We start from the raw sequence: 119,375 nt of genomic DNA on the forward strand, positions 1-119,375 counted from the left end.
CAAGTTGTCCAAGTGGCGCTGCATATGGTCAGAAACTGCTTTAGTACTTGTGCAATCACGAATGGTGCTGATCTTGGGGAATTAACGCCAGACATCCTCACTTCTGACCTTATAACAAGGTAAGTTGTTGTTCAGTAGCTGATGATGAGCTTAGGGAATTACTCTTAATTTTATAATTTCCATCTTCCTGGCTTGCTTCCTGACTTCTGTCCCAAATTGCATTTTCCGAAGTCAGAGGGACAGTAAGGGGAAGGCCGCTGGTGGTGGGGGTTGGGGGGGTGGGTGTCGGGGCGGGGGGCGTTGGGTTTTCGCATCTGGCCAGCCCCAGACAAGGCACCCAAACAGATGGTGGGACTAGGGCCGTGGCTTAGATTGATAATTGGTCAGATGGATTGGGCAGTGTCCATTTCAGGCAGGTTGGCTGTTTCTGTTAACCTTCCATTCTGCCATCAGGTTCTGTCCCCCGTCCTTCAGATTGTTGAATCCTTTGGCACCTCAAAAAACTGTACCTCTCTATTCTCGAATACCGTGCTTGAATTCCTCCAATCAGCTTTTCAACAAGCACAATATCGAAACTTTTATTTTCAATGCGGCTAATTACATTTCATGTTTTGTGACAAGGATGTTTTGCTGCAGTGGAGGGAATTATACCTTCTCTGACACTTAAGTCTGATGTTTCAATTACATTTCCATAAACTCCACTGCCCATGCCCTAACTCCCACAACGTCCTGTTAACCCAAGAGCCCAGTCTGCGCACTTACATCGGTTCTTGATGAAGCAACGACATGATTTTAAATTTCACATCCTTATTATCAAATCGCTCTCCCGACTGGCTGCTCTGTATTTTTGGATAAGGTCCAAAGCTCTGGAATTGCTTTGTGCAACCTTTCTTATTCACTCTTCCCCCCTTTAAAACTTGCTTCAAATGAATTTTTAAAATAAGATTTTGTTCACCTTTCGTACTATCTGTACATGCTGCTCCCTGTCAAGCATTGCCACGTTAAGCTCATGTGCTGTGTCGAGGGATGTTTCATTTCTTTTCGCCCAGCAGCCTCTCTGGCACCTTCTCCCTCACTATATCTGCCTCTCTTGGGTTCTCTGTATCAACCATAAAAGTCATTCTAAAAAAGATCTAACCGACAGCCTGATTCCAACACTTTCTCTAGCTCCAAATGTAACACCATCCCACGTCATAAATGTAACATTGATTTTTGCCCTAAAACTTAACTCCAGCTCTTCCCCTCAACCCAGGTCGAGCTCTACTCCTAAACTATTCCATTAACGCAAGCACAACACTATTGGAACCCTCACAACAACTCTGGGCCTAACTGTAAAAAACCCCCGGCTCTAATTCTCGCATTAAACCTCAATGAAACCGTACTACAAACAAGCAAACACTATTGTTTCACTTAACTCTATCCGTGATGTCAAACTTTAACCTTACAGTAACAGTAAGCAACAATATAACTCTAACTTTGACTGTTACCACAGCCCTCAACTTAAAACAAATTATAGTTCTAATGCTTACCTCAAAACTAATGCTTAACAAATAATAACCTTGACATTAACCTCAACCTAACCCTAAATGCCAAGTGCCAACTAATCTTGAATTGAAATTATTCTGAAACGGGATCTGAAATGAAACTTCATCCCAAACTGGAATTTCAATCGGTAAGGTTTGGGGTCACTTGTAACTCGCTGTTGGCCAATCCCTGCTAGAAGAAGCCTCGGATTGTCTCACCGACCCCTCAGGCAATGTTGTTGATGTGGTTAACATTTCTATATAGTTTCTTCGGATGCTGGAGCATCCTAGATGATATTCACGTGTCTGGAATGATGCAGTTGGAGGCCGTGGGATTGGCGGATCTAGGGTAAAGTGCTCTGAAGACGTTGGTCGAGGATTTTGGAGTCGGCACAAATGCCAGAGGGGGAAGAGTGGGTCATACGGTGTGGCGGAGTAAGCGTGCGAGTTAGTCACCGAGTGTCTGAAATTTTGCGACTCGGGTACTGGTCTGCTGGCCGACCATATTGAAAGTCAAAGAGGGAGAGAGGCGGTGGAATTTTAACGGTGGCCCGCAACCTGCAAAGCAATTCCCCTCCCGTAAACATAGTCAGTGAGCCTGTTCCAAAGGAAAAATCCTAATCCCAACAACTGCGCTGAGGAAATTTTCCCTTGAGGATAGACTGAATTGAATCCTATCCTGTTTGAGAAACACCTGTAAGGACTTGCTTTTCATTTACACCGCTTTTGACTCTCTCGGAATACCCGTAAACGCTTCCCATCAAAATATTTCGGTTTTATATAGCAGGAACAGGCCATTAGGCCCATCAGGTCTGTGCGGTTGCTTAATCTTCAGACGAGGTTCCTCTCACCTCCTCTCCCACTTACCCCATCATGCTGTTCATTGCTCCCTCATGTCTTTATTCAACTTTCGCTTAAATACATCGACACCGTGAGGACAGAGTGGGTTTGTTATTTTAGAAATAAATAGACATCAGAAAACTTTTCCTGAACTTAGTGCGGGGTGTTACATGTCTACTGCTCTCCAAGACTGAGCAGATCACATTCCTGCTTAAAGCTTGTTCTTTAAACCCAGATTCGATGGGAAAAGTCATGATTGATTTTCACCTGTAGAATTAAAAATATGGGAGTGAACATTTACTGCTTTACACTTCAGCTACTGGAATAATGCATTTTGTTAAATTAAACCATCCCATGGAACAACTTTTGCAGCACAGGCTACCAGTCGATGACTGAGTGTTTTATAATAAATACGCAGGAGTGAGGTGCATAATGGAGTACAATCGATGAGCTCGTATTGGCCTACATATAGATAACAGTTACCCTGCAGTGAGATAAAGACTGGAATCAGGCTGGAGAGGACACCTATTTATGGTAATTGGCAAAATCAGCAATGGAAAAATGAGGAAAAAACCTCTGCACGTAGCAGATATTTAAGAACTGGACTGCGCTGCGTGAATGTGTGGTGAAGGAAGATTTAATCGAGGCATTAGAGAGGGAATTGGGTTATTAACAGAAAAGAGTCTTCAGGGTTTGGAGGCGAAAGTGGGGACTGGCTCTATGTAAATTTCTGATTTGGAGAGACGGTGCAGAAGCGATGGACAGAATGCACCACCCTTCCATTTGTAACAATTCTGTGATTCTTCGAACTGCTAGATTCTCTTAGTCTATAAACAATGATGGGGATGTCAAGGTCGTGGTTATTTCTATTTTACCTGCCATCTTTGTGAGAATGTTACAAAAGCTGGTTTCACCATTAGATTTCACTCTCCATTGCTCCAGGGTTAATGGAAGAGGGTCCTGCCTCCGGAACGGTATCTGATGATGGAGGCAGTAGGAGTTTGATTCATTGATGCGAGGTTATAACCTTCATTTTTGCAAGTTTGAACATAAGATTTCAGTTGGGCGTCAAAGTACCGTTGCCTTGTAACAGGGGAATATATCATCCCATCCACACAAGCCTTGTGGAGCTTTATCAGCCATGATTTATTGAAAGGCAGAGCAAGCACGGAGGGGGCGAGTTGCCTACTCCTGCTGCTAATTCGTATGTTCATGTGTTTACTTTCTAGCAAAGTAAATATTTCGAATAATTTTACCGCCTTGCATCTACATCACCGGCCTATTTATATTCATCCACATTTTCATTTTTCCTCCTTATCTTGAATGATTTCTGCCTCTGGGAATTGCACCGTCTCCCAGTTCTGCAAGTAAATAGGTTACCCCACCATCAAGATCACACCGTTTTAACATTGATTATGTTATCTCTGGCTTTTAGTTCTTGATCCCTCAAATAACGGAAGCTGCCCACATTTGTCTATCCAGTCCTCCTGAATATAAACCAGGTGGGCACTAATCGAAAACTTAAAATCAACATTGATATCAATAACCAAGCTAGTGAACGTCAGGGAAGTGGGGTCAAGGCAGTTCATTGACATGTCTATCTTGTAGGCTGTTGTTTCCTCGATTATACCGAATAACGTGAAGATTGCCCCTGATTAATTGAACGGTGCACTAAACATCAGGATAATGGAGGTGAAGATTCCAAACAACTCTCAGGCCACCTATATTTTCATAGCGAGCCAGCATGGAGAGACATTTTTTTTTTGCTTTTCTATATATTGTACTGCATAAATTGGGGAATATCTGCACCTGCAAAAATGTTTCAATTATTGTGAAACGATAACAATGATTCGGATGCTCAGGAGAACGGTTGCAAGGCAAGGCCAAAACTGCTAAATGCAATGGGTAACATTGTACCGAAGAACGTAATGCCTAAAGAGAGCGTATGGAGATTCGAGGTGTAAAATAAGTCGGGCAGTATATATGATATTGTGGAGATATATTTCAATGCTGACCTTAAATACTCTAATCGCAATAGCCCGACGCTGTGAAAAATTCATTGATCAAACTATTCTAAAACACGTTCAAGATATAGTGTTTTGCATTTCCTTTCTTTTATAGTAATTTTAATTATCCTTTTCTGTGAGGCCACGAAGTAACCATCCAGGGAATCTACTTTTAGATTTACCTAAGGCGGACCTGCAGAAATGGTCACCTCCAAAATTAAAAAAAAAATAACGGATTTTATTTAATCCATCCATTGCTTACTATTTCATCGACTAAAGGGAGCCTAGCTCATTTGATAACCGTATTGTAAGACGTGTAATGTCGCCCTGCTTTGGAAATATCTGAGTAAATATATTTTTTATTTAATATGACAGATAAAGAAACAGGAGCTGACTTATTGTTCAAGGTTTCATTAATGGACATTGATCAAGGGCGTAGCTACCAATTAAATAAAACAAATAAGTTATAGTTTTAGAGCATTCCATTTTAGAGTTATTTCATCTGTGCAATACATATTAGGCGGAATTTCTAGTGCTGGGGAAAGTGTATAAAATTTGTTTTTTTTAATGACTCTTCGGTCTTGCAAACCGAACTCAGCGCTGTGATAAGTTTGGGTCTCCGACCAACAACAGTTAGGTGAGGCTGTAATTTCAATCTTGTGCTTGAGAATCATTGCATCCTTAATGACCCAATAACATATCACCTCAGTATTCAATAATGTTATTACAAACATTGCATATACAATGGATTTGGAACTTCAACTGCAAAAGAACTTCATTCATTCTCTCTAGTGACGTAATCCTTTTCCCGCCACCCTTAACTGTTCCACTTAATCACGAGCTTCTCCGAAAGCCAAACTCTACATTGTTGCAGGTTCCCGTGGAGGCGGGCTCTGCCAAATCCGATTGAGTCAGCTTTAGAAGGTACTGGCTTTCATTTCTGTGTTTTGGCTACATTTTCCTTTCACTGCAGTCAGGCGAGCAACAGTATTTAAGGTCGCATCGGGAAGCAGACAGATATTTTAATTCTGCCATGCACGGTTAAATCGGCAACCATCTCTACACTCATTAAAGAAATGTCTGATTAACTACAGCATCCAATATTGAAACGTGAAATAGAAAGAAATGAACACGGACACTTTACAGTGCCGTGCCAAATCAATTCACAAATTATTGTAATTCCCTAACCCTGTTTGGATATTTAGACTTCTTGTGTTCCCTGAATTGCTCTATTTCTAATTGGCAGCCATTGTGTCTCCCTGACATGGCCGACTCTTCTATTTTTTTATCCAAATTATTTGTATCTCTCACGTCCGTATTTCTAAAGAAAGAAATGCAGTTAACCCTCCATGCAACTTTGCATTCCATTTATCATTCACCCGTTAATGTGTTCCCTGGATTTCCTTCCTCGTCCCATGAAACTTCTCTTGATCATCAGCAAAGTGTTGGAATGTGTTGTCGACAATGCTATCAAACAGCAGCAAAAGAACAATAGGCTTTTCAGTGATGCCGGTCACATCATCGCCTCGTCATCTAGCCTAACGAGTTCCTTCAACAATTGGTTGCTGCTGCAAACGGTAGGAACTGTCAATGAAAACAGGTAACGACGGAATTTCAAACTTGGCCAGCCGCATCTGCCTCAGCATATTGCTGCCTGGAAGACCCCCGCCTAGGTCAAAATCGCACCTGCCCAATTTAAGTTGAGCCATTATTTTCTGCTGTGTCTATCTCTCTGACCTGTGAACTTCGCTGTGCCACACGTTGGTGATGACTACTGGCCGGAAGTGAGAACTGCTACAAAACCGCGGAATTTCACAGGACCTGTCTGGAAATAAATTCTGCTCAGATTGTCTACACTCACACTGTTTCACATTTTTAGATATTAAAGTAAAACGATCGATTTTTCATATGAATATTCTGGTTCATTATTTGTAAGTTTTCTCTATTAAATTTTATTCTGGCTTGTGCAGTGGTTCTGTGCGATTTTCCAGTTTAAGATCGACATTATTTCCAAACAAAAACAAATAAAAGATACACATAAACAAGGAACTGAGGGGACGCTGGAAGTTTCACAGAAAACATTCACCTGGAGAGGAATGAAATCGGTAGGAATAAAGCTCAAAGAAAAAGGAAAATGGAAAGGTTCAGCATGTAGGGGCGACAGTTTCTGTGCAGTGGGGAAGCTCTTGTTAACGATTCAGCTTTCGGATCCTTCTATAGAACTTAAATGTTAATGCTCCCTTCCTCTCTCCACATATGTTAGCGGACCTGTCGAGTCTTTGCAGCACCTTCTATAATTATCTCAAATTTTCAGCGTGTGTAGCACTCTGTCTCATTTATTGAAGAATAAAACAATCGCTAGGCGGTAATCGACATTTAAGTAAGAAACACAAACTAACAGAGGGAAAACATTCTGAAAATCATTGAATTTCACCAATCCGAGTAATTTGATTCCGGTTCCACATTTCAGTTCAGGAAGACATCATAATGTCCAACAATGAGGAACGAAGCTCTTAAATTTGAAATGGAAGGTTACTGGATGTTGAAAGTATTTTTGTTTGAAATTTTGAACTAAAATCGCCGCAAAGCACGTTATGTTCAAATATAATAATAACAAAATACTGCGGATGCTGGAAATCTGCAACAAAAACAAAACTAGCTGTAAAAACTCAGCAGGTCTGACAGCATCTGCGGAGTGGAAGAGGGTTAACGTTTCGAATCCGTATGACTCTTCATCAGAACATATATTCACCTCCGTTAATTTCACCTCCGTTCCTTGAATTTTATATGCATCTGGTTTCGCGGCCAAAGGCTGCGATGGGTGGGAATTGAAGCCAGTTATTTTGCTTGGAAAGAATCCATACTCACCACTTAAACATCATCATTGACTAGACCATGCACATTTCTCTAGATTTTGATACTGAACAGTTGCCTATAGGTTTCTATTTTTTTTCAACGATAACAATAAATTCACCTAATAATGATTCACCTAGCGTTGGATTTTGGGTATAGTTTGATACCCACAATTGTTGATGAGTTTGAAATAGGCGTTCCTGAAGTTCACATCAGCTATTAAGTTGAGGAGAGCCCATTAGAGACCAAAGTGGCAGTCTGTGTGAGGAGCCGGTAGACGTAGGTGTGGTTTTAAATGAATACTTTGCATCCGTATTCAGTATAGAGAAGGACGCCGTAGGTATTGGCATCAAAGAAGGGGACTGTGATATACTTGAACAAATTAGCATTGAGAAAGAGGAGTTATTAGCGGTCTTAGCTGCCTTAAAAGTGGATACACCCTCAGACCCAGGGAGAGGTGCCAGAACACTGGAGCACAACAAATGTGGTACCGTTATTCAAGAAGTGTGGTAGCGATAAACCAATCACCCATAGGCCAGTTAATCTAACATCAGTGGCAGGGAAACTTTCGGGGACAAAATTTGGAGGGGCGGAATTCATCTCCACTTGGAGAGGCAACTATGAATAAAGGATAGTCAGCATTGCTTTTTCAGCGGGAGATCATGACTAAAAAAATTTGATTGAATTTTTCGAGGTGAATAGGTGTGTAGATCAGGGTATTGCCGTTCAAGTATTCTACAGCGACTTCAGTTAGGCTTTTGACAAGGTCTCGCATGGGACACCGTTCAAGAAGGTAATGAGTTCCAGGGCGATTTGGAAAATTGAACCTAAAATTGGCTTAGAGGCAGGACACAAAGGGTAATGTTCGAAGGTTGCTCCTGTGACTGGAAATCTGTGTCTTGTTGGGGACTCAGCGCTCGGTGCTGGGTCCCTTGCTCTTTGCAATATACATTAATTATCAGCAGATGAATGTAGGAGATATGGCCAGTTAGTTCGCAGATGGCATTAAAATTTATGGAATGATAAATAGCCTGAAGGAAAGACTCAGGCTACAGGACGATAAAGACAGGCTGGTCAGATGGGAAGAACAGTGGCCCTTGGAACGTAATCCAGAAAATTGTACGGTGATGCATTTTGGGAGGACTAGCAAGGTAAGGGAGTACACGATGAATGATAGGACCATAGGAAGTGCAAGGGATCAGACAACCTTGGTCTGTATGCCCATAGATTCTTGAAGACACCACAACAGGTAGATGAGCCTATTAAGAAGGCACATGGGATACTTGATTGTATTCGTCGAGGCATTGAATACAAGCGCAGGGAGCTTATGATGGAGCCGTATTAAAGGTTAATTAGGCCCGCTCTGGAGTACTGTGTGCTGTTCTGCTAGCTACGCTATTGGAAGGATGTGATTGCACTAGTGAAGGTGCAGAGGAAATTTACCAAGGTGTTGCCTGGGCTGCAGAGCTTCAGCTATGAAGAGAGGTTGGATAGGCCGGAGTTGTTTTCCTCACATGAAAGAAGAAGGATGGGGGACCGAATTGAGGTGTACAAAATTATGAGGGGCACAGATAGGGTGGACAGGACGAAAATTGTCCCCTTAGTGAAGGGGGTCAATAACCAGGGAGCATGAATTTTTGGTGATGGGGAGGAGATTAAGAGGGGATTTGAGGAAAGCAAAAACACCCAGAGGGTTGGGGGTTACCTGGAAGCCACTGCTTGAAAGGGTGATAGAGCCGGGAACCCTCATAACATTTATAAAGCATTTAGATGGAAACTTGAAACGCCGAAGCATACAAGGCTACGGTACAGCTACTGGAATATTGGTTAGAATAGATAGCGGCTTGGTGACTGGCGCGTACATGATGGGCCGAATGACCTCTTTCCGTGCTCTAGACTCTACGAATCTATATTTGAAATCGTTCCACACAAGTATCAAATCTATGTTTTTTTTAAAATTCTCCACCCACTGAACAATAACACATCTCCCATCATGGGTGCCTTATTGAGAAATATGCCTGTCCACCTCCATTCACTGAATAATAACATATGTCCCATCGTGTAATGCCTTTCTAATAGACAGCACTATAATGTTTAAAAGTAAAAGAACAAGGAATTTATGATAAACCTGTGCCAAGCGCTGTTTTGTTACTGATTGCTGTATTGCGCCCAGTTCTGTGTGCCAAACTGTAGGACAGATGTGAAGACATTGAACAGGATGCATAAATGATTCAAAGACATGATTCCAAGAGGAGAAACCTGAGTCACATAGATTGATTAGAGAGCCTGGGGCTGTTCTTCTAAGAGAAGGTAAGGTTGTGGGGGGATTTGATAGAGTTATTCAAAATCTTGAGTGATTGGGAGAGAGTAGAATAGGAGAAAGAAACAAAAAAACTGAGCAGGGGTAAGTGGTTCGGCCATTTGATCCCTTTCCATCATTCAATTTGATCATGGCTGATCGTCTATCTGAACGCCAAACTCACGCAACTTCGAAACACAATTTGACGCCTTTAGAGTCCAGAATTCGATCTTCTTCTCATATCAATGCCGTGATTTGGCCACCACAGCCTTTTGTTGCAGGGAATTCTATAGGTTGACCACCCTCTAAGTGAAAAACCTTCTCTTCATCTCAGTCCAAAATGGTCTAACCCGAATCCTGAGACTGTTACCCCTTGTCCTAGACACACCGGCAAGAGGAAATATCAACCTCGCACGCAGTTTGTCCATCTCTGGCAGAATTTTAGATGTTTCAATGTGATCTTCTTTCATTCTGCTAGACTCCAGTGCATACAGGCCTATTCGGCCCAATCTCTCATCACACAATAATCCTGCCATTCTAGGAAACAGTCTGCTGAACCTTCGATGCACTTCCTCAATGGCAAGTATATAGTTTTTAGATAAGGAACTCAACACTGCACACAATTCTCCAGGCCCGGACTCACCAATTCCCTGTACAGATGCAGCAAGGCATCCGTGTTCCTGAACCCAAGTCCTCTCACAATGTCAAGAATCCATTTGCCTTATCTACTTCTTGCTGCACCTGCATGCTTGCTTTCAGTGACAGGTGTACAAGGGCACTCAGGCCCCTTTTAACGTCAACATTTCCCAATCTATCACAATTTACATAATACTCTGCCATTCTGTTTTTCTTTGAGCAACGGTTAACACCTATCCATTTTATACTGTGTCTGCCATATATTTGCTTACTCAATCAAATTGTGTAAAATTGATGCCTCTCAACACTCTTCTCATCGCTCACGTTCCCATAAAACTTCGTGTCATCAGCAAATTTGAAAATATCTATTCTGATAGTAACCTCCTCAAATATATCCAATAGGTTTTTCAATCATGACTTCCCTAATATAAATCCACGTTGAGTTTGCCTAATCCCGTTGATATTTTGTAAGTGCCCTGTTGTCGCATCCTTTATAAAATATTCTGGTATTTTCCCTAATACTGAAGTTAGGCAAATCGGTCTGTAATTCGTTGTTTTCTCCGTCGCTCTTTTTTTAATATGGGGTTACATTTGCCACCGTCCAATCAGCCAGGACTGTTCCAGAACCTACAGAATTTTGGAAGATGGTAGTCAACACATCCACTATTTTCATGGCTACCTCCTTTCGTGCCCTGGGATGTAGATTATCGGGTACTGGGGATTTATAGGCTCTCAGTTCCATTTATTATTCCGGCGCTATTGTTTCAGTGATGCTAATTTCCTTCAATTCCTCCTCCTCAATAGACCCTCGTATTTCTGATAAGTTGTTTGTGTCTTCCTCTGCGAAGACAGAACTAAACTATGTGTTTAATGGTTCTACCATTGTATTTTCCTCTAGAATATCTTCTCCAGTTTCAGACTGTAATCGACCTATATTGGTCTTCATTAATCTCTTTCGTTTTTAGGTACTTATAAAATCTTTAACAGTCTGCTCTATGTTCCGTGTGTTTTACTCTCATAATATTTTTTGCCATTCTTAATCAATTTTTTGGTTCTCCTTGCTAAATTGAAAACTGCCCCCAACCCTCAGGCTTGCTACTTTCCCTACCAACAATATATGACTCTACTTTTGATCTAATACTGTCCTTAATGTCTTGTGTTGTCTTTTTTATGCCAGGAAGCAATGGATAACTCTTGCGACGCATATATCAGTTCCTTAAACATTGGTCATTTTCTGTCCACCGTCAAGCCTTTCAATTAATTTCCCTAATCTTTTCGAGCCAACCTACGCCTCACATCTTTGTAGTTTTCTTTCTTAAGATTTAGGACCCTAGTTTACACATCTTTCCGATAGCCTGGCGACCAGAACTGCACACAGTGCTCCAGAGGTAGCCTAACTAACCTTTAAAACGGCTTCATAAACTCCTTGCGCTTGTATACTATACCTCGATTAATAAAATCAAGTATCCCATGTGCCTTCCTCATAATCTCATCTACCTGTCCTGGTGTCTTCAAGGATCTACGGACATGCTCACCAAGGTTTCTTTTATCATGTGATATTCACTGTTCCCTAAAAGATCCCGAACACCAAGATTATTAATTAACACTTCCCATTGTACAATGACAAATCTAGGATAGCCTGTTCCCGAGTCGGACCCTAGGCATACTAGTCGAAAATAAATCTCGTGCACGCTCCAGGAATTCATCCGTCACAGTATTATTGCTAATGTGGTTTGCCCAATATCTATGTAGATTGAAGTCAGCCATGATTACTGTAGCACCCTGCCTATAACCATCTCAAATGTCCTATTTACTCCGTCAGCGCCCTAATCAAAACTGTTTGGAGGTCTATAGACAACTGCCGCTAATGTTTTCTGCCCTTTGCTTCTTCTTAGATCTACCCAGACTGATTCTACATCTAGATTTTGCGACACAATGTTCAATTTCACTATCACACGGATTTCATCCTTAACTAAAAAAGACACACAATTTTTCTTTGTAGTTTTACTTCTCTGTCTTAAATATCGAATGCAGTTTGAAATTCAGTTCCCCGCCTTGGTCACCCTGCAGTCATGTCTTTGCCATCTCTATCATATCCTTCTCCTTTACAACTATTTGCGCTGTCACTTTTTCTACCTCAATGCCTACCTCATTCAGAAACAGTGCCTTTATACTTATCTTTTTAACGTATTTACATATTTTTATATGATGGCCCTATTTGCTGAAAGCTCTTGTTTCCTCTGTCTTCAACTTTTGCTTTCTACTTTTCTGCCTTTAATTTATATTTTTGTTTCCCTCACTTGTGTCTTCCCATCCATCTACCAATCTAGCTTCAACCCTTCCCCATAGTACTAGAAATTACCCCTGCGTGTGCATCAGTTCCGCTCCTGATGCAGCTCGTCCACCTTGTACAGCCCCATCTTCCCCAGAATCTGTCCCCTGCTTTTTAACTGTTGGAAGTGTAGGAAACTAGTGGGCACAGATACATGGTTGTTAGCAAAAGAAAGGAAGGCGACCCGAGGCAAAGCTGTTCTGTGCAAATACAACCTGACTGAATTTCCTGAGAGTGTGGTTTAGGCGGCTCGAATCATAGCTTTCAAACGCGAGTTATATCAGTACCTGAAAGGGAAACATTTATTGGACAACGGGTAAAAGATCCGTCATTGACTGCAGTTCATTGAACTTGTAGTGACCTGGTGCAAACACAAGGGGCTCCTTCCGTACTCTAATCGCTCTAATATTCAGCATTCAGCATTTTTATGGCGCCTTTAATGCTGCAAAACGTCTGAGGATGATTAATACGAGAGTTTTCAAAAAAATATTTGACACTAAGGCTTGGAAGTAGATATTAAATTAGATGAAACCAAAGATAGCAAGTTTCAATGAACATCATTAAGAGGATAGGGACAAGCCGAGCAGCGAGGGAAACACTGGAATAGTCAAGTTTTGAGTTCGGAAATTGATGTTATGAGAGGTTCGACAGCAAATGAGCTGAGTCGTGAATGGAGTTGTATGAATTTAGGGATGTGGAAAGAGCAATACTTTGTTCAGATTACAATCCGTCAGGCTGTCTAAGCAGTTGGTCCAATATTATGTGGTTTAGTCGGAAATAGTGTGGTTAAAATGTATCCGGTCTTAGTCCGCATATTTTGTTATTAGTATTGTTGCTGTTACTGTATTTCTGGAACATGGCATCCTTGCAGGATCTAATATTTTTAACTAACCTGTACTTGAAATTGCACCATGTCATGACTGTTTATAGGGTTTCAGTCAATTAAGTTATGTGGGTTCGTTCCTTGCAGGGTATGAGCCATTTTTAAAGAAATTAGAATCAATGATTCCTGCTACCGGCTTCAATAAGAGGGATAAAGAGTTAGTAAACAGAGCGGAGTGCCACAGTTTTTCTGTTCCTGCCTCTCCAGACTGTAAATGAGTGTTCAGTCTCCCAGGAAATCTGCTGTCCCCAATAACAGCTCATACTCGCCTTTTAACAAAGGGTGAACTGACAGCTGTTGATCCAAACGCCAATATCAGGTTCCTGGTAGGATAACAGCTGCACTTCCCCCGAAGTGGGTTGGATTCAAAAATGATTTACCACTGAGTTCAGTAATTCTTTCACATCTCAAACACGGGATGAATGCAGACTTTGCATGTATCAGGAAGTTTCTGACCCACAGTTGATCATACAATAATAGAAACTGCAGCACATATGGAGGCCATTGGCCCATCCTGCCTATGGGGGCCCTCTGGCAGAGCTATCCAAATTAGTTCCACTTCTCTTTCATTTCTTCATAATCCTGTAAACTCCCAACATCACGGATTTATTGAAAGCCATTCTCAAAGTTATTCTTGAAGCTGCTTCCACCAACCTATTACGCAGTGATTTCCAGATCAAAACAGTGCACTGCATCAAAGGAACTCTGCTCATTTCCCCCTCCGCTTTTTTTCTTAGTTTTCTATCCTCTGGTTGCCGGCTGTTCTCTCAACGCAAACACTTTACTCTCATTTACTTCCACAATTTGAAAGGTTCCAGTAACCTCCCTGAACTTCCTCTGCTGTAAGGAGCAAATTCCAGCTTACTACTCTTTCCACATAACTGTAGTCCCGCATCTCATGTACTGCTTTAGTAAATCTCATCTGCACTACTTGTAGAAACTTGTCATTTTACTTAAATTGTCGTCCAGGTGATGATACGCCGCTTGGGCTCTGATTAGTCATTCAGAAAATTTCACCATATCTTCGCTGCTTTCGTATTGCAGTCCCGTTTCTAGTTTCAAAGTCAGTGTGGGCCCTGAACTTTAAAGCCAGCTGTTAAATGTAACCCTCTAACAAAAAACTGGCTGTTTCTGACTCTGTCTGTCACTGATGCGCAATTTTACCTGCACGCATTGTGTCCAATTTAGCAAACAACGTCAAATCCTAAAGTCTACATCAGACTTATTTCTGCTCTCTTAAGTTGTCATACAGTTTATTCCCGTTTGTGTATTGAACAACGTCACGTGACAGTAGGGGACATTAAGCACGATACAAACGATGAATGCATTTGCCAAGTGACTGCATTGAATTCAATGTCCGCCATTCAGCAAATCTATCAAAGTGTGGGTTGATAAGTAAATTAACTCCTGATTGCAATTGAAGTACAATCTGCACACTTAGACAAGCTACCTTGTCACCTTCTGGTCTTGCTCCAGGATAACTTCAGGAATCCCACAGCCTCTCCAGACGCACAGTCAGAGGTTAATTCCTGAAAGTATTGATTTACCCCTTCCTTTTCATCTGAATTTGTTGATGCCTGAAGTAAACATTGGCTTTTGCTGTTTCCGCCCCTCCCCTCTGGCAGTTAAGGCACCGTTCGTGTAGTGGTTAGTACACCCGGCTATCAAGTGGATTGCGCACCTTTAATTCCCAAACGGGAATGCATTAATGAGAATTAAAGAAAGAGAACACAGGGAATTTAAAATAAGTTTTCGAATTGGAAATTGATTGCTAGGTAGTGGACGGTGAGTACAGATAAAACAAATTCTTTATCAGTTACAGTCAGTAACAGAGATATGTTTTTTCATCGATCCCGGGATATGAGAGCCCCCTGAGACGAAGAGCCCTTTGGAACAACAGCCAGTCGATATTTCCATGTGTGTCTTAACACAGAAACTGGCTATTTCACCTCAACTGGGCTGAATCAGAATTCTTGTAAAATCAGTGAAATCATAACCTGAAACCTGGACAGTTTGCTGAAACAAGAAAATTTGAAACCGAGAGGAACTGGCCATTCTCGATTTCGGAATGAGTAACAAGCCAGAATTCATGAACAATCTGAATGTACATGTGGATTTTGTAAACACTGACTGGAAGATGACAGTGTAATTTACGTGATAAGATCTTCCAGTATTTTGTGTTTTCTCTTCCTTTGCTCTGTTTTCCTCTTATTTCTGTTTCTTTGCTTTTGGACCACAACTATTCAGGATCCTGCCATTCAGCTTTCCATCTTTCATTTCTTTACCTCTCCCATTACCTCTCCATCTGGCCTTGCACTATTTTTTTTTTCATTTAAGCTCTCCTGCCCTCCACGCCATCACAGCCTTTATCTTTGATTATTCTTTCCACCCCCCAACAAGGAACAATGCAGGCAGTTCGGTCTCACACAACAGTAGGTACATTATCACTCAGACACAGTGAGACACATACAGGTCATCAGTTCCAAAGGCTGAACCAGCAGAAATATTCCGTCCCACTCTGATTCCAGGTTGCAGAGACATATTTTTAATCCAACATTCAAACAGAGCTGGAGAGGAAGAAGACATTTCTATTTCACACAAACTCTGTCCTGCTGAAAGGCTTATACATAAATCCCAGCCGCCAAATCACATGTACTACAGCATTGACAGGAAATGTGTCAATCTCACATAAGTGACCCAAAACAACTAACTGAACAGCAGATCGAATGATAGTTTTGGGATTCCAACAATTTTGCAATAACTGATTTAATGTTATACGTTATTCACAATCGCAATCACTGTTGTGTAGTTTTAATGACCGAAAGTAAGAGTACTGCGAATGCAGTTATTCCAAAATAAAACATAAAATGCCGGAAGTTCTCAATAGATCAGGCAGCAACTGTAGATTGGGTAACAGATTAAACTTTTCAGGTCGAAGATCTTTTATCAGATGCTACTATACCTGCTAAATATCCCGATCATTTTCTGTTTTAATTTCAAGTTGACTTAAAACTCGTTCAGAAAGCACACACATGATCTGACAAAAATTCAGAATCTCACGTGCTAAAGTTTATCACTATTTACAACTTATATATCAGATGGATAACTACTTATATATTGGAACATTAAAGGTACAGCTGCAAAGAATATATATATAAATAGATAGAGATTTATCAATCATATGTACAGATCAAACCAGAGGCCTGGCTCCAGAATGATCCAACACTTACACACAGTACCAGAGGCAAACAGGTTCCCAATCAGTCCCACAGTCATGAAAAATACCAAAGACTGATCATAATTGAGGCGGGAGATATTGTAAGATTCTCGTTCGCATCCAATGCCAAGCAGTAAAGTTACAGAACTTATTCAACACTTTTTAGAGTAAAATATTTTCTCAATTGACGACTAAATCTGAGACGCTGCCACACACCAAACAAACTTTATTAACATGGAACAATAATTGAAATATTAATGTTTGAACCAGTCCGTTTTTATTGCACGAACACATTCGAATATCAGGGGAAAATAGTGTAAAATAGAGAAAAAAGTTTTAATAATAATACAACTGGCGTTTGATTGATCAAAACATAGCTTGAACTCATCTCCATCTCTATTATTCCCAAATGTCCGCTGTCACGAACTGAATAATCTGAGTTAATCTTCCTAATAACTGAAATCAGGACCAATTACAAATAAACTAATTACTGCGAATACTGAAAATCTGACATTAAGAAAAAAAAAGCAGAATGTGTTGAAATGCTGAGCATTCTGGCAGCATCTGTGGAGAGAGAGCCTGAGTCAACATTTTGGGTCAATGATAGCCGTTCTTCAGAGCATGTGATTTCGCTTTTTTTACTTCTGCTTTCAGTCATTCTCGGTGTTTGAGTTCGATAATTACTGTGTCCTTAGTCTGCGGTCTTCAAACCTTGGGGCTGTGTGTGGAAACTTTCCATGGAAACTGAAAATGAAGCTTTCGGGCGGGCGACAGGGAAATTCAACTCAGGGGTGGAAGGAAACAAAAAGAAAGACCCGGTGTTTGCTTTGTGTAAAGTACCGGCAGTGAGTCCGGCAAAAGTAGTACACAACATCTCCGTCCTGCCTCTCAGAGCTGACAGCCCAATCAGACGTGGCTGCGCCTGAAGCTGCATGTAAGCAACTGATTTATATCCGTATCTTCTGAAGTATTGGTTCAAATTTTATAGGTAAAAATGACAAGAATCGAGATATAATAAGGGATGTATTGGGGTGCGGGAGCAGAGCTGAGTTGTGGGGGTTGGTGAGGCGTGTGGCAGTGTGTGGGAATGGCGGCGTGGGCAGAGATACGTTGCTTTCTGGGCACTCAATGGCGCATGGCTGGGTCCCTCAGAGGGAATAGGCACCCCTCTCCCTTCTAACCCGCCATCCCCAACACCACCTCTGATAGAACTGCAGTCGGAGAATAACAACTTTAATCGGAGCTTGCCCACATGCTTCGCACGAGTAGCTGACAAGATGTCCATCCAGAAGATTCTGAAAACTTGCCCTTCTTCATGGTTACGGATGTCTCGGCTGCTGAGGATTTCAGTGGTGAGTCTTACAGTTCCTTTGAGGGAAGAGAGCGGAAGACCATCTCTTACTGGATTAATTCTAAGGTATATTCAATTTGGAATCATGCAGCGAGTAAATGATATAATAATGCTCTAGGGCCTGCTCTCTTAGCCAACATTTTCTGTTTACATTTACCCCTCGTTGGCTTAATTACATTAAAAGGTGAAAACCTATCAGTTTGGTTTATATATTTATTTAAATTATTTAAATTCCTTACATGATGGATTATCACTGACAAGCAGGGTAGGATTCACATAGGTTGACATAATGTAACATTTAGGTATGTTATGATCTGCAGAAAGAAATGTTGACGAAAATGTCTCATTTATGTGAGTATGCTCTAATGGAATTGAGTGGAAAGCTACTCAAGGCCATTACAACATAAAAGAGGATTCATCGATTGCCAGCAGGTTTATGGGAATTTATTCTAAATTAAAATAGTATCGCAGTTTTATATCTGTAAAGCATCTAAAATGCTGAAAATGCTGTTAATAGGGATTCAGTTAATAGCTACAAGTATTGGAATTGTTGCTTGAGCTGCATATGTGTGATATTAACACCAAATCTTGAACCACATTAAGTATAGTTCAGGTTACATATACCACAATTTTATTCGAGTCACACTTATTCTTTATTTCTGAATTATCTGATTTGTTTCAACACTGTCTAAATCAATTAAATGGCCCATTAATTGTTCCTAACATGAATTACCGTTTATTTTCAAATCACTAGGAGAAAGTGCTAAATGTAGTTTTCTTTTTGTTTGAATATTAAGGGTTAACGTTCATTTTAACTAAACTCAGAGCATGTGATGTTGGTTTTGCTACTTCTGCTTTCAGTTTTTCTCTGTGAGCGAGTTCCTCAATTGCGAAAGTGCCTGTCAGGTCTCATTGCAAGCGGCATTGTTTCCAATTTATCACTGAAGGATCGTCACACTGATGGATCAGTTCACTTAGGAAGAGAACACAGTGAATTAGGGTTAATAGGAAAAGAGGCAGAGGAGAGACATCATCCAGAGCCATGACACTGAAAGCAGGGGAATGAACTAAGCACAGAGAGTTCTCACAGTGCATGGATGAGCTGAGAGGAATGGGACAGAAAGAGAAGTATTTTACTGTGAGGGTAATGTTATGTTTTGCGGAAAGAGAATGGGAGTAGGAATAAGGGCAGGACACTATTAGGGAGAGGGAGCACAGGCAAATGCTGAGTAGATGTGGGACCGAGGATAGATCTTTCAGAGAGAGAGCCATAGCCATGGGATGAATAGGACTAAGGTGAGTGTGCGTACAGAGAGCGAGAATGGAGCCAGAGGAGACTGCTTTCAGATAAAGCAGAGGGACGATGAGGTGAATGAAATGGAGAAAATAGTAATTCCAAAGAGGGCATCCAGATGAGGGCATGAATGGGGGAAATTGTGGGATGAGTTGTTTCAAAATGAGGGCACAACGAACAATAAGAAATGGGACGAGAGAAGAGCATTTGTCAGAGAGACAGAGAATGGCGAGAGTGTTGTTTAAGAGCGAGAGCAGTGAAATGTTGCAAATGGGGAAGTGGACTGAGGGAAGAGTCCTTTCAGAGAGAGAACATGGGGCAATGGGGATAGTATAGAGGAAGATCTCTTCCAGAGAGAGGACACCAGGGCAATGGATGAATTTGGAGTTCGACTGACGGTAGAACTCTTTCAAAAGGGGAGTTGGAAATGGAACTGAGGGGAATTGGGATTAAGCGATATCATCTATGAAAGTGACACTTGTCTGGTAACTTGTTTTCTGTTCAAATTAATGGCCCAGTTATCACTGAAAATACCATGAAATTTACACAAAAGCTTAGTAGAAAGAAAAAGCATCCTTGAAGCTCTGCGTGTTACGTCTGTTTCCATTCAAATTGGCATATTAACCCTCGGTTTGACATAATTGAAAGCGTGAGAAACTTTCCTGAATGTATATCCGTACATTTAATGCCTGTCTCCACCACAAAGAAAAAGCAGGTAACTTGAACAAGGAGCCCAGTTGCAAAACATATCGGTCCCATAAATTAAGTCTCTTCGCTGGACTGCTTAGAAGATTTTGCTATTCTCCTTCTAGCCTGAGTAAAGTATAGCCATTTCCAATGTCCTAGTAGCTATCGCAAGGTTCTTTTAGAAATATATTCAATTCCATGGTATCATTGTAGCATTTGAAGTTGTTCATGATAAATGAATATTTTAACTTCTTGGTCGGTTAACTTTCTAAAATTCTAAGTATTGTAACAGGAAGTGGAACCAGTCACAACACATGTGATGGAGATTCACTATTGCTGATGCAGAAAAATAGTTGTTAAAAGAAATAGTTGCACAAGCAATTTCCAAGTCTGTACATTTTAAAAATGTTCCACTGAACAGGTACCGCTGTTACTGAGAGGAAAGTTCAGCTCCACTTCATGCAAACACTCATGTGATGATATTGTGCAATTCCTCATTGAAAGTACTGCAGATAATCAGCGAAGTTGCTGTTACATGTTACTTAATGATAGAGATTTATACCATAATGAGGGTCCTTATAGGCTTGGAATAGCATAGGCTGCATAGTAAAGCAAGCAGAAACGTGACGGATGGAGTTCAATATGGAAAATTACGAAGTGATTGACGGGCGAACGTGGCAAGACGGCATTTTATTAGTAGCTTGATTTTGAAAACTGTACACAGGTAGAGAATTATTTATGTCCATAAAAACAAATCCTTAAAGGCGGAAGGACAAGTTAATAACTTGCTTATTAAGAAAAACAATTACTTGTTACTCGATTTCGCAAATGGAGAAATGTAGAGCATGTAAATAAGGTGAACATGACGGAAATATATAAATCACTGATCCGGTATCATTGGAGTCTATTGTACAATTCTGGACACTGCACTTCAGGAAAGAGGTTAAGTTATCAGACAGGAAACAGAACAGATTCACCAGAATGTTATCATAGGGAAAAACGAACATACATACGAACTTACGAATTAGGAGCAGGAGTAGGCCACTCGAGCCTGCTCACCCATTCAATGAGATCATGGCTGTTCTGAATGTAATCTCAACCCCACATTCCTGCCTACCACCCAGAACCTTTAAAACCCTTGTTAATCAGGAATCTATCTATCTCTGCCATAAAAAAATAAATTCAAAGGCCCTTCTTCTGTGCCTTTTGAGGGAGAGAGTTCAAAAGATTCTAAGGGAAAAAAAATCTCCTCATCTCTGCCTTAAGTGAAAGACACCTTATTTTTAACAAGTGATGTCTAGTTCTAAATTCTCCAAGAAGTGGAAAAATCCTCTCCACATACACCATGTCCAGAACCCTCATTATCTTAAAGATTTCAATCAATTTCTCCACTTATTCTTCTGAATTCCAGTTGATACAAGTCTAACCGATCCAGCCCTCCCTCGTGAGAAAACCTGTCCTTTCCTGATATTAGTTTAGTAAACATTCTCTGGAATGCTTCTAACGCAATTACACATTTCTTTAAATAAGGAGACCAGTTTTGTGCACAGTACTCCAGATGTGGTCTCAACAGTGCCCTGTGTAACTGAAGCATAACCTCCCAACTCTTATATTCAATCCCCCTCACAAGAAACGATAACATTCTAACATTGTTCCTAATTACCTGCTGTACTTGCACTAAACTTTTGTGATTCATGCACTTGGGCATGACGCCACGTCTGAATCTCAGAGCTCTGCGATCTCTCATCATTTCTGTAATTAGCTTCCTTTTTTAATGATTTGTACCAAAGTTAACGATTTCCTATTTGCCCACATTGTACTCCGATATTTTCCCGACCTTTGCTCATTCGTTTAACCTATCTATGCCACATTGCAGCCTCCTTACATCCTTTTCACAATTTATTTTTCTACCTATCTTTGCGTCGTCACCAAATTTAGTCACCATTTGTTCGGTCACTTCATCTAAATCTTAAATGTAAATTGTAAATTTTTGAGGCCCCAGCAGTGTTCCATGTGGCACACTGATCGTCAAATGCTTCCAACCAAAAGAGGCCCATTGAAGCCAACTCTTTGCTTCGTGTTAGCTAATCAATTTTCTATCCATGCAAATATGCCATCCCCTACACCGTGGTATTTTATTTCCTGCAATAACCTTTGACGTGACACTTTATCAAATGCTTTCTGGAAATGTAAGCATAGTAAGCCCACAGGTCCTCCTTGATCCCCAGCAGATGTGATTCCTTCAAAAAACCCAATAATTTTGTTAATTATAATTTCCCTTCTAGAAAATAGTATCGACTCTGCCTTATTGCCTTGAACTTATTTTTCTAAGTGCCCTGCTATAACATTTTTAAGGTAGCTTCTAACATTTTCAGGGAGGCAGGGCTTAAATTATGAGTAGCTGCTAAAAAGAAAGGACAGTTTTCTTGGCAACAGGGAAAGTTATTGAGTATTCAATGTGATACATTTTTCAACAGTAAACAGAATAAAAAATGAACAATTTCATCCGGTGAGTGAGTAAAGAAGCAGAGATCATATATTCAAAATGGTTGGTAAAAGATTTAAAGCTAGGCTGAGGACGTTTATTTTTTACAATAAGTTGATGGGATTTGAAAGGCTTTATCTGACAAAAGTAGTGGTAGGTGATACTACCAATAATTTTAACAGGACTTTGGACTGATATTTGAGGACACAGAATTACAGCGTTACAGCAATAACAGTAATGTTGTGGGCCTTAAAAAGGCTTACTCTTTCAAGGAACCAACACAAGCAGAGTGGACCCTAATAACCCCCTTCTGAGCGGTATTTGTTTATAGTTCTGCACATTTTTTCTTCATTCTTTTTTCATGGGATTTGAGTGCTGCTTCAAGGCAAGCGCATATTGCTCATCAGTAATTTCCCTTGAGAATGTGGTGTTGAACTGTCATCTTGCACTTCTGCAGTCAATATGGTGTAGGTGTACCATCCACAAGGGATTGTTCGATTGGGGAGTTCGGAAGGGAGTTCCAGGTTTCTTACACAATTGCAATGAAGAAGCAGCGATACAGTTTCCAGTGAATGTAGTGTGTGGCTTGGAGCAGAACATGCAGTTGGTGGTTTTCCCATGTATCTGTTGCATTTGCCCTTCTGGATGATGAAATTGCGGTTTTAGAAGGTGCTGTCGAAGGGCCCTTGGTGATTTGCTATGGTGTATCTTTGATATGGTAGATGCTGCTGTCACTATGTCAGTGGTGGAGGCAGTCATTGTTTAAGGGGTGCGTGGATTTTCAATCAAGTGAGCTGCGATTTTTTGGATTGTGTCAAACTTCTTGAGTGTTGTTAGATCTGCACGCATCCAGGCATTTGGAGGGAATTCCATCACATTTCTGAATTGTGTCGTATTGAGGCGATGGGGAATCAAGAGGCAAGTTAACCGTACACAATTCCCAGCTTCTGACCCACTCTTGTGGCAGCAGTGTTTATATGGCTGGTCAAGTGCAGCTTCTGGCAATGCTAACCACCAGGATATTGATGCTAGGCAGTCAGTGATGTTATTGTGATTGAAAATCAAAGGGAGTTGGTTACATTCTGCATTCATGCAGATGGCCATTGTGGATACATGTGTGGTGCAAATTGTGCTTCCCACTCATCAGCCCAAGACTGAATATTGTCCAGATCTTACCATATGCTGGAATGGAACCTTTTCAGCATCAGAGGAGTCGGGGCTGGTAGTAAACAATCATCAGCAAATACCCCAACCTCTGACATCATGGTGGAAGGAAAGTCACTAATGAAGCAGCTAAATAAGTTTTATCCAAAAGACTGTCTTTAGGGAGACTGTTCCTCCTGAATCCCATTGTCCTCAGTTCCGCAAAGAATCTTTCATGCTGCAAATAGATCATGCGAGGATTACCCTTGGTGGACCCCAAACTGATCCTCGGTGAGCAGGTTATTGTTGTTTAAATGAATTTTTTGTAAAGCGCCAAACATAGTCATAATGACGCATCAAAAGAAGCAAGGACTGCGTCTAGAACAGCTGTAAACGACAAAATGATGAACACCTGCCATTCGAAAGCAAAGACTAGAGATAAACAATGTTCAGACAGAAAAGGGAAGGAAAATAAATGTTGAGGTGAGGTGAGTTGGTTGGGGGGGGGGGGGCGGTGGGGGGCGTTGCGGGTGCTAGTGTGGGGGGAGTGGGCGGTGGGCCGCTGGTGTGGATGGCCTAAGCATTCATACAGACAATCCGACTCTGCTCTCGTCCCTGACCAATATTTCTGGTGCATTCATCGCAATATCGCTGCTGCTTCATGCTCTCATGCTGAACTGAGAAATTCCATCTTTCTTCCTTGACTTTTGTCTCTTCATTTATTGAGATTGCCTATCCACGGATTTTCCCACAACTACCTACACTACAGTTTATCACATCCTACTGTCTGAAAGGACTTCATTACATTCTAACAATGTCTCTGTCTCTGTTGTACCTATTCTGTTGTTGGGACATTTGATACGATTTGAAGGGAATTCAGGGCAACATAAAAGCTAAAGAGAAAACATACAATGTGGCGAACAGCAGTGGGAAACCAGGGGATTGGGAAGCCAACAAAGACCAACAGAGGACAACTAAAAAAGAAATAAGGAGGAAGGAGATTAAATATGAGGGTAAACTAGCCAGTAATATAAAAGGAGATTGCAAGTTTTTTTCGATATATAAAGGGTAAGAAAGGGGCAAAATTGGACATTGGGCCGCTGGGAAATGACGCTGGAGAAGTAGTAGTGGGGAACAAAGAAATGGCAGAGGAACAGAATAGATATTTTGCGTCGGTCTTCACGGTGGACGACAGGAGTACCATCCCCAAAGTTCAAGAGTGTCGGGGGGCAGTAGTAAGTATGGTGGCCATTACGAAGGAGAAGGTGCTAGGAAAACTGAAAGGTCTGCAGGTGGATAAATCACCTCGACCAGCTGGATCACACCCAAGAGTTCTGAAGGAGATAGCTGAAGAGATAGTGGAGGAGTTAGTGGTGATCTTTTAGGAATCACTGGAGTCAGGGAGGGTCCCAGGGGACTGGACTTTCGCTAATGTAACACACCTGTTTAAGAAGGGAATGAGGCAAAAGACGGGAAATTACAGGCCGATTAGCCTTATCTCAGTCGTTGTTAAGATTTCAGAGTCCATTATTAAGGTTGAAATTTCAGAATACTTGGAAGTGCATGGTAAAATAGGGCACAGTCAGCATGGTTTCATCAAGGGGAGGTTATGCCTGACACATCTGTTAGAATTCTTTGAGGAGTTAATGAGTAGGTTAGACAAAGAAGAGCCAATGGTTGTTATCTACTTGGACTTCCAGAAGGCCTTTGACAAGGGTGCCGTACAGGAGGCTGCTCATTAAGATAAGAGCCCATGGTGTTAGAGGCAAGGTACTAGCATGGATAGAAGATTGCCTGTCTGGCAGGAGGCAGAGAGTGGGGATAAGGGGGTCCTTCTGAGGATGGCGACCGGTGACTCGTGGAGCTCCGCAGGGGTCAGTGTTGGGACCACAAGTTTTCACTTGATACATTAATGCTCTAGAAGAAGAAAGGGAGGGCATCCTGGCTAAGTTTACAGATGACACGAAGATAGGTAGAGGTACAGGTATTATTGAGGAGGCGGGGAGGCTGCAGAAGGATTTGGACAGGTTAGGAGAATGGACAAAGCATTGACAGATGGAATACAACGTGGGGAAGTGTGAGGTCATGCACTTTGGTAGGAAGAATAGAGGCATAGACTATTTTCTAAATGGGGAGAGAATTCAGAAATCTGGAGTGCAAAGGGACTTGGGAGTCCTAGTCCAATATTCTCTTAAGGTTAACTTGCAGGTTGAGTCAGTAGTTAGGAAGGCAAATGCAATGTTGGCATTTATTTCGAGAAGACTAGAATGTAAAACCAGGGATTTGCTGCTGAGGCTTTATAAGGCTCTGGTGAGACCACATTTAGAACATCGTGAGCAATTTTGGGCTCCGTGTCTCAGGAAGGATGTTCTTGCCCTGGAGAGGGTTCAGAGGAGACTCACGAGAACGATCCCAGGAATGACAGGCTTAACATATGAGGAACGTTTGAGGACTCTGGGTTTATACTCGATGGAGTTTAGAAGGATGTGAGGGTGGATCTGATTGAAACTTACAGAATACTGAAAGGCATGAATAGAGTGGTCGTGTGGAAGATGTTTCCATTAGTAGGAGAGACTATTGCCCGAGGTACAGCCTCAGAGTAAAGGGAAGACCTTTTAGAACAGAGATGAGGAAGAATTTTTTTGCCAGAGAGTGGTGAACCTATGGAATTCATTGCCACAGAAGGCTGTGGAGACCAGGTCATTGAGTGTATTTTATACCGAGATAGATAGGTTCTTGATTGGTACGGGAATCAAAGGTTACGGGGAGAAGGCGGGAGAATGGGGTTGAGAAACTTATCAGCCATGATTGAATGGCAGACTCGATGGGCCGAATGGCTTAATTTCTGCTGCAATGTCTTATGGTTTTATGCTATATCTTCTGATGTGTCTTCATTTATACGAAACTGAGCATTCCACCTGCAACCGGTAATTGAAACGTTCCTTGACATATCCAATCAGTGTCATGTGATACTGCAGTCACCCCATGTCCTCCCTCCAGGAACCATGATTGGTTTTTCATTGCCCTCACCTTTTTCCAGAACCCTCTGTATTAAACAGATCATTATCGAACATTTCTGCCACCACCATCCTGACGTCGCCATCAAACACCGCTACCCCTGCATTCCTCTATCTTCATTCTGATGGACTGCTCCCTCCTCGACCCCCTGGTCCAATCCTTAGTTAACAGCATGCCCACTCTCTTTCCAATGGCGCCATTCCACACAAAAATCTCCATCCTCAACACCAAATGCCACCCATGTGAAACAACGATTTTCATCATGCAGTTTATTATATTGCATTCGCTGCTGACAGTGTGTTCTCACCTGGAATAGGGAGATCAAGGGAAGACGGGTTTAACTGCTTTGAAGATACCTTTTTCAGCAATTAAGCATGACCCCGAGATATATTTTATTTCGCCGCCTTGGTCTCACCTCTCTGTCCCGGGATTCAAGTATTCTTCCAAAGAAGCTCAATAAAAGCTCCGGGACAATCGCCTCATCCTTCGATTGGTTCCAATCTCAACACTAAATTGAATAAGCACTGATTGTGAACTTTGCCCAGCTTCTCTTTCTCTTTCTTTACATAAATCGGTCTTACCCTTTTTTTCCTCTTGCCTTTGACTTTAGACATTGCCTTTTCATCATTCCACCATTCACAACAGCTCTACGCACATATAGCTGTCTCTTTATTCCTTTCCCTGACCAATTGTCACTGTGTTTTCCCCTTCACGGCGAACTGTTTTGTTATCTAACCTCACCTCTCTACCACCTTTCTGATTTGTTTTTACATGTACACCCATTCCACCTGCTTAAAACCTAATACGTTTCTAACTTTTACCAATTCTGATGACAGATCACGGAACTCAAAAGATACCTCTGTTTCTGACACTGCCTGACCTGTTGAATATTCCCAGCAAAACCTGCTTCCAATATTTGCAGCATTTTGCAACACTGTTCTGTGAGTAACGTAATAAAAACTCTGGTGTCAGGGTTGACAGATGCGGGGCCCTGTATCTGAGTGAACTTGGCTCCATTCAGGAAACAGCTGCAGCATTATAATTAAAAGACCAAAGGAGTTAACAGTCTAACAGCGATGGTTCAATTGAAAATAAACAGGATACTGGCTAAACCAGGTCAGAATACAGGCGATGGTTTGACACAGAAACCACAGGTTGTGTGGTTTGAACTGGGTCAGTATATATAGTTCCTCTGGCGAAAAGAGCCTTGGGTGGATAAGGCTGTAGCTTCAGGGGGAAATAACGAATTTTTGCCAACGTAAGTGAAAAAGTGGATGCTTAACATAGAAACTAGGAGCAGGAGTTGGTCATTCGGCCACTCGAGCCTGCTCCACCATTCATTATGATCATGGCTGATCATCCAACTCAATAGCCTGCTCCCACATTCTCCCCATGAACTTTGATCCCTATCGCCCCAAGAACTATATCTAACTTCTTCTTGAAAACATACAGTGTTTTGGTCTCAACTACTTTCTGTGGGAACTAATTCCACAGGCTCACCAATTTCATGGTGAATAAATTTCTCCTCATTTCAGTCCTAAATTTTCTACCCCATATCTACAGACTGTGACCCCTTGTTCTGGACTCCCGTACCATCGGGAACATCCTTGCTGCATCTAGCCTGTCTAACTCTCTTAGAATTTTGTAGGTTTCTATGAGACCCCCATCATTCTTCTGAACTCCAGCAAATATAATCCTAATCGACTCAATCTCTCCTCATATGTCAGTCATGCCATCCCAGGAATCATTCGGGTAAACCTTTGCTGCACTCCCTCTATCACAAGTACATCCTTCCTCAGATAAGGAGACCAAAACTGCACACAATATTCCAGGTGTGGTCTCACGAAGGCCCTGTACAATTTCAGCAAGACATCCCTCTTTCTGCATTCGAATCCCCTGGCTATGAAGTCCAAGATATCATTTAGCTTCTTTGTCACCTGCTGCACCTGCATGCTTATCTTCAGCGACTGGTGTACAAGGGCACCCAGGTCTCGTTGCACATTCGCCTCTCTCAAATTATAGCAATTCAGATAATAACCTGCCTTCATGTTTTTGCTACCAAAATGGATAACCTCAAATTTATCCAAAATGTATAGCCTCACGTTTAAGACCGACTACATTTTACAGTGACATCAAAAACAATCGAAATAGGCACATGCAAAAGTACTTTTTGGAGAGATGTGGGAATTCAAATAACTTGGCTAATATGATGGAACTATATGTGACGGAGTGACAGGAAAGGTCAGGACAACTGGAAGTAAACAACGATTGTGTACCGAGGAACAGCAGCAGGTGAGCTAGAATAGGATTGTGAGGCTATCTAGCAGGGCGAAAACTTTGGATTCGAAGAACTTGCATAGCTCGACTGGGGGGAAAGGTCAGAGAAATTATCAATTACTCTGATAAACACTGGTCCAGTAGAATGTACAGAAATGTTAAAAAAATAAGGCTGGAAATGGTGAGAGTGAGAATGGGAGCGTCTGAACGCCAAGAACAATTATTCAGCATGTCGCCTTGCAATGGAATGTGAAATTATGTCAGCTTTTGTCTCAAAACATAGCCACAAGTGTGTATGTTTAAGTTAATGATCTGATGTATGAGGTGATTCTTTCCTTTGAGAGAGCACATCAGATAGTCTCGTGTTAGTTTACTAGGTGTGGTTGAAGTCAGAATGACGCCAGCATGTCAGTGGTCATATAACTCTTATCTGCTTAAGTCAAATAGGGCATAGAATTGAAATCTATTTGCAGTCAATTTACTGAACACGATGCACAGGAAATCCTCAAATAAAAGCACGACCCCTGCCCAGTATCTGTGAAATAACCTGAAACTACCGTACCCAAATTACAGGTTTCATTTTCTTAATGGTTCCACCTTCTGCGGGTCACACATTGCCTGATTTTACTGGCTCCACAATCCCTGGACTATATAGGACTACATAAATTGTAGTTTAATTTTAATGCCTCTATCCTCCCCTGGTTAAACACTGAACTCTCCAGCTACATACTTCTAGGTTACACACTGTCTGATCTCACTGTCTCCTTCCTCCCCGGGTTGCACATCGTCTTATCTCACCGGCTCCACCCTCTCCGGAATACACATCATCTCATCTCACTGGCTCCATCCTCCCTGGAGGACAGAATGTCCAACATCTCTGGTTCCATGCTCCCCGGGTAAAGCACTGTCATATTGTTGAACACAAAGCCATTTCCTTCCTTTAGTTTTAACTTTTGTAATATGGGACGACGATGGACCTCAGCTGCCCGGTGAGTGCTTCCATTGTCCGAGAGGTAGAGAAGAAGTTGAACAGCAGAACATCTGCAGCAATTTAATTTTTGTAATAAGTTGGAAATTACTTTTGATGTCAGGAGAAGAGGCATATGTTTCAACGCGAGAACAATGTCTGATATATTGAGGGTGAGACTGTCCATAGTGTAATAAATCCAGCTGCAACCAACCCCCTCCCGTAACCACCCCCACACCCTCTCCCTGCTGCAATTGGGCCCCAGGCCACTGGCCAATATTAAGACCAAGGTTCTAGAGGCATATGGTTGTATAGTCACCAAGGCTGGGAAGTAAGCATTCCATAATATACAACATTTGAAAAAGACAGTCCTAACAGAAAAAAGGAGGGTAACCCTTATTAAGAATGATGACATAAAGATATAAAGGGGAAAGTATCATTGTGCGGAAAATCAGGAAGTAGAATCAGTTTGCTTTGAGACCAGGAATAGCAAAAGTTAGAGAATACAGGTCGAACGAATTTATAGGCCGCCTAAAAGACAATGATAAGAGGAAATGAAGCGAAGATAAAACAACAACTTACTGAAACTTGTAATGAACTCAATGTAAAAGTTATGGGGGACTTTTAACATTCTCGTGACCGGGACCAATCAAATTGGCAAACACAGCTGGAAAGATAAGTTTGTAGAATGCTTTCATTACAGTTACATGATTCAGAACTAATTGCATTCCATTTTACTGTGACATCACGCAATGCCTTAGTTTTTTTTTGTGGCACTGGCTCTCTCAATTCGTTCTGCACCTTGATGTTCCCTTCAACAGTTGCATAGTGGTCCCCATAATTCATTAAATTAGTTGCACCTTGTCACTTGTGCAAGCAAGCCATCAAGCAAATGGATTTGTCTTGGTCATTTTGAGGTGCAAAATCATGCCACATTCCCCAGAACCGGTCCCAATGTCTCGGGGTATAAAGCCCTGCCTCCTGCACAATCTATCCAGGCCCGCACTCATCTATTCTGTACTATTTAAATAATCGGAAATCACTACACCTGATATCCTTCTTGTTAGTTTATTTCCTGGCTCCACTATGTGCCTTCCAAACTTCATCACTATTCTTAATTACCTAATTTGTTCATGCTGATAAACTGGTGTTTGTTCGCCCTTCTGCCACAGAGAATTCTGTGTCTGCACTCTGACATCCTTGACTGGCAGCGTACCATCCCAGATGCACGTCTGTGGCCATTGAAACACCTGTCCCTTGTTGAACGATAGAAGCCCCATTCACGAATGATATCATAAACTTCCTGCTGAGGCCTTGCATAACTGAGCAGTTGTTTCCGTCCCCACAGGAACTATCACGCAAAGAACTGAATACTAGTTGGGGAGTGATATGCACCAGAGTGCTGCGTAATTGTCTAGCTGTTCCTTGGCAGGTTGAGAGTCACCTGTTTTGTCTTACCAATTTCACATACTAAAGACCACGAGCACAGGATAGCCAAGAATTTCTGAAACTCATGGATGCGCCAAAATTATGCCACAGCTAGATCCATGTTTTAGCTGCTCATGGTTACCACGTTTCCTGTATATGGGGTTGACCGCGGCTCAAGCAATTCCATGGAAAGCCCACATGGAATAGCCTGTACTTTGAACAGGACTGAGCTGCCCTAACATGACTAAGTTTCTATTTGTCATATATTTATCACACAATGAATTGACTTGATACATAGAAACTTAGTCATAATTATGTAAATAACCACTAACTACTCACAAGCTGCCTCACTTGTACTAACATCACTTTAGTTTATAAGGATGTTAATAAAATGCAAGGCTTAATTGCACTTAAGCCTAATTAAATTTAAGAAACTTAAAACGTATGTTAAAAGGCGGAAATTGACGTGCAATAAATCGGTAAACCCACAAGGAAAGTTGATCACTCTACCACAACTGTTTTGCAATTTGGATTTATTTTGAGATGTGTGCGTAGAATTCAGGAGTAATATGTCCGCCAAGATATCAGAGATTTATCAAACTAAATTAATGAAACATTTTTTAACAAAGTAAAATACTTCAATCACATACATAGGTCTACAAATTACTACTATAATAACAAATCCAGCAAGTTAACACAATACCCTGGACATTGATTTAAAAGTGTTTTTTCTCAGCTTCTGTTTCTGTAGACAGCAGGCTTAACACAAACATACTGGAGGCCTCTCACACTTCTGTTAGATCTTATAGTGCCTTCCCTGACACATAACTTAATTCTCCTTTATACATATTTCTCCCCGTTTAGTGTAAAATCCAATGTTCCCATATGTATTTGGAACTTTACCTTCCCCATTTCTTTTTTCATGTTGTCACTATGTATTGTCAATAACGCTTGAGGAAAATAAATACAGTTCTTAGCTTGCTAACCTGGCTGTTTGGAAACAGTCTAAGATCCCTTTGAAAACCAAATTCCTCATCTATCTAAAAATACAATTTTCCTTTACACCTTACATTCTAGGAACCCAACCATGTATACTAATTAACAAATTAAAGACATTATTAGCTCTTGCTTCTATTGATAACTTCAACCTGCAGTCTACTTGGCTACAAGCTGTAAATTAAAACACACACAGAGAGAGAACAACATAATCCACTTAAATAAATTAAATATTATGAAAGTTATTATATTATAACTTTCCATACCTCCCCCCCTTATGGAAAACGAACCACCATAATTTATTCAGGAGGCTTCATTTTTTTTAACCCAAATTACACTTGCAACTAGATTTATCTATATTCTCACACTTTTACATAACCAGATGCATGCCTTAACATAACAATATACATAAAACTCCTTGGTATCAAAATAAGTTACTTCAGTCCAATGTCCAAATTGTAAGTGTCCAATTTCCCTTTGAGCTTCAAACTCTCGACAATCTATCTACATATACATTTCGTCGTCCTGCCACATGTGGAATCTGTAGCTACAATGGTTGCAGTAATAATTTTTATCTGAATAGCCGTGCACTTTGGCCTCGAAATTTGTGCAGAAACTTCGAAGTGTTGTGATCTGTGTAAACAATTGTTCCTGCCAAATGATTTGCAAAGCATACGTCGAAATGCTGCAACGCTAATACTAGACCCCGAGTCTCCTTTTCTATCATTGATTATTCCCTGTTATACATTCAATTTCCCTGAAAAATATTTTATCGGCTTCTCAATTTCAGTGTTTTTTTTTGTAACAGTATGGCATCAATGCCTATATTGCTTGCATCAATGGCCAACTTAAATTGCTGGGCATAATTGAGTAGTACCAACTCTAAAGTCGTAGTCAATACATTTTTCAAAATTTCAGGCGTATTCTGACACTCCTGCGTACATTTGCACTTCTTGTTTTTTTTTTCAGAAGTTCAATCAATGGAGCAAGCACACTGCTAATATTTGATGCAAATTTGCAGTAAAAGCCGCTCATGTCCAGAAATCTAAAATCGTCTCGTTTTTTATAGGCATGGGGAAATCCACGATATATTTCACTTTCATATCTCTCGGAGCAACCTGACCATGTCCAATTTTGCGGCCTAGATACGTACCTTCCTCTTTTACAAATTCACCCTTTTTACGAAGTTCATCAACCAATTTGCTTCATGTAGTCGGGTAAATGATGCTTCCAGAAGTTGCAAATGCTTCTCCCACGTTTGACTGAAAACTATCAAGTCGTCAATTAAAACAGCACAATTGCTCGGTCCTGCAATAGCTTTGTTTGTAAATCTTCGAAATGTTGCGGGTGCATGTTTCATATAAAATGAAATAACTTTAAAATGATACAGTCCAGCTTGCATCAGAAAATCTAATACCTCATTTGCTCTCTCCAATAACAGTACTTGTCAATATCCTCTCAGCAAGACAATCTTTCTGGTAAGCCTTGAATTTCCCACATTCTCAATGCGATTTTCCAACAGGATGTGAGACCGTTTTTGTCACTGCATTAACCTTTTGAAACTCGACACACAGATTTTGTGTTTAACCTGTCTTTGGCACCATCACGAACTCCATTTACTGCAACGAGACTCAATGATGTCATTTTGAAGCATGAATTCAGTTACTTTCTGAAATTGTGAGAACTTTGCTGGATTTAATCGATAAGGATGTTGCCTTTTCGAAGGTGAACCTTCTACACTCACAGCATCCGCAGCTAATGTTTTCCTCCTTAGCTTATACCACAAATAGCTTTGTGTGACTGCAGTAGCTTCTCCAAATCAATTTTCCAATTGTCTGGAAGGAAACTCAACATTAGATTTACATTTTAGAACCCCCTAATTGTCCAATTTGATTAAGGGAAAATCAATTTCAGAATCCTTCATTTCGACCTCTTTTTCCTTATCTACCACCCCTAATAACTTACTTTTGTCCTCCTTCCTGTCAAAGTACTTATTAAGCAGATTTGTATGACACAATCCCTGCTTCTGTCTTCTACATAGAGTACTTATTAAATACTTAATTCAATCAGTTCTTCTCAGTCCTACAAGGACAACTAAACCTTGCCTTTAATGAGTTTCCCAATACTGATAAGAAAACTAATATATTTTTCTTTCCCCCAGCAACAAATCTTTGAGTTGTAGATTTCCTATTTTCCTTCACTGTTCTCACTTGCTGTGCTATCTTTAAATGCTCTCTAGCTAACTCATATGCTCTATCTAATCTTTCTCTGAAATTTCATACAAAACTCAGGAGAGTAGTTGCTGAATTTTGACGCACAAAATTCTCATGAATTAATTCCATTGTTTGCCTGACTAAACGACCATAGACGAATTCAAAAGGTCCAAATCATTAGGAGCATGCCAAATAGCAAATTACTTGGATAGTCCTGTTTATACACCTCATTATAGATTTTAAAGCATTTTGCCATCTCTCCAGAACCCTTTGTGATTCAGGATGGCAACTTGTTGAATTCCAATGCTTTATCCCCAAACTTTTCACCACTCCCTTAAACAGCTGTGACATATACTTTGAACACTTATCCTGAAAGGGTCTCTCACTCACTTTAGCCACTTTCAATCTTTCTATATGCCCATATAGTCTTTTGCTGCTTGTTTTTCTACTTCTTATCAATTCACTTTCTCAATCAATTTTCCCCTGTTTAATAGCTTTTTACTCACCCGCTGCTGTGTGCTAAAAAAAAACAATCCTCTAGCCTACCACGAGTTTTTGCCGCTTTGTATGTCTTAGTTTTTGATTGGATACTCTCCGTGACCAACTTTGTTAACCACGGGTGGTTCATCATTCTCATCAAGTCCTTCTTTTTGACCAGGTTATTTTTTTCGCTCAACATTATGAAATGTCTGCCACTACTCATCCACTGATATTCACCTTAGTTTATTTCCAAGCCCACTTTAGACAACTCTTTCTTCATATCCCCGTAATTGCTCTTAAATAAGTCGAGGGCACGCACTGGTTTGAGACCCAAGTTTCTCGCCATCACACTGAATTTTAATCTACCATGTTGTGATCGCTACCCCCTAGAGGATTCTTAACTATGGTAGATCTTATTAATCGCAACTCATTATACATTACTAGATGTAGAATAGCATGTTCGCCGGTAGCTCCTGAAACATTTTGCTCTAAGAAACAATCCCTGATGCACTCCACAAATTTGCCTTCCATGTTACCACTGCCATTTGATTTGTCGGGTCAATATGCAGCTAAAAATCACCTATGACATTTTTAGCAACTTTTTTGCATGCGCCCATTGTTTCCCGATATATATTTTGCCCTAAAGTAAGGCAAATCTTTCAGGGCATATAGGCCATTCCCACCGTGACTTCTTACCCTTGGCTTTCCTTATTTACACCCAAAATTTATTGCACATCACGATTTTTGCACCTATATCACTACTCACCATTGCACTGACAACTCCACTTTTTAAAAAAATCTACCCCACCTCCTATTCCATTTTGCCGATTTTTGCAGAATGTCGAGTATCTATGAATATTGAGTCCCAAGTCTTGCCCACACTGCAACCACGTCCCTTTAATAGCTACGAAGTCATATTCATTTATTTCTATTTGTGCTGGCAACTAATCTATCGTACTGCAAATGCAGCGTGCATTCAAATAAAGAGCCTTTAAGCTCTGAGTTATTGCCGTTACAACTCATTCTGTTTCTAATTTCTGCTGTACTCCTCTGCTTATATTGTCTGCCCTTTCCTCTTACACTTTTATTATCGTTCCCCCTTCACTACTCTGCACTTCTACTATCCCATTTACTTTGGATTTTTGAAATTTCTCTTCAGTTGAACTCCTTGCCGCAACCCCCGAACTGCCCAATAATTATTTTAAAGTTATATCTACGATTCGCCAGGACATTGGTCCCAGCATGGTTCAAATGAACGGAACAGCTCTCTCATTGCCCAGTGCTGGTGCCAGAGCCCCATGAATCGGAATCGATTTTTGCCACACCAATCTTTTAGCCATAGGCTTACCTTCATAATCTTATTTACCCTGCACCAATCTAGATCTGGTTGTAACACAACCATTATTATTTTGAGGTTTTGCTTTTTCAGTAAACCCCGAGCTGCACATAGTCCATCAGCAAAACTTATTTCCTAGTCCTACCTCTGTCGTTTATCCCACCGTGAACCACGGCAACAGAATTCTTCCCCTCCCACTTCAAATTTCTTTCAGCCCTTAACAGTCCTTAGCTGTCCTTAACCTTGTCACCAGGCAGGCAATACAGCGGTCGGGACTCTCTGTCGTTACTGCAGAAAACTGTATTTATTCCCGTAGCTATGCTATCCCCGATTAGTACTACATTTCTCTTTTATCCCCCCACTTTAATGAGGCTTTGTGTCACGGTGCTGTGGTCGGTTCGGTCAGACTCCGTGAAGTCTGCGCCATCGTTCACACCGGGGGCAAAAACCTCGTACTTATTGTGAAAGAGCACAGGCTTAATCTCCTCCACAAATTAATTCTGTATCCCCATACCTACTTCACTTGCAATCACACCCTTCTCTCCCTGACAACGGTTCAAATGTTATGTAATTAATCTAAGGTATGTAACTGTCTCTGGTAACAGAGTACCCAGGTAACTCACCCACCTCCCTGATGTGTTACAGCGCCAGTGACTCGCACTTCAGCTCATCAACTGTGACCTGGAGTTCCTCGAGCAACCAACACTTCTGCAGATATGGTCACCATGGGTTGCCCCAGCGTCCACCATCCCGTATATTACAGCTGGAACACATGGCTTACCCAGCACACTCTATTCTAAATAATTAATTAATTTATTTATTTGGATGTTAAATATTTTAAAAGTGAATTTCTTAACTGTAGTGTTCAGCTGCAATGTGGTCCCCTGATTTAAAACACTTGGTTAGCCAAAGGAGACACGAAAGTGATACCCAACAATCGCCGACCTGTTTTCCTTTGACGTCACATTTCGGCCCTGACAGGCACAAACAGATTGTAGGGGCTTTCTGCTGCCGTTTATGTTTAATCCCCCGTCGCCTCTGCCCTTCTCAGGAAGGTCTGCCCTCTAGTTGTTCATGACTGTGCGGCTCATGGTCCTCCTCTTGCACTCTCCTGCTGGAACTGCTGACTGGCTGGCTCCAGGCCATTCTCTAAAACTCTGCTCTAGGTGCTGCTGATTGCCTGTCCTTGGGCCGTCCTCTTGAAATCTCCTCCGGGTGATCCTGACTGCCTGCCCCAGGGTGCTCGTATCGCACTCTTCCGTATCACCTGAAACTTGTGAACATTCTACAAAATTTCACTACATCTCTTTGCAATCCAGGCCAATAAAATTGCTTTTGTATTTTCACCTGAGCTTTGTAATTCTCCAGTGCCCCTGCATTCGAAATTCATGAGCTATTCTTGTAGTTCATTGTTGTATCCAAATGGTGTAATAATATGATGTACTTCCATCCAGTTTTCATCTGCTGAAACTGCTCCAGCCGCCGCTTTCTAATTAACACACTATCCTTAAAGTAACTGCATTCCTCTACGCAGACGCTCTCAGTCCTGCTGAGTTTTTCCAGGCATTTTTGCTTTTGTTCTAGATTTCCAATATCCACAGTATTTTGCTTTTACAGTTAAGCTAATACCATTCTAAAAGACAATCTGCCTCTGCTTCTGTGTATGTTGAAGCATAAGTGTTGCATTCTTGGATCCTTTTTTCTGTAACTCCATCAACTGTCTTGATCTAAGGACCCCAGCTGCATTCTCTTTCATTATTACTTCCTGAAAAATCTTATTAGCTAATTTTAAATAGTGGGACTACATTTTCCACCCTCCAAGCTTCCGGGAAGGTTCATTAATCTACAGAATTTTAGACGATGACAACCAACGCATTCACTATCTCCATGGCCACCTCTTATTGTACTTATGTAGATTATCAGGCCTTGGAGATTTATGGGCTTTAGTCCTATTAATTTCTCCAGCACCTTTGTTTTTAGCATTACTACTTTCCCTCCATTCCTCCTTATCACTGGTCCATTGGTTCTCTAGCATTTCTAGGAAGTTGGTTGTGTTTTCTTCAGTGAAGACAGAACTAGAGTTTTTTTTTATTGCTCTGCCACTTCCCTGTTTTCTATTGTAACGTCTCCTGTTTGCGAACCTTCGCATTTTGTTTCATTTTGCATACTTATAGAAACTTTTCCACTCTAATTTTATGTTCCTTACAAGTTTACTCTCATTGCCTTTTTCCCCTCTTAATCAAACCCTTGTTCCTGCTTTGCTCAATTCTACACTGCTGCCTGTGCTCTGGCTTGCTACGTTTTCCTAGCAATTTCATTTCACTACTCTTTGTCCTGAATGCTATCTTTAATTTATTTTTTAAGCTATTGTAGGGCTACTTAGAGAATCACTCCATTTTGCTTGCTGAGGTGCAGCTGACAGATCGAAAGAACAAAGATCAAAGAACAAAGGAAAGTATAGCAGAGGAACAGGCCCTTCAGCCCTCCAAGCCTGCGCCAATCATCTTGCCCATCAACTAAAACATTTTATACTTCCGGGGTCCATATCCCTCTATTCCCATCCTATTCATGTAATTGCCAAGCTGCCTCTTAAACACCACTATCGTACCTGTTTCCACCACTTCCTCTGGCAGCGAATTCTGGACACACACTAACCTCTGCATAAAAAATGTGCCCGCATATCTCCTCTATAGATTTCTCCTCTCACCTTAAATCTGTGTCCCCTAGTAATTGACTCTTCCACTCTCGGAAAAAGCGTCTGACTATCTACTTTGTCCATGCCACTCATAATTTTGTAAACTTCAATAAAGCCGCCCCTCAATGTCAATCGCTCTAGTGAGAACAATCCGAGTTTCTCCAACCTCTCCTCATAGCTAGTAACCTCCAGACGAGGCAGCATCCTGGTAAACCTCCTCTGCAACCTCTCCAACGCCTCCAAATCCTTCTGGTAATGTGGCGACCAGAATTGTACGCAATATTACAAATGTGGCCTAACCACGTTTCTATACAGCTGCAGCATGACTCCCCAGCTTTTATACTCAATACCCCTGCCAATGAAGACAAGCATGCCATATGCCTTCCTGACTACCTTATCCACCAGCGTTGACACTCTCAGTGACCTGTGGATCTGTTCACCCAGATCCCTCTGCCCGTCAATGCACTTAAGGGTTCTGCCATTTACTGTATAATACCTGCCTGTATTAGAACTTCCAAAATGCATTACCTCGCATTTGTCCAGATTAAACTTCATCTGCCATTTCTCCGCCCAAATCTCCATCCGATCTATGCCCCGTTGTACTCTTTGACAATCCTCTTCACTTTCTGCAACTTTAGTGTCGTCTGCAAACTTACTAATTAGCCCAGCTACATTTTCCTCCAAATCATGTATGTGTACTACAAACTGCAAAGGTCCCAGCACTGATCCCTGCGGAACTCCACAAGTCACAGCTCTCCATTTAAGAAAGAGACCCTTGCACTGCTACCTTCTGCCTTCTATGACCAAGTCAATTCTGTATCCATCTTGCCAGCTCATCTCTGATCCCGTGCGACTTTACCTTGTGTACCAGTCTGCCATGGGGGACCTTGTCGAATGCCTTACTGAAATCCATGTATATAACATCCACTGCACTTCCATGGTCGATCATCTTTGTCACCTCCTCGAAAAACTCGATCAAGTTAGTGAGACAAAACCTCCCCTTCACAAACAATGCTGCCTCTCACAAATACGCCCATTTGCTTCCAAATGGTAGTAAATCCTGTCACGAAGAATCTTCTCCAATTATTTCCCTACCACTGTCGTAAGGCTCACTGGCCTCTTATTTCCCGGATTATCCCTGCTACCCTTGTTAAACAATGGAGCAAAATTGGCCATCTCCAGTTCTCTGGGACCTCACCCGTAGCCAGTGATAATACAAATTGGAATTTGACAATATTGGAAGAAGAAACGGGAGAGTTTAATTTGGCCTGGCGATTGTTTATCCTTCACCAAAAAATTTTCACCTCAATGAGCTGGATAATTATTTCCCATGGTTAGGTATATATTCGCTAATGTTTTCAGTTCAAAATGAATTTCGCAATCTTTCAATTCATTCATAATGTATCAATAGCTTTGCTCTTGAGATAACACAGCATAAGATGTCCCGACGGAATGGTGACAGTACGCATCCCTTTGCTCACCCCTGGACGGTAGTAGCTGATAGCGCAAACGTAAAGTCTGGCAGATTTCTTCCGTGCAGAAATTCCTGAACCGATTTTTTTTGACCACGTCGTTACCGCTTTTGTAGCTGGTTTATCGAAATCAGTGTCACTAATTGCCATAGTAGGATAACAACCTCATGGCCTCAGGATGTACAGAGTAGTGCCTTTACTACTAAATAATACTACTAGTGTTATATTGCCGCAAGAATCCAACAGAACGAATTACCGTGTTTCCAAAATAGAAGGTATAGATGCACTCCAAGTATTTTGGCAAGGTTTTACTCCTGCTAAAAGATCGTGATGGTGTATTGTTTCTAATGCTGACCCATTAGAAGGAAGAGCCATTTATCCCTCTGTCAGAGATAATTGTGTCCCCAGATCTCAAAGGGTGAAATTAGATTGTTTGACTTGACAGGCCCCTCGTCTCCGCCTTGCGAAATGTAATTTAAGGCCTGGTATCAGAGGTACAAAAGGTTAAATTGTGATTAACGTAGTTTCTACTAATAGAATGCGATTTTCCACAAGAAATGAAAATTCACAATGCACATGACAGCTGCCTGTAACTAAATAGCTCTGCTAGATGAGATGCAAACATGAACTATTAATTAGAATGTATAACAACGAGAGATCATCAACGTATCTGGATAAGTGGCTGGGCAATCGGGACAGAAATGAAGAGACAAAAACAAAAATAGCTGAAAAAACTCAGCAGGTCTGACAGATTCTGCGGAGTGGAATACAGTTAACGTTTCGAGTCCGTATGACTCTTCATCAGAAATGTAGAGAAATTGTTTCATTCAGGAGGATCTGAATCTTTGGAATTCTGAACCACAGAGAACTGCGTTTGTCCACTTGATCAATGTATTCGAGACTAAGATTGGTAATTCTTTTAAACTAAGTGGTGGAGGAATATTTGAATAGTGAGGTGAATTAGTGCTAGGAGCTCAGCAATGATTTTATTGAATAACGGAGCAAGTGGCACAAGTCCTACTCACGAGTTTAGTTTTTGTCCTCTTTTGTTGTCACCAATTTGGTCATATACTGGAATCATAGTCAGTAAAGCCTCTCTTTATTTTTTTTTTTGCAGTTCAAATAGTTTGTGAGGGACCATGAATGAAATTCTAGCAATTCTAGATGAGCTGTCATCGGAAGAAATGGAAAGATTCAAGTTCAGATTAGGAGATAATGGAATCCCAGCTGGAAAACTCGAGAAGGCTGATGCTACAAAACTCTTTGATCTTATCCAGAAAACTTTTCTGGACGAAGCACAACGTTTACGTGTGATTCAAGATGGCCTGAAGGCAATTCCACGCATGGATTTGGTCGGACGTTTGAACAAACTTCAGGTAATCTATATCTTCCACTTTGGCAGTTCTCTCAGCGTCTTCACATCGCAAGAAATAACTAGAACTGGGAGGCTTTCGCTTCAGAATTATCAACAGCTGAGGAAAGCAAATTGTATTAGGTTGAGTTATAATCGAAGGACGATAAATAATATGGTGTTCATTAACAAAAAACTTTTTCATAATATTAGCCTGGTTTCCAAGATCGACATGTTTTGAGCTCCCATAAACTACCTCACTCAGCTGCCACTTTGCCCACACGTCATCCCACTCAAATGCCACCTTACCCAGCTACAATCTCATCCATCTACAATCTCACCAACCTGCCACACCAACCACCTGCCACCTTACTCGCCAATCATCTTGCCTAAATGTCATCCCAACTATATGCAACATAACCAACTACAACTTCAGCCAGCTGCCACGCTACATACCATCGCTTCACCCATCTACAAATGAACCCATCTGCCACCCTGCCCTCCTACCACTTTGCTCAACTATCACCCTATCCACTGAATACCTCACCAACGTGCCAATCAACTAATATGCCAACATACTGCCACCTTCCCCACACGTCACGTTTCCCATCTACTACCTCACCCAACTGTGACTCTACCCACTTGCCCACCAACATCACCCACCCATCCTACTCAACGACTTACCCCATCAACCAAACTGCGCACACATTTGCTCATTCATTCACTCACACATTCACTCTTTCATTTACATTAATACATGCATTCCCCCATTCACTAGCATTCACTTTGTTTTTTTGGACTTATCATTCTTGCAACTAACAAATAAAAAAGACAGGTCTTGCTGGGGGCGTGTGTTTGTGGTGAGGAGCTGTATATGTGTGCTTTTTCCCCTGCTGATGCTGCAGTGCTGCAATATAATTCCCCAATGGTTGCAGTATTCTGTACATCTGAAGAAGCTTTGCTCGGACAATCTGATAATAAATGCGAGCATCGTCGAGGGTTGGAAAAGTTCAAGCAAATCAACAATCTGACGATGAATGTTGTTTTGCAGAAGAGCTGACATTATATTCTATCTGCCATGCTGTTGGCCACTCACCCCACCTATGTATATCCTCTGCACCCTATCTGATTCCGACCTGAGAGATTAATTTTGAAACCTGCAAACCTGCATTCGGTACACTTATCGATGCAATGAGCATAGATCGCAAATAACCAAGTTCGAATCCCTGTTTTGCTCCTCTAGTTACAGTTTTACTACCTTAAAATGTACCATTTAAGCTAATTTCTGTTTTCTGTCCATTCACAAATCTTCAATCCATGCTGCTGTCATGCTATCATTGAACAGGTCCTAATTTGTATGACTCCTCACTGAAAGCTTTTAAATACAAGCAAAATACTTGCACTGGTTACTCCCACCAATGCAATATTTAAAACTCGCAGAGCTTTTAAAACACATTGCCCTTTCATAAATCTGTGCTGACTCTACTTAAGCATATTCAGCCAATGCTTCCTGTCACTGGACATATAACTGAAATGCGCGTCGGGATGGTGTTGAAATCCTGACTTTCAAAACTATATTGGAATTGCCCGTGAAGTTTTAACTTGATTGATCAATTCCCTGTGGGTGTCTTCAACTCTGGGATAGTGTTGACAGTTTGGGGCAGTTCCAATGTACTTACCTAGTTAGTTACCCAGGAAATATCAGATAGGTTTAAAACTAATCTAATATCTGGGTAAAACAAAAACAGAATTACCTGGAAAAACTCAGCAGGTCTGGCAGTATCGGTGGAGAAGCAAACAGTTGACGTTTCGAGTCCTCATGACCCTTCGGCAGAACTGAAGTATAGTTAGGAGAGAGGTGAAATATAAGCTGGTCTAAGGTGGGGGGCGGGGGGAGAGAGAAGTTGAGGGTGGGGTGGTTGTAGGGGTAAGCAAGCAGTGATAGGAGCAGATAATCAAAAGATGTCACAGACAAAAGGATCAAAGAGGTGTTGAAGGTGGTGATATTATCTAAGAAAAGTGCTAATTAAGAATGGATGGCAGGATACTCAAGGTACAGCTCTAGTGGGGGTGGGGTGGACAGACTAACAAAGTATTAGTTGTAGATTTAAAAATAATGGAAATAGGTGGGAAAAGAAGAATCTATATAAATTACTGAAAAAAAGGGAGGGGGAAGAAACAGGGTGGGGATGGGGGGAGGGGGAGTTTAAGATCTAAAGTTGTTGAATTCAATATTCAGCCCGGAAGGCTGTAAAGTGCCTAGTCGGAAGATGAGGTTATGTTCCTCCAGTTTACGTTGGGCTTCACTGGAACAATGCAGCAAGCCAAGGACAGACATGTGGGCAAGAGAACAGGGTGGAGTGTTAAAATGGCAGGCGACAGGGAGGTTTGGGTCTTTCTTGCGGACAGACCGCAGGTGTTCTGCAAAGCGGTCGCCCAGTTTGCGTTTGGTCTGTCCAATGTAGAGGAGACCGCATTGGGAGCAATGAATGCAGTAGACTAAGTTAGGGGAAATGCAAGTGAAATGCTGCTTCACTTGAAAGGAGTGTTTGGGCCCTTGGACGGTGAGGAGAGAGGAAGTGAAGGGGCAGGTGTTGCATCTTCTGCGTGGGCATGGGGAGGTGCCATGGTGGGAGTTGAGGAGTAGGGGGTGATGGATGAATGGACCAGGGTGTCCTGGCGGGAACGATCCCTACGGAATGCCGCCAGGGGGGGTGAAGGGAAGATGTGTTTGGTGGTGGCATCATGCTGGAGTTGGCGGAAATGGCGGATGATGATCCTTTGAATGCGGAGGCTGGTGGGGTGATAAGTGAGTACAAAGGGGGACCCTATCATGTTTCTGGGATGGAGGAGAAGGCGTGAGGGCGGATGCGCTGGATATGGGCCGGACACGGTTGAGGGCCCTGTCAATGACCGTGGGTGGAAAACATCGGTTAAGGAAGAAGGAGGACATGTCAGAGGAGCTGTTTTTGAAGGTAGCGTCATCAGAACAGATGCGACGAAGGCGAAGGAACTGAGAGAATGGGATGGAGTCCTTACAGGAAGCGGGGTGTGAGGAGCTGTAGTCAAGGTAGCTGTGGGTGTCGGTAGGCTTGTAATGGATATTGGTGGACAGTCCATCATCAGAAATTGAGACAGAGAGGTCAAGGAAGGGACGAGAAGTGTCAGAGATGGACCATGTGAAAATGATGGAGGGGTGGAGATTGGAAGCAAAATTAATAAATTTTTGCTTGTCCCGACGAGAGCATGAAGCAGCACCGCAGTAATCATCGATGAACTGGAGAAAGAGTTGTGGGAGGGGGCCGGAGTAGGACTGGAACAAGGAATGTTCCACATACCCCATAAAGAGACAGGCAATGCTGGGGTCCATGCGGGTAGGGATCGTTCCCTCCGGGACACCCTGGTCCAATCTTCCATCAACCCCTACTCCTCAACTCCCACCTATGGCAACTCCCCATGCCCACGCAGAAGATGCAACACCTGCCCCTTCACTTCCTCTCTCCTCACCGTCCAAAGGCCCAAACACTCATTTCAAGTGAATCAGCATTTCACTTGCATTTCCCCTAACTTAGTCTACTGCATTCGTTGCTCCCAATGCGGTCTCCTCTACATTGGAGAGACAAAACGCAAACTGGGCGACCGCTTTGTAGAACACCTGCGGTCTGTCCACAAGAAAGACCCAAACCTCCCTGTCGCCTGCCATTTTAACACTCCACCCTGTTCTCTTGCCCACATGTCTGTCCTTGGCTTGCTGCATTGTTCCAGTGAAGCCCAACGCAAACTGGAGGAACAGCACCTCATCTTCCGACTAAGCACTTTACAGCCTTCCGGGCTGAATATTGAATTCAACAACTTTAGATCTTAAACTCCCCCTCCCCCCATCCCCACCCCGTTTCTTCCCCCTCCCTTTTTTTTCAATAATTTATATAGATTCTTCTTTTCCCACCTATTTCCATTATTTTTAAATCTACAACTAATACTTTGTTAGTCTGTCCACCCCACCCCCACTAGAGCTGTACCTTGAGTATCCTGCCATCCATTCTTAATTAGCACTTTTCTTGGATAATATCACTACCTTTAACACCTCTTTGATTCTTTTGTCTGTGACATCTTTTGATTATCTGCTCCTATCACTGCTTGCTTACAACCACCCCACCCTCAACTTCTCTCTCCCCCCGCCCCCCACCTTAGACCAGCTTATATTTCACCTCTCTCCTAACTATACTTCAGTTCTGCCGAAGGGTCATGAGGACTCGAAACGTCAACTGTTTTCTTCTCCACCGATGCTGCCAGACCTGCTGAGTTTTTCCAGGTAATTCTGTTTTTGTTTTGGATTTCCAGCATTCGCAATAGCTTTTAGCTTTTTGTTTTTATCTCTAATATCTGGGTATCTACACAACTGCCACCACCATCACCACACTGCCTCCCCAGACAACGAACACTACGAAGTTCCACCTTAAGTTCTGAAGAGTCTATCCTCCACCTGCCATGACCCCACCACCTGGCAATGCCCCCAATAGTACACGAATGCCTCACCGCCCAACTCGAATACTTCAGCGTTAGCATCCCATCGACCTGACTACCAACCCGACCCCCACATAAACTCTCAAGCCCGATTATACTTCCAATCATGCAACCATTCCACTAGCTTCCATTCCAGATTAAACCCTGAAACGTACTGTCTAAACCCCGACCGGATTGGTCCCGACCTGACTAACGCCCCGACCCGAATCCCCACCTACCCACGTACCCACCTTATATAACACGAAAATTCACCTCCCCAATTACCTACCTAATCCACCTCCCCCTTCCCCCTAACCACCTCACACACTGGACACATTTACCCAACTCTGCCTCACACCCACAGCATCATCCACTGCCTACAAACGTACAAAACTGCCCAGCTTAACAAGCTCAACCACCTCACAAAACTACCCCCATACAACTAAACAATTACATGCCTGACCCCCTACCAAGCTCACCCACGTAAACTTTACCTCCCTCTGCACCTCACCCATTTACCCATTTGTTCACTTCATCCACGTATCACCTCACCCTGACCTCGCCCACTCCACCAAACCACCCAATTACGCCCCTTATCCACTTGCTTCTCACAACCACCTGCCCCCTCCTACCTACCCACTTATCTAACTGATGTTCTTCTCCTCCTGACCGTCTCTTCCACCTACACACATAGCCACTGACCCTCAAACCCAAGGCACCCAGCTAGCAATCTCAACTCCCTCTCCAACTACCTTTTATCCACTTACACACGTACCCCCTATCTACTTTCCCAGTTAATTGCTTCTCCCACATTGCTTACCTCACACACCCACCTCCATCCAGTTGTAGATCTACCACCTACCCACTTATCCATATAAGCATTTTGCCCAGATATCCACCCCACCTACCCCCTATCCTCCTATACACCTACTCACCTAGCCACTTCACCCACTTACAGATTTGCACACATCACGACAAACCCATCTCACTCATCTACTCCTCTACCCACTTTCCCTCCTAACAAAGTCATCAACTGCGCCCACTCAATTACTTGCTTATCGACCTCTACCAACACACCCACCTCAGACACCTCACCCATAAAACCACCTCATCCACCTAGGCCCATACCCAGTTACCCAACTCACCTACTTATGTCCTCATCCATTTACCAACATTACCCACCTACACCCCTACCCACTTACATATCTCAACTCCACTCTCATCTTAACCGGCTAACACATCTGCCCCTATCCACTACCACTTATCCAGATTCCCACCTCACCCACCTGCACTTTTTAACGTCTCTGTCATCTACCCACTTACCCAAAGTACGCACCTACCCACCTGATCAGCTACTCCTCTAGCCATTTATGCCCTATTGACCTCGCAACTTATCCCACCTTCACTCCCAGCCACTTACACATTGGCCCACCTCACCTATCTATTCGCTACCCCCTACCCAGTTCCCCAACTCAAACAATCACCCACCTTACTCAAAAATGTCCCTTTGAACTCACCCACCTTAGCTACTTACACAAATTGTTCCCTACCGACTGACCGGCTTACCCACCTTATCCACCTTACTCCTACCCACTTAACCACCTTGCACCTCACCAATCTAACTTCCTCCCCCGCCTCAACCACCGAACACATGTCAACTTACACACGTAACTACCTCAATCCCTACTCCGTACCAACCTGTCCACCCCACTAATCTATCCATTCAAAGCTCGCCCATCACCTATTCATCCATTCTGATCTTAGATAAAGGTTTGGTTCCGGATGACCTGAGATTTTCCAATGTTAGGTAGTGTTGAAAAAATCTTGTAAGATTAATCTCAACTACTGGAGGCGGGCAGTTTAAATTCCATCATGGGAAAGATTTTAGAAACGATAATTTGTAATAAAATTAACATGGGCTGCTGCATGTTACTTGAGGTAAGACTGAGAGGTGGTCTTGATAGTGCTGTTGACATAATGCAAGTGGACTTCGAAAAGTCGTATTCAAAAGTGGAACAGAACAGATTTCTTAACAAAGTTATAACCCATGACATTATCGGGGCAGTAGCAGCATGGGTATGAAGTTCACTGGGTGACAGAAAACAGAGAGATTGGGAATGTTAGTCTCGAGGAAGGTAACTATTGAATTAGACCGGAGTCGGACCTAAGGAAAGAGCTTTTCTTCATTTATATTAACGATTTAGCCTTGGATGTACAGGGCAAAAGTGCAATATTGCTGAATGGCACAAAACGTGAAAGCATTTTTAACTGTCAGGAGAATAATGACAGACTTCACATGGCCATGGACAAGGGGACAGGGCATATAAAGTAGCAGATTAAATTTAATGCAGACGAATGTGAAGTGATTAATTTTAGTCGCAAGAACGAAGAGAGAGTAAATAAAATAATGGATACAATCCTAAATGTGGTGCAAGAGCAGGTGAGCCTGGGGAAACCAACACACAAATCATTGAACATGGCTGGGCTCGTTAAGAAAGTATTAAATTAAGCATAAATGAGATTGATATTATACTTTAAAAATAATGTGATAGATTACAGAATCAAAGATTTTATGATGAACCGTTACAAAACATTGGCTGGGCCTCAATTGGAGTATTGTTTTCAGTTCAGTCACAGAACTTTAGGATGGATGCTCAGGCATTGCACGAGTGCAAAGGACATTTGAAAGAATAGTTACAGTGATGAATAACGTCAGTTGCGTGGATAATCTGGGGGACATGGAGCTCTTTTCCCTGAGGAAGGGACGATTGTAAAGATACTTAATAAAGGACTTCAAATTTATGAAGGATCTCGACAGAGTAGAAAATGGAAGCACATATTTTCTTTGCTGGAAATGTTTAGAACCAGAGGACACCGATCTAAGGTGATAGGTAAAAGTAGCAAAGTTGACGTGGATAAAATGATTTTTATGAAGTGAGTTGTTATAATCAAGAAGTCACTCCCTGCAAAACCGATGGAAGCCGATTCAATCGTGATAACATGCCATCTCAGTAAACTAACTTTTTTTTTCCGAATTGAGAACTTTTATTCCTGATATGGCCTTGCCATCTTCCATATATACCATAAATCTTAAGTATATAGAACACTTCCACCGATGTACTGCCCATTGGATAGCCTTCATCACTCACAGCTTCATTTCTTACACTTAATTGCAGGAATGCGTTCACTCTAGCTGAACTTATGACATACTGACTAAAATAAATCTGATGCACTTCAAGAATTCTGCTTTCTCCATGTCTTTCACACTATACCCAATTTCAGTGAAATTGTGAACCTATTTTCTTTGCACTCCTCCAAGATATGTCTTCACATTCGCTCTTCTAAATCCCTGTACTGTTTGGGTGTATATTTTAGTCTCCCAGTGATGTGATTATGGCTTTATTGTTCTTCCATTCAAACGATGGTAATTCGATGATCCTTCAACAATATAATCTCTCCTCACAGCTATAGCTGATGGTTCAGTGCAGGTACTGGCCGATATGCAAGATACCTTAAAGTAATATCTGCCTGATTGGGGATGTCGAAGTTGGTGAGGGAAGATCCTACTTCACCTCATCTTCGTAGTCTACCAGCCACGGATTGATCTGTCCTTTGTAGTAGCATTAGTAGTTTCCACCTCACACATATGATTAAATGCATGGTTAGCAGGGGGTACAACGTTCGATTCCTCAGCAAAAGAATCAGCTCAAATATCTTCAGTCCTACCACATTCAATTGTGATTGGTGGTGGATCTGTAAACAACAAACCAGATGAATCATCTCTATGTTCGGGAGACCAGCATGTTAATGTGAAACTCCAGGTTGAAGTATTACAACAATTGCCAGCCAGAGCAGCCAAACGAATAATTTACCTCACCCTGCTCATGACAGCCTTGTCATCACAGTTGTAAATCTTCAGTATAATTGAATCATTCTACTTCACATCAAGTATCCACATGACGCACTTTATACAGAAAAGCACTGGGACCTGACAGCACCCCAACTATGTTGCTGAAGACTCCTGTCCCTGAACGAGCCAAGCCCCAATACAACATCTACTCACCAAAGTAGAAAATGACACACACATTTTCTTTCCACCTAATGCATGGAAAATCAAAACTCCGAGATTGCCACGATATTAGACAACTCTCAAGCATCACACTAGTGATAAAAGCTGTTGTCAACAGTGTTATCAAGTGGCACTTACTTAACAGAAACCTGGGCACTCATGTTCAGTTTGTGTTCCACCAGGGCCACTTTCCTGCAGACGTCATTAGAGCCTTGACTCAACCATGCATAAAATAGCTGAATTTCAGAGGTCTAATGCGAATATAATTCATTGATATCAAAGCAGCAAATGGATAATAGGCGTACTTGATTAATTAAAATCGAAAGCAATCAGGACAATCTCTCCATTTGGTAGAATTCAACCAAAGACAATTGAAGACGCATGTGGTTTCTGGGTTAAATTCACCTTAGCCACAGGATATCGCTGATCAAGTTCCGGAGGGTAGTGCTGGAGGCCCAACTATCGTCAGTTGCTTTATGAGTCACATTCCCTCCATCATATCGTCAAAAGCGCGAGGTCCGTTTTTGATTGTGCATTGTTTAAAACCGCTCAGACATTGAAGCCATTCATATCCGAATGCAACAAGAATTGACAATGATCGAGCATGGCTGACAACTGACAAGTCATATTCGCCACAGGGAAGTGCAGGGAATTACAAACGAGCCTGAGACAAGGCGGTGGCATAGTGGTATTGTCACTAAACTAACATGTCAGGTAAAACGCAAAAGTGTTCTGGGAGCCCGGGTTCGACTCCCACGGCAAATGGTGAAATTTGAGTTCAGTAAAAATCTGGGTTAAAAAAATTATGAATTAGTGCCAATCTAGTTATTTAATGCACTTCAGTGAAGGAGTTAAATAAAAACTCAAAATGATCGAAGGTTGCATTGACAAGAAATTAAACTTGCTCCTCCTATAGGGGAGCCTGTGATGCTGGCAATTCTGCAGCTATTAACTAACCTGACATCCCAAAACCTGTCTACCACCGACAATGCACAAGTCAGATGTTAACTACACGAAATAGTTAATTTCCAAAAAGTACAGTAAGACTCGGGAAAAAGCAGGCTGCTTGATCGACATCCCATTTCTCACCTTAAACTTTCAATCCTTCCACCTATAGCATCTTCTCAGCCCTCTAAGACGGAGAAAGATAAGGATATCAGACGCATGGAAACACTGGCACGTGAAGGTTCCAATATCGCCAATCCTTCCCTGTCACTGAATCAGAACTCCCTTCCGAACTGTACTCTGTGTACTGCAACACATGGGCTGCAGTGTTTCAAGGAGGCAGCTCTCCACCACCAGCTTATGAAGGGTAATTAGGGTTGGTTAATATTTGATGTCCATTCCAGCGAAGCTCACATACCAGGATCAAATAGAAAATGAAACTTTGTCTGCCTCAGATGGATGGACAGTTACTTCCACTAATGTGTTCTCATTTCCATGCCTATGGAAATGTTCATGATCTGCTTTTATACATCTTGCTAGTCTACCTAATTGAAAGAAAAATCTATTTCCTCATGAATTTCTTCGTCTCTCTTTGCTGAATTATATCATTTTACATCCATAGATTTTTTTTTGGTAACTGCAAAAGCCTTCTTCTTTGATCTGATAAGTTATGTTATTTATCTTTGAAGCCTCGGCAGGACCATTCTTTTCAGTAGCTTTTGCCTTAGGGAAATCTATGTTTGAACAACATATGCTTTAATTGTTTAAATATTAATCATTGTTTGCCTAAGGTCATATATCTTAATATAACAGAGAGGCAACCAACTCGTCCCTCAGGGAGAAGTGGTACAATTACTCATTTTAATGCCCTAGGTTAGGAAGTAACTAAATTACTTTAAAACGCAATGCAAAATATGAACTATGGCTGATCATTAGAGTATGAAAACTCATTTTTCTGTTCCCCGGAAGCTTGTAATCAAAATAGACAGATTTGAGGTCCTGACAACTATTTCTCCACCGTCACATTTCCTTACCCTTTGTTCTCAGTTACAATCATCTTATTTTGAACACAACAAAGAATGGTTATTTTAACTGATGCAATACTTGGTCATATATATATATATATATATATATATACACTGCTCCTTCAAGCCTCAAATAAGTGGTCTTTATAATTGAAAGTGATTTGCTGGTGGAGTTATGCTGCTATCCCAGCCGCTTAGAGCTTTTAGGTGCATAACAGAACTAAAATGCTACCGGCGCTGGAAATCAGAAACAAACGATCAAACAAAAAACAGAAATGGTCAAGAACTCAGCCAGTTAAGCATTATTGCTGCAGTGGGAAAGAGAGTTATTTTTTTTTTCAGGACGTACATCGTCAGAACTGGAAGATGTTACATATCTGACAGTTTTTAAACAATTACAGTGGCATCTAAAGGGGCAGAAAAGGAAGTCAAAAGGCCACAATATGAAGGAATACGTAATTGATTCACGAAGAAAAAATGGATGATGGCGCAAGTCAAAGGGAAATTTTGAAGGAGGTAGGAAAGAAATACAAAATGGATCTGAATGGTCTGCAAATTGTTATCAGATTAAGAGTAAGATAAATCGGCAAAGACCTAGGCCCTTTTTGAAAACAGGGTCGCTAACAATTTAATCCACGCTAGCCCTTCAAGGACGTGCTCCTCAACATCACAGACATGTAGCGCTATCAACACAAATCCCCATTCTTCCAAATCTGGTTTCTTGTCCACCCACACTATTTTTCATTGCATTGGCAACAGTGCCTTCAACCATCTGAGAACTAAGGTCTAAAATGTTCCTCCCTAAACCTCTCTGCCTCTTTCTTTCACTCTCTTCCTTTGAAACACCCTTCTACCCCTTCTAAAATTTTGAACACCGTTAATAAAGTATGCCTCTTTTTCTCTGTGACATTTTGTTTGGATCATTACACATTTGTGAAGCCTCTCGGGACGTTTTTATTTTCTTCCTGATGTCGTATCAATGGAAATTGTGGCTACTCGATAGTAGAAGAGCTAACCTTCAGGTGAGTCACGGGGTAGCCTGACAAAACGCCATTATCCCGAATTAAATTCCATAACAGGAAAGAACACCCACGGTTAGAAGAATAATGGATGGCAGTTGTGAGTCTCAAAATTGGCTCTGAATCCTATGATGTGAGGACGTCAAAATCCCACAGGCACTTTACATAACTTCACCTTATCTTTGCAGGGTGGCGATGTGCCCGATGGAAAGGCGAAAAAATCAAAAGGTAGGGTTATCTTTAATGCAAGGTCCAAATGGCATCCTCAGGAACATGGTCTGGCAAAAGTGCAGCCAATCAATACTGGAAAAGTAGGAGAGGGTTTAACAAATTCAGGTAAGCCTCAAACATATTATAGAACTGTCTTTCGTTATCATGTATTCAGAACGCTCTCACTATTGAGTACAAATTGCAACATCGGTGCAATAGGTCAGAGGCGAGAAATCCTGCGGCAGGTAATTGACCTCCTGACTCACCAAATCTTGTACACCAGCATAAGCCAGGAGTGTAATGAAATACTCCCCACTCGCCAGGAAGAGAGCAGCTCCAAGGACACTTAAGAAGCTTGATACCACTAGGACAAAACAGCCTGCTTGTTCGGCACCACATCCACAAACATCCACTCCCTCCACCACCGACGCTCAGTTGCTGCAATACGAACCATCTACAAGAAAGAGTGCAGAAACTGAGGAAGGCTCATTAGGCAGCATCTTCCAAACCCACAAAGACTATAATCTGGAAAGGCAAGGGCAGCAGGTAGATGGGGGCACCACCATCTGGAAGTTCCCCTCCAGGTCACTCACCATCCTGACTTGGAAACATATCGCTTTCCCTTCACTGTCACTGGGTCAAAATCCAAGAACTCCCTTCTTAATAGCACTATTGTAATACCTGCACCGCATGTACTGTAGCGGTTCAAGGAAGCAGCTCACCACTACCTTCTCAAGGGCCTTGACGTATGAGCTATAAATGCTGTCCCAGCCAGCAAAGCCGATATCATGTGAATGAATAATAAAAAAAGTTGGCGAATCGGTTGCTGAAACAGTGGATTGCTTTTCCCCACATGCTACCTACCTATCGAATGCAGTATCAGGTGCAGAAATCGAGGAAAGTGGAGAGTATTCCACGTTCCAAGGGTGTGGATGGTTCAGACCTGAGCCACACCCTGCATCAAAGCAACCAGAAACTGCCCTAATCGAGTAGCCACACATTCATGTACTCGGTGAAGTTATGGTTCTTATAAATTGCCCTTGTCATCCTCAGTGCTTTTGTTTTCCAAATGGTGTTCAAAATGGAAAAGTACTGATTTATCAGCTGAGGGCCGCAGTAGTTCCAAATCATCAGGAGGGCCCATATTTGACCTGATGGAAAGATGATTGTTTCGATAGATGGAAGTACGGGCGGACGGACGGTTAGATGAACAGAAATCAGACACAGAGACGGGTAGACAGTCATGCAGACGGGAAGACAGCAATCAAATGAGCTGTTAAATTTAATTTTTAAAAATGGTCGAAACACATTGGCATAATTGACCTAGATGATTGGTTCATCTATTGGTTCATTGATAGGTAATTTCGGGACGGTTTATTCAAGCAATAATTTCTGGAACTAACCAGGGAACAAGCGTTTCTTTTAGACCCAATAATGTGAAATGCAGCAGAGCTAATTAATGACGTCACAATACACGAAACTCTATGGAATAGCGATCACACCCTGTTAGAATTTCACATTCAGTTATAAAGTGAGGACTATGGTTGTGAAACTGAAGTCTGGAAGTTAAAAGATGACGATTACAAGTTTATGAAGACAATTTAACTAAAATGTAATGCGAACATAGGTTAAAAATCAGATGAAAGAGAATCTGTGAGGGTCATGTAAGGAGATATTTTTTTAACTCTCCACAATGTTGGCAATGTTATATTGGCCAGGTAACTGAGTAAATTCCGATGACAAATTGAAATAAAATAAGCCTAATGTTGCAACGATTAAGGCAAATATTTTACAACGTAGCAAATTATGGCCAAAATTATAATAACGAGGAGAAATTGGAGAATCAGAGAAAATTATTAATACATACAAAAAAGACAAAACAAAGCTTGTGCAAGTATAAAGGGGGGAATAAACAAAAACAAAAGTGAGTTGTGGCCCCTTAGAGGGCGAAACATGGGAGCTATTAATGGGAAAAAACGAAATGGTCGAAAAACTGAACTGATATGTTATGTCTGTCTTCATCCCGAGAAGCCCAGAAATTGGTTTGTTTGTTATGTGTGTCTTTGTGTGTGTGCTGCGAGGACGGGAAAAAGTTACTTTAAACTATCTGAATAACTAAAGAAAAAAATATTACGAAAGCTAATGGAACTGAAGGCTGAAAAATCTTAATCAGATTGCTGTCATTTTCGGGCCTTGGAAAATGTGCTGGCAGCGATAGCAAAATAGGAAACTATAAGACGGTTATATGACGATCTGTCATTGTGAAAATGCTAGAATTCTTTATTCGGGAGGCGGGATCGGGTTGGGGGGATGCTAGAAGCAGGACATTGAGAAAATATTTTTGGGAATAGTAAAACGCACTGGACATATGCATTTGAATAATTTGAGGTTGGAACAAGAAGGGTTCAGATTGGTGCCGTGTATTTAGATTTCCTAAACTCAGTTGATAAGGTGGCAGGCAAAGTATTCCTGTTCAAAATAAGAGCTCATGGTGTTTGGCATGATAAATTAACATTTACAAAAGAATGCCTAACTAACAGCTATAGAAATTTGGGATAAATTGCTAATTTTCAGGTTGGTAAACTGACAGTCGAGTGCCTTATGGATCAGTCTTGGTCCGTCAATGATTTACGGTCTATTTTAATTACTTCGATTAAGAAATCGCCTGAATTACAGTCAGATTTGCTGATGATACAAATATAGGCAGGAAAACAATTGTTTGTGGGGAAAGGGAGTCTGAAAGGAATATAGGCAAGTTAAATATGTGGGAAAAGAAATGTCAAAAAGTAAAAAGGTGGAGGCATGTGAGATTGCTCACTTTGGCAGGGATAATAAAGAAACAGAATATTATTTAAATGGAGAGAAGGTGCTGATTGCTAAAGTACGGAAGTATCCTTGTACATGAATTACAAACAGTCAGAATTAAAGTAGAACAAGTAATTATGAATGCAATTATAATGCTGCCCTTCATTTGCAAAGGGGATGATGTATAAAGGGAGGGAAGTCTTGCTGCAACTGTACAGAACATTGGTAAGATGATTCCTAGGGTGCGATATATGGTTTTGGTCTGCTTACTTAAGGAGGGATTACACTCGTATTTAAATAAATTCAGATACCGATCCCTACATTGATTTCTGGGATGAAATCGCTGTCTTATGATGAAACGTTGAGTAGGTTAGGCCTATAGACATTGGGAATTTAGAAGAATGAGTGGTGATCTTCTTCAAACACATATGATTCCGAAGGTGCTTGACGGCTTAGATGCTGAGAAGGTTTTGTATTATTTATGTAAACTAGACTAGGGGGGGCAGATTTTAAATAATGGCCATCCCATTTACGGCGGGGCTGAGGAGGAACTTCATTTCTCAGCATTTAATTGGTGTTTGTAATTCTCTCCCACAGGGAGCAATACAGGCCCGGTCACTAAATACACTCATGGTTGGGCTTGACATTTGATTGATCTGCAAGGGAGTCACACGCTATAGGTGGCAGGCAAGAAGCGAACTTATTGAATGGTGGAACAGGCTTTCTGGGCTGGATTGCTTGTTGCAGCTCTTATATCGTATAATCTTATGTCAGTGGCTGCGTGGGTGAATGAGTGCTGGGCAGGTGAATGGGTGGACCCATGATCTGTAATAAACTAATAGTTTAGATATTTGCACAGCCGAAAGGCTTTGAAAAAATATGCATGTTTCATTGCTGATAGAAAGGTCCCCCTTCTATTCTAATTTTATTTGTGTGAAATGTGGGGTTCTTTTGTCTAGGTGAAAGACAATCCAAAGATTATGGTCGCGATTCAAAGCTGCGAAATTCCTGTGTAAGTATTTCAAAAGAAACAGAAAAAAGAAACATACAAAATTCAAAAACAAATGGCACGGTTTTATTTCTCAGTTTGTTTCGCAACCTGTCACCATTTTTTCGCATTTATTTGACACAATGGTACAAAATTAACCCACTAGCAGTGCAATCGGTTCCATAGACATTTGTCATGTAGATGTCAAAATTTCCTTGACAGTCTACGTGTTTCTTTGAGCATATAAGAGGGAAAATAACCTCTTAAATTTACTCCATAAAATATTCCACTTTTTCACCCAGAAAGCAGCTCAACACATTTCAGTATTTTGCCAATTTCTTGCTGACATTCAAATGAAATCGTTTTCTCTGATTAGTAGCTCATTTTCTTTCACTAAATTTTTGAAATATTTAGGTCAGATCTTTCACAAGTAAGGTGTTACACGATTTCTAGTTTTCTTCTTCATTTTCGTTCTCTCTCCGTATATTTACCATTCCTCAATTGAATGCACATTTCGGTGTCCATTCATATGTGCCTTTTATATTCATTTTAAATTTCAGCATCTACTTCGACGTAAAAGTTAACACTTAATCGTGATTTTACAGTCAATTTATGTATTAACGCATTCAACTAAGTATAGTTTTCAACGCGCATTCCTGTAGAAAAACTACAATCCTCTGTAGACATAAATGTCCATCGCTGGAAAAATGCTGGAAACAATTATCGCACATTTCAGTGTATATTCTATATAAACATTATAAATCTTTGGTATATTGAAGTGCACGCTCCTATCTCAAATCTATCAATCATTTGAATATTGCAGACTGTTTTTCTGTATAAATGCTATCAATCCATAATAGGATTACATACCCATTCTGATGTAAACTTCTGAATGCATTGTAGACTTCTGCATCCACGATTAATTAAATTCTATCAACAAATCGTGAAATAAATTGTCATCCCTATCTAAACTTTGTTAATGTTTTATCGTTTCTGTGTTCACTTCTAGCGGAACACTTTTGTTATATCAACATTTTTGATTTTACTGTTCTATAAATGCTATCATTTCATTCGAGGTTAAATGATTAGTGCCTATATAAGTGTTATCAATCATTTGTAAACTATAGTGCCCGTTCCTATATATATGTTATCAATATATTATGCGATTCAAATTTCGATCCTATATAAACAATATCAATCCTGTATATATTTTATTCCCCATTATTATACACGCATCCCTGACATATATCTATAAACGCCATTAAACCATTCTAGATTTGCCTCAGAATTCCCATGTATAAGCTAGCAAACCATTCTGGTTGTCAATATTTTACATATATAAACACAATGAATGCATCGTAGATTTTAACTCCTATTCCTAGGAAACCGACTTAAGTTGCAGATTTCAGCTTCCGTTCTCATTTACCACGGAGATGCTTCCATATTTTCTTAACCATCCTGACCGCATTTGTTTTTGTACGGGGTGACAATAATTGCATCATAAATCTCCTGGGACATTGCTTCCTCCGTCCAGCAGACAGGGAATTAAGTGCACTTGCTGCAACCTGGCTTCCCATGTTTGATAAGTTCAGGCAGTATAACATCAACACCCACAGCTCTGCCCACGACAAGCAAGTCAATAATTTTTCTCAGCGACTGTCCGTTTGATACCCACGTCTTCCAGGACAGACAGGTTTTTTATGGTGTGTGGAACTTTTCCAGTAACAGTGTTCTCTTAGAGTGCAGTTCAATGTCGAGTATCACACATTTCTCCGATTATATGTCGCTGGTGATGATATTCTCTGCTTTTGTTTAAATTAAACCATTATTTTTGTTGATGTGTACATGTCTTTTGGATTTCTTCATGCAGCCCCCGATGATTACCTCTGTCAAGGCATATCTGGATGTTCTGAGACAAGTGTAATCATTATTCATAGGTACAGCATCCAACGGCCTGCTGGACTTTGCTGCTTGCGGCTGTTACTGCATTGGCCCCTCTCGCCGCCCGGATCGTCCGTTCCTGCCCGAAGTCAATAGGCGTTAGACTGGGACGCCGAATTTTCTGTAGCGGGTCCCACCACGACAGGTGCTAAAATTCCAGTCCTCTCGCTCAAATGTATCTTGTAATTTATGAGAGTGGATCGCTTGTCTTCAATTACGGGTCCCATCACAATGATGTTAGCTTAGATCCAGTTAGCGTTTTCCGAAACTTGTTTCTCATATGTTGAGAGTACAACACTGTCGGCTGTGCCTGGAAGTATGTTCCATGCTGCAGGTTGCATCAAATGCACTTAATTCCCTGTCTGCTGGAAGGAGGAAACAATATCCCTGGAGATTTCTGATGCAGTGATTGCCACCCTGAACAAAAAGGCCATTTCCCTTTTGCATTCAGTGTAGGAATGCTAGGGAGTGCCATTCAATGAAATTGAGGAACTGTTGGTTCTGATCTGGGTAGACGGTATGACTGACATCTATTATTATATGAATGTTTATAACACATTGACTATATCAGCCACCTTCCTGACCAGCTAGCTAGCTATAACTTATACAGTCTGTTTTGAAATAAACGTTATGAAGTTGTTTTGCTAGCGTTCTTATTCTTACCGAAACACCAGAAATCAATTGCATATTTTAATGTCCATTTATATCTGAACACCTTGATTCCTTCAATAGTGCAATATATTCCTATATAAACAATATCTGTACATTATTTCTGGCAGTGTGCATTCCTATGTAAACGCAATCAGTCCATTCCTAAATAAACTTTATCAATATATTTTAGAATAAACTGCCCGTTCTTATATAAACACCACAAATTCAATATATATTTCAGTGTTCATTCCTATATAAATGTTTTAAATCTATTGGAAATGTCAGTGTCCAATCCTATCCAAACACTGAGTAATCTTTTGAATTTAGTGACCATTCCTATATAAGTGCTAACAATCATAGGTGTCACAGTCCATTCGTACATAAAGGATGCAATTGAAATGTAGCAATTAAATGCCCGTATATGTACAGTCAAAATCCGTGCAGGTTTCAGTGTTGGTTCCTACATAAACGCTTTGAATGCATTTTAGAATTAATTTATCAACCCTAAATTAACACTATCGCTCGTATGTAAATATAATCTCCTATTCCTATATAAACAATATTAATACGTAATGCCATTAAATGTCAATTCCTAATTGAACACGATCATTCCATCGTAGGTCCAATTATTCATTCATATATAAACCCTTTAATCACTGTACATCGCAGTGTCCATTCATATTAAAAAAATAACTTTCAAATCCATGCTAGATTACAATGTTAGTTCGTATAACACTTGCTATTATTCCATTAATTTTCGCAGTGCAATTCCTATATACACAGTGTCAGTCGATGATGGATTACAGAGCACATTCATAAAGAAACGCCATCAATCCATTCCTATAGATATGTTCCCAAACCATTGCATATTACAGTGTCTATTCTGAAGTCAATGCCTATAGCTAGATAACCGCTATCAATTTCTCGAATATTTCAGTGGCAAATTCCAAATAATCGCTATCAATCCATTGTGGAATCAAATGTTAATTCCATTATAAGCTTTATTCATACAGTATGCACAGTGCATCGTAGTTATATTCCTATATAGACTCATTCACCCATGCGTATTTCAGGCACTAGCAATCTATTACAACTTTCATTGTCCCTTCGATATAAATGTTATCGATTGGCTGCCGTTTTCAATGTTTGTTTTCCGAACAAACCTACCTAAATCCATTGCACCTTTAAGTATCATACTGAACAAAAAAAACTCAATCAATCCATTGCAGATGTCAGCATCTATTCTTATATATTACTTCCATCTTATTAAATATTTAACGTGTTCCTTATATAAATGTAACCAATACATAGTAGATTTCCTTGGACTTTCAACTGAAAACACTATCAATCCGTTTTTCATGTCAATGCATTTTCCGATCTGAAACTTGCCAATCTATGGTAGAAGTAAATATCCACTTCTTTATTAACCTTATCAATGTATGGCATACTTCAAACCTGCATCTGCTGCATATCCATATGGACACAAACAAAACACCTCAAGTGCCGTAAAACGCAGCAGACCAAATGCAGACACGATGGCCCAAGTGGCCTCTTTCTGTGCCAGAAACTTAATCTATTGTAGATGTCAATGCTCATGCGTATTTATTTATCATCCATCCGTTATTAATTATATTTCCATTCCTAAATAAATGCCATTAATCAATTCTATATTTCAGCATACATTTCTATAGAAATTCGAGCAATGCATACTAGACTTATATTTCATTCCTACTAAGATTTTTCACTCCATTGTAGATTCATATATTCGCTTCTACATACACATTATCCGTCACCGGTTGATTCCTCTATAATTATTATTATTTCATGGGTGATTACACAACTTGTAAATTTGAGCAATCCATTAGATTCTTCTGAACATTCCTATGTAAACATCATCAGTCTATTTTAATTTTCTGGAATATTTTCTGTATAAATTAGACTAATACATGGCCGATTTATATGCCATTTTATATAAAATGTTATCGATCTATTAAAGATGTAAATATTATTTCCTATGAATTGTTTTCAAATCATTTTAGATTTAATTTCCATCTTTTAAGCTTTGAACAATGAGATTCTGTACTGGAAACAAATTAAAGACGTTCATGCCTGCCATCTACCTTTTTTGAAGGCAAGGCCATTTATTTTAAAAATAAAGGAACAGATATACTGTGGATTCTGGAAATCTGAAATAGAAAAAAAAGCTTGCCAGAAATTTTCAGCAGATCACGCAGCAACTGCGGATAGAGGCCGAGTTTTAGTACAAGGTCGAGATGTCATGTGATGTCCTCAGAAAAGCCACAAACCGCTCCATCCCCCACCCCACGACCTCCAGCCCACACGAAGTATATGTACACTTTGGCTGCCCAATGACTCTTTGAATCATTGAGATTTTGCGAGTCACTTCACCTCTTTATCCGTTCATTGTTGTTTATTCTTATTACTGTTGTTTCTCGTCCACAGATGATGGAGATTGCTTTAGGTTTGATTATCATCATCTTGGCCACGACCGCAGCAATCACTATGTCCCACAGACCATTGATACCACTAAGAGTTCCATGGTGGCCTGGGGTTCTGGTAAGATTGGGTAATCAATCGTTTCGTTTGTTAACAATAACGAACAGACTATTCCCCGTTGCCTTTCATGTCCTAAGCCTGTAACATTATCGAATGGTAACAGAAATTACTAATAAATATTTCAAGTTTTAATAAAGTTTACAAGTGGCTGCTAGGCACTCCAACACTGTAGGTAAACAGGAGATTGTACAAATCCACCACATCTTTGGCGACAGAGAATGTCGGCCGATTGTATTATTTTGAGATAAAAGCAGCGCCATAGGGGGGGAAAAAAGTCCGCTGTGAGATTAATTTGCAATTTGTACAGAGGAAACGGAACATGAACAAAACTATTGTTTGGGGATTGATGCAGGGAAAATCGGATCGTAGGATTTATTTGGCTCTGCTCTACTCCATCGGGGAAGAGTAGGCAACGTTGTTAATTGAAGATTGATAAAGAGCTCTGGGTTTAGGGCAGGGCAGCGAGATTTGGCTGTGAATGATATAGGACGGTGGAGAGAAAAGGGGGAGTGAGATTAGTTTATGATTAATGCAGAGCAGTTGGGAAAGAAAAGGAAAGTGAAATTAGTTTGTTATTGATATAAGGCTAATGCAGGGAACAGGGCACTGGGATTAGTTTATGATTTATTCAGGGCTATGGGCTTGTTTCACTTTGATACAGGAATCGTGGAGAGAATGGGGCAGTGTGATTAGTTCGGGTTTCAAATCATAGAGCGGGATATCGCGGTAAGTGCTTTAGTTTAGCGTTGATAAATGATTATGGGGTCTCATAAGACAGTGCGTTTAGTTTGCGATAAACAGATGGTTTTGCGATCTGAAGTTCCTGTAACTTTATAGATAATTAACTGTGCAGCCTCTCATGCTTAATGAGTATTAGCTAGTGAGGCCTAAAGTGGAAGGGATTTCCCGAGAGCCTCTGAAATTTATAATTTTATAAAATATAAATTTATAACGCCATGTCATCTCTGCCGATGTCTACCCTGGAAGAACGCATTGGTCCATGTTGTGCTAACAGTTCTAACAGCTGCTGCCTATTTTGTTCATCTTGCCAACGCCGTGATAATCGAGCCACGAGCAAGAAAAACTAAGAGGGGTCGATGGTAGAACATCCTTGCAGAAATTGCACCTGTTATTGAAGTGAACAGCGCAGGTCATATGGCTCACAACCTGCCTCCTTACCATAAAATTCATCTCATCCTAGCCGAAGCAATTGTGCAGAAGACTTGCAAATTGTTATGCAAAACGTATTGGGTAAATCTGTGCAAATAAACACAAACGAGTAGTAGCAAGGATAACATTTGTGCCATGTATGAAGACATAAAAAGTGCACTCAGCACAACATCACCAAAGTTGCTCATTTGAAGCCCGCAAATAGGGAGATACCCATTTACGGACAAACGCAATGGACTGTTCGATAGAGCACTACTCTGAACTCTAATCACGGGAGAATAACATTTCTCTGCCTGTGGTTGACTCCATCTTTCAGCTACCTGCCTTGTAGGAGCTTAATGTGGAACCTTAATTACTTTAGCTTGACAAAAGCCATTGACTCCTTGGCAGTAAGGGAAGCACATGGAAATGCCGGCCTACGAGCTGAGCTACTCAAGAATTGGAAGCCCCAATTCCGAGCCCTCTGCTGGAGAGAAAGAGCTGCCCCATAGCACATGCATGGCACAAATGTGATAACATTACATAAGAACAAGGGTAAACAAGAGGATTGCAAAAAATGTCAGGAAATGTTACTGCTCAGCGTCATTTTGAAGACCTTTAGAAGCGTAATTCAACCGAGGCTCCGTCGACTATCAGCAAAACTTTCTGGAACTCAGAGCAGTTGCTTCAGAGCAGAAGGATCCATGGTAGACATAAATTTCTCCCAATGAGAGCATCACGATAATTGCAGAGGGCAGAAAACACCACTTTACACTGTATTTGTGGCTCTTACAAAAACATTTGACGCCGTGATCAGGAAAGGCCTCCATCAGAACGTAGAGAAAATCCGCTGCCATCCAAAGCTTCACAATTTAACATGGCCACCCTTAAGAGCGTACATGTGCCATTAATTTTGGCAGTTCTGCCTCTGACAGATATGCTATCAAGAATGGGGTGAAACAGAGCTGTGTCTAACCTTCACTCTGTTTTCTAATAGTTCTCTTTTCTACTAATATGGAAACATTTACATCTACAGACGAACAGGTATCCCCAACCTATATGGACCGAGAGCTAGGACAAAATAGTGCCATCTCCTGAGCTGATGATGCTGTGCTGCTTGCCGAGACAGAATCCTCAAAGGTTAATGAATCGTCCACCCCATGTTTCTGGCATGCTCAGCCTCACCATCAGTCTCAGAAAACATTAGTTACGGGACTTGGTGCTGTGTCTCCAGCTGTGAGCAGATTCACCATCACACCCCTGGCAGCAGCCAGCACACACTGCTACATTGTACCTAAGGGGGCAAGCAACGTTTGTTTTGACTATGCTTTTGGAAGGCAGTCATCACCTTTGGCTTGCTAATTCAACGGGCATGAAGAAAAATAACGTACTGAGCCACAGGAACAAAATGTTTGTTACAACACCTGTATCCACCGCACATTCCTGTACGGTAATGAAACATGGACAACGTATCCTTCCCAAGAAGAAAGGTTCAATAACTTCCATCTATGATGGGTCCTTAGTACAATAGGGAAATATAAAGTCATCGATCAAGCAGTCAAAGGGCAATGTATCAAGCATGCTAGCGTTAATCAAACAAAGAAGGCTTCAGCGGCTTAGCATATGCACAGGAAGGAATATGGCCGTTTGCCCAAGGATTTGCGATATAGGAAGGCAACTCATGCTAAGGGACAAGCTCCGATTCAATGGTGTTACTAAAAAAAAGCATGAAAGCCCTCAAAATTAACCATGGCAAATGGGGAACTAGAGCTGACGACTGCTGTAGGTTGAAACATCACTGGTTGCAAACTTTCACCGCTATGACGGCATGCGATTTTAGAAATTCCAAAGCAGCATACAGTGCTGCAAACCAGGCAGCAACAGAAATTATTCTGTGCCAACAGCATGGGGCAATTTAATATTTGGCATTTGTGACAGACTTTGTATTTCCAGAATCGGCTTGGTGAGCCTTTAAAGGAAGTGCAGCATTTGAGTTCAGCTCTCCTCAACAAAATTCTGACGGTGCATTCCAAATATTCTTTCCATATGGATGAATGACAACCAACCTATGCAGAACAGGAGCGGAGTCTGTGGCAGTGGTGATGATATTTACATTGATAAGTGGATATGTGATACTGCAAGGTGGCGATTGATAGAGCACCAATGAGTTGAGCGAGACAGTGGAATTAGTTTGCATCAGGTTTATGGTGCACGTTAGAAAGGAGGGCCCTGGGATTAAATTGGAAATTACAGGGAATTATGGGAGAGAGCCAGCCAATGAGTTAGTTTGGTTTTGATCCAGGATTAATTAGAGAGGTAGAAGTTGGATTTGTTTCGAATTGATTCGGGATATAAGAGGAAGAATCACTGAAAGCTTTTTTGGCTATTTACGCTCAGGCCAATCAGACAGATAAGAACAGTGGGATCAGTTTTGGTTGATACAGGGCTCTGATAGAGTATAGAGAGTGGACGTAGCCTGGATGGTTTCAGGGCTAATGGAACAGAGTTGGATTTATACAGACGTCATTTGAGAGAGTGAATCCCTGAGAATTGTTTATAATTGATACAGGACTATGGGGGAGCAGGCGGTGGATTTATTCTCCGATTGATTCATTGATACTGGGAAAAGTTGGAGCAGTATGATTATTTTGGAATTGTTGCTGGATTGTGGGAGACAACAGATGAATTTCAGGCTAATGGAAATGAGTGAGGCAGGAGTTCAATTATCATTAATATAAAAAATAATGAGAGAGAACGAGAAAGTGTGTCTAAAATGGGATTACTACCAGGATAATGAAAGCGACCGGGACAGTCAATTTAAATTGGGAGTGATACAAAGTTACCGAGAGCGGGTGGGTCCAGTAGATTAGTGTGGAATTGATACAGGGCCATTGAAGTGAACAAGAATTAATATTAAATTGGGATTGGTCAAGGGCTACAGTGAATGGCGAGAGAGTAGGACAAATTTGGTTCATGGCCAATGGGAGAGTGCGAGGCAGTGGGATCATTTTGGAATTATGCCTGTAGTCGATAGCCTACATCTATGCTGTGCTCCCCTATCGAACCAGGGTGAAACATGAACATCATAGAGGAGGAAACTAAAAGCACTGGAGCCATGCCACCAACGTTGCCTGCAGAAAATGTTACAAATTAACTTGGAGAACAAGAACATCTACATCAGTGTTGTGTCACAAGCAGGAACGGCAATTGCCGAAGCTATGTTCATCCGCCATTAGTGGTCACGTAGTTATGTTGGGCATGTAGATCGGGTTCCAGGTGCCAGGCTCCCAGTTCAGTCAGGACAGACGCACCTGAGAAGGCGAGAAGTAGCGTTTCTGTGGGAAGGGTCCAAGCACTTTGAGACCCAGCACCGAAAAAATTGAGGGGATAAGCGAGAGTAGGTATAATAACACACCATGGCCCACAGTGATAACACAAGGTCAGATAAATTACATGATAACAAATGTCCTGCTTGTCCTGAATTGGACTCATCATCCACCTTCGGACTCATGGAGGCAATCATCCTCATTGCGATGGATACATAGTAATAATATCAAAAGTAATAATAAAAAATAGTGATATTACAATGATAATGACAACACGCGTAATAATTCTACGATTGTTTGGAACACTTTCCTATAGTGGAAACTTAATCTTATTTCTACATCCAGCACCTGACACAGGAGTGATTGAGGCTGTAATCAGCAAGTAAAATGGAACTAATATCCTTCCTCAGAATTGACTTGCCTGAATACAGAGAGCGCAGCTTTATGAAATATAATCCCTACAATTTCATCAACTAATCTACTTTAAATGGGGCAATGTTTTAATCGGATGCACAAGAGAGCGTGGCAGGAATTTCTCATTTTAGTTTTTTTCTTTTGTTGCAGTTTTCTGTTATAGGAATTATTCCCATGTTGCCTCTCAAGAAACATGAAATATTCAAGGTACAGTATCCATAATTTTTGACTGGCTCAGCTTAATTTATGCAAATGCAACACATGTAAACTAAGAATTGTTTGGTTAAAATTTCCCTTCAGTCAGTTTGTTGTCATTTTGAGATTAATTCAGCAGTTTTGACATTAGCGTCGAATGTGCAAGGCATCACTCTCCAGTGTTCGTCATTTCGAGTTTTATCTGAAACACTTTACAAAACCATCAGTATGTTACATTGATTTGACAGAAGCACGAAGTCATGAGGATTAAGTGACATACCTGGAATGTTGCGGCAAAATATATGTCGGGAGCTATATTCAGGGTTTCCCCTCGACTTTGCCATCTGTACACTTGTCTTACTACTTAAATTCTCTCAATTACATATAAGGCAATATTTTATCATTTCATTCACCACCTACACCCCGCTTCCCCCTCCATATTTACTCATTTCTGAAACGACCCCCGGAATTGAAAAGAAAATCCACTTGAAACCAGTTACAGAGAATTGAATTAGTAAGTAATGTATATTTTGGACAAAGCCATGGGGAAGCCCTGGATATAGCTCACGACATTTATTTTGGAGCAGCATTCCAGGTCTGTTAGTCAATCCTCATGCCCGAGTTCCCCTGTCAAATCAATGTAACAGAATGATGGTCATGCAAATTTTAAAATGTACAATGCTTTCGTGTTTTGCCGTTCATTTCACAACATATTTGCAGCTACCATTCCGCTCATGCTGTATATCATCTCCATATTTGTCAATGGTTACAGAATAGAAGAAAACCATTCAATCCATCGGGTCAATAATTTCTCCTTGCATGGGCAATTTAGCTAATCATGCTCTACTACCATTCCCACATTGACAATTTTATTGTTATATGAGATTGTCTAATTAACTTTTGCCATTCAAATTTAAATCTGTTTCCACCACCTTTCAGACAACGTATTCCAGTTCGAAACCACCTGCTTTGAGAAAATTAGCTTTGACTTATTGAATATATCTAAGACGTTTGTCAGCTTTTAGTAGGTATCTTCAAACTTTGCAGCTCTGATTTATTCAGCATTCTCACATGCACCGATCTTATCCCGGTGGGCCGCAACAGCGAGCCTCATATACCCTCTTCATCATTTTGTTTAACATATCCAAGATACTAACTACCTTGCTTTGTCACTATGACGTTGGTAGCGTTCGCTACCTTGACAAAGTCAGATGCAAAATAACATTTAGTACGTCAGCCACGCACTCTGCCCCGGGGTAGAGACCCTCCTTTCGTTCTCTAAACGGCTTCCCTCCTCCTCTTTATATCACTTTGCTATCGCTATGTTTTTAGACGATATTGGAAATAGTATCAAATGCCAGCTGTCAATCTCTTCTCATGCTCCCTCCTTTGCTCCCCTATATCGCTTTTCACTGTCCATGTGAATTTCCAAGATTGTTCCTGATTCCCACATGCATTTCCCACCTGACGTTTGTAATTTCATCCTCTGTGTCATCTTAGTCCCTTTCTCTCTCTCTCTCTCTCTCTCTCTCATCACCCAGGTAGCTGAGACTTAATTGCCTCATCGTTTCCCCTTTGAACATACTTGACGGCAGCCTATTGTTCAGTTTTTGCCTTCTAATCTATGATTCCAGTTTAGCCGACACAGCCCTCTGAAAGTTGGGCCTCCTGAACTTTTTTTTTAACTCCAGATTGCATATAACGAATCAAACCTTATCATAAAATCAGTAATATTTCCCCACTGACAATTGAACAAGCTGTATTACCTAATTAACTAGACAAGGTCAAACACAGCCTCCTTCCTTGTTGATAGCTTAAATTATCTTGAACACGCTTAAAAACACTTCAAAATGTCTTCTCTTTTGAATTCTATGGTCTCAGTCTACCTTACGATAATGAATCGCCCTTTGACCCTACCGTTATCATCCCGCTTCTTGCACCTCGCTATAATTCTCGATAATGTCTATGGAATTTATTTTTGTTCCATGCCCTCCCCGTTAACTGGTGACCTATAAGACACGCCAGGTTGTGTAATAAATTATGCACTGTTTCTTAGTTCTAACTAAATTGATTATATTGGTCACATTCGTTGACCGAACCTGGAGTACAATGTACAGTTTTGGCTCACTTACTTGAGGAAGGATGTAGTTGCACTGGAGGTGGTTCAGAGACGGTTCACTAAATTGATTCCACAGAAGCGAGGCTTGTTTTATGAAGAGTGATTAAACAATTTAGGCCTATACTCGCTAGAGTTTAGAAGAATGAGAGGAAATCTAATTGAGGCATACAAGATGCCAAAGGGGATAGACAAAGTATATCTGGAGCGGATGTTTCCCCTTCTGCGGAACGAGAGGACATAGATTTAGTCTAAGGGGTGGTAGATTTAAATCTGAGATGAGGAGGAATCACTTTTCTAAAAGGGTCGAGAATCACTCCCTCAGAGTGCAGTGGATGCCGGGATGCTGAATAAATTTAAGGATGAGATAGACAGATTTTTAAACAGTAATGGGTTGAAAGGTTAAGGGGAGAGGGCCTGAAATGGGAATTGAGGCCGAAATGTGATCGGCCATGATCGTAATGAATGGTGGAGCAGGCTCGAGGGGCGGTATTGCCCACTCCTGCTTTTACTTCTTATTTTCTTATGTTCTCCAGTGCTGTCATGTCCTTCTGAAGTATTCTGCCTCCTTATAAACTTTCCCCTATCTTTTCTTGTATTCAGGAATATTGAGCATCCAGTCTCTCCGTTTTTTTTTAAACCGGGCCTTCATTATCACCACCACATTGTATTCTTTTGTGGCTCACCAACGTTATTCGCCATGTTCCGCATGTTTACAGGCATGCACTATTAACCTAATCAAGGCCGTATAATATTCCTCCTAGTTTGCTGCCATTTATGAACTAACTATTCCTTATGCTGGTGTTGTCTCCTTCTCCAAATCTTCTTTGCACCTGATATACTCGCCCTTATGTTATTAATGAATTCCCACATCTTTGTCAAATTAGTTTCCTAATTGAAACAACATGCTGGAAAAGCTCAGCAGGTGTGGACATATTTGTGGAGAGAGAAACAAAGTTAATGGGCTTACCTTTATGGTGCAAATCGGGAGAGCTCCCCACATTGCAGAGCATATTGCGTAGCATGCTGTTATCGGGCAACGTTTACGATGCATCACGCCGGTTTGCGATATTACGGCAGGCCAGTCCAAAATGGGGAGTTCGTCCGCATTATGTATATATCATTTTAGCAGGAAATTCGACTAATTTAATACCAATCCCAATGCTACGGTCCGAAGGAAATAATACGGCGTCAGGGCGAGGCATACGACAGGTTATGAATCCGTTTTGTTTTTCTAAGGGCAAGATTATTGGGAGGATTTTTAAATGCACTTCAGACCAGAGCCACAGCTTGGCAGTTCAAACTCGATTACAGGTAGGAACTGGTCATTTAAGTGGACAGAGGAACCTTCTGTTTTTTTTTCATGAGGAGAACTCCCCTCTGATTCAGGGGGACATTTCGATGGATTATTGCCCTCTGAATTACCTAGGGATAAGGGGTTAAAAGGCTTCTGAGCCACATGGTGCTTGTTATCTCCGTTACACGCACAACCTCCATTGAGGGAGAGAGATGGATAAGGAGAAGAAGCAGAAGGATGAGAAAAATAAAGGAACAGAGGGAGGATCTGGTTGCTGTCGATCCTCATGAAGGCGACAGAGCGGCGCCATATTTCGAGGGTCAGGAGGAGTCCAAATACACTCATCGGAAGTGAAGACGAGCTTATGCCACCCAAAGGGTATACGTGCAGCGATTCAGCTAACTTCAACTGATTGAGGCACAGCGCAAAATAAGCCTCAGGCTTCCAAGAGCGACAGTGACATCACTATTTGAGATGTTGCAGAGGGGATCTCATCCAACTGCCATGGGAGCTAGCCAATGCCTGACTCATTGAAGTTTACTGTAGTGCTTATTTATTTGAAATACACTTATCCCAGGCAGCTTGCGGATAACTCAGCGGGATAACACAGCCTGTTGCACACCATTGCGTTAAGGTCTTCACAGCTGCAATGATACAAAGTGCTGGCAATTACATTTACTTCCGCTAGGATGCCCAATGTCAAATGCATAGATCATTTGCAGTGATTGCAGTTTTCCCAGCATGCAAGGATCAATTGACTGCACATACCTAGAAATCAAGGCTTCTACTGTACAGCCATTCAGCTTCAAAAACAGAATGGGCTTCCACTTGATCAAAGTGCAGTTGGTGTGCGACCGTAATCAACGGGTTATGCATGTTTGTGCCACGTAACCGGGCAGCATCGTGACTCATAAATTCTTAGGCACTCACAGATTATAGGCCTTTTCACTGGCCCATATTCCTTGGGGGTATGACTACTAGATAATCCACTGAAATTATGGCTAATGATACCTGTGAGGATGTACAGACGTGAAGCAGAAATGGGGTATAATGAGGGCCAATGATAGCACCAGGGCCATAGTGGAGCAGACCATTGTTGTCCTAAAGTTTCTATTCTTATGACTCGGCAGGTCTGGAGGTACATTAAATTGCCCCAAGTCACGAATCTCCCCGATTGTTGTGGTTCACAATTTTTGAGATGCCTTGGATAACCTGATTTAGAGAGCACTTTTATGCCGAAAGATATACCCCATTCATGAGCTTCCACGATGCTCAGCAAATAGGAGCTGTTTCACGCCGCTACTGTGCAGTCGCAAAACAAGCGTATTCGCCACTAAAAGGATGTTGCCATCAATGCAGAGAGACTTTCTGCCTTTCACACAAATGAGTCATCCGGTATGTGCATTTCAGTGCCATAGTGATGCTAAGATAAAAGCAAAATACTGCGGATGCTGGAAATCTGAAAACAAAACAAAAATAACTGGAAAATCTCAGCAGGTCGGGCACCATCTGCGGAGAGGAAGACAGTCGACTTTTCGAGTCCGTATCATGAAGAGTCATACGGACTCGAAACGTCGACTGTGTTCCTCTCCGCAGATGCTGTCGGACCTGCTGAGTTTTTCCAGGTATTTTTGTTTTTGTTCCATAGTGATGCTAAGTTTGGTGGATGCACTTTCCCTAGACTGGAGGTTCATATCAAATAGCATGTCCCTTCTGCAGGTAAAAACTGGCAAGTTACGGAGTGTACACAACAAACCGTTTTTGGAAAATTCAAACTACGGCTTCGAACGTGAAATATGATTCCGCAATTGGACAAAATTTGTCAAATAGGCCTCAATGTCCTAAAATTACGTTGGCAACGAACTTACGATTGTCAGTCGGGCTCGCTGTATGGCGCATTTGCGTGTACTGGAAGCTACATACATTAATACACAGAGCCTTGTTCTTCGCACATAAAATTATATGTACACACAATGTGCCTTTTTTCAGCTAAACAAATTAAGTGATGGTGATTGGCTGGTTCATCCGTTCGGGCAATGCCAAGACCAATCCGAGTCAAGCTTCCTGGTTTAAATTTCAAACAATGCGCGCCTATTAACTAATAGTCACCACTAACTGGTACATTCTCGATTCCAACACCTCTACCCATCAGAGTCCGCTTGTCAACTCTCTTGCCGTATAAAGATGTTGGCCGTTATATCACTTTTCTTGCGATTGTCCTTGCGAATGCAAGACAAAAATCTTCGGCAAAATGTTTTTTTTTCGGTGATGCTCCAGTCCTGTCCGGACAAACGACTATTTATTTACAAAACTTACAAAAATTGAAGTTGCTGTTCCTGATGGTGTGGAACGGGATTCACCTTTACGTTTAGTTTTTTAAAGGGACATGGATTAACCAGTGTATACTTTCCACGTTTTAAAAACTGATCCAACTCTAAGGCTACTCTGGCTCTACGGTAGCGTTCGAAGTTCTTATTATACGATTAAATCTCTAGCTAAATATATTAGTTAAATAGCTTAAAAAGAATGTCACAAAACTCAACGTATTGGGAGTGATCTGGTCATGATGTTTGAAATGTCAAACTGAGTTCATATTGTTGGCATGGAAAAGTCCTGTGCGGGGAAATCAAGAAAAGTGGGAAATAATCTTAAAATGAGAGCTGGACTTTTGAATGGATTATGTCAGGAAGGAATCCTTCACAAAACGATTCGTGTAAATATGGGTCTATTCCCAGAAATGGCAGCGGATGGTAGGAGTCATTTGCGGCTTTTAAGATAGGGATCGATAGATTTTTTATTTTTTTTTGCGGATTAATTGTATCACAAGTTCTGGAGCTAAGGCGTGAAATTGAACATGAGGTACATATCAGTGACCACCTAAACGAATGGGGTCGGGGTGGGGGTGGGGGGGGCGGCGGGGGGGCGGACGGGTGGGTGTCAGGATTGAGGTCTTCGCCACATTTCTAGGCTTGTGCTTTAGGAATCAAAACAATGACGTATCTTCGAACGCTTTAATAGCTATATTCTCACCAACACAGTTATGTTCATGACTTGTTACCTTCACTCCCACCAGTTTTTGTTTCGCGGGCAAATATAAAATGATAAGACCTAAACAAATATAAGCAGCTATCGGCCCGTCTTACAATAAGATCATTGCTGATCTGTTTGTGGCCTCAGCTCCACTTCCCTGCCTCCATCTCAAAACCCTTAATTCCCTTGTAAATGAAAGAATATGTTTTACAGTGCCTTGAATATATTCAATGACCCAGCCTCCATTGTCCCATGTGGTAGTTTGGGCTTATTTTCGTTATCTTTAGATTCGAAACTTCCAACTCTCTCCAGGCTGATATTCAAATTCTTCACCCCTGAATTTGAGCGTGTCGAAAACTGCTGCCCCTCTTAAAAAGGACAGGAAGTCCCGTTCCCATAACAAACACGTGCTATCTGGAAATCATTCGCTCCAAGTCAAGCAACATTATAAGTTTGAAAATCCAACTCATGCGTGGCCTAACCCTGTCTAAGCCCAGAATTTTGAAATCAGCACACCACCCCCCTCCGCCCCCCCCCCCCCCTTCCCAGTTACTCTTTTCCGCTTCTCCAATTCACCTTTGTCCTTTTAGACCACCCTTTCACTGCAAAAGTCTTTGACCAAGCTTCAGGTCAGCTGACCTAACCTCCTTATTTGGCAAGGTATCAAAAGTTGCTTTATAACGTAAAACATGTTGGAACATTCCAGTACAAATTATTTATGTGTTGTTGTTAGAGGAAATACATTCCTAATCGTCTCTGAATTATCCTAAAACCGCCCTTTAGTTCGAGATTCCCTCACCAATTGAGAAATGAACAAAAACTGTACTCAGTACTCCAGGTATGGTCTCAGAAAAGCCTTATTCAATTGTAAGAAGACTTCCCTTTTATGTCCCAACACTCTCAATATTCCACCTGCCTTCCCAATTAGTTGATGTACCTGCATATTAACTTTATTTGTGATTCATGTACTAGGAGACCCAGATCCCACAGGACCGCGGAATTTTGCATGTATCTCTCACCTTAAAAATCATGTTGCCTTTCTATTCTTTGCATAAAAGTGGACCGTTTCAAATTTTCACACATTATATTCCACCTGTCAATTTTTTTGCACAATTAGTTTAATTATCTACACCTCATTTGTAGAGACTTCTTGTCCGCTTCAGAACCTGATTTCCTAGCAAATTTGGCTACAATGCACTCGGTTCCTTTATTCAAGAAATTAATATAGATTCTGACGAGTTGAGTCCCTTCTAATTACAGTTTACCAATATTAAAAATGGCCCATATATCCCAGGTTTCCGTTTCCTGTTCGTTAGCCACGCTAATATATTAACCGCGAATGCAATCAATCTAGTGCCGTAATGCTTTATGTGGTACAGTAGGGAAAGAATTTGAAATTCCGAAAACACTATATCTGCTGCTTTATCTACCCTGCGCGTTACATCCTTGAAAATCTCTAATTAATTTGTCCAACAACATTCCCTTTTCATGAAACTATATTGACTCTGCGTAATTATCATCCTATTTTCGAAATCCCCTCCTACGACTTCTTTAATACGTAATGGATTTCACCATTTTAGCAATGAAACACGTTAGGCTAACTGGCCTGTAGATTCTTACTTTCTGTCTCCCTCGTCCAATTTATAGGGTTGTTGTAACCTCAGTTCAACATAGAGAGCTATTAGACAAAATAATGTTTAATGGGGTTGGCCGAATTTAATAATAGCGAAAGGTTCTTGAAAGCAGCGAGTACGGACAAAGGCAATTAGGCAGGCTACAACTAGTGGGCTGCTATGACGATCAGTGTTGTGGACTCAGCTGTTAATAGATTCTATTACTGGCTTAGGTGAAGGTACTGACAGTGCCTTTTTAAGTTTGATGAAGATAATGAGTGTGGGGCGAGGGACGGCGGGGCGTTGGTAAGGTGTGAGGATAACACAAATAAGCTGCAAAGGGATATAGACATATTAAGTAAATGGGCAGCAAGGTGAAATATGAAGTAGAATGGGGCCAGGTTTATGGTTATTCACGTGCTGGTAAGAATAGAAAAGCAGGATAATATTAAAGTGTGAAAAGCTAAATTTTATCGTTCACAGAGAAAAGCATATGGTTGTACAAGTAAACACAAAAAGTTAACATGCTAGGGCAGCAAACAAATACGTACTCAAATGTCATGTTAGCCCCTTTGCGAAGGGTTTGGAATGCGAAAGTAAATAAGGCCTGCTGAAATTCTACAGGTCTGTGGGAAGGCAACAATTTTAGTGCTGGCCACTGATTTATTATCCTCATATCAGGAAAGTTACACTTGCCTTTCAGGTGGTGACGTGAGGCTGAATAGACCAAGCAGTTAAATCTTCGATTTTAGAAGATTACGATGTTAATTTCTTAAACATTTTGATTCTGAAGGGGCTTGAAATGATCGAGGCCGACCGACCGTTTTCGCTTGGCAGGGGTGTCTAGAAGTAGCGAGCACAATATCGCCATACGAAGTCAGCAATTTTGGATGAGTTGCAAAGAAACGTCTTCTATCAGAGTGCTATCACTCTATGGAACGATCTGTCCCGGAGAATTTGAATGCTCATTCATCGAGCATATTCAATGCTGAAATTTACGTTTTAGGCGGTTAGAAATTTATCTCAGGTAGTGAAAGAAAATGGATTGGTCAGCCGTTATATGCAGCAGCGACTAATTAGTTCCTCAACTTAATCGCCATCAATGGGACTAAACATCAAATACTACGAATAATAGGTCGTGGATCTGATTAGGCCAATGTCCCGCCGCTGTCAAGACTAAATTCTACATAAGGGTTCCAGCTAAAGGAAGAATTATGGGGGCCGGGCAGAAACATTGAATAGAAGCCAAATATCTGTCACGATCTTAACGCATGCCGGATGCTGCATGCTGCATGTTCTACCCCTGCTTATATTTCATATATTCTTGCGGCCATATGTTAACCAGCGATGTGTCTTTTTTTTTTTAGTTGACCGTTGTATTCTTTTCAAACATATTCGGTCTTTTAATCGCTCTAATTTCTTTGGGATTGTCAATCTGGAATGGAATAGAAGAGACATCGAACGCTAAGGTGAGAAATTCAATTTCCTCATTGATTGGATTTACGCAAAGTAAGGCTTTTTTAATTATATGATTGTGAAACAATTAAAATGATTAAAAGTAATTGTATTGATTGTGGCCTTTATATATTCAAGACAGAGGTTTACCGGTAAATGCTTTAGAACCATTAAATCATGGGAACTTTACAGCACAGAATGAGGCCACTTGGCCCATTGCATTTGTACCGGTGGACAGATGAGCCACACAGCCTAATCCCGCTTCGCAGCATTTGGTCAGCAGCACTACAGGTTACGGCACTTGAAATTCATATCCAGTAAACTTATCACTGAATTCAGTGTTGCTGCCTCTACTACCGTTTCATGTAGTGAGTTCCAGACCGCTACAAGTCTCTGCGTATTTTTTCCTCTCATCTCTCCACCAATCCTTCTACCAATCACTTTAAATCTATTCCCCTAGTCACTGAGCTCTCTGCCGAAGCATCTAGGCCTATCCCATTCGCTCTGTCCAGGCCGCTCATAATACTGTACACCTGAGTCAAATATCCCTTCAGGGATATTTTCCTATTATATTATCCTAGCTACAATTTTCGTGCCCCGGAAAAACCCTTGAAAATTTCCACTGTGCCATCTCTAATACAGTAATATCCTTCCTGTAATGAGGTGACCAGAGGTTTACACAGTACTCAAGTTGTGGCCTAACGAATGTTAAGTATAGTCCCAGCACAACCTACCAGCTTTTTATTCTATTCCTTGGCTAACAAATTAAATAATTCTATAGGCCTTCTAAACCAATTTGTCAACCTGTTGTGCTACCTTCAGGGATTTGTGAACATTCATCCCAAATTACTCACTTTCTCTACACCTCTCAGTATTCCCCCCTTTGTTACGTAACACTTTGTCATGTTTGACCTCCCTAAAATATCACCTCATATTTATCTGTGTTGCATTCCATTTGCCGCTTTTCTTCCTACAGGAACAGCGCTGAATTTGTGGCAGTAAATATATTTACTGTGCTCAATCAACTCCAGTTATACCAAGCCATAGAATATTAGAAAAAAATACCATTGTCTTCCTGATATCCTTCCACAGTCTCCGCTTCTTAGTTCTGTAACCTCCTCCAGTCCTACAATGGCACAAAATCTCGCCACTCTTTCAACTCTGGCGATTTTTGCAACTCTCATTCCGATTGCCCCATGACAGGTCCCTGTGTCTTCAGCCATTTAGGCTCTGGGATCCCCTCCCCAAACATTATACTTATTCCTCCTGAATTAATATTCCATTTAAAAATCATATCGCTGAAAAAAAGACTTGTCTAAGTTTTTCATTTTTCATTTATCAGGACACTCGCAAGAATACTAATATAAAAGCAAAGTACTGCAGATGCTGGAAACCTGAAACAAAAACAGGAAATTCTGGAAACACTCAGTGGTGAGGAAATGGAAAAGTTAACGTTTCGAGTCCGTTTGACTCTTCCTCAGGGGAAGACAACATTGTATATTGTATGCAAAGAGAGTGCTGATCGGTTGGCACGAGGCATTGCCGATGAGAGTTCAACGCTGATGGTGAATGATGGTTGTCTGCCAAGAATTGTTTGAAATTTAGACCAGGCAGCTTGACCATGATTGGTCAAGACACCATCAGTGCTGCGTTCTTCATGGCTACGCCACTTGCCAACATAAGTGCACTTCCACAGGCTTATAGCCGTTTACAGCACAGAAGGAGGACATTCAGCCCATTGTGCCCGTGCTCGGTAACAAAGACCTGACTACAGTCATCACAATTTCCATAGCCCTGGAGCATATGGCAACCCAAGTGAATAGCTCAATACGTCGAAAGTGTTACGAGGGTTTCTCATTTACCACCCCTTCAGGCAGTGAGTTCCAAACTCCCACGACATCTCTGGGTGAAAAAAAATCACTCCTTAACTCCCCCTTAGTCTTCTACCTCTAAACTTTAACCTATACCCCTTGTTATTGTCAGCCCTATTAATGGGGAAAATGTGCCTTCATATCAAACCTATCTCTGCCATTCATAATCTTATACACCTCTATCAGGTCCCCTCTCAACCTTCGCTGCTCCAATGGAAACAACCCAGCCTATCCAATCGTTCCTCATAGCACAGCCGCTCCAGACCATGCACCATCCTGGTAAATGTCCTCTACACCCTCTCCAATGCAATCACATCCTTCTTAAAATGTGGCGACCAGAACTGCACGCTGTACTCCAGTTGTGGCCTAAGCAGCGCCATATACAGTTCCAGAATAACCTACCTGCTATTGTGTTCTATGCCTCAGCCAAAAAAGGCAACTATCCCATATGCGCTCTTAACCACCTTGTCAGCCTGCCCTGCTACCTTCAAGGATCTGTGGATATGCACCCTCAGGTCCCTCTGACCTTCGGTACTTTGCATGATAGCCCTCCCTAAGAGCATTACCTCACAGTTACCCGGACTGAATTCCATTTGCTACTGTTCTGCCCATCTGATCAATCCATTAATATGCTATTGCAGTTTACGGACATCCCCCTCACTACTTTCCACTCTACCAACTGTTGTGTGATCTATGAGCTTTTTGATCATGACCCCTATATTAAAGTCCAAATCATGTATGTACACCACAAACAGCAACGGCGGCAGCACCAAGCCCTGCGTAACCCAACTGGAAACAAACTGCCAGCCACAGAAACCTCTACCATCACCCTCCATTTCCTGCCTCTTAGCCAATTCTGGATCCAACGTGCCACGTTATCTTGCGTCCCTTGGACTCTTACTTTCTTCCACATTCTGCAAGAAGGGTCCATATCAAAACCCTTTCTTAAGTCCATGTAGACCACATCAAATGCATTACCCCCATCGACACTCTTTCTTAATTCCTCAATAAAATCGGTCAAATTTGCTAAGCACGCCCTGCACTTAACACACCCACGAAGGCCATCCCTGATTATTCCGTGTCTCTCCAAGTGCAGATATATTCTGTCCCTCAGAATTATTTCTAGTAACTCCCCCACCACCGAGGCTAAGCTGACTGGCCTGAAATTCCCTCGTCTACTCTTTCACTGCTTAAATAATGGAACACGTAAGCAGCCGTCAAGCCCATTGGCACCTCACGTACGGACAGAGAGGATTTTAAAATTCCTGCCAGGACCGCTGATTTTTCTTCCCTTTCGTCCCTCAACACCCTTTGACACACTTCATCCGGACATGCGGATTTATCCACTTGTAAGACCGCTAAACCCGCTGGTGCCTCGTATCTCCCGTCTATGTTAATTTCCTCCAGCATTTCACAGTCCTCCACATTGATGTCTGTACTTGCGTCTATTATTTTCCATTGTGAAGACCAACAAAAAGTATTCATTAAGGAGTGCACCCACGTCTTTCGGGTCCACAAGCAGATGATCTCTATGGTCCCTAATTGGCCCTGCTCTTTAGCTAGGTATTCTCTTCCTATTTATGTTTTTTTTTTAAATCAAGACATTGGGTCTCCCTTTATTCTACCCATCAACGCTTTCGCATGCGATTCCTTACCTTTCGGTATTTCCCTTTTTTAAGTCGCCCCACTCTCCCCTCCTCCCCACGTCCCGCCGCACTTCTGTATACTCCTCTAGGATTATGCCGTATTGAGCCCACGGCACCTGCAATAAGATTTTTAATTTACTTAATCCGAATCTTTATGTCCCTTGACATTTAGGGTACTCCGGACTTGGGCCGCCCTCACGCTCCTTGCCCCACACCCCCTACACCCCCCGACTCTGTTTTAACAGGAATGCATTTGCCATGCATCTCACTATTTCCTCCCTGAATGCCTCCCACTCTTCTGACACAGCGTTATCTGCAAATGGCTGCTCCCAGTCCAGTTGGGACAAATGGTATCTAATCTCAGTGAAATTATCATTTCCCCAGTTTAGAAAATTTATTCCCGGCCCAAATTTATCCTTTTCCATAACTATCCTAAATCTAACGGAGTTATGCTCACGATCTCCAAAATGCTCCACTACTGATACGTCTTCCACCCGCCCAGGCTCATATCCGAATATCAGGACCAGAACGCCCCCCTCCCTTATTGCGTTTCAACGTACTGACTAAAGAAAGTTTTCTAGATGCAATATAATGATTTTCTCCCTCCCTACCCTGCAAAATAAAACTACTTCAGTAGTTAAAATCCAAGACTGCCTGATTATACGTACACTTCTCTGATATGTCATTATGTATTTGACACTCTATCTCTCCCTGACTGTTCGGGGGCCTATAGTACACATGGCTCTTCATATCCAGTATTAATTGTTGTCTTCCCTGATATTAGCATTCTTGGAAGTTTCCTGTAGGGCGTTGTCACATTTTTTCAGCAATGCTGACGTTCCGTACCAGCAAAATTCATATAATTGACCAAGATTCTAATCAGAATTTGACGCTTCCACTCCTCACTCAGGCAGTTTTGAGGCGGGGTCTGGTGTCGGGGGGCGGGGTTGGTATAGAAGTATTGTTGGTGTCGCCAGTGGGGGAGCAGGGTCTCGGGAGATAGGGTGCTGGGCCACCGAGCTGCGGATGTCACCAGGCTTTCAAGGGGGCGGGGTTTGTCGGTGGTGGAATTTTGGTTTATATTGCAGGGACTGTATTCGCTCCGGGCCGTCTCCCACACCTGCATCGCAGCGATTTTCCACTTGGCCGAACAGGGCTACGGACGGCAGACCCGCTCATTAAGCCCACTTAGTCAGCAATTTTTGGCAGGCTGGCAGATGCCAGATAAGGAAATTAAACCAGGAAATGAAGAAAGTTCGTCCTCGAGCAGCAAGGGGATGTTGGGGCGGCGCCGCCATTTGTAGCGCTCTTGCGACTGCCGGCGCCACCCCCGCCACCCCCCCACCCCCACCCCCTTGAAGGCCTGGTGACATCCGCAGCTCTATGTCCCAGCACCCTATCTCCCGAGACCCTGCTCCCCCACTGGCGACACCAACAATACTTCTCTACCGACCCCGCCCTGCGGCCCCTGACACTTACATGGTCCTCGTGTTGCCAGGAATTAGTGTTCAGCAGCTCCCTCTAGTGCCTCTTGCGGCCACTGCAGCGCTGTTGCGGGAGCTCTCCAAGGCGAGACTACCCAAGATCGTGTCCCGCTTTTATGCCCATCAACTCATTAGATTGCAAAATGGCAGTGGTGCTGTTGGAGTCGGCCGGTGTGGGCCGCGCTCCTGCCAACCTTAAAGTTCGGCACTTGGTTCTCGAATCCTACTATCTCTTTCTTGGAATAAGAAAATTTGAAAAAAAATCTGGGGGTTATCTGGGATGTTTCCCTACACTAAGGGCGCCGTATAAAAACAAGTTGATTTTTTGCGCAATATAATTCACCTGAAGACAATAAGCTGTGGACTGCTTTACATTCTAATCTATTTCTATTTCAATCAAGTCATGGAGAGAAGTGAAAGGGGCAGATGACTTATCGTCTCGTGCCTTACACCATTACACAAACTCAAGTTCATAAATGTATTGCAAATAGGACAAGGGCTACACAATAGGATGCAAGAACCATGTCCAATATTCAATGAAATCTTGCCGGCTGTGCTCTCCACATTAACTGCTTTTATTTCCATCTGTTCCCCATATCGCTACCTTCCCTTAGCGCTCTAAAAACTGATGTTACGGCCTTGAATATGCTTAATGGCTTAGCCTCCACAGCTCTCTAAAGTTGAGAATTCCAAATACTAATATCCTTGCTGAGAATGAATTGCTCCTATCCTTGTCTGAAATGGTCACGACTTATTTTGAAACGCCCCCACCCCCCCCCGCCCCTTGTTATAAATTGCCCCAAGAAAAGATGATCTGCTCCACATCAACCCTGTCACGCGCTCTCAGAATCCCATATCATCTCTTATTTTCCTAAATTCCAGTGAGCATAGGCAGAAACTGCTGAACCTTTCGTCATATGAAACCCCTATATCCTATAAATATATCTCATGGACCTTTTCTGTGCTGCCTCCAATACAAGTCTCTCCAAGGATAATGAGACCAAAGCTTTACTCAGTTCTCTGTGCATTTTCTAACCAATGCCTTTAATAGTTCAAGCAATATTATCCCACTTTTATATTCAATCTGCATTGCAATAAATGCCAACTTTTCATCTGCATTCCTATTTACTTTTTGGACATGCATGCTAACGTTTTGTATTTCATGAAGAGGGGCACTGAGATCACTTGTCATCACACAATTACGTAACATCTCTGCATTTAAATTGTTTGTTATTATATTCTTCCTATCTAGCACGCTTGCCTTGCACCAGAGCACTGGATAAAATCACGCTATTTTATTTTAGCTATGGAAGAAGCGTTCATGCCACGGCAAGTCAGGTTAATCAAACTACTAATAATTCCAACACGCCCATTGCAGGTGGGAAGAAGGCAAGACATCCTTGGGCAGCCCCGCTTAAGTTGAAAGTGCTGTCCCTCAACTATAAACTTTCCGAAACAGAAAGAGCTGCCCACAATTCCTTGCTGACTAAAGCGATAAATTCATCAGCCAACGTGGATCAATCTCACATTTCTCCACATTATACGATAGCTGGCAAATTATTTTCCAATCAATTGACCTATCCACATCGCTTTGCAGGCTTTTGCTTCATCCTCACCAATTGTTTCCTCATATATTTTTTGTATAATCAGCCCTTTTCGCTACAGCACACAGTCCCTTAATTCAGGTTATTAACATATATTGTAGGTAGTGGAGGAATGCGTTTTGACCTTTGTGGCCCCCGATGGATATAGTTTGCAATGCTGACAATTAAACATTTGTCCAGATTCTGTCATTTCTATTAATGAAACAATAATATATTATATCAATACGAATTAATATTACCAGCAGCATTAGCCCTTATCTTGTAATTAAAAAGGAAAGGTGACCACTTGTCCATGGAGGATGATATTCGGGTATTATTATTGGTCATGACGAAATGGGAGCAAAAAAAACTGAACAACATTTTGTGGTTGTTCTCATTGTAGACCACACAAAAACATACAAAAATGCTTTAAAATCAAATGGTAAAAGGAAGGGAAGAACTTAAAACAATCGAACCCACTAGGGGAAACTTAGTTGAATAAAAATAGTACTAAAGGTTGACAAGCCCCAAGGATTGATGTCTTTCAGCCATGGGCTTTAAAATAAGTGGCCGCAGAGATATTTGAAAAATCCGTTGCGATCTTCCAAAGCTCTTTATTTTCTGGAAATGTTCAAGCAGATTTGAATATCGCTAATATTCAAGAATGGATGGTGACTTAAAACAGAAAACTGTAGGTCTGTTACCGAAAGCCTACCATAGGGAAATGCTGAAATCAATTATCTAATAGGTAATCGCGGAAGATGTAGAGAATCACAATGCAGTCAGGCAGAGCCGTAACGGTTTTATGGAAGGGGAGTCATGTTTAACTAATTTTATAAGCATTTATTAGCCGAAGAAATAAACAAGATAGACGAAACATAACCAGTAGATATGGTATTATTCGACCCCCGAAAGGCATTTGACCAGGTGCCATATCAAAGATTACTGCACAAAGTAAGAGCTCACTGTGTGAGGCGTAATATATTAGCATGGAGAGAGGATTTTCTATCGAACACGGGAGAGAGAGTAAAGACAAATCGGTCATTTTGTGTTGGGAATCTGTTATTAGTGGAGTGTCAGAGGGATCAGTGCTAGAGTCTCAACTGTAACAATGATGTGAATGAAGGAATGAATGTATGATATAAAAAAATTGCCGATCACACAAGTTAGTGCATGAAAGTAATTTAACAAGACATTATAAAAGGCCTTCAGAGTCTATTAGGCGTGTTATATTTAGCGATGGTAGAATCATGGTGAGCATAGTTACCAAGCAGATAACCCGGGCTCCATTTCCAGCCAGTTTTGGCCTTTAAATTTATTCAAGGTTGAGTTAGATGGACTTTTGGAAGGCAAGGGACTCAAGGATCATTGGAGGCAGACAGGAAAGTAAATATGATACCACAACCAGATCAACCGTTATCATATTGAATGGTGGAGCAAGCTCGAAGAGCGAAGTGGCCTACTCCTGCTCCAAAGTCATATGTTCCTAAGTTCCTAAGTGAGTGGGAAAACTTTTGGCTTTTGCAGTACAATGTGGGAAAATATGAACGTGTTTATCTTTGCATAAGATTGATATGACAGTATTTCATGAAAGGGAAAGGCCTGGAGAGCTGTACATATGGAAGGATGTGTGTGTCTTGGTACATTAATCGCCAAATATTAGCACGCAAGGGCAGCAAGCAATAAGGGACGCAAATGAAACGGCGGCGCTTATTGCAAGAGGAACTGAGTTTAAAAGTGGGGACCAGGGCCTTTCTTAGACCTCATCTGGAGTACTACGTAAGGTTTTAACGTATTTCCTTAAAAACAAATACTGTTGTATTATAACCAGATGACAGCTGGTTTACTCGACTGATTCCCGAGATCCAGATATTATCTTATAACGAAGTATAAGCAAGTCGGCCTTCCATTGGACTCCCAGAATCGAACTCCCTTTGGAGTTTAGAACAATGAAAGCCGAATTTATTGCAGCATCTATGATCCTGAGGGGACTTGGTATGATGGATGCTGAGAGGATGACACCCCTTGTGGGGAAGTCTAGAACTAGCGAAAATAAACGGTCTCGCATTTAAGATAAGATGGGGAGGTTTTTCTTTTGCTCAGTCGAAGGGTTGTTAATCTGCAGAACTGTTTCCCCGGAGAGCAGTGAATTCGTCATTGATTGCATTTACGACTGAATGAGATAGATGTTTGATCAGCAATGGAGTTAAGTGTTATTTTAACACTGATACAAATTGAGTTGAGGTCACAATCAGATCAGGTGTGAGTAGGCTCAAGGGGTTAGGTGTGAGTAGGCTCAAGGGGTCAAATGGCTAAATCCTGAGCAGCTGTGCTTTTGTATTCTCGTGTTCTGGTGTTCAGCAACATTTTCTGTGGTCGACCCCATTGTGAGTTTGCAACGCAAGTTGATGAATAGGGCCAGAGCCCAGAGCAACTGTAGAAAAATGATACCCAATGTTGACGAAAGCTCTACTTAAAAACGATCCGATACCCCTCTAATTTAAGTCAACTGAAAGAAAAATCGGCGGTGGTGTGTAAACAGTGAACAAGAACGTATGTTCAGCACACCATCTTCAAAAGCCATTCCCCTCTCTTTCCCGGTAGTTCCTTCCGAGTGAAGTCAGAAATTCTGCCCTGCGTTCCAGTGATGCTCCTTACCGGATTCATAATATAGAGGTTAATGCTAGCAAAGGTAATGTGCTTCCACGTGGGCAATTGACAGCTCATTCATGACAATGCTTTTGCTCCCTTACAGGAATGCACAGCAAGCTATCATTGGATCATACTTGTTTTGACTGCCCTGGAACTGTGCCTCTCTCTCTGGAACATAGGTATCACCTTCAATTGGCTGCGTAAGGAATGCAAAGCTTCCGTATCAGTGAACTCCTGAAAGTTATTCAGTAAGATAGCCTTGCAATAAAAGTGCTTCAATCTACTTTATTTTCCTGATAAAAAGATGATTGATATGGGACGTTACCTATGATTCAATTTCAACCCATGTTGTCTTGCTTATTGAGCAACTTTCAGAGCGCTCTGCTTTTATTTCAAATTTCCGGCACCAGCAATGTTTAGCTTTTGACACTGTGAAATGTCTCATTCATTAAGAATGAAGCTCAGCTGTCCTGATAATTCAGTTAGCCTGTCCCCTTCAGCCATTTAGGCTGGCACTTATCTTGTTGAGAGCACGAACTGTATTGTAGTACTATGACATCCGGTGTACAGCCAATTATCCATTGTAACCTCAGAACTCGTATATTCCAATAACTTTCTGTCTGGACTCACCTTGAAGTCCTTTTGAAAGTTGACTTCATTCAAACCTCGGTTGTTCTTATCCTAAAACATAAAGAGTCACGTTCACCTATCACCTTTTTCTCGTTGACCTGCCATGATTCATGGTCTTGCGGGAAGTCACTTATAAATAAGCTCATTCTTGTTTACAGGTCCCCCATAGCATGGTCACTTCCTGGGTCTGTTACAGCTTCAATTCCTACACCACTCCAAGTTTTCTTCACTCCTCCAACCCTGGCCTCTTGTAATCCCCGAATTCATTTGGTCCACCATTGAACATGCCTTCAGATTACTAGGCCCTGAATTATTACAGCCGACAAACTATGTGCATCGCTACCTTCTTTAAAACCTATCTTATCAGCAAACTTTTCATCAGCTGTCTTGATAAATAATTGTGTCTTCAATATGAACATGACTTTAAGATCTCGTTTATGTGAAACACTCTGGAATGTTTTACTCCATTGATGTCCGTATATAAATGTAACGTGCTGGGGTGCCCTCTATTAACCGCTCATAAAAGTCAACATACCTTTTCTCTACTGTATTGATATCCTGCTTAGTTGTGTAAGTGCTGATATCTAGTGAAATGTTTTTCGATTAACTAAGGGCTGCAGATTTAAGATAGCTACAAAAAAAAAAAAATCAGAGAGATGAGGAGATTATATTTGACAGTAATTTTAATGACCCGGAATACACGCATTCGATGTGATTGTCTACGAGATCAATTCTTCTCTAATGTTTTTGTTACTCTGAATGATTATGGCATTAACATTACCCGCTAATCTTTCTTGAGCCTTCTCTGAGTTATATTGTTCAAGCCAAGGACTGGCCCTTTTTTGCGTTCTCCCTGTCGAAATATCACTTTAGCGGTCCGCACAATGTTCAAAACTGATAACACTTCCTAGGTCCACCCACTGATCTGCATATCTTCCCAAATTAAGGTCATTATTGTTGTACCTCTTTCTAAGCAATTCATGATAAAACTATGCACACATTCAATTGCATGAATCAGAAGGCAGGAAACCAAATGGAACTTGCACAATGTGGAAATATCTCGCATTGCAATTGATTGACGTGTTTGACTACACGTTAATTTGGAAGTTCTTCCAGAAGACTGGGGCATTGAACATTCTTTCCTCTCCAGTCTGCCAAATCGGTTTCATTTGAGTCCCGTTCCCCTGAAGCAGATTAACCTGCTTCAAAACAATGTGCACTGTAACTAGTTTCGACATGGATAACGTGGAACAGAGACAATTAGGCATACTTGTCGCCTCATGTAACGATCACAGTGCAGGACATTTTCCTCACTGTATACCTGCGCCATTGCCATTGGCAATTTCCTGAAAAACAGGATCGCTTGAAATTAGGATGACACAATTCATAATGCACTTACAGATAGCTCGGATAGGTTAGACTGCTTAGCAGCATTTGTCTTTTCTTTTTTTTTAAATCTCATACAATTACAACGAATTCACAGCAGAGTAGCATTCAGCAGAACTGACGACTCCTGGTGTTTGTGCTGCACAGGACATGTTTTCCATTTCATTTCATTTTAAGGCAATCGACAATCTCCTGTTCATTCCTCCCCCTTGCAATGACCTAACTTTCCACGTAATGCTCGTGTCCTCCTCTACTCCCTGTGGTAGCGAATTCCTCATTATCATAATTCAATGGTTCAGGACTTTCAGTCCTGAATTTGCAATTTGGTTAACTGGTGACCAACTTATGTGGAGTTCCTTATTTCTTTGTCCAATGATATCCTGACACTTAAAAAAACACATAAACAAGCAAAAAAAAACGTAACATTGCAGTATGCTAAATAGAAATAGTGTGCTCATTATTATTGGCTTGGTAGAACTTTCTTCAGAGAGTCGTGAGAGTTTCGGATTTTCTAAAAGTAAGTTTAAATACAATGATCCAACATAAAAATAGGTCATCTGATCATTTGTAAAACTCTTCCAGTCCTCAGACTTCCTATTCAACTTCATAACATTCATAAAAACATTGAAGGCATAGAAGATTAGAGCCATCAAGTCCAGGCGGACACTCCCCAAAGCAAACAAGTCAGTTTCAGTCCGCGCACCAGCTCCAACTCCTCAAGCCCTGTAGCTCTGTAAGTTTATTTCTTCAAATGCCCATCGAATTTATTTTTTCAATTATTTATTGTTTCCCCTTTCACTACCCTGGCAGGCCGTGAGTTGCAGGTCATTACCACTTTGTATAACATAGATCTTCTCAAATGTTTTCCTCCAGATATTGCTCAAGACTTTACGTTTGTGTCCCTAGTCATTATTCTATTAACTAATTGGGACAGTTTTTCCTTGCCAGTCTTTTCCAAACCGTCATTGTCTTGTGAGCTTCCATCAAATCTCCCCTCAATATGATTGTTCCAAGGATATAATTTGTGTTTACTTTCAAACTAATATTGTCAATAATCACTTTATTTAGGAACTTGTGGATCTCTATCCACTAGAGTTTCTACGTCTTAATGGAATGTAGACTCATTGAAAGTTTTGAACTTCAATTTTTCGGCATCATGCACTTCATTCCAATTTCCAAATCTACCTCAGCCAACTAGGCCATTATACTTATATAATTTGATGTATTTAATTTCAGCACGCTGGATTAGCATATATGTACATCACAAACTCGTTGTGAAAATGTGCGATCTTGTTATCACACTTTCCCGGAGGATCACTACGATGTGGTTAGTCTATAAGTCTGTGTCAATAAACAATACAATACATAAACGGACCTGTTATCTAGTTAGTTCCACGACTTATTATTCACAGAAACTGTCTTTTTTTTTAATTCATGGCATGTAGGCTTCCCTGCTTGAGCTAGATTTTATAGTCGATCCATAGTTGCCCTTGAGAAGGTGGTGGTGAGCTGCCATCTTGAAATGCTGCAGTCCACATGGCGTAAGTACACCCACAGTGCTGTTAGCAAGGGAGTTCCAGGATTTGGCACAGAGACAGCGAAGGAACGGCGATGTAATTCCAAATCAGGATGATAAGTGATTTGCAGGGGAGCCTCCAGGCGGTAATGTTCCCATCTATCTGCTGCCCCTGTCCTTCTAAGTGAAAGTGGACTGGGTTTTGGGAGGTGCCACTTAAGGAGCCTTGGTGAATTCCAGCCTTATATCTTGTAGATGGTACACACTACTGCTGTTGAATGTTGGTGATGGAGCGAGTGAATGTTTTTGCAGTGGTGCCATTCAAGTGGGCTGCTTTGTCCTGGACGATGCCCAGCTTCTTCATTTTTGTAGGAGATGCATTCATCAAGGCAAATGGGCAGCATAGAAGCATAGAAACATTTAAACTATGAGCAGGAATTGGCCATTCGGCCCTTCGAGCCTGCTCCGCCATTCATTATGATCATTGCTGATCATCCAACTAAAAATCCTGTTCCCGCTTTCTCCCCATATCCTCTGACCCGTTTCGCCCCTGGAGCTATATCTAACTCTTGAAAACATACAATGTTTTGGCCTCAACTACTTTCTGTGGTAATGAATTCCAAAGGTTCACCACTCTCTTTGTGAAGAAAGTTCTCCTCATCTCAGTCCTAAATAGTGTACCCCGTATCCTCAGACAGTGAGCCAGCATTGGGCACATCCTTTCTGCATCCACCCTGCCTAGTCCTGTTAGAATTTTATAGGTCGCTATGAAATACCCCCATATTCCTCCTAAATCCAGCGAATATAATCCTAATCGGCTCAATCAATCAAGCATATGTCAGTTCCGCCATCCCAGGAATCAGTCGGGTAAACCTTCGCTGCAACCTCTCTATAGCAACTACATCCTTCCTCAGATAAGCAGACCAAAACTGTACACATTATTCCACGTGTGGCCTCATCAAGGCACTGTACAATTGCAGCAAGACACCCCTGTTCCTGAACTTGAATCCTCTGGCTATGAAGGACAACATGCAATTTGCTTTATTTACCATCTGCTGCACCTGCATGCTTGAGCGATTGGTGTACCAGGACGCCCAGGTCCCGTTGAACATTCCACGCTCTCAATTTATAGCCATTCTGATAATAATCTGCCTTCCTGTTTTTGCCACCAAAGTGGATAAACTCACATTGATCGATATGATACTGCCTCTACCATGCATTTGCCCACTCACTCAGCTTGTCCAAGTCACACTGAAGCACCTCTGCATCCTCCTCACAGCTCACCCCCCCACACAACTTTGTGTCATTTGCACATTTGCAGACATTGCATTTAGTTCCGTCATATACATCATTAATATATGTTGCAATTAACTGGGGTCCCAGCACCGATCCCTGTAGTACCCCACTAGTCACTGCCTGCTATTTGGAACAAAATACCCATTTACTCCTACTCTTTGTTTCCTGTCTGCCAACCAGTTTCCTATCCATCTCAATACACTACCCCCAATCTCATGCGCTTTAATTTTACATGCCAATCTCTTATGTGGGACTTTGTTGCAAGCCTTCTGAAAATCCAAACACACCACATCCACTGGCCCTCCCTCATCAACTCTACTAGTTACATCCTAGAAAAAAATTCCAGTCGATTTGACAAGCATGGTTTCGCTTTCATAAATCTAGGCTAATCTGTCCGATTTTACCACTGCTTTCCACGTGCTCAGCTATTAAATCTTTTAAAATGGACTCGAGAATTTTCCCCACTACCGACTGGTCTATAATTCCCTGTTGTCTCTCTACTTCCCTTTTTAAATAGTGTGGTTACATTAGCTACCCTCCAATCTGTAGGAACTTTTCCACAGTCTATAGATTCCCGGGAGATGTCCATAAATGCATCCGCTATTTCTAGGGCCACTTCATTAGGTACTCTGTGTTGTAGATTTTCAGGTCCTGGGGGTTTATCGGGCTTCAATAAAATCAATTTCCCAAACACCATTTCCTTTCTGATAATGATTTATTTCAGTTCCTCCATCTCACTAAACTCTGTGTTCCTCAAACCTTCTGGAATGTTATTTGTGTCCTCCTTTGTGAAGACAGAACCCAAAGTATGTATTTGGTTGGTTAGCCATGTATTTGTTCCCCATTATAAATTGCCCTTTTTCTGACTGTAAGGGATCGAAATTTGTCTTCACCAATTTTTTTCTCTTCCCATACCAATAGAAAATTTTACAGTCAGTTTTTATGTTCCCCGCAAGCTTACTCTCGTACTCTATTATCCCATTCTTAATCAATGCCTTGGTCCTCCTTTGCTGAATTCTAACAGCTTACCATCCTCAGGCCTGTTCCTATTTCTGACCAATTTGTATTTCACTTAATTTCATCTAATATTATTTCTAATTTCCCCAGTAATCTATGGCTTGGCTACCTCATCTGTTTTACTTTTCCACCAGACAGGAATAAACAATTGTTGCAGTTCACCCATGCGCTGTTTGAATGTTTGTCATTGCCTATCCACCGTCATCCTTTTAAATAATATTTCCCAATCCATCATACCCAACTCGTGCCTCATACCACCGTAGATTCCTTTATTATGATTCAGGGCCCTAGTCACAGAATCAAATACGTTACTCTCAATCTTGATGAAGAATCCTATCATATTGTGTTCACTCATTCCCAAGGGGCCTCACACAACTAAATTGTCAATTATTCATTTCTCATTACACAATGCCCAGTCTAGGGTTCTCTTGTTGGTTTCTCAATGTATTGGTCCAGAAAAAAGAAATCCCGTATGCACTCCAGGAATTCCTCCTCCACAGTTTTGTTACTTCTTTGATTTGCCGAGTCTATATGCATGTTGAAGACAACCATAATTACATGTGTTCCTTTATGGCATGAGTCTCTAATTCCCTGTTTAATGCCGTTCCCAACATCACCACGAAAGTTTGGGCGCCTATATACAATCCCCAATAGCATTTTTTTGTCCCTTAGTGTTTCTCAGCTCTACCCAAACAGATTTCACATCGTCAGAGCTAATATCTCTCTTCACTTTTGAGTTAATTTCCTCTTTAACCAGCAATGCAACTCACCTCCTTTTCCTTTTTGTCTGTCCTTTCAAAATACTGAATACCTCTGGATGTTCAGTTATCATCCCTGGTCACCCTGCAGCCATGTCTCCGTAATCACGAATATATCATAGCAGTTTACATCTATTTGCAGTTTTAATTCATTCACTTTATTGCAAATGCCCTTCGCGTTAAGGCACAAAGCCTTAAGACATGTCTTTTTAACATTACTTGCCCCAGTTCCAGTATTGTTCACGGAGGCCCTGTTTGATTATGCCCTTGATTTCTCTGCCTCTCACTTTTCTTATTTCCCTTTCTGTCTTTTGCTCGTGTCCTTGATTCCCCTTCCTCTGACTCATTGCATAGGTTCACATTCCCCTGCCATTTTAGTTTAAACCCTTCCCAACCACTACAGGAAAATCCCCCCAAGGGCATCAGTCCCAGTCCAGCCCAGGTGTAACCCATCCAGTTTGTACTGGCCCCACATCCCCCAAAAACGGTCCCAATGCCCCAGGAATTTGATAATCTCCACCTCACACCATCTCGTCAGCCACTTATTCATCCAATCTATCCTGCTGTTACTATTCTGACTAGCACGTGGCACTGGAAGTAATCCTGAGATCACAACCTTTGCTTTCCATCCCACTCCTGACTTGTGGATTGTAGGTGGTTGACACGCTCTGGGGCGTCAGGAGGTGAGTTACTTGTGGCACGATTCCTAGCCTCTGGCCTGCTCTTGTAACCATCGCATTTATATACAGTCCAGTTGTGTTTCTGGTCAATGGTAACCCCCAGGATGTTGATAGTGGGGTATTCAGCTTGGCAATGCCACTGGACTTCAAGCGGTCATGGTTGGATTATTTTTTGCTATATATGGTCAATGCCCGACACTTATGTGTCTCGAATGTTACCGGTTCTTGTGAGCCAAAGCCTAGTTATTGTCCAGGTCTTGCTGCATTTGGGCATTGACTGCTTCAGTACCTGAGGAGTCGCGAATGGTGCTGAACATTGTGCAATCATCAGCGAACGTCCCTACTTCTGACCTTATGATGGAAGGAAGGTCATTGGTGAAGCAGCTGAAATGGTTGGGCCGAGGACATTACCCTGAGAAACTCCTGCCGTGATGTCCTTGAGATGAGGTGAATAACCTCCAACAAGAACAGCCATCTTCTATTGTGCTAGTTATGACTCGAACCAGCAGAGAGTTTTCTTCGTGATTCCCATTGGCTCCAGTTTGGCTAGGGCTCCTTGATGTCATGGTCAGTCACTCTCACCTCACCTCGGGAGTTCAGCTCTTTTGTCCATGTTTGGAACAAGATTGTAATGAGGTAATTAGTTGAGTGGCCCTGGTGTAAGCCAAACTGGGCATCAGTGAGGAGGTTATTCCTAAGCAAGTGCCGCTTGATAGCACTGTTAATAACCCATTCCAGCCCTTTAATAATGATTGAGAGTAGACAATTGGGGCAGTAAGTGGCCGGTTTGGATTTGTCCAGTTTGTTCTGTACATGATCCAGCTGGGCAAATGTTCACATAGTCGGGTAGATGGCAATGTTGTAGCTCACCTGGAACAGATTGGCTTGGGGCACGGCAAGTTCTGGACCACAATTCTTCAGTGTTATTTTCGGAATATGGTCAGGGCCCATAGCTTTTGCAGTATGCAGTGTCATCAGTCATCATCCCCAAATAGTCTACTTTCAATCATTATTAAAGGGCTGGAGTGGGTTATTAACTGTGCTATCGGTGATGACGACTGTCATCAGTCGTTTCTTGATATCACGTGCAGTGAATCGAATTGGCTGAAGCCTGGTATTTCTGATGATGGGGACCTGCGGAGGAGGCCGAGCTGAATCATCCACTCGACTCTTCTGGCTGAAGATTGTGGCGAATGCTTCAGCCTTATCCTTTAAACTGCAGTTCTGGGCTCCTCTATCATTGAGCATGGGGATATTTGTGGAGCCTCCTCCTCCAGTGAGTTGTTTAATTGTCCACCACCATTCACGACTGTATTTGGCAGAATGCAGAGCTTAGATCTGATACATTGGCTGTGGGATCGCAATGCTCTGTCTGTCATTTGCTCCTTCTGCTGCGTGGCGTGCAAGTAGTCCTGTGTTATAGCTTCACTAGGTTGGCACCTGATTTTTAGGTATCCCTTGTGCTGCTCCTTCCATATCCTCTTGCACATTTCATTGAACCAGCGTTGACAGCTTGCCTTGATTGTAATGCTACAGCTGGGGATATCGCGGGCCACGAAGTTACAGATTGAATTCGAGTACAGTTCTGCTGCTGCTGATGGCCCACAGAGCATCATAGATGTCCAGTCTTGAGTTGCTAGATCTCTTCGAAATCTATCCATTTAGCATGGTGGTCGTCCCTCACAACACGGTGGACGGTGTCACAAATGTAAAGGCGGGATTTTGTCTCCACAATAACAGTGCAATGCTCACTCCCACCGACGCTGTGATGGACAGATGCATCTGCCGCAGGCAGGTTGGTAAGGATGAGGTCAAGTACATTTTCCCCTTATGTTTGTTCCCTCACCACCTGCCCCTGACCTTGTCCAGAGGCTATGTCCTTTAGTACTTGTCCAGCTCATTCAATAGTGGTGCTACCAAGCCACTTCTGGTGATCAACACTGCAGCCACTCACCCAGACTACATTCAGCGACGTTGCCACATTCAGAGCTTCCTCCAAGTGATGTTCAACATGGAGGAGCTGATTCATCAGATGAGGGAGGGCGGAGCGTCATAATCAGCAGTGTTTTTCATTGCCCATGGTTCACTGATGAGAGATCATTGGGTCCAGAGACGATGTTGAGGACTCCCAGGGCGACTCCCTCCCGAACGTGTACCATTGTGTCACCACCTCTGTTGGTGGGATAGAGCATATCCAGGGATGGCGATGGTCGAACTTGGGACATTATGTGTAAGGTATGATTCAGTGAGGATGACTATGACAGGCTGTTGCTTAACTAGTCTGTGCGACAGCTCTCCTAATTTTAGCCATAGCCACCAAATGTTAGTAAGGAGGACTTTGCAGCATCGACTGGGCTGTGTTTGCCGTTGTCATTTCCAGTGCCTAGGTGGATGCCAGGTGTTCGAACCGGTTTCTTTCCTTTATTGAGTCTTTGGAAATGTTTGAATGGCTTGCTAGGCAATTTCAGATGGCATTTTAAAAGCCAACCACATTGCTGTGGGCCTGGAGTCACGTGTAGGCGAGACCAGCTAAGGACGACAGGTTTTCTTCCCTATAGGACATTAGTGAACTAGATGAGATCTTACAATTATCGACAAAGGTTTCATGGTCATCATTAGAATCTTAATTCCAGATTTTACTGAATTAAACTCCACCTGCCAAGTCCATCCGCCGTGGTGTGTTTGTAACTCCGGTCCCCAGGGCATTACCCTGGACCTCTGGATTTCTGGTCCAGCAACAAAACCATTTCTCCATAGATTATCCATGAAATGCCGTCCATGATATAGTTCTACATACTACTTTTGTACGTTCAATCTGTCCAGTCAGTATGAATATTAAATTCACGGTTGACCTTTGTTACATGTTCCTCGTATTCTTGATTAATATTCTGCCCAATAGTATAACTACTGTTAGGGGCCCAGAAACTACTTGCACCGGTCCATTTTTTGCACTCGTCACTTTTATCCATCTCTACCGATTCCACTTGCTGATCTTCTTGCCAAGAGCTATCCTCCTTCTGTCTTCTTGTCATCGATTATCATACGGCTTCCCCAACTGTTCCTTCTCTGCCTTCTTAAAACGACAAGAATATTGCAACATTTAGTTTCCAATATTGGCCACTGTGCAAACATGTCTCTGTACTTGTTATAAATAAAGAACATTTATCCATATTTATGTCAAAATTATTTCTATCGTTTTACGAATTCTGAGTGGTTTCAGATACAGCACATTAAATGCAATGTGTTATTATTTCCCCTGACTTTAACGCATTCAGTAATGTACAACGACATTTAAAGTGTTTTCCCTTCTTGTCAAACATGCCTTATCCTTACCCAACAAGTACACTGATTTGTGACCTTAAATTTTCGTTGTATTTTTTTATTTCCCGTTAATTGACCGAACCGCCAATTCTCCCGCCTCCCACAATTTACATTAAAGCACGATTTATTAGGCTGAAAAGGACACGAGGCCTTCCCAGTGTAAGTGGGACCCATCAGATGGAACTGTTCCCTCTTTCCACAATACACTGCCCCATGCCTATAATCCTTGTTTGTTACAGCACACTTTGAGCCATGCATTGACTCTGTGCAAATTTTCACGTTGCACTGGTAATCTTGGAGGCTGTACCATTTTAATTTAATCCTGACAGATCCTCACTCTGTGTTCCACTTCTGTACTGGTACTTACCTTGAAAAGTCCCCCGAGAAGAGATTGAGTCCATTAGGATTATATTCGCTGGAGTTCAGAAGAATGAGGGGGGGATCTCATATAAACCTATAAAGTTCTAACAGGAGTAGACAGGGTAGATGCAGGAAGGATGTTCCCGATGGTGGGGAAGTCCAGAAACAGGGGTCCCAGTCTGAGGATATGGGGTAGACAATTTAGGACTGAGATGAGGAGAAATTTCTTCACCCAGAGAGTTGAGAGCCTTTGGAATTCCTTACCAAAGAAAGTAGTTGAGACCAAAATATTGTATGATTTCAAGAAGGAGTTAGATATAGCTCTTGGGGCGAATGGGATCAAAGGGTATTGGGACAAAGCAGGAGCAGGCTATTGAGCTGGATGATCAGCCATAATCATAATAAATGGTGGAGCAGGCCCGAAAGGCAGAATTGCCTACTCCTGCTCCTAGATTCTATCTTTCTATGTTTCTATCATTCGCCTCCCACTGCAAGTTATTTTTTAGCTGTGCAGAAATGTCCAAAATGGAGGGAAATTGAAATATTTCTTGCACGTGATGCAGGGGTACGAAACAGTGACTTGCCGATTTATAACAGACATCAGCTGGGGGAATTTAAATGTCATTAATTAGCACTATTAATTCAGGTCAATCTGGAAACTGCCATTGGACTTATGACGAGGTCAGGTGTTGAGGGATTGCTGGAATCTTTCATTAAGCAAATATTAACAATGCAGTTAGAATTTTACATTCAATATAGTTTTACGATTGGAAAATCGTTGCATTTTTATTCAGTAGGCGAGATAACGTCGAGCCAGCAGATTTAATAGACTTGCATTTTGTAAACGAATCGATAAAACGCCATGCAAAATGTTAATACGATAAATGAAGATTCATGGAGTCAGGGGTGAAATACATTAGCGTGAATAGATGATTGAATATCAGACTAAGAATTGGCGAACAAGAATGAATTGGACAGTTTGTAATTCTGAGTCTGCAGTTAGCCTAGTCCTTTAATACCCGTGCTGGGTTCTCAGAAATTTGCTGTCCATATTAATGGCTTAGATGGAGAGACACAGTAACACATGCAAGTGGGCTGATGGAGCAAAGCAGGACGGGAATGTCAGCTAGGTGGAGGGCCCAATTAAGTTGCAATGAGTTAGACAGGCTAAGTGATTGGGAGGAAATGTGGCAGATGGACCATCATGTGGGGACGTGTGATGTGTTTCACTTTGGTAGTAAGAATAGAAAAGGAAATACTTCTTAAAAGGCGTGAATCTTTTAAATGCCGACGCTCACAAACACTTGGATCTACTCATGCAATGAAAAAAATAAATTAGCAAACATGTACCGGAGTCAATAAAGAAGGTATATTGCATTCATTGCAAAGAGGATGAAGTACAAGAACAACGACGTCTTGCTAGAATTGTAAAGAGCTTGTGTGAGACAACCTTTTTTTTAGCACTGCACATATTTATGGCAACCCTATCCAAGGAAAGGTGAAGCTACCTTGTATTTGGTACATTGAAGATTCACCAGGCTCGTTGTCAAGTGAGAGGATGTTGAAGATTCACTAGGTTGGTTGCCAGGTGAGAAGGATATACATAGTCTTTGATTAAATTGGGCCCATAGTTTAAAGAATTCAGGAGACTAAATCGTGACTTATTTCAAAATTAGACGATTCTGAATCAGACTGAGAGTGCATTCACGTCGAGGTCGTTTCCCCTGGCTGGAACATCAATAAAATGGGGCATGCAGGATTGATTACTTTGGACTGGGATGACAATCACTTTCTTTATTCAGAAGCTTGTAAATCCTTGGAATTGTCTACAGCAGAGTTTGTGGATGTTCCATCAGCGAGTATATGCAAGAAAGGGAAGCATCGATTTTTGATCACTCAGGAAGAAATGGACATGGAGAGTGGCGTAAGGTGAAATTGAGGAGAAATATCACCTCTGATAGTATGAAAGATGGAGCTGATTCGTATGGCAAAATGGTCTATTCCTAGTTTTATTCCTTATGATATTTTATTTATAATAAACGACAGCATCAGTGGCGATCGCCACTTCACCACAGAGACAAACAGTGGGCATGGCAACTATTCATGTCACCCCCATGTGTCCTCTCTTGCAATATGCATTCGTTGTATTAGAGCGTATGAAAGAACTGACATGATCTAGAACCACGCTAGCATCGCGATAATAAACATATTGGAGTGATTTCTAATTTGGGGAGTGTGTAAAACAGGATATATTGAAACTACACTCCAATTACTGATGTCAAAGAAATGAAGATCGGACGGATCATTTACTAAGCTGCCACGTCGATATAGTTCAACAGCAGTGTGCAACATCACCTAAATTTACAATAATCCCCGGTCAAAAGCTACGGCCAACACAAGGTTTTTCAGTACAATCGGCAGCCCTTGAAAAATTGACAACAATACAGATTGCTGTTTGAATGAATGAAAGGCAGTAATTAGATAGAAATATGCCATTTATAACTGTCATCTACTAGTTTTCAGATAAAATACAGCTGCATGGTGGAGCTTGCACTTTACAGTTAGAAGCCGGTTGTGGTTTAAAACTGCAAGTTGAAGGTATTTCTAACTTCTAACGTTTCTTTATTGTTTGGTATATTCATTCTCATGTTCTGCGAGGTTTTGTGGTTTCCAAACGTGAATATGTTGTAATGTGTTTTTAACAACTGAAAGCAAAGTGGATGTGAACCTTTGTGACTATCGTTTGACTTTGCAATATTTTTGTTTTGAAGGCCCTATTTCGCGATTGTATTAAAACGGTATTTACCTGCCAGAACATCGCACAATTTTCAACTGCTAATAAAGAAAAATTCTTCACATTTAAAATAATATTAACACTAGAGCTCGCCTAGCCATGGCAACATCAATCTTCGTTATCTTAGGCAGTCCCTCGGAATCATTGGATTACTTGATTCGACTGCATTCCGAAGGGTTCTGAGATGTCTTATCAGTTTAGTGTGCGATCTGTCACATGTGGGGTAGGTGGTGCTGGAACGTTTAGGAAGATAGTTCGTTCGAGGTTAGTATGTTACCTTCACCGTCTTGGCTTTGCCTATGCACATTCCTGACAGCGTCACTCGATGTGTTTGGAGCCTTCCCGAATGATTCTTCTCCACTTTGGTCGGTCACAAGCCCGGGCCTTCCATGAGTCGTTGGATATGTTTGACCTTTTTAGGGATGCTTTAGTAATATCGCTAAAGCATTGCTACTGTGCCCCCGATAATATCTTGCAGCAACTGAGTTCCGAGTAAAGTCTGGCGTCAGACATACGAATGATACAGTTTTGAGTGACTAGACAAGTTGGCTTGGGAGAGATGGGCAACTATTGAATGCCATCATTACAAATTAACTAAGTTAACTGTACCCTAACCATTTTTATACCAGATGTGGGTTGAAAAACCTTGCTGGTTTTGCAGAAACCGTGGCGCAACAGCGCAGGTTTTCTATCCATTTTATCAATGCTGCATTTGGAATTATATATTTGAGAGTTCGAGTTTGCAATCATTTATATAAACCAAATGGGCGTGATTCATCTGGAGAGTTTCCTGTTTTACGTATGAACATCTCACTTAATAACGTTTTCAGAATATTGGAAAAGATGCAGGTGAGATTTTCAAGAATTGAACTGGGAGGATGGATTTCTGTTAGGTGAAGTGACTCAAGAAACATGGATATTATCCTGCCAGCAGGCTTTTCCGTTGATTGTATAGTGCTGTTCAAAGTAATGGTTGGTTTAATAGACTGAATAAGGAGAAACTATTTCTTGGGCAGAAGCTGTAAACTAAAGGAGACAATTTGTAAGTAATTGGCAAACGTACAAGAACGGATTTTATTTTTGATACAGTGAATAATTACGGCCTGGAATGCATTATCTGACAGGCTGTTGGAAGTAGATTCAAAGTAACTTTCGAAACGTAAATGAAGATATTTTTGAAGGGGAACGTTTTAAAGGGATACAATGAATTGCGGACAAATGATCCAGTTATGATTTATTGAATGACTGTATGACAAACTCAGGTAGCTAAACATAGATATAAGTACATATTAACGCACTAACAGTGATACACAGATTTACATGCACAGAGACAATCACATGTTCACAGAATCACAGAATGGCACAGTGCAGAAGAGGCCCTTCGGCTAATCGAGTCTGCACCGAAACGTGAGAAACAGCTGACCTATCTACCTAAATCCCATTTACCCGCACTTGGCTCATAACCTTAAATGTTATGACGTGTAAAGTGCTCATCCAGGCAGTTTTTAAAGGATAAAATCACACGCACAGACACATAATCACATGCACAGGCATGTATATACAACACACATGCACACATATACACACATTATAACGCTGAAAAGTAAAAATATGCTCATATCCTCATACAAATTTGCACATGCACACAACGAAGTCACACACGCAAAAACGAACGCATACATAGTTACTCATGCACACCAGCACATATCTACATCTTAGTATCACTTCCAACATACATCTCCGGAAAAAAGGATAATACTGCGGAACAAAAACAAAAATACCTGGAAAAACTCATCAAGTCTGACAGCATCTGCGAAGTTGGATACAGTTGATGTTTCCAGTCCGTGTGACCCTTCATCAGAACTTGAAAACTGCGGATGCTGGAAATCTGAAAGAAAAGCAGAAATTGTTAGAAAAACTCAGCATCTCTAATGGCATCTGTGGAGAGAAAGACACAGTTAACGTGTTGAGTCCGTGTGACTCTTCTTCAGAGCTGCGAGGTTTGGCATACGGCTTTGTCGACTGTTGCCAATGTCAAGCACCTTGGGATATTGTGTAGATTAAAGGCCCGGTAAAAATATACCTTCGTGCTGTAGTGCACATGAGCATTAAAAAACCCGTTTACACATAAAGACATGTACATATGTGTGCAATGCAAAACGCTCAGCACCTTTATGTTTATTACCTTGAATCATTCAATATCATCAACAATTACATTCATCATATCCTGGTTTATAATGTATGCGCACTTTCACACAGATGTGTTTTAAAGAATATCTGAGATACATTACAAGTAATTAATGTAAGTATTTGGGATTATGCATTTGGAAATGTTTATTTGGGATTACATATTAGAAATTATATTTGGAATTATGCATCTGAGATTTTTTAATTATTGGTGTTCGCCATGCGTTCATGATCCACGCTAGTCATTTGAGCACATAATTCAGGTTGACAATTCAATGCAGTACTAAAAGGTGTTGCACTATTGGAGATACTATTGTTTGGTTTTAAGGTTAAACTGCTTCGTGCTTACTTTCTCGCTGAAGTGTACAAAATCAGATGACACTATGCAAATAATAGCAGATTAGCTCTTCCGGCACCCTTACAAATACATATTCCCCAAACAACTTCAAGGATATATAGTCTTTCCATTGTCTATTGTTGTTTACAGATGCTCCATGTGCTGAAGTTGCTTTTTTCTTTCTATGTTACAGTATTGATCACAATAGAGACGCGCATTATTACCTGCGAAGCACGTTGGGAAATTTTGAGGCTGCAAAATACAATCCGTCAGATTAAGTCTTAATTTTGCATTTAGGAATATATCGTGTGGATTATGGTTTGGGGATTATGTAGTGGGGCTAAGTATCTAATATTATATACTCGAGTTATAACCATATAACTTTTGAAACTTCAAAGTCATCTGTGTGCTCTTTATCCTTAAAAAATAATGCACTGTGGATGCTGGGAAATGCAGACATAAAAAACATTTAATGCTGAACATGCTCAGCAAGTCATGCAGCATCTGTTCAGAGAAAGGGGTAAGTTTTCAGGTCCGAAATCAATAATCAGAGTAGTAGTTTTACGTTGAAGATGTTCTGCACTTATTTCTGACGTGCAATTTCTCTTCCAGGGGTTCGCAACTTGAAAAATGTTTGCTTTTCTCCCGTTCTGATGAAAGGTTATCGACCTGAATTTTAACTCTGTTTCTCTCCACGGATGCTACATGGTCAGCGAGGCAATTTCAGTTTTTTTTTCGAATTCCCTCTTTTGAAGATGTGTGCAATATTTGTAACCATCCAATTCTCCAGCAGCATTCCAACACGCAAGGTGGATTGAAAAAAAAATGACATGAAATTTTGCAATCTCCAGTAACATTTCGCTCAGCAACCATGCATCATGCCATGTGACTCGTTAACATTGACCTGCTTTCAATCCTTTCTTTCAACCACCATTTTAAATATCCATCTTCTACCCCACTGTGATATCGTTTTCGGTCTCTTTTTTTGTAAATACGGATGGAAATTGGTGATTAAATATCTGAACCATACCTTTCTGCGATAACAAGAAGTGTCCTTTGTGCCTATAATTGCTCCCACTGTTCCATGAACTAGAATTTTGCTGGGCACGTGTTTAAAGATTCCCATTTATGGGTTCCCATTTATGCTACATACTAATATACCATCATAATCTTTTACCACTTGTTACATCTACTGTTTTTTGTTTACATTTTTCCCCTGCAATCTTTACATTCTGCCTGCTTTTGTTTGCGTTCTGTACCTGGCCTTTGTAATGAACATATATTTTTCTGTTTTGCTCTTAAATCTGTTCCCTTCTCAACCAGGGAGCTCATTATAGAGGTTGTCTTTTTATTTATGCGTGTATACTCAAACTACCTCTGTCTTGAAGATCAGCCATTCCTTATTTAATGATTTTGCAGACATTTTTTTGTGTTTTTCTTTTCTAGACCACCCTTGTTCGATTCCTCCTCAAATCGTTAAAATTGCCTGTTCACCAGTTCGGTGTTTCTTCCTATGATTTTTTAAAAGTTACTACTTTAAGCCTTACTATAATGTTATCTCTATTACCAGTTAGTCTCCAATCGAAACACGCTTAACATAACATCACCATTACTCAGAACTAATTACTTCTTGACGTGTTGATCTGGGGAGGCACTTGTCAAGGAAGTAATTATCTACTCCAGGCAATAACCATCCCCAAAAACAAATAATTTAACTAACCCTTGACATCCAATTGCATTACCATTGCTGATTCCCGCACTATCAACATCCAGATTTTACCATTGATCAGAAACTGAACTGGGCTATTCACGTAAACACTTTGGCTACAAGAGCAAGTCAGAAGCCTGCAATCCTGCGGCGAGTAACTCACCTTTTTACTCCCCAAAGATTGTCCACCATATAAAAAATATAAGTTAGGCGTGTGATGGAATACTCTCCACATGCCTAGATGAGGGCAGCACGAACACTCAAGAAGCTTGACACCACCCAGGACAAAGCTGCCTTCTTTTTTGACATTCACTCCCACCTCAACGATGAACAGTGGAACCAGTGTGTACCATCTACAAAATGCACTGTAGGAACCCACCGAGGATCCTTGCACAGCCACTTCAAAACCGACGGCCGCTGCCATCTAGAAGAGCAGACACTTGGGAACACCACCCCTGGAAGTTCACCTCCAAAGTACTAACCATCCTGATTCGGAAATATATCGCTATATTCAGTGTCGCTGGATCAAAATCCTGGAACTCCCTCCCTTAAAAACCTATGGATGTATCTAATGCACAGAAACTGCAACGGTTCAAGAAGACAGCTCATCACCACCTTCTCAAGGGCAATTACGGTTACACAATAAACGCCGGCCTAGCCAGCGACGCTCATATCCTATTAATGAATTTTAAATATAGTTTATGGCATATTCTGTCACCGAGTTATTTGCTCCTGTTTATTCACTATCTATCCTTTCTAATCAAATTACCCTCTTTTTTATTTAGTTCTCTGAAATGGGTCTTTGCTTTTGAAAAACATCTCCTGATTTCGCAGTTTGAAATAAACTCATAATTATAAAAATAATAATAATCATTATAATAATAAAATTGTTCCTTAACTCTAAATAAATGGATTCAGTCTTTGAAGTCTTTTCTATACTGTCACTGTGTAAAACAAATCATTCTCATTCGACACATCCAGTGCCTGTTTCAACTCATGTGCATGCCCAGAACACAGCTACTAAAATGAAAATGTCCCTGCTCCATGCTGCATTATGATTCGTGTGTCCCTTGCTGTCATACCCGATAATCTTATGTTTAATGTGGATGTACAAGATTTCACAAGCACTACCTGTATAATGTCTCACAAAACTAAATTTATGAACATCCGAAATAGGAGCACGAGTAGGCAATTCGGCCCATCGAGCCTGCTGCTTCATTCAGTAAGGCCATTGCAAATGTGAACACAACTAATGATTCCTGTCAATGCCCTACAACCTTTCACCCCATTGCTATTCAACCTTCTATCTACTTCTGCCTTAAATATATTCAAAGACTTGGCCTCATTCACCTTTTCAGGGAGAGAGTTCCAAATTCGCATAAAATCCTCAACTCTGTCATAAATGGGCGACCATTTGTTTTCAAACAATGACCCCTAGCCCTGGACTCCCCCACAAGAGGGAACATCCGATGCACATCCACCTTGTCAGACCCCGCCAGGAACGCATGTGTTACCAACAAGTTGCCCGTTTCTCTTCTAAACTTCAGTGGATACAAGCCTAGTCTGTCCAACATTCCCTCATAAGACAACCGCCCATTCCATATATCAAACAAGTAAAGCTTCAGCGAATGCTTCCAATGCATTTACATCTTTCCTTTAAAATGGAGACCAATACCGTACAGATCATTCCAGATGTCGCATCAACAATGCTTTTTATCAGCTGTGTATTGTAACTCTTGTAGAGTTAAAACAATTAACTAAATTAACAATAACAAGGGAGAAATCAAGCACAGCCCCTAATTCAGGTCAGCTGTAAAACCAAGGACAAAGTTTAAAGGAAACTTACAAACATTAAAATAAAATGTAATTAAAGGGGTCAACAAACCACCCCAGTCCCCGCGGCGCCCACCGGGCATGGAAGGCCTCCAGAGTGCCGGCAGACACCACGTGCTCCCTTTCCAGGGACACCCGGCCGCGAACGTAGCCGCGGAAGAGGGACAAACAATTGGGCGGGATTCCCCCCTCGATCTCCCGCTGCCTGGACCTGTTGCTGGCCAACTTGGCCAGGCCGGGGAGCAGGTTCACGAGGAGGTCCTCCTCCTTCCCGACCCCCTTCCGCACCGGGTGTCCGTAGATCAGGAGCGTGGGACTGAAGTGCAAACAAAACAGCCACAGAAGGTTTTTTAAATAACTAAAAAGGGAGTGCAGCCTACAACACCCTGTATATGCATGGTCCACGGACTGCACGAGACCGCAAAAAGGACAAGTGTCCTGGGAGTCCGTGAACCTAAACATCCTTCGATTGTATGGGACTGCTGCATGCAACACCCTCCAGCCCAGGGCCCCGATAGAAAGAGGGAGGACACCTCCGTAGAGGGCCTCCCATCGGGGGCCTCCGCCGCCGGACCCGCTGTGTATTGTAGATGCACAGGGGCAGAAAATGAGATAAACAGCGTTCTTGCTCTATTGGATGTGGTTCAATCATTTCCTTATCCTTTTATGTATCGTACATATATTGGGCCTGACTTTGGGAGATAGAAGGGTCAGGCTTTGCCAAATGGGATTGAATCATTCACTTTTGCAGGCTGTGTATTGCACATTCACAGGAGCTGACACTGATTCAGCAGTCACCCAATAGCAATTACCCGTGAACCGCTTCGTTTTATCAAACGTGAACTGTTCATTTTTGTGAGCAAACACTGAGACAACGACGGGCTATACAGTGGAACACAGGAGTGATTCATTGCAGTTAATTCATTATTTTCTGAATGAACCTGGGAATGTAATCGAAACACGCACCATTATTAAAGTACTAGATGGGAATGGTTCATTAAATTTTACCTGCTGTGTTACGTGGATTTATAGGAATTAGCACGAGCGTACAAAGCATATGAGATACGAACGTACAAAGAACGAACAGGAGTAGGCCATTCAGCCGCTCGAGCCAGCTAATAGGATCATGGTTGATCTGATAGTAAACTGAAATCTGCATCCCACCTACCACCGATAACCTATCACCCCCTTGCTTACCAAATGTATATCCACCTCTGCCTTAAAATATTCAAAGGCTCTGCTTCCAACAACTTTGGAGGAAGAGTCCCAATGGCCCATGACCTTCTGAATGATAAAAAAAGAATCGCCTCGTCTCTTCTTTAAATGAGGGGGCCACTTAACATAAATTGCCCCCAGGCTCTAGGTTATTCGAGAAAAGGAAACATCCTCTCCACATCTGCCCTGTCAAGGCCCATCAGGACTATGTTTCAATCAAATTGCCTTTGACCCCTCTAAACTCCAGCAGATAAAATACTAGCCTGTCGAACCTTCTCTCATAAGCAAAGCCAACCACTCCAGGTATTAAGCTGATCAACCTTCTGTGGGATCATTTCAACGCACTTGCTTTCTTCCTTTTAGAAGGTGACCAATACTGTACACAGTCTTTCAAATGTGGTCTCACTAGTGCCCTGTACAACTGAGGCATAACCCTCCTACTTTTGTAGGAAATTATTTTGCAATCATTTGTAACATTCTATTAGCTTTCCTAATAACTTGCTGTACTTGCATACCAGCCTGTTGTGATTCATGCACTAAGACACCCAGGTCTTTCTAGCATCAGATTTCTGCAACCTCTCACCATTTAGATAAAATGCTTCTCTTTTATCTTTCCTGCCAAAATGGACAACTTCACATTTTTCCACGCTATATTCCATTTGGCAGGTCTTTGCCCACTCAATTAACCTATCAATACATTTTTGTAGCGTCCTTATGTCCACCTAACAAGTTACTTTCCTACCAATTGTTGTGTCATCAGCAAATTTGGCAACCATTCCTTCAACCACTTCATCCAAGTCAATTGTATATTTTTTAAACAGTTGAGTTCCCAGCACGGATCCCTGTGGCACGCCACTTTGCACATCTTGCCACCATGAAAAATACCCATTTAAGCCTACTCGCTGTTTCCTGTTAGCCAGCAAATCTTCTATTTATGAAAATATGTTACCCCTATATTATGAGTTTCTATTTTCCCCAATAAGATTTGACGTGGCACCTTATGGAAGGCCTTCGGGGAATCTAAGTAGAGTACATCCAACAGTTCCCCTTTATCCACAGTAAATGTTGCTTCCTCAAAGAACTCCAATAAATTGTTTAAACACGATTTCACTTTCATAAAACCATGTTGACTCTCCTGATGACTTTGAGCTCACCCACGTGCCCTCTTATAAATACTTAAGTAACAGCTTCTGCCATTTCTCTATGACAGGTGTTAAGCTAACTGGCCTGTAGTTTGCTGCTTTCAGGAATTTATGCTGAACATTTAAAAAGGTATGTCAGGTCACAACTAGAGTATGACATTCAGCTCTGGTAATCGCACTTTTGGAAAGGTTTGAGGGTCCCTGCAAAGGTGCAATAGTTCCATGGATGGTGGACTTCGGCTGCACGGTTAGGTTAGAACAGTAGGTCTTGACCTCCTTGAAGCAAGTGTGAGTTAGTGAATGTTTGATAGAGGTGTTCAAGATTAAGACAGATTTACGTAAGGTAGACAAAGAAAACTCGTTTCCATTAGCATACCCTATAAGCATTTGTGGACTGAGATGTATGGTATTGAGCAAGAGTTTCGGGGGAACGTGTGAATGTCAGGGTGGTAATCAAATCAAATGGATTGCCTACAAAGATGCTGGAAGCGGGATGATCAATGATTCTATCAATAAATTGGATAGGCACTTGACGGAATTAAATATCCAGATAGACAGAAATATAGTAGGGTAATAGACTCGATGGACTAACCTCCTTCTGTGCCGTAATGACTCTATGCATTGTTTCATTACAGGAGCTGGCACTCAGAACCACACCGAAGACTGCGTTACAAAACAGCCTTGCCATTGTGTCCCCCACGCACTCGTCTGGAACATTGGCCTTAATTCATTATATGTCAGGCCCTCCATGTTTCCAGACTTGCTGGACTTCTTGTCTACTACCAGCGCTGTTATTTCCTTCTGGCGTCTCTTTTAACATTGGAGAGATTATGTTCAGTTTCTTGCCTGGAAGCAGAACATTGGCGATTATTCAACAACCAATACAACATTTTTGTTCTGGTTGCAAAATTGAACAGCCATGCAGTTTACACTACAGATACGGCTAGGAGGTAAGCCCAGAATGTTTTTCAGTCCGAAGGGGAACGAACACAGTGCTGTTAGCATCAAGCTAATCCATACGCTAACCTGGCACAATTGAATAGATAAGGAAGTTATTTGAAATTGGGGGATAAGTTAAAACAGGGTACGTTAGATTAATTGAAAATTTATCAAGCCATTCTAAAGTAAACATCGGGTGTGTTGTACATTCAAAACGATAGCAGATAGTTTACAGCATCACCCAAAGTACAATTCTCCACAAACAACAACCAAAATAACACGATATTCCAGAGCATCAGCAATCCTGAGAAATTGACCACAGCATGGTTTGCTGCTTCAGTGAAAAAAATGCAGTTAATTCGAGCAAAACATGCTATACCTTTCATTTCTCTGCTCAGCGTCAGATACAGGAAAGCTGCATAGGCCAGTCCAGACATCACGGCTAGGATCAGGATGTGGTTTAAAACTTCAAACGCATGATTCCCAGCACATGTTTCTCTCTACTGTTTGTCATGTTAGTTCGCATACAGTGGGAGGCTTTTTTCTTTCTAAACGTGACTAAGACTTACTGAGCTTTTTTTTTCGATTGCATGAAAAGCGAGAGCAAACACTTGAGGCGACACTTACATAATATTTATTTTTAAAGACTCTACTATGAGAATATTTGCATGAATGTCTTGGTCAGAATATCAGCTACTAGTAAGAATTATTCACATTAACTTACACTGGTGCTCGTACAACCCTTGTGTTACAATCATTGCTCATCAAAATGAGCGAACCATTATTTCTGTAGCAGTTGGACTTTCTACCAATCCTGCAGGTTACGGAACTTTGCACAAACTGTGAAACAGCAGCACAGGTAAAAAGTTTCGATTTATCGACAGGATATCCAGAAATTGTTTTTTATGGAGTAGTGTTATCGATCGTATATAAGTCATTGGGTAGGCTTCCGAATGAGTATTGTGTTCAATTCCGGGCACTAGAAAGGATGCCAAGTCGTTAGAGTAGCTGCAGAGAAAATTTACAAGAATTGTGACAGGGAGGAGGGGGGTTCTCGTTATATCAATAAACTGTGAAGACTAGGCACTTACAGCAGAAGGATAAGGAGATCCCATACATATGTTGACATTCAGAGCTTTCTTCTTACATTGAAAAGCACATTTTTCCACTCGCAGACATTTTTCCAACAAATTTAATCGACAAATGGGCCAGATGAGGTTTTTCTTATCTCGTGCTGACGTATTATAAACATGTGTGCACTGCTGGACAAATTTGCTTTTTTATTATTCTTTTATGGGGTGTGACCATCTCTGACAAGGACACCATTTGTGCAAATCATTAATTGCACTTGAGAACGTCGTGATGAGCCGCAGATTTGAACCGCTACTGAGCTGATCGATAGCAGTTCCAGAATTTCTATCCAGCGCAAGTGGATGATCAGCGATATATTTAATGTCATCATAGGAGTAAGTTGGAGTCCAGGCTCAATAGCCTGGGACCATGGTTTAAATACCCACTGTTGCAGCTAGTAGAATTTGAGTATAAGTAGTTTTTTTAACATCAGAATTAAAAGTTAGTGTCAGTAATCGTGCCACAAAACTGATATTGATTGTCGTGAAAGGCCATCTGGTTCACTAATGTCCTTCAGAGAAGCTGCCAACTCTACCTGACCTGGCCTAAACGTGACTAGAGACCAACGAAAATGTGATTGGTATTCTGACTATGTTTGAAAACCTGCCCTCTGAAATGGCCTAGCAGCTACTGAGTTCAAGGGTCATTAGGGATTGTCAACAAATCCTATCCTCGCCAGCGATGACCACATACCCTTAAAGAATAAATTTTTAAAAACACATTTGACACCATATTTCCATTATAAAGCAGATGGATTTTTACAACAATTAATAATAGTTTCATGGTTGACGTTACTGAGAATATCTTTCATTTTTCAAATTAGTTGAATGCATAAGCTTATTGGGTTAAAATTCCATCCGCTGCAAAATGACAGCGCCAAGTTGACCCTGCCTGATTGTATTATGGTTTTCTAGATGTCCTGTTACTAATTCCTTAATCATGGAATCTAGAATTATCACAATGATAGGTGTGAAGCTAACTGGAGGAAACAAGAAAGATATTTGGCTAACTAGAAGAACGAGAGCAATTGAAGATAAAAGCAAAGATGTTATGCCTCAGTTTTACAGGGCATTGGTGAGACCACATCTCGAACATTGTGTGCAGTTATGGCCTCATTATTTAAAGAAGGTTGCACATGTGTTGGAGATGGTTCAGTGGAGGTTTAATAGATTGATACCAGGAATGAGCGAGTTATTTTTTTGAGGAAATTTTAGACAGCCTAGGCTTGTTTCCACTGGGGTTTGAAGAGAGAGGGGTGACCTTTTTTTATTTATATACGATCATGAACGGTATTGGCAAGGTAAACGTTGAAAGGATGTTTCCTTGGATGACTGAGTTCGGAACAAGGCGGCACTGTTTTAAAAGTAGGGGTTTTCCCTTTTAGGAATGAGATGAGGAGATTTTTTTTTCTCTGAGGATCGTTCGAGGATGGAGCTCTCTGCGTTAGAAGGCGATGGAGGCGGGGTGTTTTAGTGTTTTTTTTAAGGCGAAGGCAGATAGATTCTTGTAAGGCAAGGGAATCAAAAGTTATCCGGAGCATATGGGTATGTCGAAGTTGAAATACAAACAGATCAGCCATGATGTTAATGAATCGCGGTGCAGACTCGAGAGACAGAATGGCTGACTTCGGCTGACATTTCCCATGTTCGTATGGCCTATAGATTGCCGTTTTCTGTCTCAACACTTTATCGAATCGAGGTTAGAGGATTGGGATTTTCCAATCTGCTGGGAGCTGTCCATAATCTCGCGAATTTGAGTGTATTTAAGACCGAGATAGATAGGTTGTTGACTGGTAAGGGGATCAAAGGTTACGGGGAGAAGGCGGGAGAATGGGGTTGAGAAACTTATCAGCCATGACTGAATGGCGGAGCAGACTCAAAGGGCCGAATGGACTAATTTTTGCTCCTTTGTCTTATGGTCTTATGGTCTTATGAATTTTGGAAGTTTATAAACAAATGTATGCACTCTACATGCAGCTAATTATTTCAAGGCCCTAGAATGCAGGCCATCAGGTCCAGAGACCCGTCATCCTGTCGTCCCATTAGCTTCCCAAGTATTATTTCGCTATTGAATGTAGTTGTTCTAAGTTCCTCCCTCCCGTTTGTTTCTTGATTCACTGCTTTTTGTATTCTCGTTGACATTCTAAATATCCGTCATGAAATACATCCCCCTCCTTACTATTTATTTTGAGGCGTGTCGACAGCCCTATTATCAGAATCAGAAGGCCACTTGTCTAATTGTTGTTAAATTGAAAGCCACATCAGCAGTAGAGCTTCCCCTTTCCCTAGCCCAAGAGTTGGTATCCTTTAATTCCAAACTTAATGTTTGAGCCAGTTTTTGAGCCAGATCATTCAACTTTCTGATCTTATTCTTCCGATGTCACACTTTGCTCATATCACACGTAGCAATCCAGAGATTACTACCTCTGTGCTTCTGATTTATTTCAATTGTCCCCTTCCCCACCCCCAGTTGCTCGTACAACTTTAGTAGAACCTCTTTCTTATCCCTACCTTTACCTTTACTACCAAGTTGGCAGGGGGCAATAGGACATTTCCCCTCCCACTCTAAATTCCTCTCTCGAATAGATGTCTTTAACCCTGGCATTGTGCAGGAAAGGTAGTGCGGGTAGGAGGTTATGATCCTGGACCTTTGCGACCAATTCTTTGCAGATGTCTTCCTGGCAGACTAGAGAGTTTGCACCTCAACAGAGCCGGGACTAATGTCCTCACGGGATATTTTGCTAGTATTTTCGGGAGTGTTTGTGCTTACTTGGCAGGGAGTTTCAAACAGGATAAATCTACTGAACAGAAAATATTAGGGTTAGGAAAAAGAGTAAAAAAACATTAAATAGATTAGGTCAGATTAAAATGAAATGCATAGGGTCTAAATTAACGTTACAGTACGTGTATGTAAAAACATGAAGCTTGGTAATAAGATTTATGAGCTGCACGCACAGATTTCTCATGGTAGTTTCAAGTCATGGCGTTAATGAGGCCTGACTCTAAAAAAGGCTCGCGCGTTTCATACAAATAATCATGGAGACAAGCTGTTCAAGCAAGATAAGGGTGTTTAGAAAAGAGGAAGGCTGGTGGTATTGATTATGGAGAATATAACAATTTTTGGAAGTGAGGCTATCCTGGAGACGTCTAGAAGAAAATATGACTCATTAGATTTTAAAAAAACACAACAGATGCATCATTACTAGTACATGTCTTGTATAGGCCACCAAATCATTCAATTAGCATGGGTGAAATATTGGGTCTGCTTCTAGATGGTGGTATGTAACAAGCGGTTTGCCACAGGGATTAGCGCTGGCACCACAACATTTTACAATTTATTTTAATAACTTGTATGAAGGAACTGATAGTATGGATGCTAAAATTCCTCACGACACAACGATAGGTAGAAAAGTAAGTTCTCAGGAGGATATAACGAGGCCACATCACAAAGATAGGTAGGAAAGTAGTTGCCAGGTGGATATAAGGAGGCCACATAGTCAATGGTAGGTTAAGTGAGTTTGCAAAGAACTGGCAAATGGAGTATAGTGTGGCCAAATGCGAAATCGTCCATTTTAGCAGGAAGAATAAAAATACAGCATATTATCTAAATGGTGAGAGATTTCTGAGCTCTGAGGTCAGAGGTATGTGCGTGTCCTCGTGCATGAATCACAAAAGGCTGGTATGCATGTCCAACAACTAGTGAAGCTAATGGAATGTTATCATTTAATTTGGGGGGGATTGAATACAAAAGTAATGGGGTTATGTTTAAGTTGTAGTGTGTATTGGTGAAACCGCATTCTGAGTACCCTGAAAAGTATTGTTTTTGTCTCCTTATTAAGGAAATATGCGAATGTGGTACTAACAGTTCAGAGAAGATTTACTAGGCTAATACTGGGAATGGGCAGGTGACCTAATGAGGGAAGTTACAACAGGTTAGGCTTTTATCCACCGGCGTTTGAGGAAAAAAAGAGGCGACCTGATCGTAGCCTTTAAGATTCTGAGGGTTCCTGAAAGACTGGATGTGGAGAGAATATTATTTTTGTTGTAGAACCAGCACGAGGAGTTACAGTTTAAAAATATGGGGCCGCTCATTTAAGGCAGAGTTGATGTGGAATATTTTCTCTTAGAGGGACGAAGGGGGTGAAATGTTACCGTGGGTAGGGGACAGGTTACAATCAGATCATCCATGAACTTCTTGGATGGAGGAGCAGGCTTGAAGGACCGAGTGCTCTACTCCTGCTCTCAGTTTGTATTCTCGTATATAAATATACAGAGGAGCAAGGTTTTATGAAAGCTAGGGAGATGCAAAAAGTTTAAAGTTGTGATGCCAGGAACTTTGGCTATGCTAATATAAACAAGGGAAATAATACTGTAAAAGGCATAGAGGGGGAAGCAGCTTTGACGTATGCTCAGGGTAGTTTTTATGAATGGTATGTTTCCTGCACAACAAGGAAGAATGCATTGCTGAATCAGACTTTGAGGGAATAGTTGGGAAATAGTGGAAATATTTGTCATGGGGAGAGTGCTGTTTAGGATTACCATAATTGTACCTGGGCCCCAGAATTTAAATTTTGAGGCGATATTGCACAAATAAGGATTGTATTTTCTGGAATTTAGGAGGGAAAGGCTCAAATCTATTGAAATTAGATGATAAGAACAAAAGAAATAAAAACAGGAGCAGACCCTTCAGCCCCTCGTGCCTGCTCCACCATTCAATTAGTTTCATGATTGATTTTCTTGTTTTTAGATTTCCACATTCTCGTCCAACCCTGATAATCTTTTATTCCCTTGCCTAACAAGAATCTATCTACCTTTGCCTCAAAAATAGTCAATGGCCCCGCCTCCACCGCATTCTGAGGCATAGAGTTCCAAAGTCGCAGAACACTCAGAGAAAAAAGATATCTCCTCTTCACTGTCCTAAAACGGCGACCCCTAATTTTAACACAGTGCCCTCTAGTTTTGGACTCAGCCACAAGAGGAAACATTCTTTCGACATCTAGCTTGTCAAGGCTGTTCATGATCCCCTATATGTTAATTAATTCACCCCTCACTCTTCTAAACTCCAGTGGAAACAAGCAAAGTCTGTCCAACATTTCCTCATAAAACAGCTCACTCATTCCACATATCAATCTAGTAAACCTCTTTTGGACCACCACCAATGCATTTACAGCCGTCCTTAAATAAGGAGAACAAAACTGTGCACAGTTTTCGAGGTACAGTTTCACCAATGCCCAGTATAACTGAAGCATAATATCCTTACCCTTATATTCAACCCCTGCCACAAGAAAAGGATCGTATTCAATTAGACTGCTTGGTTACTTGCTGCAATTGCATGTAAACTTTTTATGAGTCATGAACTAGAACAGATCCCTGTGCACCTCAGGATTGTGCAGCCATTCTACGTTTAAGTAATACTCTTTTTTTTATTATTCTTCATGCCAAAGTGAACAACTTCACATTTTCCCACGTTAAACTCCATTTTCCTGATTCTTGCCCAGTCACTCAACTGGTCTATATCAATCTGTAACCTCCTCGTGACCTATTCAAACATACATTGCTACATATTATGCATCATCTGCAAATTTCGCTACCATGTCTTCACTCTTCTCATCAAAGCCATTGATGTAAATCGTAAAAAAGTTTGAGGACCCAATAAAAACCCCTATCGGACTCCACACGCCATATCCTGCCAATCCGAAAAAGGGCTATTTATGTGGATCCTCTGCTTTTTGCAGCCAGACAGTATATATATTTGAGAATATATTACCCCCAAACCATGGGTTTTTATTTTCCATAATAATCTTTGATGTAGCAACTTATCAAAAGCTTTCTGTAAATCCAAGTACAATACATCGACAGGCACCCCTATATCCACCAAGCATGTTATTCATTCAAAACATTCCATAGATTGGTTGAGCATGGCCTTCCATTCACTAAACCATGCTGACTCTTCTTGATTGTTTTGAGCTCTTCTAAGTTTTAACCTCCTTAATGAACGATTCAAATAATTTCCCCATGACAGACTTCAAGCTAACTGGCCTAGAGTTTCCTTTTTTTCTGCCTCCACCCCCCCCCCCCACCCACCCACCCCCACCCCCCACCCCCCCATCGTCCCCACCGCTCCCCACCACCGCTCTCCTTCTTGAACACTTGCTACTTGCTACTTTCCAATCCGAGAAACTTTGCCGAATCTAGTGACTTGTATAACATTAACACAAGCGCATCGACAACTCATTATCAACACCTTTTAAGACACTGGGATGATCCAGGACCTGGAGATTTTCTAGCACGCAGCTCCGTCAATTTGCTCAGCACCGTTTCCCCAGTGATTTCAGTTTCACCAAACTCCTTTCTCCCGTTCTCCATCTGATTTTCAGCTATTACTGGATTGTTTTCTGTATCCCCTATATGAACAAAAGCATTCACTTTACTTACTCCTTCCTTTTTAAATACCTGTAGAAGCGCTTGCTGTTCGTTTTCACACTGCCTCTAGTACTCTAACTTCTCCCTCCTGTTTAACATTTTAGTCACTCTCCACTGTCTTTTATTATCTGTACAAACATTTTTCCTGCCACTCATCTTTGCGGAGTTGTATGCTTTTTCCTTGATTTTTATGCTTTCCATAACTTCCTTAGTTAACCACGACGATAGGTACACCGCTTAGAATTGTTTTTTCATAATAGGAATGTATCTTTACAGAAAACTTTGAAATTTCCCATTAAATGTCCGCCACAGCTTCTATATTGATCTATCCTGAAGCCTAGTTTTCCAATTCCATTCATTAGCTCAGTATTCATCCGCACATACTTCCCGTTATTTAAGTTTAGCATATTAGTCTTTGTCCCAGTCTTCTTCCAAACAACCTGGATGCAAATGTCAATCATATTGTCGCTGCTACCTAGGGGTGATTTACTCTAAGGTCGTTTAATAATTCTGTCATATTAAAGAATGCCAAGCCTAACATAAACTGCTCCCTGGTCGGTTTGGTTGCAGAACATATTGCTCTAAGAAACTATCAGGAAAGCATTCTAAGAACTCATCATCCAGACTACTACTGTCAATCTGATTTCTGATAAATCTGATAAATTCTGGCCCAGCCAGCGAAGCCAACATCCCAAAACTTAATAAAACGAAAACAATGTCAATCCCCTATCACTATTCCATCCCCCACGACCACTTCATTCCTTTTTGCTCCCCCCGCTTGAATGGCTTCCAGTACTCATATGCCATGGCCAGCCAGGCCTTCCACCTTGAAGACTTCACTTTCATCCACAGAGGTTGCAAGCGCCTCAAACCTGTTTTACAATTGCAAAATGCTAGGGTCCTCCACTACTGTCTGTTCCGTCCCAGTACCTGCCTCATTGACAGTCACATCCTCCTGCCCCTCACTTCCAACCAAAACAGATGGCTCTATTCTAAGAGGTGTGACTGTCTTCTGGAACAAAGTGCCCAGGTATTTCTTTCCTTCCCTTATGTTGTTCAATGTCTGCATTTCGACTTACAGATCAATAACACTGATGCAGAATTCCTGACGCTGCTTACAGTTCCTGCAGACTTGTTTATAAAGGATTCCCATGGCGTCCAAAAGGTCATAATTCCCACAGCTGCAGCATAACACCTGCCCCGCCATTCTAACTTATGTTATTCAGATAACTTATTTTAATTAATTTCTTCCTCCACTGACAACTAATGGTTCTATGCTTCCTATCTACAAGGTGTGTATTTTAGATAAAAATAAAACAGAAAATGCTGGAAATAACTCAGCAGGTCTAGCAGCAACTGGAGGGAGAAATAGGGTGAACATTTGAAGAATGGTCATGCAAATCCGAAATGTGAACTCGCTCTCTCTCTATCTCTCAACAGATGCCGCCGGACATGTTGAGTTTTTCCACCATTTTCTGTTTATGTTTCAGATTTCCTGCATTCGAAGTATTTTGCTTATATCTATGTGTTTTAGCTGTTTATTTCAATTATTTTACTTTTAATGCTTTTCTATACTTATTGCTCTAATTTAATTTTAAAGTTTTCAAATTTTATTAATCATTTTTACGTCATAGTTCTTCTTATGTATAGACCGACCTTAACCCACCTGCCTTAATTGGTTTCTCACACACTGTCCCTTAGACTGAGCACTGAGAGGCCAATCAATTTCCTAGCTTTATATGAGGTCACAGTTGTTTTTTTCTCTTCCCCCCCCCCCCCCCCCTTTTTCACGGACTGCGGCATCACAACAGCTGAACCAGCGCTCTCCTCAGTACTTGACTGTTCCCCGCAGGTCTGCTCCAACTCCCGGCAAGGTAGGCCGTTCTGCAATCCCAGGTCTGTATTTAGAGGCGCTCCTCAACTCCGGACTGTCCCTCGCAGGTCCACTCCTTTCCCAATTTCCGCAAGGTAGTCCGCTATGCAATTCCCGATATTTATTAATAGCGCTCCTCAGCTCCCGACTGTCCCCCACTATTCGGCTCCGCTTCGACTCCCAGCAGGATAGTGCGCTGTGCAATCCACAGTGTGTATTTATAGGCGCTCGCAGCTCCGAACTGTCCCCCGCAGGTCCGCTTCGCCGACCAGCAGGATAGGCCGCTCTCCAATCCCCGGTCTGTATTTGTAGGGTCTCCTCAGCTCCTGGCTCTCTCCTGCAGGTCTACTCCGCTCAGACTTCCAGTAAGGTGGGCCGCTCTGCAATCCCCGGTCTTTATTAAAAAGCGCTCCTCAGCCCCCGACTTTCACCCGTAGGCCCGCTCCGACTCCCAATCATTTGACAATACATTAAATATATCTGA

At 41.5% G+C, this 119,375-nt stretch overlaps 1 protein-coding gene across 3 annotated transcripts; it reads left to right on the top strand.

Annotated features, from left to right (window-relative positions):
• Positions 1 to 17,255: 17,255 nt before the first annotated feature.
• LOC144671979 (uncharacterized) lies at positions 17,256 to 87,517 on the top strand. 3 transcript variants are annotated; one of them, XM_078533918.1, is made up of 9 exons: positions 17,256 to 17,523; positions 41,549 to 41,807; positions 53,532 to 53,679; positions 57,318 to 57,370; positions 62,402 to 62,515; positions 67,555 to 67,611; positions 77,023 to 77,124; positions 78,453 to 78,541; positions 86,450 to 87,517. In XM_078533918.1, exons 2-9 carry the CDS (start codon positions 41,571 to 41,573, stop codon positions 86,487 to 86,489), a joined length of 840 nt encoding a protein of 279 aa, XP_078390044.1. In that variant the 5' UTR covers positions 17,256 to 17,523; positions 41,549 to 41,570; the 3' UTR covers positions 86,490 to 87,517. The 3 variants fall into 3 exon arrangements, with proteins under 3 accessions (XP_078390044.1, XP_078390042.1, XP_078390043.1); XM_078533916.1 differs by lacking the exon at positions 78,453 to 78,541; XM_078533917.1 differs by lacking the exons at positions 17,256 to 17,523; positions 78,453 to 78,541 and adding an exon at positions 17,866 to 17,941.
• The last annotated feature ends 31,858 nt before the right edge of the window (positions 87,518 to 119,375 follow it).

Source organism: Cetorhinus maximus, chromosome 35 (genome assembly GCF_964194155.1).
Source record: "Cetorhinus maximus chromosome 35, sCetMax3.hap1.1, whole genome shotgun sequence".
In the NCBI taxonomy this organism is placed as follows: Eukaryota; Metazoa; Chordata; class Chondrichthyes; order Lamniformes; family Cetorhinidae; genus Cetorhinus; species Cetorhinus maximus.

Bases quoted from the DNA above. Each gene is read 5' to 3' on its own strand.
- LOC144671979 (XM_078533916.1), top strand. From the start codon at position 41,571: ATGAATGAAATTCTAGCAATTCTAGATGAGCTGTCATCGGAAGAAATG. The intron at 62,516-67,554 runs GTAAGATTGGGT...CTTTTGTTGCAG, and splicing joins CATGGTGGCCTGGGGTTCTG to TTTTCTGTTATAGGAATTAT. The intron at 67,612-77,022 runs GTACAGTATCCA...TTTTTTTTTTAG, and splicing joins AGAAACATGAAATATTCAAG to TTGACCGTTGTATTCTTTTC.